The sequence below is a fragment of the Arachis stenosperma genome, chromosome 4 (assembly GCF_014773155.1).
Source record: "Arachis stenosperma cultivar V10309 chromosome 4, arast.V10309.gnm1.PFL2, whole genome shotgun sequence".
NCBI classification, from domain to species: Eukaryota; Viridiplantae; Streptophyta; class Magnoliopsida; order Fabales; family Fabaceae; genus Arachis; species Arachis stenosperma.
In genome coordinates, this window is record NC_080380.1 from 9085089 (window position 1) to 9224888 (window position 139800).

Below are 139800 nucleotides of genomic sequence, written 5' to 3' on the forward strand. Positions count from 1 at the left end.
TTTTCCTAGAGGGGGTTTTAATGAGGCACCAAAGCGAGGGCCAAGGGCAGAATAATCATTCCCTTAGTAGCAAAAGCATCATTATCCACAATTCACTAAGTAATAATATCTATCTTTTATTACTTCATCTTCTCCCTCTAAATTTTCCATTTACTATTACTATGATACGCACCGACTTAAACTTGATAAAACGCAAAAATCCATCAACCGACCCATGTGATCGACGAGATAAAGCAACGAGGTACAAGTCGGTGTAAAGAGGTTGTACAAGTCGATCATAATAACTCGGAAACAACAGAGCTAACAACTCAAAAGTCGGAAAGCCCGAGAAAAATAAAATGCATCGGCAAAAAACCTAAGTTATGAAAATGATTCACTAAGCAAAATGAAACTGAATCTATGAGACGAAAACATGGAAAAATAAAGATGTGAAAATTCCCTAAGGGTTTCTCGTAAAACCTCACCAAAATAGAGGGCACCTAGCAAAAGGAGCCTTTTAAGAGTCTTGTTGGACAAATTATCTAACTTAGAATAAATAGTTCACTCAATAAAAAGCAAATATTTTGTTGAAACAAATATTATGCATAATAAAGCAAGTATTTTTTAAAGAAGGCCCATCCCGAACAGGGGCCAACAAAAACAAACAGTTATTATTAATAATCCTAAAAGGATTAAGAGTCAAGAAACCACTAAACAAACATATAAAAGTAAAATTGTTCGGAAAAAGGACCCACAAGCCGGGCCTTAAATAGCTTTCTCAATAAGATCAGAAGGGGTAATAGAGTCGTCACCAGGAAGGGAGTTCTGAACTTCAGCCGCAGGAATCGGAGAGGACGGAGGGATCTCTTCAGCAGTGGAAGTCGGGGCATCGCCTAGTTGAGAAGAAGAGCTCGGCGGGAATCCTTCCATTTGCTCAACCTCACGTGGAGGAGATTCAATAATGCGCTGCCCACGAGTCTTCAACTCGAAATTGGTCTCAGGACGAGGAGGAGAGACAATTGCCCCATTAATGACCACTTTGTCGGGATGGAGGGGTGAAAGGTCCAAGTCAGGAGCGATAACTCCGACTTGTTCCTTGAACACCCTGAATGCTTCTTCCGAGCTCTCAATAATAGAATCCTCCAAGTCCTGATAGGCCTCCCAATTCTACTCCAGCTGTTTCTTCAGATCAATATTCTCAGAAAAGACCCTCACATAAGTTTTCTCAGCCTTGCTCTTCATCCCCTCAGCCAAAGCACATTGGTCCATTAATTTTTTCTCCCTCTCCTGGAACTTAGTGAGCTCATCTTTCACCCAGGTATTCTTCTCCTGCAATCTCTTCTCCTCTTCCTGGTATAGGACAATTCTTCCTTGAAGGTCCTCTATGGACTTCTGAGTAGTACTCAAGGGAGTTTTGTCCAAAATATCAAGGAGAGAAGTACAAACCCCAGTAGTTCGAACCTCGGATCAAGATGTTAAGATGATTTCGTAGAGCAGCATCATCCATAGCAATCTGACTATGAGGAAGGATGTGCTTCCTGGTAAATTTCGGACCATCAAACCCAGCATCCCCAACGCTAGAGGAGCCAAATTCCATGGTATTTCGTTTCTTTTTCTCAGGCTCCGAGGCAGAATGTACTAGGGGTAGAGGAGGAAGAGGAATAGGATTTACCAAAATAGGCTGAGAAGATGACCCCAGACCCGAGCTTTGACGACGAGGGGAAGTAGTTGAGACCCTAACTTCCTGTGCAGCAGCTCGAGCGCGGGCCTTCCTCTTCGCTTCCTGGACCTTCAAGTAAGCAGCGCTTGACCCACTTTTCACTATTTCTGAAAGAAAGGATAAAAGTTGATCAGCCTACAAATCGAAAGTGAAAACATTTCAAGTCAGAATTCATTAAAAGCAGCCACAGAGAAACAAAAACTACCTAGCTCGATTTGAACAAAACTCGAAGGGCCAAGGAGGAATTTCTTAGTATCCAGGTTTCAAGCCCGCCTCCAAGCCTCTCGAAAAAACCTAACAATGGCCTCCTCTACCTCATCCAACTTGTGTAGACTATATTTATCTACAGGAGAGGTCTTCGACCAGTACAGAGGAAATTGGAGTTTGTTATTGTCGTTTAGGAAAAAGGGATGATCGCCCTCTACAGCCTGGACCTTGAAGAAAAAGTTTTTGAAGTTATGAAAGGACTTATCAAAAATGAAAAATACCTTTCGATCTTGAATAGCTCGAAAAGATACCCATTATTGTGTGTTTTGCTTACTAAAAGGTCGGGTAAGGTGGAAAAGATAAAAAAAAAGATCCGTAAAGAAATCAAAAAGTCGAGCTCTTTGCTAATAAGCTGGTATATTTTCAAAAACTCCCAAGAATTGGGATGGAGCTAGGTAGGGGGCAACTCGACAATGAGATAAAACTCCCATCTCAAAGTCGAAAAAAGAAAAAGAAACCCCAAACGGGTAAAAAGGCAGTCATGCATGAAAAAGAAGTGAGGCTCAGAATCATTGATCCTCCCACAGCAAACCCGATCATCAGAATCTGGGACCACTAGTTCGTATTTTAGTTCGTCAGCATAATGGATACAGATCCTATGGTGTTTGCGGAGTTCGGTTAAGAAAACGGTATCCACTAGAGGGTGTTCAGAAAGCACGGAGGCATCTACCCATCTTAAAAGGGTCACAGGGATACGAGAAGACATTTTTCCAGAAAAATAAAATATAAAGAAATATATCTACATGGCACAAAGAAAAAGAAACCATAAAAAATAGAGTTCTAACACAAGACAGTTCTGTCAGAGCAGATAAAGAAAACAATCAGCAAGTGGTAAAAGAAATAACTTTTCTAAAAGAAGAACACAAAAATCCTAAAGTTTCTCACTACAACAACAAGCATGCATAAAAAATATACTCGAAAACCCCTTCTTGGCATACGGTACAAATAAAATACGGCAAAAACAGTAAAGGAAGGCAAGATAAGAAGAACTAACCTTCTTCGTGGAATCACTAAAGGGGAGAATTCCAATAGCTGAGGCAAAACACCCACGAAAAAAAATCAAAGAGAGTTTTGAGTGAAAAAGCGAAAGAGCAGAAGGAGAAACTTCGAAGAGAAGGCGAAAGAAAACAAAGAAAGGAGAGTAAAAAGTATTTGTAACGTACTAGGGGCATAACAATAAAACGACGCTCTCATTAAAGAAATGTGCCGTTACCAATGTAACTGCTCCCCATGCATAAATGCCACACTCGAACAGACGCGACGTTTGATTAGACGCGATGGTTGGAAATCACGTCGGTTTCAAGAATGAAAAACCATGACGGTTTCCCGACGTGAAAGAAGGGATCGACTCAGAGCATCCCCGATTTCGATTAATACTCGAATCCGACTCCTAGCTAAAAGATCAAACTTGAGTAGGGGCACTATTCATACCCTGACCCAATATAACGGTCAGGTCCAATAAAGTTAAAAGGCCCGATTAAAAAGAGTAGCCTTATCCACTCATCTGACCTCCTCTAAGAGGTCGGAGCCAACTGAAACATGCAGCTCATACTTATCTAAATGAGTAACTACCTCCCTAAATCTCTCACCCACTTCTAGAAAAGAGATCTCAACAATCCTAAGATAAAGGGACGGTTATCCACCACTAATAGTGGATCCACTCCAACGGTAGTTATTGACACATCACCTATAAATACACTAATACCCCTCAGGTATCTCTAAGTTTCAATACATTAAACATGCTTAACCCCTTACTGACTTACGCATTGGAGTGTCTTTGTAGGTACCACCTCTCATTCTTTCACATATATAACTTGGACGGTGGTTTTCAGACGTAAAGCAGGTTGGAGACCACCTTCCTCTAGTGTTTGGGCCTCTCATTCAAGCACAACCATCCAGTTCTAGGTAAACATCGGAACACACATGTTAAAGGCAATCTTTGGAGTAGATTGTTATAAAATTTTATTTCCTTGAGTTACTCTATAAAAAATCATTACATTTTTATTACGGATTGAGCATTAACATGCATGTATCCAACTTTATATCAATAAAATATATTAAATTTTAAACTTTTTGGTATTTACTTTAATAGTTTTCTAAATTAGAAATAGAAATAATCATAATAATATTAGATAAAATTACAACTTAGCTTGTATTTAATTTTTATAACTTTAAATTGTGATAAGTGATAGTTAAAATAATAGAATAAAAAAATATTATATAAAGTTATTAACAAAGATGCTTAAAAAATAATTCACATTTATAAAATTCTTAGAAGTAGTAATAGTTAGCTTAAAAAATTAATTTTTAAACTCATTCAAGTAGTCATTGTTATTTTATTTTATTTTAATATTTATATTTTAATTTTATATAATGAAAAATAAAATATATTTATCCTTATTAAATTAGTTGATAATATAAAAATGTAAAGCTTGAATCTTTGAAATAGAATTTAGTCGAAATAACCTTTAGAGATTATACAAATAATTATTGCATAGAATCATTGAATGTTCATATATTTATAATATATATTTTCATATAATTAAACTTTCATGATTTTAAAAAAGTATACTTTTGAAAATTTTTTTGTATTTATAATTATGTAATAAAATAATATTTATTAATTAATTTTATCATTTATTTGAGTCCGCACAATGCAAAAATCTGGTTCTAGTTAGTTAATAATGAGTTATGACATATATAATCCAAACTTGCAAATGTGAGATCAGAAAAGAATAGGTGAACATGCTTTTTTATTATTATTATTATTAAAAAATGGATGTATTAAATAAGTGTTGTTATAAAGTGAAATAGTGAAAATTAAATATCTTTAAATTATTTTAATAATATTTGTACATATTATAGTTCTTTGTTCAATTTCTTATTTTGTAATTATTTTAGCTTTAGATGATTTGGATTTGATTCAAATATTTCAAATTGATGTATAAAAAGTGTTTTTTTTGTGACCATAAAAAGTGATTATTTATATGTACATTAATATAAAAGTCTTTTTATATTGGACTTTTTAATTTATTTTCCATTTACATAACATTTCATTTTATTTATTAGTTAATATTACATTCAACTAGGTTATTGAAACTTGAAAGACCAATACTCTTTTCATAACACTTCAATTAAACCGGATAGAACTAACTGAAATTCTAATAATAAAACCTGAGTGCAAGTAGGCAATTCAAAAAGAGAAAAAAGGTTTAATATCACACTCCACACTAGAACAATTGAAATTCAATTTTACTTGTTTACTAGTAATTAGTTAATTATATCATATGTTGATATAAATATATAATTGCCATTTGTGAGCAAAATTTTCCGGTGAAAACTCGGGTGCAATCGACTTCACTTGAAGTAGATAGCCGAGAGCCGTTAGATGAAAATTTAGTCAAATCAGTCAAATCATTTAATGACTTTCAGTTATCAACTTTACGTAAAGTTGACTGTACCTGAGTTTCCACCAAATTTCCCTATTAACTTAGTGACTTGTCATTAGTGTTATGTTATCCCTACATTGTGGAAAAGTAATGAAAAAGCCATAGACATATCACATAACCATCTGTTTCATGTGACAATCACATTTTGTGCACTACTTGGTGCCATGAGAATGATACAAAGGAAAAAGGAGTATTGGTATCTATGTTACCAAGGGTTGTGTCGGCAATAAGTGTATTTGGCAAGTCGTCTAATCACAATTACCAGTTGAATAGGTAAAATGGATTATTAATTCATGATTGATTAATGAGTTGCATGATTAATTTGGTTAAGGTGGCATTGTCAAAACTAGTGAGAGTGACATGCAACTGTATGTAGGATGATGTAGCATCAGAACAATAGTAATTAAGGAGGAAGCTTTACATAACTATCATTAATTATACAGATTAATAACAACCCAACCGGCAAGATAATGAATTTGCCTTGCCTACTACTTAATTGATTTGCTGTTAATTTTATGGCTTCTTAATTGAGGCTTTTAATGAAAATATACCTTTATTAAGAGCTTTTAAAGAAGGTGTTAATACAATTTTCATTATTGGGTCATATCATAATTATCTTTCCTAATCAAAAGTTACTTTGTCATGTTCTCTCATGTTAAATAAGTGAATAAAATGATAGGAATTGGATCAAAAGAAGAGGGATATTTTCATCCAAAACAAAAGGAAGATGGGAGGTTATTAGATCTATTTTAACCATATATATACCAACTAACATGAGACACAACAGCTAGTGTAGTACAACTGTACTTGTCTAAAATTTAATGGAGAACTAAATAACTAGTACTAATATTCATTTTATGATGCCAGAAAAGAAGACAATTCTCTGGTTGAGTGTGACTACAGAGATAATAGCAATTGAGCAGCAGCTACTTTTTCTATAGACTCCTTGTGGATGACTTTAGGAACTGATATTTTCAACATGGTAGTGTTTTGATACTTTTGGGAGACACAATCATTCGCTTCAGGTTAATTTCAATCAAAGGATTACATTTATGATGAACCCACCATGATTTTGATCCACAGAGTACAGTGTTTTCTCTGCAACTTTGTGCAAGTTTAGAAACCAAAACAAGTTGTGTTACAATGTATTCACAATTTCTGATGCACCAACCAATTCAACTTGGCTCTCAGACCAAGTCTAATGGTGAAGTTTAGGTCAGCTCAATGTATGAGTAAGAGCGAGAGCATAAAAATATAGAAAACATTTCTCCATGGATAAATAAAATACCTCAAAAACCTTATAGGAACACTGGACATCTCAAATCAGGTGAGATGAACTACAAATTCTTGATATGTTATTCCACTGATATTAAACAGGGTTACAGGAAAGAAAGCACATGCAATAGTGGGGGTCTAAACCTAGATAACACAATTAGTAATAAAACAACCACTGGATCGCCCCTTTATTACCCCTTGATTACCGTCGAAATGCATTTCCTTCCCCGCCAGACCTGCCTTGAGAATAATGTGTGCGACGACGAACACTTTCAGCTATTGACTTACTCCCTCCTTCGGCAGCACCGTATACACTTTTCTGAGCATCATCCAAGAAATTCCTTCCACCTGAATTTTTGTTTTGGGTTGCTTCCCGTGCATCAGTCTCTTCGGCATTCTTTATACGTTTCCACCTCTGCTCTTCATGCAACTCAGCAGCCAATTGCATCTGCTTAAGCTTGGCAGCCCGCTCTTCTTCTGAAAGCTTAGGAGCTACATATCTGCGTCTATGGTTAGACTCATGTTCATGTGAGGTAGCAGCAGATCTATTTAAGCTTGGTTCAGCAAGGCTCCCATTATTCACTCTCTTAGCAGGGGCATCACTATTGGACTGTCGTTCTGAAGCATATCTTTCTGACTTGTTATAATTTTTGTCATCATGTTTGCCATTATAGTCTTTTCTGTGCCTTTGATGGTGGCTGGGTGATCTTTCAGCTTCATCATTACAGTCTTTTCTTTCCCTATGATGGTGATTGGGTGACCTTTCTCTGTATTTTTTGTCTTCATAATGACTCTTCCTTCTTCTTTCTTCTTCACTTGAATCAAATTCCATCTTTTCTTTGTACTTTTTGTCTTCAAAACGACTCTTCCTTCTTTTGCTTTCTTCTTCACTTGAATCATATTCTGAATCCGATAGAGACTTGTGATGCCTCCTGTCGGAATCTCGGTCACCAGCCTTTCTTTTTCTCCTTTCAGTAGTGTCGTCTTCTGAATCAGAATGCTTTTTACGCTTTAATTTACTAGAATGGTGCTTCTTCCGCTTTTCCTTTTTGCTGTGACCTTTCTCCTTGCGTTCTGTTTCTTCAACCTACCAATGTTACCATACATGATTAGGATAAGCTATCAATTAGAAATGATGTTAAACAAAAAGGTCCTGGTAAAACTGAACCGACACAATTGTTTTGTAAAACTACTCGGCGAACACAATCTGACAAATGTATACAAAGTATGTAATGTGATCAGTGAATTAAAGAAAACAAATTTAACAAAATGAAAGGTGGCCAATGCCTAAGTGAGTAAAAAGTAACAATTCACAATTTCATATAATTAAAGCCAGGATCACCATGAAAATGACCCATAGCCTCAAATTGCATGGATGGAGGTGTCTACTAGGGGCACCGGGTTGCAAACAATGGTTCACATGGTGAAGACACCACATATAGTAGGGGGCATAGTATTGCCGGTGTGGATCTGGGAGTTGTAATAACAAGACTTTTGTATTGGACAAGGAGGATTCCCAAGTAACAAGGTTTTGGTGTGTCAGCAGTTTCTGCAATATGTGAAACAATCACCAATGCATTCACAGCACTTCTTAAGACCGGGCACCCCACCCTCTAGAAAATTTTATGGAACTGAGTGTAACATGTCTTATCCACCAATATCTGTCTCTTCTCACCTACTTACATATATACATTGGCTTGATCTAGGTAAAGGGTAACAATTACCAGAAACCAAGTTAATGAAGGGATCTCAAAATTCTCATACCTCCCAAGTCTAAGTTCTATCAATCTGAACATGGATGTTATTAACAGAGTTACCACTTACCAGTTAGGAAGATTTTGAATCATGTAAAATTTTGAACTCTATTGAGTTTGAGGTTTAAAATAAAAGAAATCTTACTGATTTTTTAATCATAGCCATCTTGACAGGGTTGTTCTTGATCTTAGCAAGCGCCTCCTGCTCACGCTGGCGAATCATAAGCAAAGGATCAGAGTGGAGCTTCCTCCAAGAATCATTCGCAGACTGCGGTTTGTCTTCAAACAAAGCTCCAGGTTGCTGCCACAGGACAATCAATCACAAAATCAATTCACAACAAAAACCAATGAGAAAAAAAAAATACTCTTTTGCCCAAAAAGCAGAAAAAAAAAATCGCAGCTAAGATGAAAATACCTTAGAAGCAGAAGCAGAGGCAGAAGAAGAAGGCGCATCAGCTGAAGCATCGGGTTTGGGAAAAGCTTCAAGTGCTTTGAATCCTTCGTTATTAGAACTTCTTCCGACCGAAAGCCCCGAATCGTACAAGAAATCTAACCTCTCCTGAGCACTGCAATCAAAATGAGTAAAATTTGTTCAATAAAATCCTAATTCTAACCCCAAACCCTAACTAAGAAATTGAAAAAGGAGGAATCGAATTGAATAGTGGAAAATTACGGGACGAGGCCAGCTTTCTCTTGAAGAAGTCGGAACTCGTTGCGCTCACGCTCTTCGTGGATCTGCTTTCGAAGTTCTTCCAACTTCTTCTGCTCGGCGTCGTGCTTCTGCTCTGCCTTCCAAACGTTCTCGATGTTCCTGAGGCTGCCCGTGTGCCATCCCTTCTTGTTCAGAAACTTCAGCGCCATCTTTGTTCTTCTGATTGAACAAAACCCTAACGATGCAGTGGCGGAAGCCGGTGGCGCTTCGATTCGAACTTGGACGTCGACGATCTCTTTCTCGTTATTGCTCTTTCTCAAAGGGGCTTGTGTCTATTTGTTTTTTTTTTTTTTTTGAGTAAAGGACATTTTTGTCCTCAAGCAATGGAAAATACATTAAAGTCCCTGACCTCTGAAAAATGTGAACATTTATGTTTTTCCGTTGAATTCAGTCGTTTGCACTGGACGGAAAACTGAACTGGCAGAGGTGGCACTGAGATAGCACGTAATGGAGGCCAGATGGCATGGAGCATTTCGTAACAGGACGTATAAGTTCTTGGAGACGAAAACGATGCCATTTCGTCTCCTCCCCCATCTGCCATTTTCTTCTTCCTTCGTCCATTTTCCCTTCCATTCTTCTTCTTCAGCCCCTGCCTCCATCACCGCCGCACAGCCGTGTCTCCGTCAGCCACCATCAACGTCCGAAAAAAGAGGAAGGAGGAGGTTGCCGGCGTTGATGGTGGCTGACGGAGGCGCGGCTATGTGGCGGTGATGGAGGCAGGGGCTGAGGAAGAAGAATGGAAGGGAAAAGGGACCAAGGAAGAAGAAAATGGCAGATGGGGGAGGAGACGAAACGGTGTCGTTTTCGTCTCCAGGGACTTATACGTCCTGTTACGAAATGCTCCATGCCAACTGGCCTCCGTTACGTGCCACCTCAATGCCACCTCTGCCAGCTCAGCCTTTTCCATTCAGTGCAAACGGCTGAATTCAACGGAAAGACATAAATGTCCACGTTTTTCAAGGGTCAGGGGCTTTAATGTATTTTCCAGTGCTTGAGGACAAAAATGTCCGCGAAAAAAAAGGTCAAAGACGAAAATGTCCTTTACTCTTTTTTTTTTTAACTTAATAATTGCATTTTCAATAATTAAAAGCGGCTAACATTTTTAATTTAACTTTCGGTAATTTTAATTATTTGATTTAAAATAATTTTTTAGAATGAAGAAACAATAAGAATTGAATAAACTAGGGGTGTATGCGGATTGAATATGCCGAAAATTTGATTCGATTTGCATAATTTTTATCGGATCGGATATGATATTTGTGTTTTTTAGTGTTGGATCCAATCCGATCCGTACATTTGCGAATCAAATTGGATATTGGATATATCCGCATAATTGAACATTCTCTATTTAATTATATTTCTATGTAAAAAAATTAATAAAAATATTTCTTTCATACTTTTAAACCTAATTATTCCTAAAATATTTTTAATCAAACTTTTTTCTAAATAACAAAAATAAAATAATACAATATATGAATAATAACTACAAACTAAAACATATAAGTAAGTAAATATAATACCAAACATATATATATTTATTTTTTTAATTATTATTGTGCGGATCCGTGAATAGGATCCGCGGATGCAGAGCATATCCGCGATCCAATCCTTAATCGGATCTTAACCGATCCGATCGCAGATTGTAACAATCCCGATTTTCGAGTACACGAGATCTTTTCTGAAGGTACGAATTTCTCTAGAAGATTAGTAAAGGGAACACCTTTGATATATCATCAAGCATCTCAATCCTCATTGTCATTATGTCATCTTTAAGCTAGAATCTCTTTTGGACAAGCCGATAACGCAATCGCGAAGAACCTAGTTTTTGAACTGTATCGGTTAGGAGTTTCGATTCTGGTTTCCGTAAATAGTCTCAGTTTGACGAACCGGACTCGATTCATGAGAGAAGAGAGATAATAGTATAATATTATCATTATATTAGTATTAGAAGCTGCTTGAATGATATTACAATATTACCTAGTCAGTTTTAGTTAAAAACAGAAAATCGGTTTAACCGGGTTCATAGTTTACTGGTGTAGCTTAGCACCAGCACTCTCTGATGACTTTAGCAAAGCTAAGACCTCATCATATATGTTATATTCTCATAATAAATATGTTACTAGTGTCATTTATGCTAGTAACTCATAAAAGAATTTTTAGAGATGTTTTTACAAGTATTCCGATACATCTAGTTTTAGTAGTTATACACCTGAGATATTTTAATATTATTTTAACCCACCTCCAAGCCAACCAATCACAACTCACCCTACACCTCCAAAACCCCCAAGGCTGGTTCATTTGTTCCTTGTGGCCAAAATTTCCAAGAGAGAAAAAGAGAGAAAAGTTCTTAGTTCCAAATCTTCAAAGCTTGATTTCTACTGAACTAAAACTCAAATCAAAATTCTAATCCGACTAAAATGATCCTCTCTTCTTTCTCTACATAATCATATGACTTATCAAGACTGGAATCAAGGTCAGTTGGCTGCACCATCTCCCTTTTGCTTCGATTTCAAAGAAATATTCTTAAACATGTATTTTCTTGATGTTCTTTCTTAGGAATCATGCTTAACTTGACTTGTGAGTCAAGAAACGTTAATTTTCAGCAAGTCTAAGGTGAGGAATCCCTTCCTAACATGTTGATTAAGGTTTGTTCAGTTGAGGTTTTATGGATTCAAAGTTGTTCTTGATGTGTTTTAAGAGGAAAAAGTGCTTTAAGAAAATTTGAAAGTGCAACCGGATTTGGAGCAGCAAATCAAGGTAGAGTTTGGTAAAATTAATCTTGATTAATTATGTTTGAGTTGTGTGATTATGATATGGTTTGGTTATGCTTGAAATTGATTGTCTATATGAGTAATTCTTGTTGAAATTTTGGTGAAAATTTGATGAAATTTGATAAAATTCAAGTTATGAACTTATGTTCTTGTGGCTGCTGGAAAAACGAACTCTAACCCTTAAATTGGGGTTGAATTTGTGTTGAAATCAAGTGGAAAATATAGGGCTTTGGTGGCTGCAATTTTATTTTGAATTTTGGTAAAAATCGGTTGCGAAAAAGATTGAAAAACGAGTAAAAATAGAGAAAGAATCTGAAAATTTTACGAAGAACACGAAAAACATTTTGAGTGTAATGAAGAACATTGAAGAACACCTTTCATATCTTAAAAAGGGCATGATTGTAATTATTTTGGTGTTTGAGGGGTTATTTGGTAATTTCTTAAAGTTAGGGTGGTTAAAGTAAAAATATTAAAAGTTACGGGTGATAAAAAATGAATTTTAAAGGTTAAAAGTAAAAAAGGGATAATTTTTGAATATTTAATAATAAAATAATAAATAATAATAGAATATTAAATAATAATATTTAATTAAAAATAATATTTTAATAAAAATAATAAAATAATGTGAAAAATGCAGTTTTTCGTAAAAGCTTTAGAAAGACAACCTTAAGTGTAGAATCTCATAATTACCTTCATAAAACACTTAGGTAGCGTTTGTTTTCGGGGCAGGACACGGAGACATGGACAACACTTGTTTAAAAAGTGTTTGGAAGCAGAGACATGGACAGTAACATATTGTCTCCGAGACAATTTTTTATACTTTTGTGTCCACTCTTTCACGAAGGACAATGATGGACACGGGATTTGGAAGAGTTGACACAGATAATTTTATAAATTTTGTTTTCCTTTTTTTCCACTCTTACCCCTTCTTATTTTTTCTATTGCGTTGTTCAGAGATACTTTTTATTGGGGGTAGATAATTCTTTTCTTTTTATCGTTTTACTTCAATACCATTTTAACCTTATATTATATTATTTGATTTGTAATAAAAATAATAACAAAAATAATTAATCTTAAAACTTTTGAAAGATAAATATTATCAAAAGTAAAATTGATCTTTTAAAATGCTAAAAAATAATTTATAAATTATAATTGATTTTATATAATTTAAAGAAAAATCAGTTTTTTTATAAAAAAAATCAGTTTTTAGATTAAAAAAATAGTTTTTTTAAATAAAAATAGATTTTTATATGCAAAAACTAATTGTTTTTCATGTAAAAATAGATTTTTTTAAAATTAATTTTTTATTTAAAATTAATTTGGCTTATTAACTTAAACAAAATTTTTTATTAATCAAACTCAAATTTATTTTTTTGTTAATCTTAACCATATATTCTTATATATTAATAATAAATTTTAAAATAAAATAATTATATTTATAAATTTTATTTTAATATAAATACTAATATATTTTTTTATTAAAAGTTTTTTTCCTCTTCAAATATTTTTTTTCAAGTTCCGTCTGTACTCCTATGTACTCTCATTTTTTATTAAATTAATTTGTATTGATGTAGAAAATTTGGAATCACAGGGCTATTTTAGTCATTTCATATAATATTTTAGTCTTGTCCATGTGTATCCAAACATAATACTAGACATTACATTAGTGTCTTGTTCATCGTATCCAAACACAATACACAAAAGATAATTTTTAGTGTCTTCGTCCTATTATCTCCGTTTCAGTGTTATGTTCTGTCCTGTCTCTAAAAACAAACGCAGCCTTAGGAAATGGTAATAACATGTCAATGAGACGAAGATAAAGGAAAGATAAAAAGTTAAAGAAGAGATAAAAATAAAAGAAAAGGTATGTAAAGTTTTAATGATAGAAACAAACAGAGATTAGTGAACGAACTAGGAACAACATAGTTAGTTCTTGAGTTGCGCCTAAGGTTAGGTATAATATGAAAAGTTAAACTGTTTCAGTATAGATTTAATGAACCTATATTTGGGTAGGCTAACTATTCATACCGAAATTTTACATAAGCTTTAAATACATACGCTAAACAGAGAAAGCTGAACAGAGGAAAGAAGCGCAGAAAAAAGAATAAACAGAGCAGAATAAAGAGACAAAGAAAAAAGAGTACTATGATAAAGAGCAGAGGACCTATTGAGAGGTCATTTGTTACGTTAAGGCAACCCCGGAGATATCTATATGTTCATCTGCTGCATTGTGGTAGTCAAATAGATGGTGGTGCGACCACTGAGAATGCTTTCCTGCGGTACAGATCCATATTTTATTTCTGTAAGGCAGAGGGGTTATTTTCTGCTACAGAAGTACCGTGACCACCTGTTCCATTTCTGTAGTGGCAGAGGGGTTATTTTCTGTATACCGAAGGTGTGTCGGCATACATCCCTGCAGTGGCAGATGTGTTATTTCCTGCGTGCAGTGGACCCTGTGGTGGCATAGGGGTTATTTCCTGTACATAGAGGTATAGCTAACAGGAAAGTCATACCTAGCTAGTAATGCTGGGTTACGTCGGGAGCGGGTAGAAACTGACAGATGAGCTCATTACCTACACTAGGACTAGACATGCATCATTCTTGTCTGCGCATCATTCTATGTTGCATTCCTTTTTTTTTGTGTGATCTATTTCTTTATGTTTGTCTGTTTGTATGCTATATCTGTGTTTTATTTTTCTGTATTCTTCTGTTCGTGTTCTGTTTTTTGTTTTCTCTATTTTCTCTATTTATCTTCATCTCATGTTTACTGCTTCGCTGTATTCTGCTATCTGTCTGCTAAACAACACCGAATTATTGAACGTAACTAATAGCTCCGACCCTACTAAGAACTCCCTAGTTCTTACCCCCTTCTCTCTCTCTTCCCCCTTAAGATGGAAACGAGCGTGATATTCTATGAAGTAGAGGACCTATACATTTACGAGGATCCGGTGTACTATGGTTACTACATTTTGAGTGTGGAGCCTTGTATGAGACGTTACGCGTTACGAAATCGTCCCTTCCAACATCCTTTGAATAGCCGCTTTTTGATCCTGACGCTCCCTACGACTTTCCCTTATCTTGGCTACACCCTGACGCACCTGGACATCCTTTTCCCGATGATCACAGACATTCTGTACTAGCTCAACCCTTGAATGAGGCGGCATATGAGCCTATCATTCCTGATGAGCCCGAGATAGCTGGAGAGTACGTACATGTGATTCCACCAGAGTGGAACTTTTCCCCTGAACCGATTCTTAACTTTCCGCAGCCTGATGAGCTGGCACTACCAGATGACAAGGTAGCCCCTATATACGTGAACAGACATGTGCTCGTGAATGATTTTGTACACAGTGACAGCAGTGCTTCTGGTGGGTCTGAGGGTATAGCTGTACCTGCGGACAAGGAGGAGGAAGAGGATATTGAGATAGAGATAGAGTAGGATGAGGAGATGGGCGAGCCTCATGACGATCTTCCAAACGGCCACGTATAGATATAGTCTAACAGTAGTAGGGCATTCTTTTGATGACACTCTAGTCTGACATTATCTGTTAGTTAGTCTCTCACTTGTGTTAGTACACCCGAGAGCTAGGAGCTGTAGAGTAGTTAGTCTAGCCTGGGCGCCAGCTTAGCGGCTTTTTGTATGGGCCAAGCCTTGGGAGTGTCATGTATATAGTAGTTATGTAGGTTTGACGAGTATGTAGGTTTGACGAGGATGTAAACTGACTTGATCTTTTGTGAACGCTACATGCTTTGTTATAGTGTACATGATGTGTATTATCAGCTGTGTTCTATGTTTCTTTATGCTTCCTTATTATTTCTATCAATGTATGCTTGTTTATTTTACCTTATCATCCGCAACGATAAAAAAAATTACTTGTAAAATTGGCAACGTTCTAACAAAGAACAGACTCATATATTAAGTAATAGTTTATAATTAAGAAGAACAAATTGATAACACTTAGCTTCTTGTATAACCATGGCATACTAGGAGTTGGGTCGGATTCGATACAGATATTTACCACAGATCTATGAATACAATCCAATTCATAAACATCCTTACAAACTTGCCATAAATTAAGAGAAGTTACCAATCCCAATCCTAAGACACTCACTAAAATGAGATATTGTTTCACTTCTAAAGACAAATTAATAGGGGCCAAAAAAAAAAAAGAAAAGAAAAATTATGAGATCTTGTTTCAATTTTCTTTAGAAAAATTAAATCCCACAAGAAATTCATTTAATTTTGTTTGCCGATAAAATTTCTCTACATTGTTGTTACTTTATCGTGCTGCTAATTTAAAGTTATGTATCCAACATTATTGTTTGACACTTTGACTTTTGTGTGGCTTGTCCATAATTTTACTCAACATATTTGTTATCCCCAAGAATGAGATAGAGCATCAAGATTAGAATAAATGATTATTTGTACCCATGAGAGATGAAAACGCTGACATTTGTACCCATGAAAGCTCGAAACTAATCTTGTACCCATGATAGATGCTGTCCGTGTGACAAAAGTGCCCTGGCTTGGATCTGAGCTTGGTTCGTGGGTTTCCAAACCTACGTGGCACTCCCAACCTCCCCCCCTCCCAAATCTGAGCCAACCATTCATCTTCATCTTCATCTTCTTCATCATCACCATCACCATCACCATAACCTTCATCACCATCACCTCAGCACCGCCAAAGCCACCTCCCTTCACCACAACCTCCAGCGACAAAAACACATGACATACACACTAACAGAGGAAATAAGAGAGCAAGGAGGAAGAGAGCAGAAAAACAAGAGATTCAGAGAGTGAGGAGAGAGCACGAGAAGAGATCCGAGAGAGGGGGTATCGCGCCATCACCAGCCACCATCGCGCACCACCACCGTCGCGAGCCAGAGACGCCGCAAGGGAGAAGAGGAGCCGTCGTGCTCCGCCACTGTCCAGCCACCATCGAGCTAGGGCCGCCATCGCGCCTCACTATGCGTCACTGTCGAGCTTCGAAAAGGGAGAGAAAGTGCGCGAAGATGAGAGAGAGAGAGGGAAAGCCGATCTGTCACCACCGCCACACCCAGTCGCCGTCATCATCACGGGAGCTCGTTGCCGTCACTAGCGGGAGTCGCCGCCGCTGTCGCCGAAACCACTGTCTCCGTTTGTTGCTCAGCCTTGTCTCTGTTTCTGATTCCTCTCTTGTGTGCTGAAATCGCTGCTGCTGTGGTGGTGGCCGTGGGATTGTTTGTGCTTAAACGAAGCTAATACTGCTGCCGCTCCATTCCTCTGTTCTTTTCAAGTTTTAGTAAGTTATCCTTGTTCCAAAACCCTCATTGTTACCGTTCTATTTTCATGGTTGATTGAGAATTTTGAGACATTATTGCATTAGGGTTATGTCAATACCTTTGCAAGTTGTTCGATGGCATTGTTGTTGCGGGAAGCTGTTGGTGCGGCTAATGCCGCTACTGCTGCTGATTCGATTTAAAATCGTTGTCGCCGGAGGTTGTGGTGAAGGGAGGTGGCTGTGGCAGTGCTGAGGTGATGGTGATGGAGGTTATGGAGGTTATGGTGATGGTGATGGTGAAGAAGATGAAAATGAAGATGAAGATGAAGATGATGATGGTGAATGGTTGGCTCAGATTGGGGGGGAGTGCCACGTAGGTTCGGAAACCCACAAACCAAGCTCAGATCCAAGTCAGGGCACTTTTGTCACACGGACAGCATCTATCATGGGTACAAGATTAGTTTCGAGCTTTCATGGGTACAAATGTCAGCGTTTTCATCTCTCATGGGTATAAATGGTCATTTATTCATCAAGATTATATTGTCTTCTTTAATTCTGGACTTAATTTTCTTTTTCTTTTTTATTTTCTTTAAAAAAGATGACAAAGTTTTCATAATTTTTTTTTCTTGAGAAAACTGTCTCTATACACCGTAACTGTTCCATGTATATTAACTACGACTAACTTAGGAAATAAAACGAATGTAATTAAGCTAATAAGAATAATGTGAAGTTTTTTTCTTAATGTTTGATCTCTCTTAGTGAATTTATGTATTTCACTTGAAGTATATTTATTGAGAATCCCTTTACTTATTTATTTATTACTATATATTTATTATTATTATACTAATTATTATTATTATTATTATTATTATTATTATTATTATTATTATTATTATTATTATTATTATAAATAGGAGTAAAAACAGGTCAGCTTAGACTTCACCCTTAAAATTTTAAATTTTTAATAGATTAGACTTGTGATATATTTAACTGATCTTAGTATGGTCTGTAATATTTTATAGATTTTATTTTAAATGTTAAACTTAATTTGTTTTAAATTTGGCATGGTTTGAAGTCTAATATATATATTTTTTTATTAAAATAAAAAATATTTAAAAAATTATTTTTTTAAAAAAAATATTTATATGTAATATATTAAATTAAATCTTTATAATAATATTCAAAATTTTTAAGTATTTAAAATATAAACAATATTTATAATAAAATATAAAAAATTTTTAATAATTATTTTAATTATAAAAAATTATTTTTGTATTTATTTATATTTTAACAGATTCAAAACGACTTGACAAAATTAATAACCTAATTTATTAATAGAATTAATTTTTTAAACCAACTTATGTCTGTCACCAAAAAAAAAAACCAACTTATGTCTGACACTATTTTACAATATGTTAGACTAAAATCCAGGCTAATTTATAGGATTTAAATTTTTTAAATTTTAAATTTTATTTTAAAAAATAAAATATGATTTTTTATTATTTATTTTATAGGTGAAACAAAAAAAATATGAAAAAATATTTAAAGATAAAAAATTATACTTTATTTTTTAAAAAAAAAATTTAAAATTTAAAAGATGCAAATTTAATTTATAAGTGCCTGACCTCGCTTATTTCTACTACATGGTTCTCTTCTTATTAAATAAAATTCATTTTAAAAAAACTTTGGTAAATCTATCGGGATTTTTTTTTTGGACTATATCTATCGGTATTTAATTAATAATTAATTAATTAAAAAAGGGCAGTTAGCATTGACCTATTTACACACCCTATTTTTTCTGATAAGGGTGTATTGCAGATTTGGTTTTGGATTTCTTTTATGTAATTAGTTTGAAAACTAATTTTGATTGCTAATTTATTTGATATATGATTAGTATAGTTTTTCGCGGTTTGATTTGAATTAGTTGCATGTAAGTTAATTTTAAAATTCAATCCAATTTGATACAATTTCAACCGTTTAATTTTAATTAAATTGGTTTGATCCATTTTTGACATGTAATTATAAGGCTAATAACTTGAATTATTAATAAAATAGATAAATAAACATAGGAGGAACCTATTAAATTATGTATGTAATATTATTGAGAGATAATTAAACTTAAACAAATTGTATAGTAATCTTTTATTTTATTTTATGTAATACTATTTTATTTTATGTAATACTATTTTAATTAGATTAAATAAAATTTTTAAAAAATAAGATTAGATTAGATTAGATAAGATAAAAATCTAATCTAATCTAATCTAAATCAAACTTAACAACATTATTGTATATAAATAACATCAATTGTCACTAACACCACACACACTTAGTTGAATATTTCTCATACTAATAAAATTATCAAATATTCTTGTTTAAGAACACTTTTAGCTTCTTCAAGTCTTTAACAATGTCTTCATCAAAGTTCATCATCATTCTTCTCATGCTAATTATGTCCATGATGATGATGCCACGTGTCCCTACCACAATCGCCGCCACCCACCCAATAGAACACTGTTTAAGAAAAGCAATAAACCCTCCTTCACCGCCACCTCCAACCGCCACTAAAAGCGAACTTAAGCTGTTGGATTTTTCTAAGGTTCTTTGCCGTGACTCGTTCCGTCGTATCTCGCACGACGTTCAAGTCACGGGAAAGTTGTCCTTACAGTACATGAAGGCTCTTTGTAACATCTATGATGATGATCAAGAAAAGGTTGAAAGTTTTGTTAATGGCGCATTCTTCAATTATAATGCACAAAAACTCATGAATGGTGAAACATGTTCAACGGTGAAAGAGAAGATGCTACAGTTTGCTCCACCTATTTGGGAAGATTATAATAACAAAGAAAAAGAAGAATGGGATACGGAAGATCCAATCATATATAGGTTATTATGATCAATAATATTAAATAAAATAAATTCTGACTGTTTTTTTATTAATTTTATATAATTTATATTTTTAATTTTGTCTTTTTTTTCTACAATATATGTAGTATATATAGAACACATTATTATTATTATTATTATTATTATTATTATTATTATTATTATTATTATTATGCTTCTTTAATTTTTTTCCATAAAAAACATAGTAATCAAACTCCAATCTTTTAGATTAGCTTAATGATGTTATGTTGAAATAGAATTTAGAATTTAGTATTTAACTATTTAAAGTTTATGATTTAGAATTTGTTATTTTTGTTTAGATTATATTTTATTTTAAGTTTAAAGGTACTAACTTTTAGAGAAATTGATTTTGTATTTTGAATATAGAAGAGAAAAATTTGAGATATTAAATTTAGAGTAAAGTATCGTTTTTGTCCTCAACGTTTGTGGTAAGACCTATTTGTATCCCTAACGTTTAAATCGTCCTATTTGTATCCCTAACGTTTATAAAAGTGATTCAATGTTACCCTACTATTAATTATACTAACAAATCCGATTATATTTTTCAATTATTCTCATTTTGATGTATTCATTCTCAATTAGGTCTCACTTGGATGTGTTCGATTTTAATATTATACCCAATATTTGTGTTTAGATTAAATTATGTCCATAGAAAAGTGAATTATGTAAATATTGTAGGAATTAGTTTCAACTTTTAATGAGCTATTTTTTGAAGTGGATCATCAATTCTATCTCAGACATTTGTATTTTAACTTCAAGAAGAGATTTTTAAAACTCAAACTAAAGCGTTCATGATGTGTAATTGATAGCAGGATAACATTGAATCACTATTACAAACGTTAGGGATACAAATAGGACGATTTAAACATTAGAGACACAAATAGGATTTATCCCAAACGTTGGGGATAAAAATGATACTTTACTCTTAAATTTAAAATTGTGTTTCTTATGTTCATTTAAATGGTTCTTAATATTTGGTTAGCCAGTTGTGCTCTTAATCGAAATTTTAATATTTGGATCCGGTAACCAGATGCTCATTCGTCATTTAATTTTGGCTTTTTCATTTAAATAAAATAATTCCATTCCAAATTTACTTGATTTTTTTAGTCATTTTCGAAACATGAATACCATTTTTCTAATAATATATAAATCGTCACAAGATCTTGTGGTTTATATAATATATTAACCACTTTACCATAGGACTTTATGCATGAATGGCTTGTGAAGAGTAACAAGTTGCATTTCCTAATCTCAGCAGGGTGCCTCGATTTATGCTCAATTTGGCACACTCTCACTACCAGCCACGATTTAACTCGTACAAATTAACTCCTACATATTTTGTTTCAAACACACCCAAAATTCTATAAAAACAAAATATCCAATTGCTTTATGATAATATACAACCATCAATTTAATCTGTCTCTATTTTATTTTATTTAAGCTTATGAATCAAATAGATGGAATTAACTATTTAATCAAATATTGGTGTAATTGAATAAAAGAATTCATTCTCCCCTAATCAAGTGTTGAGAATTTAATCCTCACCTTAGTTACAGAAAAATTTAAAATTTTAGATCACTATCCCACTATTTAAAATGTTTATAAACCAGGGAGAGATTATATCCATTGAGTGAGAAAAAAAAAAGAATATTTATCATAATTAAACTATTATTAGTTAGAGCTAACACCTTTTTATTACTTTTAATTGTGGTGTTCATACAAACAGAATATCATTAAAAATCCACTTTTTCTATAGATTTATTAGTTTAGCTAATGCAATCATACAAAGAATGAAATGAAATTACATAGACATATCAAATTACAACACTTGCTATATGATTCAGAGGAGAGACTCAAGCTTGGCTTATTTAAAAATCATATCAAAAAATTCATCTCATCAAGTTCTTATGAACAAAGTTTCAACTATGATGATCATGAGCTATCTATATCTATACCTAACAAGGCTCATTGCCGGCACAAATTGCAACTGAACTATCAAATGCTTCTTGTTCTGTGATATTATTATTATTATTATTATTATGACAAGTTGAATATAGTTGGATTAATTGGCCCCTTAAGCTGCACTCCTCAACCTGTGACTTATATGTCTTTGACAATAAATCTCCACATTCTCCAATTACAGCTCTTTCTCCACTAACAACTCTAGCTAATTCTGAGATCCAGACATCGGTTTGTTCTGCCTTTGGCATGAATCTTTGAATATTGAGAACAATTGTTTCCATCATCTTTGATGCTGAATTCAGGCTCTCCCCAACCTCCTTTACATCAACCTGTTTGGTAGAATACATTTTTCTTTAAACATAATAGAATAAACAAATAAAGCTTCATTTTGGTCATTTACTTTATAAGCATAGTTTATTTTAGTCCCTGACATTTCAGGATTAGCATTAGCATTTTGGTTCTTATTTCAATCATTTTAGTTCCATCATCACGGATCTCCTAAAATGTTAGCTTGCCAAATGTGCTTTTCAAACTGCCATGTCATAAGGAATTTGTTGAATCCGAAACATGCCATGCCACATGTCATTTAACACGACACCCAGTCGATTTGAACCGACCAAGTGCAGTTTCAGAACCAAAACACTGATTTTGAAATGTGAGTATTAAAATGAATCATGCTTACGAAGTCTTGACCAGAAAATTAGTAGATATGATAATAGGATTGAAGATCATACCCTAACATTCCCACCAAGTGGAAGTTGTACTGTGGCATTCAACAAAGCTTGAATTGCTTCAGAAATAGAGAGTGAATATTCTTCTTCCAAAGCAGACCACTCATCCAGATAGGGAATCTGCATTTATATAAAACAAAACAGGCAAATTATTGATACAGACATTGCTTTGTGGACAACTTCAATGAAAAATAAGCATTCAAAATTATTAGTAGCCTTACTTGCGCATCAAGAATTGTTGAGAGAGTCTTTGATCTCCGCAAAAGCTCCAGTTCTACGCGTTTCCGGTTTACAGAATCCCGCATTTCTGATATTTTCATCGCCTGAGAATATAGTACTCTCTGCAAGGATTAATAAAACAACAAAAAGAACCAGAACTGATTAAGTTGTACTGGATTGTCCAAAATTGTAACCTAAACAAAAAACAACCAAGAGAGCTCTCAATAGTTTAAGTTGTACTGGATTAATAAGACAACAAAAAGACCCAAAAGTGATAAGTTGTACTGGATTGTACAAAATTGTAACCTAAATAAAAAAACAAAAAAGAGAGCTATCAATAGTTTAGTAAAATAACAAACACCCAACAAAGGTAACATGTCACTTATCTGACAACCATATCGAACTTTTTCAGAGTATAATTTGAAATAAGCTAAATTACAATGTCAAATGAATGAAGTCAGAGTCAGTTTACCCTAAAAAATTATCATCATTTGATCTAGAACTGTTATACACCGTGGACCAATCAAGTTTTATTTTACACTGGTGTGAGTTGTGATCAAGTTATATCTTCTTCCAAAGATTGTATTTATCAGAAGGTGCAGGGTTCTATCTATATATAAATTACAAAGATAAAATTACCAAGCTAGATGATTATGCATTTTCTTGCACTATATATAACCTTACCTCACTTTCTCTTTGCTGCACTTTCATGGCAGACACTGCTTTGGCATTGGCATATCTCCATTGCAGATAACGATTATACATCAGTCTCAAGGAATGCACATCCTCCTGATTACTAGACCCTTTCTTCCCTTTCCTTGTTTCTGCCACCGGTTTCGCGCTAGGGGGTACCGGAGGCAAACTCAGTCCTCCTGCCTTAACATGATTCAATTGATTTCCATACAGCTTGGACAGTGAAGGAGTTTGCTTCTCGCAACTTGACGGCCAAGTAATCGACCGATGAAAAGGCGAAGCATGTACTTTCGACTCAACATTACTACCACTATTGCTACTAATGCTACTACTCAAGACACTTCTGCTGCCAATTTTTTCAGCCACTGACCTATTGGACACAGAAGGCAACATATCTACCTCAGAACACAACTCAGGAAGTGACTGAGTGCTGCAACTCACACCCGAATCGCTACGACAATCATCATCGGAGCACACCGATGAAGCATCCCCGGACACCGAGTTGGTTTCCATCCGAGGCCAACCAGAACCTGCATTGCCCTTTAGTGACATTCCACTGGCCTGAAGCAGTTTCGCAGCGGCCGAGGTGTTACCCCTGTGCTGCGGCGTGAGCCTATACCTTGAAGGCACAACAACTGTGGGGGTATCAGGCCTAGAAGGGGTGGCACCGAAACCACCATTCCCAATTCCAACTCCAATTCTTCCAGAACATGACCTTGAAGGGTCTCTTCCCACTCCATTATTGTTATTCTCCTTGAAAAGCTTCACAGCCCTTTGTTTCCTCTGAGTAGTAGTAGTGTTCCCCAAATTCCCTTTACACTGAGAAGTTGAATTACACCCAACTGGGAACGGGGTTCCTGCATCTGAATTCTCAACAGGCCTGTGATTCTCATCAGAGGAATTCGAGGAATCAACTTCCGGTTGCTGGTGGTGCCGCCGCCTCGGCGCGGTTGAAGAAACCGCCGGAGACATGAACCTAGAGCTCACCTCCCGGACCCTAGGCCGGCGGTGGTTAGAAGGGGTCGGCGGCGGTGGAGGAGGAGGAGGGGCAGATGCATCTGGAACGACAGTAGAAGCTTTGATTGTTGCAGAATCCATTGCAGAATTTGGGGCTCTACAAAACTACGTGGTTCTTGTGCTTGGATCAAGCAGAAACCCTAGAATGGGTGGTGTTCGGATTGGGGTAAATGGAAACAATAGAGATAGAGACTTTGAGGAAGAAGGAAGCCTGGGTGGATCGAAAGCAGAGGTTTTGAGTGAAAGAGAAAGCGAAAGACGATGATTATTGAAGTAGCCGTTGGGAAGGAGGGTTTACGTTGCAACGGTTCTGATTTGGGGAATTTTATATTCAAAAAAATGAAAAAAATGTAATAGTTTTTAATTTTAACACTTGTTTCTCGTTAACTGCATTTATTTATGTTGCTCAGAGGAGCCTTCTCCATTGCTTTGGATCCCTTAAACCAATATTCACACCTTACATAATTGGATAGAGGTATAAAACTACTCTATATTAATAATACATTAAAATTAAATTCTAATATCTGTCTAAAACTCTTGTACCAAAAATATTAATTCAGTTCAAACAAAACAAATTTTTCTAAAATTTGAAAATTGAAAGACAGTAGTTTACATTTTTTGGGGAAAATCCATATTTTATATTACATATTTATTTTATATGATCAACCTAAATAAACAATATAAATAGATATATGGATATTGCATTTTCTATATTCTTATTATATATCAATTTAATATCTCAATTTGTTACTTATTTTAAAATATATTTTAATTGTTTACATAATTATCAACTATTTATAATTTTCATTTTAAATCTATGCATAATCTCTTTGTTAAGAAATATAAACAATATTTGTTCGAATAAAATTATTATTAGCATAATTATTTTTCGGATTGAAAATCAATAATATGCAATTCGCCAAGTACAAAGTTACTTTTAATTTGTCATAGTATTTGTCACAGTAGAGTAGAATACAATAATATTTCTCTAATATGTTTTTTTATATTTTAAATCAAACATAAATTTATTTCCTTAATATATTGCTATTTTAAAATATGTCATCCTTTCCCATGGATATGCTCTTCCACACGTTTAGATACCAATATAATTTTTAATATTAAACAGTCCCGTTGAACTTTAAAGCACCAAATTCTAAATGCCGATTATAGAATTAATCATGAAGATAAGATACTGCATCCACTAACATGCAAATGTGCCAACTACTATACCAATCTTCAATTTTCCTCTATACATATCGCTATTCATGCTTGGCATATAGTAATCATTGTGACAAATGAATTTGAATTATCTTTAACTATGAACTAGGATTATCAAACTCCTGAGAACTATATCAAATCAAAGTGATAAACCGGTAGAAACAGGAATAATCAATACATTTAAGAATACACGTGTGGTTAGATCCAGATTATAAACCTCCAACTTCATGGCAGAGGCATATATATATATATATGTATGTATACTCATCAAACTTGCATGAAATAAATGCTGCAGAGATGATGGTCTTCCATCCCAATGAAACTTTGCCATGAGATTCTCAATGGTATATATCCGAATGCCATTTTGACTCTCTTTGTATTGTTGCCAATTTCCTACAAGCTGTCTATAAACTGCATCACTGAATTTTATGTACAGAAAAGGCTTCAAAAGTGTGCTATGTTGTCGGAATGAATCAAGATGAATAAGGATTGTGACGGTTAAGTCCCGGTCGTCCCGGTCTTTCCGGTCTTGTTGAAGTCAATGGCTCATCTGTCCAGAACACGAACAACAAATCACGGTAATGTAACATCCAAACAGAATTAATCAATCAAAGCAACTTATTGGAAAAAAGTTTTCGTATAATATGCCTAAGATCATGAATGAAGAATGATACTAGAAACACAACAAACAATATTACAATGAGCCAATAAGAAGCTATATGTATTTTCTAAATCAAAGAAGCTGCAGGTTCAAAAAGCCTGAAGAGAAGGCTTATACCAGTAAAGATTGTAGATATCCAATCCTACATCATGGTCGAAAGATGCCATATAAAATTCTCTTTTTAAAAAAGCAAATATTCAGGACCAATTAAGATTATTGGAATACAAGTTGGTTGGACACCTTACAAACCAGTTGTTTCCTTGGACGATCAAATCAGACCAGACATCAATACTTGATGCCTACCTACTTTATCAATTCTTTGGCAATGCTAAATAAAAAACTCAAACTTACCTTCATCATCTTCATCTCCACTTTGACTTGTAAAGAATGGGGTCAGAAAGTTTTTATCTATTGCAGTAAATGATCCAGCACTGCAAGAAAGATGCAAAGAGAAATTAGTGGTTGCAACTTCAATGAGTCTATATGCAGTTTCACAGCTCAGATGATACCTCTTATGGAATTCTTTTAGCTTCATCTTGAATCTGCTTCCTGATGATGATTCTTCATCATAAGAAGGAGCAACATAACCATTGTTTTCCTCATAATTGTTCTTGTAAGAGAAAGGGTAGAAAATTAGTTGATAGAGAAAGAAATATATGAAATATTCATTAGAATATTGTGTTTTGTAAATCAAAACTGTTTCGCTAAAACTCTAAGTTAAGAAGAACTCATGACTGAAGATCGATTCACATAATTCAAAATCAAAACAAAGTCTCTAGATATGTTGTTGAAATGTTTATTCCAGCCACTAGTTAAGCAGGATAGTTACATAAAAAAATTTGAGATATGTTTGACACATAGAATTCTGTTTCAGTGAGGGGATTGTCAGGCTCTACTTCATAGGCTTGATAAAGTTAATTTTAGATGCAACTGAAAAACAGAACCAAAAGCTTAGTTGCATGTGTCAGCTTCTTTTTGAATCAAATAGCCTAAGTCTTAAATTATTTGTTGCAAAACTTACTGTGATGGTGCCCACTGTGGCCAAAGGGCTATCACCATGACTGTCACCAACCACTTCTAGAGCTTCCAGCATGGTACCGGTTGATCCCCCAATCAATAATACCTGATACAAACAAAATAAGTTACACATTTAAATTACTGTTTAGGTATGGTTGAAAAAGAAAGACAATTAAGAAAAGAAAAAAGTGCAGAAAATGGATGGCCACTTGCTAATAGACTAAACAGGAGAAATAAATAATAAGATGAAACTTAGTTCTTTTGGTGTTTACCTTAAGTTTTCTAGTTAGAAAATTGGCACTTCTATATTCTCTTACAACTATAACTTCTATATTCTTCTACATTCTTTTACAACTTCCATGACTTCTATATTCTTTTACAGCTCTGCCAATCTATCTTACAAGAGATTCTTAAATGGCACTCTATCAAATTGAATCAGTAGATAAACAGATCAGTGTTTGCTTAAAATTGGATTCCGTTATTTCAGCACTCTTGATTTTCTCCCAAACAGCTCAAGGATGAGATAATTAAACAATCTCAATAACATTTTAAAATCTTAATAGGGGCAAGATACAAAATAAGATTGTAATATCTTTTTTCAAAAAAGAGGGGGGAAAAAGTTTAACTGGGAAATTATGTGTCTTGATGGGTTAATAAAAAAAACCCTCCAAAAATGTAAAACTCCTGAAAAAGGGTAAACCTCATAAACATTGTCTCTTTCCTTCTTCCTTTTAATTCAAAGTTGTGAACAGAAGAAAGGAAGAATATGAGCATGCCTACCGTCAAAACAACTATTGCTGTTGTTGCAGTAAAGATGGTCTGACCATGTCCCTCTGGAAGATCATGAACTGATTGCAATGCAAGGGCAAAGGCCATTGCTCCTCGAAGTCCTGAAATGTTCATAAAGAACAAAACATAAGCATGGTAGCAAAGAATAAGCCAAAGCCAAGAAGTAATGTGTTTTATCAACAAATGATAATTTTCCAAAGCAAAACCCAATTGTTATGTGAGGCTTAATTTCTTACCACTATACCAAAGTGCTTTTTGGTGTTTTGGAGGTATCTTTCGATGAGAAGGTCTGACCAAGTTGACCAAATAAGCACAAGAGAAGACATTTGCCGCCCTGCACAAAGTGAAGAAATTTTACGACTTAAAAGAGGAAAGTGAAAGGAAAAACCTGAAAGTGCATGCATCTGTTTATATCATAGCCTGAAAGAACATATGCCACCATATTCAAATACTTTAAACGATAGCAATCAGCAAATACCTTGCAATTCCAATGAATATCTGAAGTGGTCATCATAAGAGTTAAGGAAAGAGTACCACGAACAACAGACAATTCTAATAAAAATCACACCAGTTCAAATTTATGGGCCAAATAAAGGATACAATGGAGAAGAATATAAATCCAACATGTGACCAGCTATGTTGCTCCATAGCAATATCAAAGCCCATGTATATAAATCTGTAGACATAACAAAAAAAGGTAGTCATGCATTATTTAGAGAAATTGTTTAAATACAAGACAGCAACTGCTGTAAATGAAATTCTCCTTACACAAAGGTCTCTGCTAGTGAAGATATCAACTCAAAAAAAGCAGAGACAAATCTTTGAGAACTTTGTGACAAATTTGGATATGAATAGTGCTTCATGACCTAAGAGAAAACAAAAATGTAGTCATAACAATATTTCAACACATACATGACAAAAAGGAGAAATATGAAATTTACTTACTATTCCTGTAAACAGTATTGATACGATACCAGACAAACCAAGGCCTTCTGCAAGCATGTATCTGAAACAGATAACAGTTTACACTGATTTACACTGAGAATCGAAAATTTACAACAATTCCATGAAAATATTTATGAAGACATAGTTCAGGGAGGTTACTTACGAGAAATATGGAAATAGAACAAAAAGACAACTCTCCAAGTTCTGAAGGCTGTATAGAATGGAAAATTTTCTTATCAGCATTCTCCAGGCATGATGTAAATAGTCGTATTATCAAAGAAAAGTATACTCTAAATTATATATACTTACTTGTCAATATCCAACCCTGCATACTTAAAAAGGTACTCATGGTTAAGGTTCACAAAAAAGTGTGAACATTTTTTTAAAAAATTAAACCCCTTATTATTTATACTACGAATACACAAGGCAAGAAGAATGAACTTAAAAAGGATATTAAAGCAGATATGAATCCGACTCCAACACCTGCAATTCACCAAAAAGTAAAAAATTAAACCAGGAATATCGGAAAGTAGTAAGGTCACTTGCTCTCCTTGACTTGCGGCAACATGAATTTGGTGAAGACACAATAGGCAAGTCAAAATCTACAAATCTTATGATGACATAACAAATGATGAATAGCAAAGGTTCTGTCCAAAAAACCTTCAAAACTGAACTGATTTAACAAGCTTAACATTGCCTGAACAAAATATTGGATAGATGACTAACCTGCAGACATTGAACCAACAAAAGTCTCCAAAAATCTAACAACCACCATTAATAAATTCTGTCCAGATGGATGAGTCTTAACCAATGACATCGTCCTGCAAAGGAAGTGCTTGAGTTATAAGTTAACTTCCATGATACTTCGGCTATTTTTGATAAGCATGATGATATGATCTATTTCAGAAATTAAGGTACCTGTACAAAGAAATTGCCATCTGCCAATAGTACGGAAGTCGGACAAAAGGAATAACAAATATAAAAGGGAAAGAAGGAATAGATCAGCCAGTATGCACCATTTATCTTTAAACCAGATATGCAAAGAGAAGAAGCAACGGAAACTTACTGCATCATTCAAAACAGATTCTCCAAAAACCAAAGCATATAGATTGACATCTGTGCCCAGCTCCTGCAAATGACAGCAAGCAAATCAAACAATGATTTAGGAACGAAGTTTATCAGATGGCATGTTACACTTACTATTTTACATATAATACTCAGACCTACCATGAGTGAATGACAATAAAGGACAAAATAGTTTGGAGAGATAGTCAAACCCTAAACCTTCAATCTGATTCATAATTTGCCCATTTGGTCATTGTCATTCATGATTAGCTTAGTTGAAAACATAACATATCAGGGTTTTTAAAACTTGGATTTCTCAATTGAAGCTTCATATTTCTTTTTCATGATAATTAATTAGTAACAAGATAAAACTATGCTCTGCATTGATATCTTCTTCACCATTATGACAACTGCCATTATCATTAAGTAAAAAATGAGCAGCTGAAAGTTGAGCAAGCAGGAGTAGAAAAAATCCATGAGTCCTAAACACTGACCCTCAAAAGCCTTTTGTATCGGTCATGCAAATTGGAAATGGAATAATTAACAAAAAAAAGCAGAAAAATTCAAAGCAATAGATCACCTGAAATATTGATAAAACAGTAACGGGATCAGTCGCCGATATAAGAGCCCCAAACATGAGGCACTCGACAAAAGGCAATCTATACATGAGGAAGACCAGCCCACCAAGATAACTGCACCCAGGCAGAGAAGAAAACATGATTACATAAACATTGAAAGAATCTGAAAAATCCAAATAAACCAGTCAAAATTCTAGCTATGAGGAGAAAGATGAAAAACTCACACTAAAACACCGGTCACTATTGAGGCTATAAATGTGCCAAATATTGCAAAAGTCACAATTGCTCCAAAATTAGAGAAAAAAGGTTTCTGCAAAATCCCACATTACCACCATCACCAAGTCAGAAATATTCTCCAAACAACAAACTAGAACTCATTTAACACATCTAAAAAAAATGGAGCTATGAACTATAAAGGTTCTTACAGGTGCAAGACTGAAGCCAGACTGAGTAAAGTAAAGAGTCAAGGAAACATAGTATAGAGTATCAAAAACTAAATTACATAAATTAAATTGAATGAAACAGAATAATAATAATAATAACAATGGAAAGAAAAGATTGTGATCAATGATGACAAGGATATAATATGATAGGAGGTAACAAGAAGAGGAAGAAAAACTCTTCGTGAAAATTGAACCACGCCCTGCACAACAATGAAAAGCCCCAAATTTGAGAGAGTCAGCGAAATAAAACTAAGAAGAGAAAAAAGAGAGAGTGACTGAAGAAGAAGAAGAACCTGATACTATTTTCGGTGTCAGAGATGTTAGCGAGAACACCAACGATTAAGCCAATGAGAAGAGAGGCACTGGCTTCGGGGATGACGTAAATCTTCTTGCGGCGGAGGACGTGGCCGAGGACGAAGGAGAGGACGAGCATCATGATCTGAAGCAGGATTCCGACGCCGGCGGCCTGCTGTTCCTTGCCGGGGGTTTTGCTGCCGTGAGCGTCGGCCGGAGATATATCGTCCTCCATCCCCATTACAAGTTCCTCCAATCGATTCGATTCCGATTCGATTGGGAATGAACGGATTCTGTGCGAGTGGCTTTGTTCCTTTTTGGTTGTGTTGTTGTTGTTTGGTGTGATCAGTGATGGCGGTGCTGATTCTTCGCAATAATCGGTTCGGTTGTTGTGATTTTCAAACGAATTCTTTGATTTCTTCTTTCTCTTTGATTTCTCTTTCTCCTCTCTTCTTCTCCACTCTCTCCTCACGCCTTGGACTATGCTTAAAACACTAATGCATTATTTTATTTTATTCAATTTTTTAATCTCACCAATAATTAATAAAAAAACAAATATAGTTAAAAAATTATATAAAATAAATACATTAAAATTAAATTTCAAAAACTAACATGGTTAATAATTCATCTTTTTATATATTAAATAATAATAATAGATTTGAGATTACTCAAAAACTCAAAATAATAAGTATGTTATATATAGAAGAAGAAGATATAAATTATAAATGTTAATGTGACACGACAAATTATATACACACTAACCAAACATTTCTGCATAGTGAAATTTTCTTTCGTAATCTGATTCGATGACTTGATCCATCAAACTTTAAACTCATTCTAATAATTTTTCTGTTTACTTTTTACAAGATCTCACGTTGGGTCCCCAGCATTTGAGATCATCTACGAACAGTTTAGTAACAACTAACAACAACATAAAGAAAAAGTCTAAGTTTGACTTACGTTCAAGTCATTTTCCTAATCCTTCACACACCAATAGTTGTTATTGTTTGTTTGTTTTCTTAAGCAAAATTATTGTTCACTAGAAGAGTAATCGTAGCATCGCACAACACTATTTTAAATAAGAAAATTAGCCATATCTCTTGCGTTTAGATTCGGAAACATTTTTTAATTTAGCAGTGATTAATTAATATGTTTGAACGAGAAGAATCTCTCTTTGCATTTTAAGAAAAAGAAAGTCCCAAGTTTTAAATTTGGAGTTATAGTTCTTAATATCTCAAACCAAGTAACTGTATGTGAATGTTTAGAGATGATTAAGCCATAAGGAAAATGGAATGAGTTGGCATTGAATGAACAAATCTAATTTTTTTTAATTGATAACTATTTCTAAAATATTTAGACAAAATCCCAGACTAGATATTATTATTCAAAGTAGTATAATAAATTCAATAAATTCTCTAAAATATAGTAATTTTATTGGATCATCCTTTTCTCTAAAAGGCAAGAAGGCAATAACTTGATATTGAAGCAAAATACATATGCCTAATGTATGAAGAAAAGAAATGGATGAGCATATATATATATATATATTTCCATTTTCGTCTTTTTAACTGTGTAGATATTTTTGATATATGAAAAGTGCAAAGGGTTGAACAGTAAAACCATACAACTATACTACCAAAAACACTATGTTGTACTTTAACCCGTCTAATTTGAAAGTTCACAAGATAACTTTCTATCAAAATGTAATTTGGACCACAATCAAAATGAAAAACTAAAAAAGCATCTTAAGGAAGCATCATATTTACAAATTGTTTTCTTTGGTAGAATTAGCAGCATTGAAGCCTGTACATGAAATGTTAAACCCAACAGAAGCCTTCATTCATCTGCACCACGGAGATTATACCATTCTTTCAGACGCTTGGCAGTTCCATCAGATACAACGCTGTCAAGTAATTTATACTTTTTGTAATGCATTTCAAGTGTTTCTCCCTGTTGCTCGGCAAGGTTTTCTTCAAGAAGTAGTTGCAGCTAAAAGAAAAGAACACAAAATGCATATAAAATCACAATAGAATAACCTAAATACCACAAAATCTCATACTGATTATGAATTAACAAGCCACATATTTTGAACATCATTATGACATCACAAAAAAGGGGCAGCATTTTCATAGAGCAAGTGGTCTTCGCATACAAAAACCATTTCATAGTGTAGACACACAATTCCCATAAATCCATTGCATATAATAGAAAGGTATGAACGGTAAATAGAAGGGATCAACAGAAAATAAAAGCCAAGAACAAGGGGGATAATAATGCTTGTGATGCAGTTGAGAAAAGAATAAAAACATGTGAACTTACTTTTTGTGCATATGCATGTTCTGCAGCATGTTGGCGCGTAAGATGCTTCAATTCCTTTGCCACCTCAAAATCCGGGTCATTTGGATCCAACCAGCGAATCCTTATCCTTCTTTCAGGATTTTGAGGCCGATCATCAAACATTTCTGCCTCAGCAAGACGAGCCCTTACCGGCCGTGGCATCCCACAAATCATGAACGGGTACTGCCCTATCATGGTGATAACCTCCTTGACCTTCTTGGAGGAATCCAACTCTACTAATGCACACTGCGGCAGATTTCTTGGTCCAAGGTAGTTGGGAATGAACTTGACACTTTTTACTGCTGCAAACTGCTCAATAGCACTTCTCAAGACAGATTCAGAGACTTGGGGTGAGAGGTTGTCAAGGAACACTGTTCTAGTCACTTTCTCCTGAAATGAAGCATACTTCTCTGCTGCTGATGCCATCTGTTGATGTGAATGGCAACAGAATTTAAAAGTTGATAGTTAAATTTCTGAGTCCTTACCATTAAACAAATGATAAATCTATACATAATGTATTTGATCAAATTGAAACTTTAGCACTAAAAAATTCAAGTACTAGATATAACTGAAACTTGAGCGTAGAAAGGGAAAAATATAGGAGATCACATCAAAGTAGAAATGGGAAAATTAATCTATCAGGATAGATATTTACACATTTGCAGAATATGGAGTGAATAAAAGACAACAGCATTTCTTGATATTAATTTTCTAAAAATACTAAGCAAATTCTAGTTTTGCTATGTAAGTTGAAATCATCAGAAAATCAGCAGCATCAACGATTGTCAATGAGAACTTGTCCAAATTATGGAGAACACTACCATGCTCTTCAGAGAAACAAAAGTTAACCATGAAAAACAAAGGAATTAACCGGTTACATAAACGATAGAAAAAGATTGTCAATGACAAATTGTTCAAATTACGGAATAATAATAACATAGCACCCAACGAAGACCTATCAATGCAGAAAGTCTGAAACATTTATCATCACAATCGCTTCAAGGAGGACTTTGCACATAACACTACCTACACATTTAGCAACCGATCTGTGCGATGCTAAAAAAACCTTCGATTCTCTTTAATTACATAAATCTTGAAGTTCAAGTGGAAACATTATTACTCAAACAACCATGCAAGAGATGAAGATTCGATATCATGGTCCAAAAGTACAAACTATGGCTGGAAAACCCTAAATTCAAGTAGACCGAGAATTGGGAAGGACAGCGGCGGTTCAAACTTCAACGCACAAACACATAACGAAACAAAGATGAAGAGATTGGAAGACTAGTAAAAGAGGTAGCTACCTGAGATGAAAATGCTTCAATTACGGTTCTTCTTGTGTTCTTCTCCGTGATGCACGAGAGACTCAGTCTCTTCTTCTTCCCTGCGTTCGTTCAAAACTGCGTTTTGAATTGTGAATTTGGACTGTTGGCAAAGTATTTGATGGAGTTGTCCACAATAGCTCCATTTGATGGAGCTGCCCAAAATATTTAAAGAATTGCCCCAATTTATTTTACTGTATTTACAATGAGTAGCAATAATATTTTTGGGAACCACAGATTGCCTTGGAACCAGACTGTCGCCATTGCCTTTGCCAACTTCTTCAACCACCCTCCTCTATTGCCAACACCCTGCATTTCTTGAACCTCAGTGGTAAAGATTCTCAATGGTCCTTTTTTTTTTTATCGGTTTTCTACTAGACGGTTTTATAACTCAACCAAACCGAATAAATAATCGGTTTTTAATTAATCTAATTGAACCGGTCAATCTGATTCGATTTTTTAAAACAATGCTCCATAGCAGAGGAGCTTCTCTTTCAGACTGTTGTCACATAATGTGAACCGTCTTCTTTTGTGGTTAAAAATTAATTTTAAAAAAAATTGTTGCTTATTAATAAATACAACAAAATAAATTGAGACAATTTTATAATTATTTTTTGCAGTTCCATCATGACCAACTCCATCAAATATTTTTCCTGGACTGTTAAGTGCATTGTAAAATTCTCTATTTTTTTAATTTTACCAACTATTTTGTTCTATTTTCTTTTCTTAAAAAAACTCGATCATAATTTGATTTATTAATTTAAATATTTAAACCACTTAAACCTGTAACATTTTGTTGCTGGGAAAATAATTTTTAAGGACTGAAATTACTTTGAGTCATGAGTCCTAAAATAGTAAAATGTGTAATTAACTAATTATCAATTCAGGCCTTCTTTTTGTAGCATATTAATCCCCCCCCCCCCCCCCTTTCTGTCTCTCTCTCTTTCAACAGTTTTGTTATACTTTTTTGTTTGTTTTCGTTGGCTATTTGCTTTTTGAAATTTCATAACCAGTCCCTCTGAATTCTTTATATTACAACATAGGCCTCATATTGAAGAAGAAAGAAACAAGGTGCAGGAGAACAGAGAACGAAGCACCTCAATTTGCTTCACAGCACAACACAACACTTCACTGTTCTTTCTGATTACTCTCTTCAATGCGATCTTCGCTGTGTGGAATGGTCGAGTGCGAGCCTTAACAAACCCCTTCGATTTACCATCGCGATTTTCGAGATCTGCCACCAATGGACAAGTCCAGCGCCTTGGAGTACATCAACCAGATGTTCCCAAACGGTACTTTTTTTTTCCGTTTTTCTTTTTTCAATCAGAGATTTGTAATGGTTTGTGATGATGAGTAGCGTGTGTTTGTTACTATTTGATGTAATATATATGTTTTAATTTTGGCGAGATTTGAAATAATGTTGTTGTTGATGATGATGTTGTGCAGAGGCATCTCTGTCTGGTGTGGAGCCGCTGATGCAGAAGATTCAGAGCGAGATTCGCACTGTTGATGCCGGAATTCTAGCTGCTGTTCGCCAACAGGTCTTGATCTTTTTCCTTTCATCTTCAATTTTGCATCCAATATACAAAAGCAAATTATATTTCTAAGTAATGCAGTATTGATTGTTCATTGTTGCTCTGCATTATACTTGATCCTTAGAAAACTCTGCCACTGCCGAGTTCTAGTTAATGTTAGCTTTCAGGTTAGATATTCAAGTGGTTATGCTGTTTTCCCCTTAAGTTAGATCTCATTTTTCGAGTTATTGCGAATAGAAAAAGACTAGCACGGGTAGAGTGTGGTTGAAGATCAGGCTGACTTGACTCAAACTAGACTAAGTTATTTAATAAACTTTGGATATCGGTTGTGAAGATACAAAACATAAAAGGAATAAAAAGAAAACTTGATGTGATACTGATATTAATAAAGAAACCATGAATCAAGTTTGAGTCCTGTGGATAAAAAGTGAGCCCAAGTTGCCACTTCTTAGGAACTTCTTTAAGGTGGAGTGGCCTTCTTGATCCGTTACTATCTTACTAAATGTGATTCTCTAAGATCACTAAGGTGTTGATACATCAGAAATGTGATTGCATATTCCCATACAGGATTTTTAACATTTTTTTATTGAACATAATTTGTTTCCATAATTTCTGGCTTTTCATGCCCTGGCTTCTATAATTTCAGAGTAATTCAGGAACTAAGGCAAAAGAAGATCTTGCTGCTGCTACACGTGCTGTGGAGGTTTGCATCCGCTCTATTGTGTTTCTATTAGTTCTTTGTTCAATTGCTTAGATTAGTTCTTTTTAAATATTTATGTTGTATTGCATGTAATTTATTAGCTCCATCCATTCTTGTCTGGTTGGTATTTTAATACTATTTTTCTTTTTTTAATTATGCAGGAACTTATGTATAAGATCCGAGAAATAAAAACAAAAGCTGTACAGAGTGAAACGATGGTTCAAGAAATATGTCGTGACATTAAGAAATTAGATTTTGCAAAGAAGCATATAACTACAACAATTACTGCACTTCATCGTCTTACAATGCTTGGTAGGTCTTGGTAGCCCTTTTACTCTTGTAAAATCTGTTTTAATAGTTCCTAAGCTTGCTACTATATTATTTTGCCGTAGCACACAAACATAGTACATGTCCCTAAAGTTCATAGTAACAAACACATACGTGGTTATTGTCACAGATTGCAATGTCCTTGTATTTCTATATTTGTAGCATGAACACTAAGTAAACCACTAGACCATTCTTTGGATGAAAACCTCTAGACAAATTGGGTGGAAATTTAGCATACACATGGAAACTGGGTACAATATTTAATAGGTTTATTGCACTAACTAGATAGTTTCTTTAGATGCATAGATGTTATCTAATCTTTTACTTTAACAAGCTTACCTATTATATGGCAGTCTCTGCTGTTGAACAGCTTCAAGTCATGGCTTCAAAACGTCAATATAAGGAAGCTGCTGCGCAGCTGGAGGTATCTGATCTATGCCTGTGGCATCTTTTCGGATAACTGTTGCAGTGTTGCTTTTCAAGTATTTGCTTACTACATTGGATTGGTGTCATTATGGTGCTTCTGTCTTGTTTTCTTTGCTGGGGGGTGGGATGGTTGTGAAACCAATGCATTGTGTTTCTTGATGTCCATGTTCCTATTGCACAATTAGGTAGTGATTTTATTATTATTGTGTCATTTTATGACGTATTTATAATCTGGGAGTTGGAGATTATGGGTTGAAAATAAGTTATTTAGGAATACAGTTGGAAACTGAGGTTTTGTGATTGCTGAATAAACTATTGTATATACTTTGGGATTGTGCTTCAACTATATTTTTTACTTTGTAAATTAAAAATGTTTAATGAATTTCTTAATTTTCATCTATCTCATGCAGAAAGAAATGCATTTTTTTTTTAATGGACTAATTTATTAATTTTTACATTTGTTTTTTGTTTTTATCTGCTCAGGCAGTGAACCAGTTATGCAGTCACTTTGAGGCTTATAGGGATATTCCAAAGATCATAGAACTAAGGGAGAAGTTTAAGAATATCAAGCAAATACTCAAGTCACATGTGTTTTCTGATTTTTCTAGGTATTTGTTACTCCCTTTTCGCTATTTTTGGAAATATCTACAGGTGTTTTAATATGAAAAAAAAAAAGAGGATATACTATGTTTTTGAATGCTAATATTTTTTTATTTATTTTTCCTCATAGTTTGTTTGTTTAAATTCATTAGACATGGTTTGTTTAAAAAAAATCTTGTGTGTTAACTGGGTTTCTCAATTCCTTGTATTTGTCTCAGCTTAGGTACTGGAAAGGAGACAGAAGAAACTAATTTGCTCCAGCAGTTGTCTGATGCTTGCTTGGTTGTTGATGCATTAGAACCTTCTGTTAGGGAAGAGTTGGTAAATAATTTCTGCAATAGGGAGCTTACTTCATATGAACAAATTTTTGAAGGAGCTGGTATTTTTATGTCTCTGTAATGTGAATCTTATGTGTTTATTTATACAACAAGCTCTTATCAAATGTGCTTATGTTTGACCTTTTAAATATTTGTACTTCTTTCAGAGCTCGCAAAATTGGATAAAACTGAACGAAGATATGCTTGGATTAAGCGCCGAATGAGGTCAAATGAAGAGATTTGGAAAATTTTTCCATCTTCATGGCATGTTTTATATCGTCTATGTATCCTATTTTGTAAGAAGACAAGGTATGTTATTTCTTGCTTACAACATTTCTTAAAATATCGTATATGGCAATATATGTTATATGCTTTCTCCAGCAAAAGAGAGCATGCCTGTAGTGAAGCATTATTCTAGTTTTGTTATGAAGTGACATTATAATTTATTGAATATGGGTAATTTTATTGTTTCAGGCTTCAGCATAGAAACATTTTCTGACTTTTATAATCAAATTTAATCATATACCATGATTTTGATGCAGAATACCCCCCCCCCCCCCCAAACAAAAAAAACAAAAAAAAACAAAAAAAACCAAAAAAAAAGTTATTAGGCGTTTTTCTGAATAATGTGTTGATATGAACTGAACTCAGTCCAGGAATATTATGTATGGACTCATGATTATGATACTTTTTTCTACAGGAAACAACTTGAGGATATTCTTTCTAATCTAAAGGAAAAGCCAGATGTGGGGACCCTGTTGTTGGTAAGCCATGGTTTTGACCAATCATTAAACGATGAAATATTGACTTGCTGTTACAATAATTGCTTCAACGGTGTGATGCTATACAACTACACTTTCTTGCCACTGTTTTTTAGCCAGAGCTTTTATTTACAAAATAGTTGATGGCTGGCTTTGTAATAATTCATTTATGGTGGTAACGATGAATAAATTGTTGATGTAATGTATTTATGATGTGAATTTATGACTCTTATGTGTTAATTCAGTGTTTCACTTGTTGATTTTTGCAGGCTTTACAGCGAACTTTAGAGTTTGAAGATGAATTGGCTGAGAAATTTGGAGGAGGCACTCAAAACAGGGAGGTTGGGAATGAGATTGAGGAAATAGGTAGGGGAGCAAATTCTGGAAGTAATGCTTCAGATATCCGGAGGAAATATGAGAAAAAGCTTGCTGCTCATCAAGGAAGTAACAATGGGGTATGTATTATGAATTGGTGAAGTTTACATTACCTCTCCCTAAGGAATCATTGAAATTATAGTTGTCTATGACCATTTTGTTTGGTTGTTATGAATAGGAAAACAATGGAAGTAAAGATTTGGCAGTACCTGGAGCTGGGGTATGGATCTATGTGACTATTATCTATTTAATGTAATGGTTTTGTTGGTTAAGTGTTACATACATAGATGTTGTACTTCCTATTCACTGTTATCCAAAATCTCTCTATCTTATTAGTCTAAGATTAATTCATGGTATTAGAGAAGAAAATACGACGATGTGCTACATTCTGATTACATCATTTAAAATTTTCAAATCTCCTAGTCAAGGTTATCTCTTTTATTTTATCTGTGCAATTGAAGCACTGAAATTGTATTGAACTAATGTAATTTTTTTATTTGATAAAATGCTTTTGTCTGATCATATATGCTTGGGCTTAGCTGGACTCTTATGTTGTCTCTCAGTTATTTAATATTTTATTAAATATTTTCAAATTATCAAAGGGTAAAAGAAGGGAGTGAAGAAAATTGAATGTCCTAGTTGAAAAATAAGTCAAATGAATTTGATGTAGAGTGCTTCCTAGTCTTTGTTGTAATAGTGGCTGTCCTCATTTTATTCTTAATGATCTATTTCATTAAGATGGGCCTGATAAACATTTTGTTGTTTTGGCAGTTCAATTTTCGTGGAATTATTTCATCTTGCTTTGAACCTCACTTAAGAGTATATGTAGAATTGGAAGAGAAAACACTAATGGAAAATTTAGAGAAACTCGTTCAGGTAATTTGGGTCTTGCTTTTGATGTATGTACTCATTGATTTACTTATCACTGTCCCTTGATTAAACGTGTCATCCAATATAGGAGGAGACATGGGATATTGAGGAGGGAGGTCAGAATAGCGTTTTATCCAGCAGCATGCAGGTGATAGGTCATTTCATTTCTTAGAGCCTTTAGGAATTCTGTTTGGTAGCTTTTGGTTAATGTTGCCAATAATAGATATGGTTAGATATATAGATCCCCCCTGGCACGGATGAATGATGGAGCCCCCTTCTGCTTTTCTGATGGCCAGTTTGTTATTATGCTTTGAGCTAACTTGGTTGTTTTGTTGTGTAGTTGTTTCTCATAATCAAGAGGAGTTTGAAGAGATGCAGTGCTTTAACAAAGAACCAGACACTATTTAATTTGTTCAAGGTAACTCCTGAGTTATAGCTAATATTTCTCCATTTCAAAAATGACAAAACATGTGCCCAGAGCTGTTGAATAATTGTTATAAAGTTCAACACATGGGACTAGTAGGGACACTCTATTAAGAGAAAAAACTTAACTTTGAGACCTGCCTAATGGTGGTTATGTAATGTAGCCAATGTAGTTGGCTGCGGCTGAAGAGTTAAAAACGGACATGTGATCTGCACTCTTATTGTCTGACTAACTGTTGGGTATTAAGGAATTCAAAAGAATGCTGTTTGAATTTCTCTGTGGAAATGGAGTTGGTTTTTAGTTGCAACTTGCAACACATACTGTAATTTAGAGGTCTAGCTTTATGATGTATATGATTTTATTTCAATTCACTCTTAGGTTTTCCAAAGAATTCTTAAAGCATATGCTACAAAGCTCTTTGTAAGACTCCCAAAGGGTGGTACTGGAATTGTTGCTGCTGCCACAGGCATGGATGGACAGATAAAGGTATCTTGTAAAGAATTCACTTTTTGTGATTTGTCAGAAGTTAAAGCTACATATTAACTTACTATTTTATCAAACAGCTTTCTTTATTTGAAATTTTTTTATGAACTCTTGGGAACTGTTGTACAGACATCTGATAGGGATGAAAGGGTGATTTGTTACATTGTTAATTCAGCCGAATATTGCCATAAAACGGTCAGTAAATTTCTTTATCATGCTTAATTTAGTTCAAGACGAGTAAATGCCAGTCTTACTTAGCCTTGCATATGGCAGGCCGGTGAACTGGCTGAGAGCGTTTCCAAGATAATAGATCATCAGTATGCAGATGGGGTAGATATGTCAGAAGTGCAGGTACTAATATCTTCTCATTAAAATGATGCTTTTCTCTGCAAATGTCATTCTAAGAGAATTGTGCAATCATGCAGGATGATTTTTCAGCTGTTATAACAAAATCATTGGTGACCTTGGTGCATGGCCTGGAAACCAAGTTTGACATTGAAATGGCTGCAATGACACGTGTACCATGGGGTACTCTTGAGAGTGTTGGTGATCAGTCAGAGTAAGCTGAATTCCAAAGGAGCAAACAATTAGTAATCCTTGTTCCTGATAAAATTATCAATTTAATCTTACTATTTTTCTTACAGATATGTTAATGCCATAAATCTGATTCTTACCACTAGCATTCCTACTCTTGGAAGTCTTCTTTCTCCTGTCTACTTTCAGTTCTTTTTGGACAAGGTAATACCAATTTGATGCATTGAGTTAAGATTTTTTATGTCAACCTTGGTGTTAAGGACATTTTCTTTTCTGGCATGCTGGTTGTAATTAATAATAAATAAAATATTCCTTGATTGCTTTTCTGTTTTAAATAGCTTTTTTCTTGCAGATATTCTAAAGGACTAAATTAGATGGTAAATACTCAATGTTGCTTAATAATGCAAGTTGAATATTTACATTTATTTCCCATTTATTATCCGCAGCTTGCATCATCTCTTGGTCCGCGCTTCTATTCTAACATTTTCAAATGCAAGCAAATATCAGAAACGGGTGCTCAACAGGTACTGGCCGCTTTCTTTAATTGGTTTTTATTTCCTTTTGGTTACATCAAGAGTAAAGCTAAAGCATATTTTGATAGGTTTGTAAATGTAAGATGGCTTTTTTTCTCAACAGTTTTGAACATTTTTTATCTGGAGTACAGGATACAATAAAGGAGTTTGAAACTTTTTATTTTTTCTGTGGAGCACTTGAAACCTTATGAGAACGAGCTAACAAAGTGATACTTTTGCAGATGCTACTGGATACACAAGCTGTTAAGACAATCCTTCTTGAAATTCCTTCCCTTGGTAGACAGGTGATCTAACTTCTGCAAATACTTTTTAGTCATCTTTCCTTCCCTTGGAGCTTAAATCTAGGGAATCTGACCTCCACATTTCAAGAGTTGGTGAATTTACTATGCTGTTGTTCCTTTTACCAGTAGCATTTAATTTTTTTTTTTTCAGCTATAGTTTTTATATAGAAAATATTGATAATGAAATTTTCAAGTGAAAACTTTCACCAACTTTCACCCTTAGACATAATTAAAAATTGTTATTTTATTTTTTGAACTAAGATGAATAAAAAATTAAGAGCTGAGACTTTATATTTTGCATTTTACAATTTACATGTCTGAACCAACTGACTTTATCATCTTGCATGCTATAGGGCAAAAGAATCCTTATGAAATTTCATGTCATATAATTGTCAATTTCTTGTGTGCTTGCCAATGTTTCTCTCATTACACTTGTTGATTGTTTATTCTCTGCAACAGACTTCAGGTGCTGCTGGCTATTCCAAGTTTGTAAGCCGCGAGATGAGCAAAGCTGAGGCACTTTTGAAGGTTTGTTGTTATTGGTGGAAAAAAAACACTAATATAATTGAAGTTTATTTAGTTCTTTCTAACGGGTTTGTGCGAATGGAATGTTTAGGTTATACTGTCTCCAGTTGATTCCGTGGCAGATACATACCGAGCATTACTACCTGAGGGTACACCAATGGAATTTCAGCGAATACTGGACCTTAAGGTTTTGCTAATTCCTATCAGTTCTTCGTTCAATTCCTCTAGTTCTGATTACTACCTCAAAAACTGGAGACTGGCTGTCTCATCATATAAATGCATAAAATGAACTTGTATAATTCTAAGTTCATGATAATTAAAATTATCATAAGTTCATGACTAATTTGACTTTAACTTATTCTAGCTGAATAATCATAAGTGAATGAGATGCCCTGTTAAGTGGGTAATTGTCCCAAGCTTGAGGAGAATAACAAGGAAGCATAGTCTTAATTTATGTGTAGACTAAAAAAAAAAAGTGGTTCAAGATTCACTATTTGTAAAGAAGATTACATCGTTAGTAAACTAAGACCTAAAAGGAAGTAGTCTATTATTGATGACATAAAACTTGCATATAGACAATGCTCAAGTCAAGTGTTGGATCTTATCAAGATACGGACTAGGTTTCCAAAAACGTGGACAGTGATGAGGAGCATGTAATGCATGGTTGAAAATTCTAATGGAATATGTATGAAACATTAAATTTGAATAATTACCATAATCGTCCAACTCTGTTATTTTTTAGGAATGGTTCATGGATTGATTATTTATGGTTTTTCAGATGCAACTGATTGAATGTCAATTCTTTAATCACTTATATCTGTTTCACATTCCAGGGTCTTAAAAAAGCGGATCAACAAAGTATTCTTGATGACTTCAATAAACATGGCCCTGGAATTAAGCAAACACAGATTACACCTACAGTTGTCCCAGCTTCCCCAGTGGCTCCGGTGGTGCCTAATCCTTCTGCTGCTGGACTCATGGCATCTCGGGAGGATGTACTAACTAGGGCTGCTGCACTTGGACGAGGAGCAGCCACCACAGGGTTCAAGCGATTCCTGGCTCTAACTGAAGCCGCCAAAGACAGGAAGGATGGGCCTTTCCGGAAGCTTTTTAATCCATAACGAAGCACATTGAACAAAAGTTTTTGTCAAAAGCTTTTGGTATTTCGTTGTTCTAGGAAAAAATGTGTATCTTTTTGTTGTAGGTTTATTTTACTCTGATTCTTTTTGTAATTTTATGATCATGTTTATCTTTATTTCACTTTATCAACTGGAGTAGTTTATTAAAATCATGTCTAAGAATATTTATTCCAGATATGATCATATACCACAAACATATTCAAAATAGGAGATATAATAATAAAATCATGTTATTAATATGAACTAACATCCTTAATATAATATAATTTTTTATATAATTAAACAATTTGATGTGAGAAATTATGAAATTAATGTTTGGATGGCTAAATTGTAGATGAATGTTATCCTTTCTATTATAACAAAATAAGTTTATATTGACATGATATATTTATAGAAAATAAAGTTATCAGTTTATTGTAGCACCATTTTAGTCTATTTTTTAATATAGTTTTCATAAAATGAAGTTTGTTCAATAAACAAAAGATGCAATATTAGAATTCAATTTTTTTATATAAACTAACATTTTTATATTATAACTTTTTCTATAATTGGTGACTTACAAGTCTCGCTCTCAAAGAAAATTGTCGCCTTCTGAAGTACGTTTCTGTAATTCTGTTTCTGCTCAGTAATCTTTGCAATCATGGCAGGTGCAATTGTAAGTCAAGCTTTAGTGTCTAGTTTTATTCAAGTTGTTTTTGACAACGTTGTTTCACCTGAGTTTGTGAATTTTCATTCGGGGAAAGAAGCTTCACAAGAAGCTAATCAAAAGGTTGGAGACCAATCTGTATGCAGTTCAAGCTGTTTTTAATGATGCTGAGCAGCGAGAAATCAATGATCCTGCTGTGAAGAAGTGGCTCGATGATCTCAAAGATGCTGTCTATGATGTTGATGACTTGTTAGATCGTGTTTCAACCGAAGCAGGAACGGCTCAAAAGGAGGTTAGTACCTTGTTCTCTCGCTTTCAATTTTTTGAGAGTCCGAGGTTGTTACAAAACTGGAAGACATAACTGAGAGACTAGAATATGTTGGAAAAAACAAAGACATTATTGGTCTAAAAGAGAATGCTAGGGAGAGCTTGTTGTGGAGAACACCATCAACATCCCTGTTAGAAAGATCCACTATATATGGTAGAGATCAAGACAAAGAAGCCATAATGGAATTGTTATTTGATGATACAACAGATGCTAAAATATCTGTGATTCCAATTGTTGGCATGGGTGGGTTTGGAAAAACCACTTTAGCTCAATTGGTGTATAATGATGAGTCTTTGGAGCAAATATTTGATCTTAAGTTGTGGATTTATGTTTCTGAAAATTTTGATATTCAGAAGATCACCAAGACTATGATAGAGGCAGTTACTTCAAGTAGCTGTGATATGAAGGATTTGGGTTTTCTTCAACTCGAATTGAAGGAAAAGCTGATAGGGAAGAAGTACTTAGTTGTTTTGGACGATGTTTGGAATGAGAACTATGGTGTTTGGAATGATTTTCAGAAGCCTCTTCAACACAGGGCCAAAGGGAAGTAAAATTCTTGCAACAACTCGTAGCGAGAAGGTTGCTTCCGTTGTCCAAACATGTCCAGCTTATCATCTAAGTCAATTAGATGATGAAGATTCAATTGCTGGTTGGTGATTGCTAACCACTCATATCTTCCATTAGAATTAGGAGAAGATTCAAGTAAGAAGAAGATTGGTAGACAAATCGCTGAAAAGTGTAAGGGGTTACCATTAGCAGCGCTAATGATCGTGTTTGGATCTCTCTTGTACAAACACTGAAACTGTACTTTTGTGATAATCTGCATAGGCTTCCAAGCAGCATGCAAAATCTTGTGAATTTGCGCCATCATGACATTGGGGAAAGTTCTTTGCTGGAGTTGCCAAAGGGAATGAGCAAACTACAAAATCTGCAACACTTGACTGACTTCATTGTTGAAGAGAACATGATTGCAGAACTTGGAGGACTTGCAAATATCCATGGCCCCTTTGGGATTTGCAAATTAGAGAATGTCCGGAATAGCAGCGAGCCATCAGAGGCAAGAATGATGGAGAAGAAGCACATTAGTACTTTGTTTTATGTATGGTCTCGAATTCCAGCATGAAAGAGACATATTTGACAAGTTACAACCTCACAATGAGGTGAAAGAGCTATTGATATATAGCTACAGAGGTACAACATTTCCAAATTGGCTAGGCCACTCTTCCTACCACAATATGAGTAGCATTGTTCTTGACTCCCGCAGAAACTGCTGCATACTTCCTTCACTTGGACAACTTCCTAATCTCAAGTCCTTGATCATTGTGAATTTCGATTCTCCGCGGACCATTGGTGCTGAGTTCTACAGGAATGATAGTTTTTTCAGGACAGCACCACCTTTTCCATCCTTGGAACATCTTGAATTCTGTTACATGCCTTGCTGGGAGGAGTGGGATTCATTTGAGCCTAGTGCTTTTCCTCAACTTAAACATCTTGCACTGCCTTATTGTCCAATATTATCAAAACGGTTGCCTGATCACCTTCCTGTGTTGGAAACACTAAGCATTATAGGATGCCAGAAGCTTGTTTCTTCTTTCCCAAGGGCTCCTGCTATTCACATAGTGATATCCGAAAGCGATAATGTAGATTGCCACTTTCACTGAATTCTCTTTCACTTTCAGGCAGCCAGGTTCTTGAGCATCTCAGGTTGTTGGTCTGCTGTATCATTTCCGGGAGACTATTTACCAGCATCTCTAAAAGCCTTGTATATCAAGGATTGTAAAAGATTGGAATTCCCAAACCAACAACACCCCTACCAGTTTCTAGAGTTACTGAGAATAACCAACAGCTGTGACTCACTGACAAGCTTCCATTGGAGATGTTTCCAAGTCTCAGGTATCTTGAATGTACTCGGTGTCAAAATCTGGTGTCTCTTACAGTGTCACATGATGCTGCTCTTCAAAATCTCAAAAGCCTTACCATTGATGACTGCTGCAGTTTTGTATTCTTTGCCAGAGAAGGAATTGTTGTGGCTGGCATGAATTGTTCTCTCCCAAAACTACAGAATCTCACCATAAAGCACTGTCCGAAACTTGATTTGTTTCCTATAAGGGATCTGCTACCGAACCTGAGATCACTCAATATCACAAATTGTGTGAAACTATTAAGCTTGGTAACATCAAAGGAGTTGCATCCACAGGGCCTTACACATCTCATCATTGGTGGTGCATGTGATAGAGTCAAGTCCTTCCCAATGGAGGGCTCCTCGCTTCCGGCCTCCCTTATGAACCTCGAACTCAACGGATTGTTGAGTCTAGAGACATTGGATTGTAAAGGGCTTGCCACCCTCACTTCCCTCCAACAATTAACTATTGCAGATTGTCCCAAGCTGGAGAATCTGCATGGAGAAAAGGCTACCTGCATGCTTATCACAACTCTAATCTACTATTCCTCTTCCATGGAAAAACTGTACCGGAAGAAGGACCCAATCATTTTGGGCTGAAGTGTCTTACATCCCTGAAATTCAAATAATCTATCAAGGATTATCAAAGAGGTAATTCTTCTGCACTCTCCAAAGGCAATAATTTAACAACTAGATTGGGAAAAGTGAATCATTAACTTGTACCTTCTTCATCAAAGTTTTCAGTTTCATTTAACTTATATAGTTGATGGAAAGCATATGGAATAGCAGATTCAGGGTTATAAGTTTTTCTGCAGTAAAAATTGTGTATTACTTACACAAAAAATGACTTGCAATGAAAGCAACTAACATCCCTTTCCCTGTTGCATGCAGTTCATGAAAGTTTATATGTCCATGCCAATCAGCTGCTATTCAAGAACAATGATTTCTTGGGTAGTATTATTTTGAGGCAAAGATTATCCAAGGGAGGGATTTCATTGGAGGATATAAATATAAAATTCAAAGGCTATTTATGACCAAATAAGTTTGTGCAAGTGTTTATTGCTATATATATAGTATAAGAAGAATTTTAAATGTATTTAGAACATCAGTGTTTTAATTATTAATTTTAATTATAAAAAATAATATATATTAATTAAAATTAACTGTTAAAATTATTAAAATATTAGTGTTCTAAATATATTTAAAAAAAAAATAATATACTATTAGAAAATTTTAAGTGTTCTACAAATATTAGTATTTTAGTCATTTTAATTTTAACCTCAATTATGTATATATTTTTATAACAAAGATTAATGATTAAAATTACTGAAATACCCTTAAAGATCATGTGAAAAGAAGCATGTTTTTGTTTGCTCCTGTTTCTGAATTTACTACAAGAGCTAATTAATTTGACAAGAGAGAATTTTAGTACTCTTTCTTCACCAATTCGATGGGGTTAGTTCCTTATTTTATCATAGGAAGATATGGTAGGAAAAGAAAAATAGTCGTAAAAAATTATACAAAAGAAAGTGAATATAAATAACAATTCTTTTGAGAAACGGTGTGGCGTGGGCATGAGGGGGTTTGTATGTGGTGTCCACGTGGAGTTCAATAGGTAGGTGCTTCATTTCTCAGTTCTCCATTTGCACAGTTTCCACCAATTTAAAAAGAAAAACAACTTTTTTTTCTCTCATCATATCTTTTAATTTGATAAATCAAAAATTAATTTATTATAAATTAAAATTTTATTAAAAATTTATTATTAATTAAAAAATTATTATAAAAAATTTAAATTTTATATATTTATTTAAATAAGTTAATAAATTAATTATTAAATTAGTCTAAAATAATTAAGATAACTCTTTTTTATATTAAGAAGATATTAGATAATAAATTAGATTATATTGGATTAGATTAGATTAGATATCATTTAAAAACTAAAAAATGTTTAGAGGATATACTACTATTAATCTAACGTAAATTTAATTATCCAATTATATTAAATTAATAATATTAATATGGACAAATAACCAGTTTTGCAGGTAATCTGGTAGAAGGAACATTGAAAAGTCAATCCTTCAATCTAATATTATAGATAAATAAAAGAATAGACCAAGTATATTTTATTATTATTATATAAATGTTTCTAGTTTCTAGATATGAAGGAAGAGACCATCTAGAAGAATAAGAATCAGCCATCACACTTGTTCCTGCTTTCTGTTCTGCTACACTGTACACTCTTTTATCAGGAATCACCACACAAGTCAAGCACGTGACTGTCACGCGTGAGATTCGATATACTAGACACATGATATTAAGGAAAAATAGCTGGAAAAATAAAAATGGCTAAATATTAAATAAATAAATTATTTCTTTTCTTTAAAAATTAATCGTATCTTTTTCCCCATGAAAACCATTAAAAATATTTAAATTCAATGGTATTACAGAAAATTTTCATAAATCTTATTTTATTTCTATGATAGAAAGATATTTAATAAGAAGTTAATTATCTGAAAATTGCTGCAAAATTTTTAACTTCCTGATTCAGTAGTTAGAATTTCACATTTCATATTCCTTACCCTATAAGCATAGAGTAAAAAACTTTCATATATAAGAAAAAAAGAGAGAATAAAGTAAAATTATTCTTCTTTTCTCTTTTGTCCCAAACAAAATGGAATGGTAGGTTAGAAAATTCAATTTAAAAAAAAAAAAAACACGCATGGATTTTGGATTTTTGTTTGAAGGTTGAAAACCTCGTTAAGTTTGAAAACGAAGCATCCGTGAGCTCATCAAGGCAACAAGGCTTTTTCTTGATTCTCTATTTTGTTGCGTTTTGAACGTTGAAACTTTCCTTCCTTTTCCTCTCTCTGCTGAGCTACCTCGTCCTCCGTCCACGGTGGTCGGCGACTTGCTCCGACCAACCTCTCTCTGAGGAGGTTAGCTCCGGAACTTCTTACAAACACGTGGTGTGCTTCTTTTTCTGTTTTTGGTAAGTTTTAATAAAGTGATGAACTTTGTTTGTTTCGTTAAGTGATTTTGATTTTTCAAAATTTTAATCCGTTTAAAATAGAAAAAGAGGTTAATTCGTGTGATCATAAGGGATTGGCTTTAACTTATTGGGTCTAGAAAACAAAACCCCTTTTTCCTCTCTCTCTCTCTCTCTTTCTCTAGTTTTGGAAGTTTTGTGTAAAGGCTTGTAACTTTGCGGTTTTTGGAATATGAAGCAGCGAGTGATCATGGTTTTCAAGTGATGGTTGATTAAGAAAAAGATAGTGTAGAGAGGTAAATGTGCCCCCTTTTTTCTGATGAATGATTCTAGAATTGTTGAAAGTTAGGATAAATATTGATTTTTTGGATTTTCAGCTGAAAGGGGGGAGCGGGTGAAATGGGGCACTTAGGGTTTTTCTCAAATTTTTTTTTAAGGGGTACCTAGGTTTTAATTGAGGTACTTGAACTCTATATTAGTTGTATGCGGTGATTTTTTGTTACTTGTGAGAACCATGATCAGTTCATAGAAAAGGGGTTGAAAAAACTTCTAAGGGCTATTTGCAGGAGTAGAAAGTAGAAACCCAGTGAATTAGTTTGTGAGTTTTCTTGTGCTAAGGGTTGAGTTCAAAGTTTAGAACTGCTTTTCAACTTACACTGGTTTAAAATAAAAAAGATTATCTGTCATCTATTTTTTACCATTTAATGTGTCTCTTAGTTGCCTTTAATTATCTGACTAGTTAATTCGTGGTCTCTAAGCCTTGAAGATGAATTATTATCTACTCTTGGTCAATTTGGTATCTATGTAGGATCATATATACAATTTAAATTTTGAATAACTGTCTCAGCTTGATGCTTGTGTTCTGCAGTTGTTTTGTTTCATAGCCTTCTGACATCTCAATGATGACCCAAGAACCATCAGAGGAATTGGAGAAACATGCAACCTCAGGGCATCGTCCAAGAGGCAATAGTGAATACGTTAGATTAGCCATATCTGATGAGCCTAGGGCCGGTGAAGTTGAAATCTCACGGCCTCAAGCAGAACCAGGAATTAATGCTTTCTGGTGGTGGATGAAAGTCTTTCTATGGTGCATTATCATTGTTGTACTTTCTCTTGTTTTACTGAAATGGGGTGTTCCTTTTATTTTTGAAAAGGTATTTCCTCTTACATTGCACTAAAATTATTCTAGTAGTTCAGCATTTAGACTAGAGCTGTATTGTTTATGTAGCTTCACTTAGGATGCAGCGTTTGCAATATAGTATTACAATGTTGTTTGGTTGTCATGGATTTATTTGATATGTTAAGATTATGACATTCCTATGTCATTATCGGGCTTCTACTATCTTTAAACTGAATATTTTATATTACAAACAATTTAGAAGTGTGGATTTTCCCTTGGCATCAGAATTTTATGTATTTGGTTGATGCTGAATAGTTTAAGGAACTATTAGTTCTGTGCTCTCTTTTACTTTCTGTAAATTTATGTGGGATTGGTGTGCAGAATATTATGCTGTTATCCAATCTGATGGAGAAATATAGGGAACTGAATTCATATGTGATCGCAGAAATACCCTGATTTTCAGAATGATCACTCCATCAGTAGGACTTGGTAGTTAATTTGTTCTTTGACGTATTAAATTCAAAAGAGGGATGCAAGGGATTCTTTAGTCTTTTCTTGCAAGTCAGAAGTTTTGCTTAGCACTTTCCAAGTATTATATTCATTTTCCCCCCACTCTGCCAAGTTTTGTGACATTTTAAGTGTTTATAGTAAACTAATAATAAACTTGAAGATCTTGGGAAACTAAGTTGTTATTAATATATTGCTATTGCCTATGAACCGGCTTAGATTCTAATATTTAATTCTCATGTAGTTGCAAACATTCCATGTGTATTATTGGAATATTTTGATTTATTCATATTTGGAAACTTTCATACTTTTGCTGCAGGTTCTTTACCCAATGATGGAATGGGAAGCTACTGCATTTGGCCGCCCAGTTCTTGCCCTTGTACTTGTTGCTTCTTTAGCTTTATTCCCAGTGTTCTTAATTCCTTCCGGCCCTTCCATGTGGTTGGCCGGCATGATTTTCGGTTATGGCATTGGCTTCGTTATAATAATGGTTGGAACAACCATTGGAATGATCCTCCCTTACCTAATTGGGCTACTCTTCCGCGAACGCATTCATGTAAAGTCATTTTGTTTCACATTTAATCACAAGTCCTCTCAAAAGTTAGTGTTGCTTTTTTTTATTATTAAAAAAAAAATACCAACTTTACTTATCATCTTGCTATGCTGTGCAGCAATGGTTAAAGAAGTGGCCCACGAATGCCGAAATGATTAGGCTTGCTGGTGAAGGAAATTGGTTTCATCAATTTCAAGTGGTTGCTTTATTTAGAGTTTCTCCATTTCCCTATACTATATTCAATTATGCTATAGTAGTGACAAATATGAGGTTTTGGCCCTACCTATGTGGATCAATAGCAGGAATGGTGCCAGAAGCTTTCATCTACATCTACAGGTTCGTTCTTTTCTACATTCTACCTGCTCTTCAGTGACTTAATACTAGGAATATAAACAACAACAACAAAGTTATCCCATTAGGTTGGGTTAACTATATTGGTCAAACAGTGCCATAATACCCTTTCATAGTTCATATGTGTTTCCTTCATTTGTACTTAAAATTTCTTTTAATCATAAAATGAAGACAAAATACTCCTTTGGGTCCTTGACACAATTTTCCGGAGGCAAATTAGTTCTGCATTGTATGTTCGATTTTTGTGGTGGGTGGGGGAACGGGGTGGAAATTTTCATGGATGACTTGGATTTACAGATGGAACTTATCACCAAAAAAAAAAAAGAAAAAAAGAATTCACCCCATTTTTAGTTCACTCTGAACATACTCTGAATTTGAGAATTCCCGTTTTGTCCTCATCATTAAAAATAGAGGATAGGTAGACTAATGTATCCCCTTTTTTGGTCAGAAGCCAAAAAAGATATTTAGTCTAAATGAAAAGTCAGTGGACATAAAGGTACTTTATTTTTAATAAAACATTAAAAGGGAGATTAAACATATGGTAGAAGAGCACTTATTCTTTTCACCATTCTAAAAATGCTTGTTGCTTTAGTAAGACAAATAAATTATTGATCCTGAATCCTGACAATGATATGACTAATGAGTTGTTTCATGTATTAGTCTTTATTAATGCTTTAATATACTTACATCTTTGTTTCTTTTTCTTATCACTAATGTTGGCCCAATTTTGAGCAGTGGTAGATTAATAAGGACCTTAGCAGATGCACAGTATGGGAGGCATCACTTGACCACTGTGGAAATAGTGTATAACATTATTTCATTCATCGTTGCAATTGTTACCACGGTTGCATTTACTGTTTATGCAAAAAGGACTTTGAATAAACTCAAGATGGCTGAGGCCAATGAGGAATCTGCCTCTGTTTCTGGCATTGCTGATTTTGAGATGCAGAAAGCTTCCCATTCATAAGCATGTCATGTATTTTTTTTTAAATCATGATGCTGATAGTGAGCGTGTATATTTATGTATCTAAAGTTTGGTTTAGGAATGCATATTTTATAGTATCATTTTGTGTCTCCCCCCCCCCCCCCCCCCTTTTCCTTTTTCTTTTTTTTTTTTTTCTCCCTTTCCCCTCTATGGTCCTTGGCTCTATTCTGTAAGGCTATAAAAAATTACCAGTTCGTTAGAAGGCCATAGATTTGATGCACATATAAGGAGATAAAATGCATAACTTGACCATTGGTAAAGAAATCAACCACAGTTATCACACTTACACATTTCATTGCTTTTATGGTTACATCTTGTGAATTTTTGTTAGTTGACGAGTTTGAACTCTTGAGCAATTATGACGTGTATGCTTGTGTCCTAGGAGAGTATGAAGTCAAAATTAGTCCTGAAAGATTATTTGTTATTTAAATTGGTGTTTGAATTTTTTTTAATCAAATTCGTCTTTTAAAGATTTTAAATTTATTATATTAGTCATTCTGTCACTTTTATTGCTAACAGCGTCAATATTTTCTAGTGTAGAATGTTAAGTGGCATTACAACACATACTTAGTAGTCTTACTCTTAATTGGTAGTCAACATGATAAGTTTATGAAATTAGATCAAATCAATTTTAAATTCAAATATTTCAATGTTTCAAGTTTTTTCTTCAGTTAGGTTTTTATTTTTTTATTTGATTTAATTTCAAAAATTTTATCATGTTAATAATCAATTAAGACTTTTAGATGTGTATTGTGATATCACTTTAATGTGTTACATTAGCAAATTTTGACGTTGTTAACAAAGCAAGTGATGAAAGAACTAACGTACAATTTAAAATTTTTGAACGGCGAAATAGATTAAAAAAAATTAAGGGACCAATTTAAAGAATGAGTGATTTTTCAAAACGAATTTAACCATTTACTCGTCGTAGTATTATGATTGTTTAAATTTGATTTATTTTTACAAACACTTCACTTTACCATTTAAAGGGAAAACATCTAAATAGTTACTCAATAGTTTTCATTGCTCTAACAATAGAAGTTCAATTAAAGGGAAAACATCTAAATTCACATGATTGTCCAATTAATGAGTAGTTAATAATTTAAAACCCAACTACTGCAATTGATTGGCGTGTAACGCATGAATTGGATGCCCTACCTTCCCACTTTTTTGGGTTACATCTACTGTGTGGTTGCATTTACGTATTTTGTGCTAAAGTAGCTTTAATGGTAACCTTTTTGAGGTGGCTTTAAAAGATGAAGTAACTATAATTCCTAAAATCAAAGAAGGAAAAAGAAAGAGATCTAAGGACTTCTCCACTAATTAAATCAACAGAAGTCTCTTCATTGTTTGGCTCATCAAGGTTTGTTTATTCATATTAATTTGTCATCAAATTTACTTAAATAACTATTAATGATATGGTATGATGGATTGACTAATGGTCATTTTTGTATTTTTTGAAAAAACAATGAATTATTTTAAGAAAAGAAACGGTTCTAATGTTACTAGGGTCTAGGATTACACAACTAATATGTCTATCCCCATATTCATTTAAGAGGTCGTGAGTTCGAATCTCCTTATTTTTTATAAAAAAAAAAAAGATTTTAAGAATAAAATTTAACCGATAACATTTTTAAACAGAAAGAAAGAATACCCATAAAATGAAATGAATAAATTTTCAAATTATAAAAAAGATTAAGAAAAGAAGAGAGGTTTTCAAATAAATTCCTAACTATAACTTTTTACCCAGAAAATTTCATTTGTATATCACATGAATTCCTAAAATAATTCATTTGAAACTCACACAAACGGATAACTGTGCAACAAAGCTTTCTACATTCCAAGTTGGAATGTTTGACAAACAAGACATAGCCTCAGAAACTCAAACAACAATCAACTATGACATTCCAATCTATTACTTTCCTTTTCCTATTTATTTATTTATTTTCATATGTCTCAGAACAAATGGTTATTGTCTATAAATTTAGATCCTTGTATCAACACTCACTTTCATGTACAATGATGATGATGATGATGAATTCATGTTATTGAGCATGTCTCAAAGAATAACTAATAGGCCTGTCCAAAGGAATTTGGACAATGCTGCTAGGAAGCTCAATTGTAGATGTTGTTGCATCTTCCATCTCCATGGCTATTTCATGTTCATCATTTTGTGTTTGTTCTTTGGTCATTCTATGGGATGATATGCTCCGCCACCTACTCATGCCGGAGTTCTCATGTCTTTCCTCTGCCCAATTCAAGAGGGCTTCCTCCACCCGCGGATCGAGCATACCCTTCTTGAAACCACTACCCATCTGATACTCAGCCAAGTTATACACTATGTTAGAATTTCAATCATAGCCTAGATTTGTTCTTTGAATGTAATGAGAAGAGGCAGATTAACCAACCTGAGTAACAAGAGTATATAGAGGCAAGGTGCTGTAACTGCAAAGCACTTGAACAATCACACTGCATGACATTACCAACAAACAATCACAGAATGCCACAACATTCTAGCAAATAAAATTTGGGCCAATTCTAGCTCTTGAATATTACCCCATTATAAGTCTTGGGATGATGTAGGATATTTTCTCCATAATGCATGAATCAAATCCATATGTGCACTGCAGAAGGGATAGAAAACAAAAAAATAGGTGACTAGCTTAGTACTCACTTCAATTTGATATTTTCATACAATAAAAGATGAAGTTGAAATTGTGTTGCTTTGATTTGAAGGAAGCTAAGGACATCTTGTGTTATGGGGAAAGTAAAAACAAATGACAAGATTTTGTGTGAGATAACTCACCCAGATCCAGAAGAAAAATGCAATCTCAAAAGAGTTCTGAAATAAAGTGAAATGAAGCAAGTCAAGGACAAGTGTTGGGCGGCTAAACCAGAAGTGTTCATCTGACGGCTTCACGCGTGCTGACTCCTGCGCCGGCTCCTGCGCCAAGCGCGCTATGATGTGCTCTAACTTTGCCCCCACAAGAAGCAAAATCTGTTTCACCAAGCAAAATGAGTATAAGCCTTACTGATATCTAACTCTTCTTCAGTAATGTTAACAAAAAATCCATTTGTAAAGAACTTGATCACTTACTATCACTGGTAAAAAGGCAAGCCAGAAATAAGTGTGCCACCCTGCATAGTGAAATCATAAGTAGGATTAAAAGGGCCATTGCAGAATTTAATATTGCTGAACAGGATTGAGGTAGTACCTGCAATATTTAGCAGCAAAAACAGCACAACAAAGAGCCACAGGTACCAGCTATGGTAGAAAAACCAATGAAGAACAGTTGCCTTAAAACTCAAGTTATCTAGCATTAAAATAAAAATAAAAAACAGATATGTTTGAATTCTCTCACCTTATGCCTACAATTCTTCTGAAATCAACTTCAAGTGTCCGCACCATGTAATTGTGGAAATCAAACTGAGGTTTGCGCGGGCAATGTTCCTGGAAAACAGTTACAATGAAGATTATTTTACATGTTCACATGATGGAATGATTATTCTTTTAGAGAAGTTAAGCATTAACCATATATAACAAGACTGGATCTTGACCTTGATAAATCCATAACGCAGCGCAATGTAGTCAGATTCAGTAACAGAACCATAAAATTGCTTGAAGAATGATATCTGCCAACAACATAAAATCAAAGGTGAATACATCAGGAAAGAGGCCATCTTATGTAGTTTGAAATTCTCAGTAGCATTAACATAAAGACTAAATAAATTGTTAAAAATCACTTAGAATTCTAAAAAACTTACCAGCCAACCAACAACAGCTGCTCTTCTCCAATATCCGTCGGCGTGTTTCTTGAAGAACTCATGGTGATGGAGAGCTTGGATACTACTAGAATCTGATGATCATGAATGCAACAATAGCAAGAATGTTGGAATCTAAAAAATCCAAGTCAATTCACTTTTCTATATATAAATCATCTGGTATTTCAGATTAAATTACCTCCTGTTCTTGTTATTTTGCTCTTAATTTCTTCTTCCCATCTCTTCCACTGACGCATCTACATAAAGGTAAGAAGAAAACATGATTATTGTTAATCATGAAATATATCAACTTTTAATAATGAGTATTGCATTGCCGGTTTATTACCCTTGTGATTCCAAGAAATAATGTGGTGACACAGAATATTGCATGCACTAAAGCCAATACAAAGATGAAAATGTGCAAATGATGCAATGATTCTTGTGATAACAGTGGAACCTTCCCCTGCATAACAAAGGAAAAAAATGCATTACAGTTCAAAATTTAGTATTTTCTTATGATATGATATTTTAAGTATCTGGAACTGAATAGAGTTAATTGTTCTAGTTTCCCAAATATTCCTATATACTTTCTTAGTAATGAAGTATCAGCCTTAACAGATGACAATAAAATCATTGACTTGTCACCTTACTCCTACAATGCTGAGAACTATCTTCAACAGAAAAAAGCCTTCTTTTGTTGACTATACCATCATAGTAGATCTGATCGTGTGCCAAACCTTCATACGATTCATGTGGCCTCTTGCATGGAAGCATTGTGGTTGTAAGCTCAGGTGAGATGCAAATATGGCTTATTGCAGTTTGAAAGACAGTTAGTAGAAGGGAAATGAACCCTAAAAGCATCAATTCTGGCAAAAATGAGGTACAAGCTGATTAGGCAATAGAATCATAAAGAAAAACATGTCATGTAAGTTTCAATAAGAACAAGAGTTAATAAACATTGTTTACTGCAGTTAAGGGTGTCTAAACATAATTAGAGGGGGAAGAAAAAGGAAGCTACCTTCTTGCAATTTTTGCAAGGCATCAAATAATGGAGTTTGGTTCTTTTTCTTGAAGTACTGCAACATCATGAGGAAAACAAGTCATATTAGCATAACTAAGTAGCATAATCAGAACTAAATATCAGAAAATCGACTACGCTGCCGGGTCTATATACACGCCTTTCATCCTATTCAACATTATTAGTCTTACAGTTATACAATAGAATTTACCTTTAAGTTTCAATGGTACTATCTTATCAGAGCTAAGGCTATGTCTAGTCGAAAAATAATATGTAGAAAAATAGGAGAGTAACTAGGAATCACAATTATCAACTTTTTTCAATTAGGCATCATTCCTGTGTATGAAAACTCAGATCACAGTATTGCATCAATGCATGCATAATAAGGTGATTATAATCTTCTCTAGCATTACACAAAGGATAACAATTGATTTTGGTTCTCAAACTTTCTGATTTTCAAGGGTAAGAGGCGAAATATTGGCTTAAAGGATAACATGAAGTCCTTTTTACTCTTCAGATCCTTCCCCTTAAACTCACAAACACACCTTAATAGATGCATTGGATAAGGTTCTAGAAATCTAAAGACATATGTGCTACTTTACCTTTCCGAGCTTGTGGAGGCCGCGCTCGACAACAAGAGAGATAAAAACAATGATGGTGCAAACAACAGCTACAATCCATGTTGGTGTATATTCCAGAGACTCATTCAGTTCTTCTTCTGCCATGTTGTTTTAGCAATGTAGTTTGATAGAATGAAGAGTAGACAACAATTCTTCTGTTCAATATATATACATTTGTCTCTGAATGATGATGATATAAGGAAACCATATTCTGCTAACTTATTTTTATGTTTTTATTGTCTCAATGTAACGAACGCTGAAACATGATTCTGTATCATATAATACTAACAAGAAAGGAATGTTTTCCAAATCAATAAGGAATAAGGTACATGTACAGCTATGTCAAGTTGGGTTCAAACGTAGAACCAGATTCTAAGTTCTGTTCATAAGTGGCGTGCAGAATTGGTTTAATTAAGAACATAAAAGACCTTTCCCATTCACATTTTCACAAGAGAAAATCTAAAGAACATTGTTAGTGGCGTGTCCTTGTCATCTTCTTTTACTTAATTATTTATTTTATTCTTTTTGTGTGCATGCTTCCCTTAAAAATTAAAAATAAAAACTAAACCCATAAGTATCCTTTCTCTCAGAATAATGCTCAAGTTAGAACACCACCAATTGAACTTTACAAAAATAGGTAGAGTCATCTATATGAATGAACGATGCTACAAAACATTTAGACAAGTTAAAGAGGGTGTTAAGTAGGTAACAATGAGACATTAGATGAAAACTTTAAAACAATTACAAGTTGTTCAGTTTTCCTGTTTAAAAAATACAAGATTTGATTTTGATACATATACACTATGTATATCACAAAAAAACACTCAAAAAGTACCACTTTTATCAAGGCTATTCTTGAGTTTTGTCCATAGGTACAAGGCACAACCAGATTCACTAGGCCATGTTCCATTACTGCAGAGTTTTCTCCATGCCTATGTCTTCAAAATTACCATGATCTTCCAGTTTGATGCAAAATAAGAAAAGGTTATCAATACACTCGTCGTTTCGGGTACACACTGGAATAGAGATGACGAATGGCATCACGCCTTATGGTTTCCATGGTGCTGGAGGTGGTGGTGGTGTAGGGAACATTGGAGGAACAGCAGAGAAAATGGTGTTTTTGTCTATGCTTGTGCTTTTGTCGCCTGACAATGCCACAAGAGCAGCTACTAAACCAGCATTTCCGGCAAGTGTTGGCTCCGTGTAGTTGTAGTTTGTACGAACATCATGGAACCCATCATGCTTGTCAGGTCCAGCAACCATGGCACCAACAAGGGTATTTGGGTTTGGCTTCGTCGTGTCTCTCCATTTCCAACCACCTTTACAGTTGTACTTAACCTTATTCTTTGGTATAGATGCACCTCTATGGTGGACATGTTTAGGATAGTGGTTACCAAAACCAACAATGTAGCTCATTTTCCGAGGATTGTTCCCAAGAATGTAATTAATCTGCAAAAACACCATCAGAGAGAAGGAAAAAATTAACCATGACACCTTAATGATTTTAATTATGCTAAAAAAGAGTTAGATGCCAGAGAAGTCATGTCAGCCTTGGAGGAGGAGAGTTTCACGCACCTGGGTCCTGGCAAAGTCACGAAGAACATCGGTTGAGAAGAAGTTGGGTCCACAATACCATCCAGGAGTATCAGCAGCATCCAGATAATCACTGAATACAGCAGCCAAGAAGGCAGAATTGACAACATATTGGAGAGGCTGAGGCCTACCATGGTTCAATTGAATCAAGCCTCCTGTCATGTGTGCATCAAATACCGGCATTTCATCAGAATTGAAAAGGACTTCTAATGCCTAGGGAAACGGTGTGAAGTAAGAAAGGTTACCTTTGGTTCTGTTAAAGCTTGTGAAAACTGGTAGGTATGAGCACATGACTATGCTGGTCTGGTTGTGGAAGGTTCTTAAAATTTCTTCATATGGATATCCAGGACTCAAGAACAACCTCAAACGACTCAGAAGAACCTATATACAAGCATACATGATCGAATTAGTCACTTGTGCTTTGGGTTTATGGTGTGGAAAGTCAACAACATCCCCAAGAAAGAGCAAACTGGTGATGCTAATTTAGAAATAGCAAACTATTCCAAATCGATCATGTAATTGAAAACAATAACAAAATTACCTGAGCACCGGCAAGCTTGTTATCCCAGCTAAACACACCATAATCAGGACCTCCCCAGAAGGCACCAGCATGCTTGGCAAGACCAGGAGCAGTAGCAAGCTTAAGATATGAAGAATTTCCGGTTGCATAATACATCCAAGCCCCTCCCCAAACAAACTCATCCCAGTAGCTAGTGGAGTTGTAAAAGATTGAAGCCTCTGAACTACCATCACTGTATCTGCCTCTCTTCTCCCTTGCAAACCTGAAGAGGGTGGTGGCACCATGAACAAGTTTCTTTGAATACGCCTTGTTGTCTTTAAAAACAATGGATGCAGCAGCCAAGGCAGCAGCCATTTCTGCCGCAAGGTCCGAGCAACTGTGACATTCAGTTACAGGCCGGTCATAATCAATGTCCTCTGGCCGCATCCAGCAGTAGTGGTCGTTTGGTGTTGTACTCCCTCCGGAAGTATCTCCTACCCCAACCTGCCAAAGACATAAAGAGATTCACACACATAAATTGACTACAAAAATTAAATAATTCAAAGAAAAATGTTATTTTAATCATGATTCATGATGCTTACTTGTGCGGCAAGGGTGGTGATAGAATCGGCAGTACTATTGAAGGTCTTGAGGAAGTAATCCGTTCCCCATTTAATGAGTTCCTTGACATGGCTGAGCTCGCCGGCAGCATCGTACTTGGCGCTGTATTCGATGACACTCCAGCTTAACATGGTGATGGCAAAGGACTGAGGGAAGTTGAACTTGATGGCATCTCCGGCATCATAATAGCCACCCACCAGATCCTTGATGGCGGCCGAAACCCCGTCGCCCTTCCCATCTTGTAGACAAGAGTTACCCCTCCATGAAACATTATTATGCTTTGGTAATTTCCCAGCTGCAAACAAAAGGCATAGAAACCAAATCAGGAACACAAAACTCCAAGATCAAATCCTCACAAGAAATTGATCCTTCATGAAAAAAAAAAAAAAACACCAAAACATATTATCAGCATCAAGGATCTCCAATTATGGCAACAACAACAATCACCAGATGCCACTATCATGATAAGAACCAAACTCAAACCATGTATCCACTCCTTTTCAAAATGAAAGCGAAACTAATCATCATAATTCACAATAATGTACTACTTCCTTCATCAAACTCCCAAACTCAGGATATAACTAATTATCACATAAATGCATCAAAGCAAAAAAAAGGAAAAAAAAAATCACTCATTTTTGAACGCAAGCACATGAAAAAACAAAGAAAAACAAAAACAGAGAGCAATGAAAGAAACGCTGACATTTTTGAGCGTTGAAGAACATAAGAGCCTTATGAAGCGCAAGGGTATAATTATCAGGAGGAGGATGCTTATGGTGATGACGTGGCACAGTTTTGACGATGAGAGTAACGAAGCCAGCAAGAAACGCAGAGAACAAGAGAGTTCCGACGGTCCAAACGAAGATCTTGCGGCTGACGATGATGCAACCGAGATCCACGTACTTCTTCTTCTTCTGCTCGCCGGGGCCGAGGAGCCAGCTCTGCTGAGTCTCGTCGAGTGGACGCGAGAGCGCCGCCCTGTCGAGGTCCTGCAGGTTCCGGCTGCGGTCGTCGTCGGTGGCGGAGTCAGTGGCGTTGATCTCCAGCGGACCTCCCCAGGGGTCCCTACCGTACATACTCATGTTGCTGGCGTAATGCTACTCCCACCGACACTTTTTGTGTGAAGAATCAGTGAAGAGAGAAATGAGAGTTAGTGTGAGACTGAGAGTGAGAGACACTACAACTCAACTACTAACGCTTTCTCTTCTCTTTTTAGCCTTGTTGCTAACTGAATTATTATATTTATTTTATGTAATTGATTTTTTACCTTGTTTATTTATTTATGATTGTCTCTTCTTTTTTAGTTGAATTATTATCTTGTTTTTTTTTTAAGTTGAATTGGTAATTTTCAGGTGGTAAGGCAACATTGGTGATTTGGTGTACTAATAAGTGACGGTGCCTCATTGGTTAAGTGTATTTGATTAAGAAATAATAACAATAATTAGTTGGCAATAATGTCACGTGAGGTGGGATTTAGCTTTCGTATATTTTAAGGAAAAGTATATGGAACCAACTAATAATCAGCCAAGAATGGAACAACATAATTAATTATAATTAGTTTTATTAATTTATAATTTAATTTATTTTTTAAATTATTGTTGACTACGTTCAAAATATGAGGGAAGATACGCTAGTGATAGGAGAGAATCACGGAACAGCATTAATTAGTTAGTTCCATATAATTAATTATGTTTTATTAATGCGTAACACATGAAACATAGAAATCATATCCAAAATCATCCCATTTACAAGAAAAAGGAACATCCGTGTGCCTATCAGTAGCAACATCCGGTTAAAGTCACCAGTGCCTCTAATTTACCAGTTGACTGATTCTTGGCTTATATAGAGTTGGTTCCCTAGCATTGTTGATATTTTAATTAGGAAGATGAATTATTAGGTTGAAGAAACTGACTACCTTACTGATATCGACAGCGACAGTTTAACAATGAGATCATTTTTTATTACTTTATTAATTATTATTCTCTTCGTTTTAATTTAAAAACATTATCGTAATTTTGTTTTTAAGGTTTCTTACAGTTACAGTTACAAATGGATTGCTTGGCGCCTACTTTTACTAAACTGCCGTACACAAACGTTGACAAAAGCATATATTCCAACTAACCGTTACTATAAATAAATAATAAATAATAATATATAATAAGACTATACAGTACAATTAAGCAAGACAAGGAGATAGATTATGTTGAAAGATACCATGCTCATCATTGAAGATTGAGTTAAATAAATAAAATAAACCATTCTAATGTTTCTAATCCCAAAAATGAACAAAGCCGTATAATAATTATTGTTTTATTATATTGAAGATAATGATGTACTATCATGTGAGTGTAGTACACGAATCTAACATTTCTTTTTCTTTTCTTTTTTAAGGGTGTTTTACAAAAGAACCAACCATGAGATTAAGCTTTAGCTTTCAACCAAATTGGCTTGCCGACACTCAAAGTTATTACATGCTTTTTCGCTCTCTCTGTTTTCTTCCTACAGGGTTCACGTACATGGTAGTTGGTTTGAATTTTCTTTACCACTTTTTTTTTTAATTTTTATTTGGGGTGGGCCAACCAATAAAGGAACTAAGTTTTGGGAGATTAATTGTGAATATTTGTAAAGTTAGCACTACTGATTTTCTTTTGAGGTTGCTTATGATTATTTTCATTTATATAATTTAATGTAAATTTGTACGGTAAAAATTTCGATACAATTAAATTCATGTAAAATTTTGATAAATAAAAATCGTTAAATAATAATTTAATTAAATTTATTAAATTATTTAATAATTCTTAATTATTAATTTTACATGAAATTAATTGTATCTGAATTTTTCTTGTTTGTATAAGAGTGAGTCTTTATCTTGATTTCCAAACAAATTTTATCATCAGCTAAATTTTCCTTTGGTAAAAAAATCCTAACGTTATTTTAAAGGTAAAAATGTGATCTTAAATTTTTTCAAGCATAATTCATATATTAGCTCTTACTTCTGAAAATTAATTTAACTAATACTTTCCACGGCATTGATTTGGAGATGTACTTTTCTTATTAAAAAGAATGTGAATTATACTAACAACTTTTGAAATTAGATAAATACATAAAATTTTTCTTTCATTTCTAAATGCATAGCATATTATCTAAATTTCAAATTACATAATATTGTATAGGATAAAGTATATTTTTTATTTTCGAAATTTGACAAAAATTTTAAAAATACTCCTAAATTTTATATTGTTTTAATTTTGTCTTAAAAGTTTTTTATTTGTATCAAATATACCCCTGACATATAATTTTTCAAAAAATTTTAGACCAATTCAACAACAGTTTCATAAGAATAATCTTCAATACAAGCAAAACAACCATAATTTTTATGCATTATTGTTAAATTGATCTTAAATTTTTTGAAAATTTAGTTGTTGATGGTATATTTGATGCAAATCGAAAACTTCTAAGATAAAATTAAAACAAAATAAAATTTAGGAATATTTTTAAAACTTTTGCCAAACTTTAAGAATAAAAAATATATTTTATCCTACTGTATACTTTTTGTAGAATTATTTAAAATTTGATACTGATTTCATATAACTCGATTATTGCTATGTATAATATCATTTAATTTTAAGAAATGTCAACTTAGTTTTTATTTTAAAAAGAAAATCATATTTTAATGGAAATTTAAATTTGAAGTTACAAAATGTAAAGCAAAGACAATGAATGTAGAAATAAGAGAACTGCAAAACATCTTTTTTTTCATGAGTTTAATAATAATAATAATGTCAATCATGTGAAAAAAAATCAAAATAAAATATGAGAAGGAGACATTTGACCAAAGAATTGGGAACTTGGTGAGAACACATGCACACATGTGTAAATAAACATTGCATCAAGTATCAGGTGGCAATTTCTGGAAGTTGAACCTAAATAAAATAAAAAGCAGAATATACTTCTCTTCTAAGCAATAAAGCAGTAAGCAATGCTAAAAAAGACAAAAAAAAAAAAAGCACCCTTGCATGGTACATGCCTAAAAGGGTCATACCCTTAAGAACTAAGATACTTTTTACAACTTTTTTACTCTCAATTGATTGGACCAAAACAAAACAAAAAACAAAAGAAAAAAATTAGTTACATTATTTCTCCTAATGTATTAATAATAAGTACTAACATGTCTATTAAAGTATTAATCTTTATTATTGATTAAAGAAAATAAATCCTCTCAATTTTTAAAACAATTGAAAGAGTAAAGTGTGATTTTTTATCATTAATTTTATAAGTGAAACTAAGAAAAAATATAAGAAAAAAATATTAAAGGATTAAAGATCACACTTTACTCTCTCAACTGTTAAAAATATTGAAAAATAATCTAAAGTATTTTTAAAAAACAAAGATTGTAGATAAAATCAACTTCATACATTCCTATTATATATCAAATAGATGAATCAAGTTCCACTAAAGTAATGAATTGATAAAGTGAAGAAACAAGAGTCTAATTACATTTGAATCAAGATAGTAAGGTGAGAAAATTAATAAAATAAAAAGATAAAAATTTAATTACTCTTAAATCAAGATAATAAAATTTAACATAATAAAAATTATAAATTTAATAATAATTAATTTTTTATTTTATTATTCTACAAATATTTCTGTTTTAGAAAACTTTTTTTTCATATAGATACACTTTGAACAACCGTTGCAATATAAATGATGAATTATGATGAAGGTATAAAAACTAAAAAGAAATTAATGCATATTTGGTGATTGTTCATGTTGTTTAAGATGGTCATTGTTTACCTAGCATTCCTTTTAGTCTTTTTCCAATATTAGTTTTTACAATTCATAGATTAGTGGTTTAGCTCCTTTAGAACACTTTTTCTTAGTAAAATGGTCAAATAACTGCAAAATTATTAGCTAAAATTTTATATATAAATATAATTTACATTATGAATACATTCCACTAAGAATTCCTTTTACACTTCTTAAGGATTAATTATACACCTATAGCATAACTTAAGCCTGCAAATTAAAGGATACATAATAGAATAGCATTGATACTAATACAAATTAATATATACAGCATATATATGCATTTTTTTTATCCGCCACAGATGTCTGTTGTTGGCCAATAGATTGCTACATGCACAGAGCGAGATTCGAAATCCCGACACTTGCTTAAGCAGACGAATGAGCTGACCAATCGGCCAACTCAAGTTGGTTATACTTATATATATGCTTTTTAATTAGTGAATAAAGCTATACCTCTCAAACTAGAGATCAAAGCTATGGCTATGGAAATGGAAGATTGGGTAGTGGCGTTGTCTTATCATGCTATGTGCCCTGATTTCATTTGCAACACTTTCTTGAAGTGTTGAAGGTCCACAAACTAACACTCCCACATCAACATGCCCCCAATTCTCTGACATGCTTTCAAAAATTTCTGCAATAATTATAAAAGGAAAAAAAAAAAAGAAGAAAAGATATTAGTAATGCTTCCAATTGTATTCTTCACGAAATTCTGAAAACAGAAAATACCGAAAATAAAAGTAGAAAATGAAAACGCAAACCAAATGCACAAGAGAAAAAAAGTAAATGAATTTCATGAAGTTATACATACCTTTGAAGTTTGGCCTGGAACCATAACGGGTGACAATTGATTTTGCAACACTACTGTCTTGAATTGAACTCTTGTGAGCCATAAACCCATTTTGATCAATTTTATGATCACCCTTCACACTGTCATTGGACTTTTCCTTCACAGAACTTCTCTGTTCACAAAAATGCCAGAGTGCAACAACAAAACCACCAAAGATAACAACACTTGCAACCATGCAAATCACAAATAGTAACCCTTTGTACCACCATTTGTACACACCATAAGGGTTAATATAGAAAATGTACAACAAAACCAGTAAGATCACAAATCCAACAGTAGATGAGATGACGTATAGTCCAGACCAAAAATTGTCTCCTGTTCCAACAAGAACTGACATGCCGAAATCACTAGCCATAGGACACATTGAAGACTTTATTGGTTTATATACATGTCCCTCTTCCTGTAGATAACAATAATCAAATGCCATTAAGCAAAAATTTTAACATATATATGTATAGAATGAAATAAAATATAGTAAACATCTCAATTTCGTCCTGACAAAAAAAGGTGACGAATTAGTAGTAGTATGTCTAGTAAGAAGAAGCGAGGGCCGAATTTTTCCTATTTTTGATTAGGGAAAAGATTCAAGAATTTACTCTTAAAGAAAGCAATGTAGAACACTAATAGGAGGAAGTTGAAGGTTGTAAAAGGACTTACCAATGGAGGGTCTGATTCCCGAGTGACATAAATATCAACATTGATGTTTACTTTATCCGAAAAGGAAGGACAAATTGATTCCATGTCAATGCTTGAAAGAAGTGGAAGCTCATTTGATTTCTTCACTGCCCAAACAACCAAAATGTTTCTTGGTCTACAAGGTTTCCCTTCCCTCACGCGGTGGAGAACATCGCTCAATATAGCAAGGAAGGGTGAAAGTCCAATACCACCAGCCACTAGTATAAGATTCTCATACCTAAAAACAAAGATTACAGAAATCATTTCATTAATTAAAGAACCAAACTATGCTAACTTGGCTAAGGTTGCAGTCCTTCAAGCTGGATTAGTCAACCAAAGTGAAAAGGATATACAAGATTGAGGACTACTTACATCAAGTGATACGGTACTTCATGCCCATATGGCCCTTCAACCGAAGCTGTTATGGTCTTGACAGATAAATCTTTTGGTTCATCAGCATCAGTAATCCTGTCTCTCAAATTTTCTGTCCATTTGCCAAGAACCTTTATGAGAACAGCAAGGTGGTTCTTTCCATCCAAAGGACTAGAAGAAACACTGAATGGATGCCATTGCAGCCATGACAGTTCCCGGATTTGAAGGAAAATGAAACTCAATGCATTGTATCTCAAATCTACAATTCAAAAAGAAAAGTTATCATAAATGTGACATATAATAAGATGTGTTATTTGTACTCATTCTGTCTTGTACGCAGACTGAAGTATGTGTCAATTTAGTGTACAAGACAGAGTTACACCATATTGTGTGAGCAAAAATACTGAATGGTAATATGAAATTACTTGGAGGCTTTGATAGAACCAGTTCCACAGTTCCACAAGGAAGGCACCTAGATGAAACTACTTTAACTGTCCTTCTTGATTGGCAGAATCGCAGAAAGCGGTCGAGGATGAAGATGAATATTCCTCCAGCAGCCATGGTGAAAACAAAGTCACCAACATGCAAGGCCAAGAAGACAACAAAGATAATGTATAATTGGTGAGTGTAGAAGAACAACTCAAAGTTCCATGTTCTCACTCCTGGAAGAGAGGTCACCCACATGAACAAACCAGCTATGAGGGCTATAACTCCCGGAAGGTTCGCAACACCAATGTCTTTCCATTGTATTAACTGCAGAAGGACCAAATAAGAACATGGAAATGAGAAGTGCCAATGCATTCAAGCAAAACCTTGTTTTTTTTTCATTAAAATTGAAAAATTCACATATTGAAGTAATAAGAGGTAACTAAAATACATAAATTTGCACAACTAAACAAGTTTATTTCTGTGTAAAGCAATTATAAGCTATATATATTTTAAATTTTAAGAGAATGGAAACATGGAAGAAGGACTTACTTCCTCGACAAGGCGACCATCCATTGCCCAAGCAACACAGTACAAGAGACCATGGATTGTGAAGAGGGCCATGGTGAGGTGTCCCAGCCAGACATGATATCTAGTGGCGTGTTCGAAAGGGATGTCTATGTACCGAAGAAGAACAGAACCTCTTGATACAGGCAGAAATAGAAATGCCATGCACATCAATCCGATTCCACCAAACCGAAGTCCCAGAATCTCCAACATGAATATTCTGAAAAGAAAGAACAATTTGACAAAGTTAGCTTATTGTATGTATTCAAAATTTTCAGAATAAATGAGTAGTATCTTAAAAACCAAATGCATGCTTACTTGTTTATTAGCGGTTGTTTTTTGGGTGGAATTGCTACTCTAATATTTTCAATTTTTAGGTGGTATGGATCCTAATAAAAGTCTTGACCGAAATTGATGACTAAATTGAGTAAATTCATGAGTGTAGTGTCAGCTTACTTGACTATGGCCTATGGAACAAGCCTTTTTGGAGATGATAATCATATGTGTTATGTCATATGTAAGTGTGTGCTGTGTTGCTCATAACATGGATTCCGAAGGACAACAAGTGAGAAAGATCAAGGCGACGAAAATGAGTTGGCTAATAGCATGGACAAGTTTTCCACTGATCTTGAAGAAATTGTTGAAACTTTTGTTGATAAGATAGGTGAAATAACTGAAAGTATGAGAGTTGTGAAAGACTTTCATGATGATTTAAGGCCTGTTCCTGATGAACTGATGAAAATGGATGAACTCACACAGACATAGAACGCTTCAAAGCTGCTCGTCTGCTTATGCAAGACACTCCCTCAGTGCATTTATTTTGAAGGATTCAAGATGAAGAATACAATTCAGTTTGTTAAGAATTTGCTTAAAGATAACTATGGTAGCTGCTAGTATTTAAAAGCTAGAAATATATTTTGACATGCAATAGACAAAAAGTTATGATTGTTAATAAGAATTTGATAGTACTTCCTTATTAGAACTTGATTCTGTTTTGTGGGACTTGATGATACTTATAAATTAATTCATATTTACTGGGTAAAAAATTTTGTTTAGACTTTAACTGTTTTACATGCTATGTGATGCAAATATTTATCTGCTTAACAATATTTGTGGTTATCCATTGAAGCTTTGAAGTTATACCGGATTAGTTCAAATATTTAACATCTAAATAACATGGAGATTGAGAAATGCTACATTAAGTCTAAGTTCTTAGCTATGATTGAGTCATCAACTAGTTATTCTACTCTTTTCCCCCTTTATTTGTTTCAAAGCAAGAAAGTGAATGGATTTGAATCGACTCTAAAAGTGAAAGTATTGCCACAAAAGCTACTTGTTATGGTGGGAGAGCCAAGGCCCTATAGAACTCTTTTTCAGGTGTTGACTCCTCAACCTGAGACTCCTTGTCAGGTATTGGTCTCACGAGACTCATAACATAGTATCCCCTTTAAGAGCCGGCATCCCGACTCTACGGTATTTCACTTAGTGGCGCTTCAGTCAGCCTTCTACCAACCAGAATCCTCCAATGATCATAACCCTCCACAGGTAGCCCTTTTCAGTTGGCCGACTCAAGAGAACACCAATGAAATGAGCTACAAAACCTTGGGAGCATTACCATAAAAGTTAGCTATGGTGAGAAAGGCCAAGGCCTTATAAGGCTGAGACTTTTTTTAAAGTATTGGTCTAGACTCATAACAGTCCCACTCAAAAGTTCTCATGGACTAATGGTAATTGTTTTCCTACTTGCTTAGTTTACAGTTATCTTCACTTTAAAGAGGATCCAAATCCAAAACAGAAGCCTCTCAATCAAGCAAACAAGCACATATGGAAGTAAATCAGCAGAATCAAAATTATGAATGAAAATTGGCAAATAAGAGTGTTGTACCTCCTATCTAAGTGATGATGAGAAGGAGATGCAAGGGCCCTCATAGTATAATTGTAGATAGCAAAGATAACATATGCAGAGAAGAGAACAATCCCAATTAACTCTGTAGCAGAGACAACCCCAAATGGCCCCTTTATAATCACAGGGAAAGTCCATAGCCTAAAGCTTGGATACTTAGTACTCTTCTTCCTGCAAACAAAACCCAACTCAAAAATAAATAAATAAATAAATAATGCACCCCCCCAATAAAGGTGTGTTTGTTTCAGGTTATTTTGCTAGAAAATCTCTTCTATAATTGAAAAAAAAATCAATTTTTGCATATTTGGATATAACTAGAATTATAATAATTTCAAAAGAAAAATCTTATTGGTTGGAAATTGAAAACTAAAACTTAAATGAAACAAATTTACCCTAAAATTTAGAACATGATTATGAATTGAGGAAGTGATGACATACTCAGGAATGTGGTCTTCTCCAGAGACAAGAAGGTATGCAATTGCAAGGAATGCAATTATGAGAATTGGAGCACTAAATAACATAAAAATGCTTCCTGAAAAATACACAGTTTCCTTTGCATTAAACTCAAGCCACATAGTGAGAAACAAAAATAGAAGATGGAAGATAAACAAACCTGCAGTTCCAAGAGGGTTCCCCGTGGTCAAATTGATCCATTTTGACATCAACTCATTGACAGATTCTTCTGGCATCAAGAAAATAAAACCTGCCCAACCAATGAAGATTATGCAAATCAAATACTTTATAACCCATTTTGTTGCTGACACAAGAAATGATGATGATGATGATGATGATGATGATGATGGTGTCTTTTCTTTAGTAGGAGATAACAATGGAGTGCTGTCAACAGTTTCTTTCTCCATTGAAATAATCAGGAACTCTGAGGAAAGTGTATGATTGTTCTAAAAGAGTGAACTCAGCCACTAAAAGTTCTTCAGTTCCTGCTTTCTAAATTGAAGCACAGAGGTTCATACAAATACGAGGTGAAATGGGAAAGGTGACAAACAATGTGGAACCCATTTTGATCATGATTCATGAAAGTGGGAAAAAAATAAAAGAAAAATGAAACAAAAAATCTTAATCATAATATGTACTGGGAAATTCTGAACCACCCAAATGAAAATTCTCTTCCAAGGACATTGTTGTATTGTAGGGTATGCATCGGAAATTAAATTGTTATGATGAAAGATTAATGTTGGACAGTTAAAGTAGAGTATTAGGTGCGGCTTAAGCTAGTTAACATGAAAATAATTAAGAAGTCTACGTTAATGAAATATTCGTCGACACGTGTATTTACGGTGTCTATTATCTAAAAAAATTGAATATATTTAAACATATTTAAATATTATTATATATCAGTATGTTTAGTTTTGTTCTTAATATGTATTTTTAAAATAAATTTAAAAATAGTATATATTATTATTTATTAAAATAAAAATTATTTTAAATATTTTATAATTAAAAATTATTTTATATTTTAATATTAATAAAATATTAAGATATTATTATAATTTATCTAAAAAATATTATGGTGTCTCTATATTTTATATATGATGTATCTATGCTAATATCCGTACATCATAATTAAAGAACTCTGACAAAGAGGTTTAGAAAATGGATACAACATAAAAGAACAAGCTCAAGGTTAATTTATGTCCCTACACAACAATATTCTAGGAAGTTGTTGCGTCTAAGTGTTATAATGTAAGAGACATATTGTGTGTGTGAATTGTTAATTCACAAGTTGGAATTTCATACTTTGCAAGTTTGCATATCATTAAATAATAAATCTTAATTATAATATAAAATATTAAAATAAAGTTAAAAGTAGTATTTTAATGCACTTCAGTCTTCTAGCTTTTCTAATATTATGACACATTAGTATATATGACTAGTTAGCACAATTTACCTACTACTTATCGAATTAAATTATTTTTTAATTCTTTTATTTTTAATTAAATTACTTCTAAATTTTTTATTTTTATTTTTCATGTATCTTATTATTATAGTTTAAGATTTTTTGTCAATTTCTTTTTTATAAATATTTATTTTTTTTAAATTACTTTATAATTTTCTTATTCTCTTAACTCTTTACTTTTATATAAGATACTATATATCTTCAATGTTAATATTATTTTTTTTATTAGGTATAAATATAACTCATCCTTTTTTATATTTACTCTTTTTTATGATTATTACATAGAATTATAACTTAAGATTCTTTTTTATTTTTCTTCTCACTGTTATGTCATTTATTTTTTTTTTAGATTACTTTATGCTTTATATATTTTCTTATTCTTTACTTTCATATAAAATACTATATAATTTTAATATTAATGTTATTTATTTTAATAGGTATAAATTGAATAATAAAACATAATTCATCATCTTCTTTTATACTTACTCTTTCTTATATTTTTTATATAAATCAACATTCACTTCAATTTTTTTTTCTTTTTGATTGTTTATGGCAGGGCCCAAGACAAAACATTTTTTTCCTCCATTCTTACTAATATTTTGTATAAGTGTTTGAGTAATTACCTAAATCAGTCTCCGAGGATTTTAAAAATGGACATATTAGTCCCCAAAAAAATTAATACACAGATTAATCCTCTAAGATTTGTTCCGGCGGACAAATTAGTCCCCAGTCCAGTTTCCGGCGTGACTCATCAAGGGAGACTGCTGAGTTGGCACATTCAGCATCCAACGTGGCCAATAACATGCACAGGTGTCTGTCACGGACAAATAGGTCCCCATCGTAAAAAGCAAAGTGACGTCGTTTTAGGGTTGGAGAAACGTAACGTTGCAAGGGGATAGTGAAAGTCACGTTTCTTCTCCTCCCTTTTAACCCTCTTCACTGCAAAAAGACCCTAATCCTATTCTTTTTTATCAGTTTTTATTTTTTACAGAGAGCCCTCTCCACGTTGCCTCATCAAGATCCACCTTATCTCCCAACATTACGATTGTGACGGTTGTTGTTCAATTTCATCCATCGACGTTTGTATTCCGTTACCCTTTGCAGGACGTCTCTCCTGGATGCATCAGTACCAATTCGCAAGGAAAAGGCACTGAAGTGGATGTGATCACCATTGAAGACTCACACTGAAGAAAGTGAGACTCTGTTTGATTTTGTTTCTCGTAATTAGAATTGATATATTATTTTGAAAGTGTATCTTGTAGTATAGAGCACAATGCTATGTGTACAAAGTGTCTTTGATTTTGTATGCATGTTCCTTGACAGTTACTAAATTTGCTGAATGAACAATTTTTTGGTTTTTTTCTTTTAAGAAAATTGTGGCAATAGAGCTAATGTTCTATGAACAATTTTTTGGTTTGTTTCTTTTATTCGTACAGGTAAATGGCGGAATTTGCAATTTTTGTTTTTCACCATGGTAGACATTTTGTGAGGGATAACAAGGGAGTTCTTGTATATATTGAGAAAAAAGTTGAAAAAATTTTTAAGATGAATATTGATCTGATATGCTTCTTTGACCTGCAAACTCTCTTCAAAAGTTTGGGTTATTTGGATTACAAGGCTATGTACTGGTTTGATCCTAAAGCACCTGACTTAGAGAATGGGTTACACTTTATAAACGGAGACCTTGAGATTAATCAGCTGCGTGAGAATAAACTAAAGAACAAGGATACGGAGGAGTTTTATTTGTATTTTGATCACCCAATAATGGTTACTCCTATTGAGGATGTCGAGATGGACTTTGATATTGATGCAGATGTTGAAGAGGAGTCCAGTGATGATGGGTATGAAACGACAGAAGATGAACCATATAAACCATCTCTCCAAGAATTTGAAGAGGATAGCAGTGATTCAGACTGTGTGATTGTGAAGAAACAGAGTAGGAAAGTTCGCAAAAAAAAAAAAGAGTGTGGTGGAAAAGAATAGCTCTAAGATGGTTAGTTTGAAAAAGAAGGCTTCAACAGTTGATAATAGATGTATTGGTGGGCCAAGTTCTAGGCCAACTGTGGGTACCAAAAAATCTGCCAAGACAAAGTATAATGGACCAATTGGTGCTAGAGGCCCAAAATCTCCTGGGTCTATTGGTGCTGGAGGCCCAAATTTCTCTAGGCCTATTGGTGCTAAGGCCAATTTCAAGATCCAAACAAATACTGCACAAAAGGGTGCTGCCTCAACCTCTTTTGGGGCAAATTTTGGTGGAAGAGGAGCTGTAATTCCAAGATCAGAGGATGCAAATTCTAGTGAAAATGATGAAAAAAGTGCAGAAAATGTCGATGAAGAAGATCCAATCTTTGAGTATGAATCAGCGTCATTACTGACACTAAATAGTTCTGAAGATGAAAGAGAGAGGTATGAATTTCCTCAATTTAATGATGATGCTGGATTTGGAGAAGTGTATTTTGAGTTGGGGATGGAATTTGCCACAATTGAATCTTTCAAAACTGCTTTGAAGGATCATGTCATTTATGAGGGAAGAAAGATTAGGTATATAAAAAATTATCAAAGGAGAGTTAGATGTGATTGTGAGCATGGGGTGGAGAGAATAAAAAAGTCAAGAAAGCCAAAGGGGGCCAATAAGGCATCTACTAACAATAATACAGAACCGAAGAGTAATGATGCAAACAATGATCAGAGAGGTGATGGCAATGATTTAGGAACTATGGAAGGTGGAGCTATGAATGAAGAGACTGCAAATGTGACCGTTGAAACTAATTCTGTGAAAGTTGTTACTGTTGAGGCTGCTAGTGCTGTCAAACTTAATCCTTGTCCATGGCTAATTTATTGTGCATGGAACAATCAGCTGAAGAGTTATCAAATCAAGACCTATATATCTCAGCACACCTGTGCCAGAGAATTTGGAAGCAATATGGCTGATCAGAAGTGGGTAGCCAATAAGTTAGAGAAGAGGCCCCGAACTCAGCCTCACATTACTCTAAGTGAGGCTTATGAGCACATCAAAGTCGACTACAATGTTATCGTTAATGGAAAGATGGTGTATAGGGCCCTCAAAGAAGCAAGAGAGCGAGTGATCGGTAATGAGAGAGCACAGTACAGTAAGTTGAGGGATTATTTGTGTGAGATCCATAGGAGTAACCCAGGGAGCTCAGCCATACTAGATGTGACACTGATACCTCAGTCTCTTCCATTGTTCAACAAGATATATATTTCTCTAGACGCTTGTAAAAGGAGGTTCAAGGCCGGGTATAGAAAACTAATTGGACTTGATGGTTGCTTCTTGAAAGGCTACTTTAGGAGAAAACTTCTATCTGCTATAGGTCAGAATGCGAACAATCACTTCTATGTGATTGCGTTTGCTGTTGTTGATAGCGAAACTAAAGAAAGCTAAAAATGATTTCTCACATTGTTGCAAGAAGATCTTGGGGATCAATATATTTATGGAAGAAATTTTATTTCAGATCAACAACAGGTAGTTTTATTGTGCTGATTAAATTGCTTTTGCCTTATTAAGTTAACGGTTTGTTTTATATAGTTAATTGCTGGTTAGTTTTATTGTGTAGTTATTAATTAGTTACCAAGTTATTAGAGCTGTTAGTTATTTTCTTGTTACTTTAATATTGTTAATAAAATTTGACACGTTAGTAAATTTTTGGTTCCTTTTGATGTTTGTTGTTAGTTATTAGTTATTTAACAAGTTATGTGAGCTGTTAGTTAACAAATTTCTGGTTCCTGCTAATTTCTTAGTTAGTTTATGGTTAGTTTTTTTAACTCTTTTATATAGTAAATTGTTGTTTTAGACTGTGGTGGTTGAGCATCCCCTTCCGACTCAAGCAGCAACAAATTCACCTGATTTTGTGACTAATGTTGTGAGTGAAAGGATTACTAAGTATTCACATTGTGTTGCTAGTCCGATAGTTATACTAATATGACTTTGTTTAATCTTTGGAGAATACTCTCTCAAGTTGCAGATAACTATGGAGCATCTAATCCACCAAGTACAAGGGCCAACCAACCTATCATTAAGCCTCATCATCCTGCAACAATCCATTCTAGCACACCCTCTCCTATTCCACCACCTGGAACCACTCATGGAGTCTCAACAGAAACTATTGCAGCTGCAAGTAAGGAGATTGCATCGAGAATGTTCCAGTTTATCCCAAATTCTGGTTTCAAGCATCTAAGAAATAAGTGATAAAAATGTTAGGAAGAAGTAATGAAGAACTGCAAACTAAGGACAAATGATTTGGCTATTTTGATGTCTTAGTTTATTTTTTTTTTGTTATGAAGAAAACTTGAAATACTGTTAATGCTCCATTATATGAGAGATTGTTTTGGACAAAACTCTCTTTTGTTTTTAAATCATGTTTAGACTGGTGTATGCATGAATGTTGTCTTTGGTTTAAGTAGCTATTATATTTTAAAGTTGTTAGAGCAATATATTTGGTATTGCAAGTATTGTTGTTGTTTTATTGTTAATTTTTCTTCTAGTATCTTCAGAGTTTGATATATCACATCAAATGTGTATATGAATTTATAAACTAAAGTCCAGAGAATAAATTTATGAAAACACCACTTATGTTATTTACTAATTGTTTTGGTATTATATTTTTTATTTGCCAAATAACATACCACCCCATTTTAGTGATTATGCTAGTATAAGAAACTATTAAATACTCTGAGAAAGATGATTGTGATGTGTTGGTAGGGGAGATTTTACCAAGAAGCATAACAAAGTTAAATAAGTCTTGTTTGTAAATCAAAGAAGGGAATTGATAGAATTCTAAAAATTAGTTTTCAGCTTCTACAAAGAACATATTTGTTCAAGCAATTATGTTTGAATAATATTTTAGATAATTATGATTTTGTAATGATTTTATAATGGTCATCCTAAAAAATTTTTTGTTAGCCCTATAAATACTAATATGTTGTAAATATTTTGTTTCATCTAACTTTGATTCAATTCACAAAGAAAATAGAATGCAAATGTGATTCACACCTTGAACTAAATCAATGCTTATATACCAGTTACAAAGAAACAATTGCAACTCCCATGACCAAAACCAACAATGCACACACGATAATAACAAACACTACATTAAAACATCTCGTCTTCCACTCAATCTCTGGGACTACATTTTGATGAATTTTTAACATGTCAATTCTACTTTGCAATTCCATCACTTTATGCTCCAAACTAGCAATGTTAGTAGCAAACATGTGTGAAACATGACCAGCAGTCTCACAACCATCCATTGCAACATCCTCCAAACAATCATAATCCAACTTGATGTCAAATAATTGATCAACCCATGCAAAGAACTTGCAATGCGGTAGTTTTTCCTGTTTATCACACAACGACATTATTCATTAACGTTCATAGTACAAGGTAATTTACTAGAAACCCTAAAATTGATTACCTTATGTAGTGGGCATCCAAAAAAAAGTCTACCCGAATTCTCTGGAGTCCTTGAAATGGAGATTATTGCATGCAAATCGCACAAGCATTTTGGGTGTTGCCCTTTCGGAAATTCAATTTTTTTTACTTTGCTATTTTCAGCGTGTTTGAGACCACTACCACTAGATCCACCATGTCTTCCTCCTCAGTGACTCCATGAAGAAGTGCTTCCTTTGCTTGTCGCCATTGCAGCTGAAATAGGATTTACAATGGAGCTTATGATTACACAGTTTCAATAATGAAGAATTTCAAATTTATTTGCAACGAGAAGTTTGGGAGAGGACATAAAAACGACGTCATTCTTCACCAATGTGCATGGACTATTTTATCCTTTTTGTACACGTGGACACTTAAGTGTCACGTGTGCATCTAAATGTGCCAACTCAGCAGTCTCCCTTGATGAGTCACGCCGGAAATTGGACTGAGGACTAATTTGTCTGTCGAAACAAATCTCAGAGGATTAATCTGTGTATTAATTTTTTTTTGGACTAAAATATCCGTTTTTAAAATCCTCAAGGACTTATTTGGGTAATTACTCAAAAAATTCAGTTAATAACCACAAATCTTTTTTTTATTTTGCTAAATATATGTATTAGGTAATAAATTTCTAAAACATTAAATCTTTACAATTTTTTAGTTTTTTTTTTTTCGGTCTAATTGTATTCATTTGTTATATCTTCCATATATCATATCTTTATCTTTCAATAATTTATATATTTGAATATCATTTAGTTGTAATATTAAAAATATATGGTACTATCATGAATCATAAAAAATAAAATAAAAAAATTAAACATTAATTTCAATAATATTTCAAGTCCTTTATAATTTCTTTTATTTTTTTCTATTTTTAGTCTAATTGTATTCATTAATTATATCATTCATATATCACTTTTTTTTTCTTTTAACTATTTATATTTTTAGAGTAAAAGATAATTCGAAAAAACTGGACGGTTCAGTCCCTCCATCCAAATACCTCCGCCAGATCCAACGGAAAATACTTGTCACGCGTACGCGTCACCTGGCAGACTTCCCTCTCACACGTACGCGCAGGTCACGCGTACGCGTCGCCATGAATTCTCCACTTGACCATGAATTCACCACTTTGCATGCTCTTTTTCTATTTCTTTAAAGCCATTCTTGCCTTTAAAACTTTAAATCACTCAAACAAACATACGAGGATATCGAATGACAGAAAAGTAAATTAAATTTAGTCATTTAGGGTGTGTTTGAGATTCACGTTTGGGAAAGAGAAAAGTCTGTTTGAGTGTCGCGCAGGTCACGCGTACACGTCGCCATGAATTCTCCACTTGACCATGAATTCACCACTTTGCATGCTTTTTTTTCTATTTCTTTGAAGTCATTCTTGCCTTTAAAACTTTAAATCACTCAAACAAACATATCAGGATATCGAATGACAGAAAAGTAAATTAAATTTAGTCATTTAGGGTGTGTTTGGAATTCACGTTGGGGAAGAGAGAAATCCGTTTGAGTGTCTTGAACATCCAATTTTTATATTTGGCAACTTTCTAAAACTTTGAACCATTGCTTAACGTACGTTCATGTGAAGCAAAAAATTCTAACTTTTGCATTTACATTGGGGAAGGTTGACTACAGTTGAAAATTTAAATGAGAAATTCATTCATTTTCTACCAATTCTACCCTTCATTTATTTGGTTTTATTTATATAAATTTTATTTACTTATTATAAATTTTTTATTCATATGATATACGTTGTTGGTTGTAATTATTATATATTATGTTTATATAAATTTTTTTCACTTTTTTTGTTATTTTTATTATACTTCTCACTGTACTTTATTTTCGTTTTTATTATATACTAATGATAAGTAATAAAAGAGTCATAAATAATAAAAATTTATAGTCCAAAATAATACTAAATTAAAGAGTAATAACGGTACTAAAAAAATTATAGAACATTTTTTTGTTTGATATTTTAAAATATATAGTACTCTTTTTCATATTTTTATTTTTTATTGTATTTATTTTATTTATATGATTAATATTTTTTATATTTTTTAATGTTTTTCTTTTTATGTATATTATATGAATTTTTTTTAGTTCATCTAAATTTTTTTATTATATGAATTTTTTTATAATATTTCTAATTATTTTTTATGTATTTTATCAGTATTTTATTAGTATTTAAAGTTTTGAAGGTAAGAATGACTTGAAAAAAATAGAAAAAAGTATGCAAAGTGGAGAATGTATAGCCAAGTGGAGAATTCATGACGACGCGTACTCGTGACCCACGCATACGTGTGAGAGAAAAGTGTGCCAAGCAACGCGTACGCGTGACCCACGCATATGCGTGACAAGCATTTTCGTTGGGTGTGATGGAGGTATTTAGACGGAAGGACTGAACTTTCCAGTTTTTTCGAATGTCAGGGACTTAAAAGTATTTTTAAATGGTCAGAGACGAAAATGTTCGCAAAAAAATGTTAAAAACCTATTTGTCTTTTATTCTATTTTTTAATATCATTTAGTTGTAATATTATTAAAAATACATAATATTATCGTGAGTCGTAAAAAATAATATTAGAAAATTGAGTATTTGTATAATTTTACTTAAAATCAAACTTATGTATATCTTTTTAATTATATAATTATTAAATTTTAAATTAACTTATACATTTTATATAGTATATATCTATTTTATTTTCGCGCAGCATGCGGTTTTAAATCTAATGAACCATAAATTGACAAAAAATTTCATATTCTATATGCAGGTATAATATTAAAAAAAAAACTAATAAATTTAAATTGGTCGAATAATCATTTAATTCATTTACTTGTTTTAGCATTATTATTTCATTCTTTGTCATTTATAAAATAAAAATCATAAATTTAGATTAATTTGATGTAAAATTATGTGAATAAAATTTTATATATTTTTAAAAAGTAAAACTAATGGGATTACAAATTTTTACATTTTAAAAATTTGCTTATGCTAAATTATTTTTATGTTATGTTTATTAAGTTGCATTTTTTATATAGAATTTCTTGAAATTGCTATTAAGGTTCACATATATCATTCCTTGAAGACTATATAAATGGAAAGACATTGTTTCTTAATAATAGGACCTGGACTTATGTCGGAAGGATACCCTACCCTACACTATCCTTTATTGAAACTTACTAAAATTGTTTATTCACAATATTTAATATAATAATTTAATTAAAAATTACCTATGATATGAATTATACTAAACAATCATAGACTAGATTCTTAACGGCTAACAACCTGCCTTTTGAGTTGAATCTTGATTAAAGAAATAGTTTTTCTTTGGAAAAGGGTAGAAACTAGAAAGAGAATGGGAGGCTATCTTATTATAATATTTTTAAGGCCACAAATAAATCTCATAAAAAGAGACAGAGTATTTGTTATGTAATGTTGAAAGAGACAGAAGATAAGAGAGTGAAACATATGAGAAGGAGGTCCAATTCTTGTTGTGTGTACCCAAATTTCCCATGTGTATTTATGTCTGCCTTGCACACTTTATGGACCATATGCAATTATGCAAAATTGCAGTTGCTATTAGCTTACCTTTCTTTATTAACATCTGATGGAGACTGATTTTTATTTCTTTTACTTTTTAGTTTTGTTTCTTTTATCAATTTTTAAATAGGAAATACAGAAAATAAAAATGCTTATATGTATTACCTGGTATCATTTTATATTGTTTAAATACTTTAGTTGAAAAATGATTTTAAGATAGTCTATTATATTTTAAAAAGAAGCTATTTTTAAGTGGTATACTTACAAAAAGAATAGATATAAAATTGGTTTAATTACTCTGTTAGTTCTTATAGTTTCGCAAAATTTTTAATTAGGTCTTTATATTTTTTTTTCTTTTAAATTAGGTCCCTGTACTAATTTTTTTTTCAATTAGGTCCCTCTTAGCAGTAATTGGCTTAATTTTATAGGGACCCAACTAAAAATAAAAAATTAGTGCAAGAACCCAAATAAAAGAAAAAAAAAGTATAGGGACCCAATTAAAAAAAAAATTGGTGTAAGGACTCAATTAAAAAGAAAAAAATACAGAGACCTAGTTAAAAATTTTGCAAAACTATAGGGACCAATAGAGTAATTAAACCTATAAAATTATTACTTATATTATTTAGTATTTAATATTGAGGTCAAATTAGTAGAATTATTATAATTCAAAAGTAACATTTATTTTCATTATAATCATATGTTCAAAAAATTTGCTTTTATTTACTTATAAACTATTTTTATATTAAAATTATTAATTCTTATTATAATTTGTTTTCAAAATTTTATCTAAATATATTTATTTTCTAAAAAAATTATTTTTTTAATATTTTCCGAACATGCTTTAAATAAAGAGATTCAACACGGCATTTAATCTTTTATCAATTCTTTTACGTCTACATCTTTTATAATAAAACTGTTTTGACACTAGTATTTTTTTAACAACCAAATATGTGTTTTCTTTGTTTTATTAATTATAAAATAATTTAAATATATAATTAATTAATAACAAATATATTTCTATACAAATATCAAGAATGTTTAGTATATGAATAATATTTTTCATCTTTTATCTAGTGGACTAGTCCTTTGAGTTTTTTCTTATCTTTTTCCAAGTAAGTATCAATTGATTAATGGCAATATAAATTCTCTACCAAAAAATAAGATGTAAACATAAATTAAATGGTAGTGATTGAAAAGGAAATAGAAAATCATGTACATATTATCATGTATTATTAGAACTTAGTTTTTATATTTGTGAAGAATAACGAAATTATAATAACCAAATTCCTAGCTATTTACATAGAGATGAATGAATATGTAATGTGTTATAAAATAAATAAATAAATAAGAAAAAAAAGTAATAAATATAAAATAAAAAAATATAATTAGATAATTTTATAGTAGTAATATTCATCATAATTACTATCTCAATATAATAGAGATGATTAATATATTTATTAATATTATATCTATTGTAAACTTAAAATCTACGGAGAGATAGAGAAAAGAGAGAATTATTGTATAGAAGGAGAGAAGAATATTTTTGTTATTGCTGTGTGTGTTATTCTTCATATGAGACTCTCTATTTATAGGCGTACAAAAGTTAAAGTTTCAAATGTAATTAATTTCAGTCTTCCTTTGATAATATGAACTTTTTACTTGAAAAAGTTAGCCGCCCAAACATTAATGGCATCCACCTCATGCATCTTTATCACAATATTCCCCTTAGATGACCATTTAGAAATATGTCTCGTTAAAATCTTACTAAAGAAAAATTCAATTGGAAAAAATTTTAGTGAAGGAAAAAGAGTACAATATCCTTTGTAATAGGGACTGCCTCATTAAAAACTTTGTCAAGAAAAATCCAATGGAAAAAAACCTGATCAAGGAAAAAAGAGTACAGTCTCCCCCTCTTGTCGACATTATTTAATATCTCAGAATCGGCGAATCCCAATCTAATGTACCAATCTTTCAAATGAGGATTTTGGAAGTGACTTTGTAAATAGATCTGTCAGATTATCGCTTGAGCGGATTTGTTGGACATCAATTGTTCCTTGATTTTGAAGATCATGAGTGAAGAAGAATTTGGGAGAAATATGCTTTGTCCTATCACCTTTGATGTATCCGCCTTTAAGTTGAGCTATGCATGCTATATTATCTTAAAACAGGATAGTTGGAGCTATCTTATGGTCAATCAATCCACATGATGACAAAATATATTGGATCAAACTTTGAACCAAAACACTCGCGACTAGTTTCATGTATTGCTAGTATTTCAGCATGATTAGAAGATGTTGCTACAATTGTCTATTTCGTGGACTTTCATGATATAGCTGTACTACCACATGTGAATAAGTATCTTGTTTGAGATCTCTCTTTCTGTGGATTAGACAAATATCTTGCATCTGCATAGCCAGCTAGTTGTCACTTAGATCCATACGGATAAAATAATCCCATATCAACTGTTCCATGAAGATATCGAAAGACTTGTTTGATTCCATTTCAATGTCTTCTCTTGAAGAGAAACTATACCTTGCTAATAAATTCTTAGCAAATGATATATCAGGTTGTGTATTATTAGCAAGATACATTAGTGCCCTAATGGCACTAATATATGGTATTTCAGGACAAAAAATATCTTCATTTTCTTCTTTAGAACATAATTAATCATTTTTCACATCCAAAGACCTTACGATCATTGGGGTACTCAAGGGATTTAACTCATCTATATAAAATCTCTTCAAAATCTTTTCTGTGTATGTTGTTTGATGAATGAATAAAGATCCCATTTTTTATATGTCTAATCTGCAGAGCGAAACAAAATTTAGTCTTTTCAAGATCTTTCATCTCAAACTCTTCTTTTAGAACTTTTATAATTGTTGAAATCTTTTCAAGGGTTCCAATGATATTTAAATCATTAACATACACAGCAATTATAATGAAGTCAGACGCAGATTTCTTTATGAAAACACATGAGCATATATTATCATTCTTGAATCCGTTTTTTGCCAGATACTCAATAAGATGATTATACCACATTCATCCAGATTACTTTAGACCATATAAAATCTTTACAATTTGACTGAGTATAACCCGTGTGAATATTCATTCGACAATTTAGATATCTTTAATCCTTTAGGGATTTTCATATAGATATCACAATCTAATGATCCGTATATATAGACTGTTACCACATCCATTAAATGCATATGTAGTTTATGGTATGCGGATAAACTGACCAAATAATACAATATTATTGCATCCACTACAAGGAAATATATTTTTTTTTATAATCTATACTGCCCTTTGTAAAAAACTTTGTGCCTCAAGGCGAGCTTTATAGTATACAACTTCATTTTTTTCATTTCGTTTTCTCACAAATACTTATCTGTATCAAACAGGTTTTACATCTTCTGGTATATCAAACAGGTTTTACATCTTCTGGTATACAGACTACAGGTCCAAAGACTTCACATTTTGCAAGTGAGTCTAACTCAACCTTCATAGCTTCTTTCCATTTTGGCTAATCATTTCTTTGTCGACATTCTTCGACTGTTCTTAGCTCAAGATCTTTACTTTCATGCATGATATTTAATACCACATTATATACAAATATTTCATTGAAAATTGTCTTTTTTCGGTTCCATTTTTCTCCTGTAAAGACATAAATTATCGAGATCTCGTCATTTTTACAATTTTCAGGTACTTGAACGTCTTCTGGCGTCAAAACTATATCAGAATTTTGGACAACTGCAGGTGTCTTTACTATATCTTTTTCAACAGGAATAATATTTACTTCTTTTCTTTTTCGAGGATTTTTGTCTTTGGAACTGACAAGCCTACCACACTTCTGATGTGAATTTGTTTCTGTGGCTATTTGTCCAACTAGGATATCAATTTGGATTGGAGCATTTTCAGCTGGTATATAGGATTTAGTTATCCTTTTTGTATCAGAAAATGCATCAGGAAATTCATTTGCTATTTTTTGCAAATGTATAATCTTTTGAACTTCTAGTTCACATTGCCCTGATCGGGGATCTAAATGTATTAAGGATGATACATTCCAATTAATAAGTTCCTTTTTAAGAAGCTTATTCTCTCCTCCTAATGTTGGAAATTTTGATTTATCAAAATGACAATTTACAAATCGGGTTTTAAATACATATCCAGTTTGTATCTCAAGATACCTTACTATAGAGGGAGAATCATATCCAACATATATTCCCAATTTTTTTTGGGATCCCATTTTGGTGCGAAAAGGTGGTGCAATGGGAACATATACCGCACACCTAAATATTTTTAAATGGAAAATATTTGGCTACTAGCCAAAAGCTAAGTGCATGGGAGAGAACTAATTGTAACTTATTGGCCTCAAATGAATAAGTGCCGCGACATATAAAATATCATGCCCCAAATTGAGGTTGGGAGATTTGTTCTCATAAGTAAGATCTAGCAATTAATTCGAGGCGTTTAATAAGTAATTTCTGATGGTCCATTTTGTGTGTGAACATGAGCTACTGGATGTTCAACGCTTATTCCGTTAGCCATATAATAAGCATCAAAGGCTTGGAAAGTGAATTCACCAACATTATCGACATGAATTGCTTTGATTAGATTTTCTGAAAATTGTGCTTTTAATCAAATAATTTGAGCAAGTAATCTCACAAACGCCAGGTTACGAGAAGACAACAAGCACACATGTTACCATCTCGAAGATGCGTCTATTAGGATCATAAAATATCTAAAAGATCCGCATAGTGGATGAATAGGTTTACATATATCGCCTTGAATCCTTTTTAAGAATTCAGGAGACTCAAATCTAATCTTTACTGGTGATGGTCTTAAAATTAGCTTTCTTTGAGAACATGCAGTACAATAAAATTCACTAGATTTGAGAATCTTCTGATTCTTTAGTGAATGTCCATGGGAGTTTTCAGTAATTCTCTGCATTATGGTTGTTCCTAGATGACCCAATCGATCATGCTAGGTTATGAATTTATTTGGGCTTGTAAACTTCTAGTTTACAATGGCATGTGATTCAATTGCACTAATTTTAGTATAATATAACCCAGATGAAAGTAAGGTTAACTTTTCTAATATAACCTTTTTATTTGAATCATGAGTTGTGATACATAAGTACTCATGATTTTCCTCATTAATTATTTTAATATGATATCCATTTCGGCAAATATCTTTAAAACTCAACAAGTTTTTTAGAGACTTGGTAGATAATAATGCATTATGTAGTATGAATTTTGTTCCTCCAGGAAATAAAATTATAACTCTTCCGGAGCCTTCTATTACATTGTCTGAGCCAATAATAGTATTAACATATTCTTCTTTTGGTACAAGATGAGTAAAATATATATTATTTTTGAGAATGGTATGCGAACTTGCACTATTCGCAAGACATCATCTTCACTATATGTCATTGCCATTTTCTTCAAAGATAAATAATAATAGAATGAGTAGAAATATTTGTGCAGTAAAATTATTTTCTTAATTGAAAATATTTTTTTAAGAAATATGGTATATACTAAAAAATTTATTATTATTATCTTGACACATTCAGTCATTTTGAAATTCATAAATATTTTATTAATTATTTATATATATCGTACTTGAAATTCAAATGCATGAAAAATAAAACTTAAGAAGTTTTTTACATTATTTATTTACATGAGTACTTAACAAACTCACATATTCAACTATTCTATCATTGATCAAATAACCAATATTTTCTTCAGAATCCTCAAAGAAATCAGATACTTCATAATGAGTGGTGTAATTTTCAGCAGCATCATTTGAAACAAAATTCGTCTTTTTTCCTTTGTCGTCCTTTTTCAAAGATGCTTGATGAAGATCGATTAGGTGCCTTGGGGTACGATAGGTACGCGATCAATGACCCTTTCCACCACAATGGAAATATTTATCCTCTATTGATTTATTTTACCCATTGTTTCTTTCTTTATCCCACTTCTGGTGAGATCTTTTCTTGTGAACATAATTTTTCTTGTTGTCAAAACCTTGTCATTTACCTCTTCTAGGGTTATGATTTGCCGCATTTGCTTCAGAAAATGGGATAGCGCCGGTTGGACGCATTTCATGATTTTTTAAAAGCAATTCATTGTTGCGTTCAACAATAAGAAGGTAAGAAATTAACTCAAAATATTTTTAAATTCTTTTTCTCGATACTGCTATTGCGGGAGCACATTCGAGACATGGAAAGTTAAGAAATTTTTTTCTAACATATCACCCACATAATTTCATTCATGAGGTGATTCAAAACATTGCTGAATTATATTCATTTATGAATTTAAAATACTGGAGACGTAAATGCGTCTACTCATGTCGGGTTTGAGGAAGTATAACTGTTTTTTTATTATTATACCTTTCTTCAAGGTCTTTTCACAGATTTGTAGGATCTTTTAGTGTGAGATATTCATTTTTCAATCCTTGTCAAGATGACGACAAAGAAAGATCATGACTTTGGCTTTATCCTTCTGGGATGCATTATTTTCAGCTTTAATGAAATTTTCAAGATCCATTGAATCAAAGATGGATTTTAGCATCAAGTATCCATGATAAATAGTTGTTTCCAGATATATCAAGAGCATTAAATTCAAGATGAGAGAGTTTCGACATAATGAAAATTTATTACTTGAGTCTCTCTAAAATTTAATCAGAGTCTCGTGCTAATAATGTGTTGTAAAATAAATAAATAAATAAATAAATAAGAGGTAATAAATATAAAATAAAAAAATATAATTAAATAACTCTAGTATTAATATTAAGCACAAATACTATTTCAATATAATAGAGATGATTAATATATTTATTAATATTATATATATTGTAAACTTAAAATCTATGAAAAAATAGAGAAAAGAGAGAATTATTGTATAGAGGAAAAGAAGAATATTTTTGTTATTGCTGTGTGTGTTATTCTTCATATCAGATTCTCTATTTATAGGCGTATAAAAGTTAAAATTTTAAATGTAATTAATTTCAATTTTTTTTGATAATCTAAATTTTTTAATTAAAAAAATTAGCCGCTCAAACATTAATGTACATCCACTTCATGCATCCTTGTCACCACATAAGAAAACTTTATTGCACCCTCTATATATGTAATATTCACACGAATTCGTGGCATTTTACTTAAGATTCAATATATAATGATTCACTATATGATTCAACTACAATAAAGCTTTTACTTTGTAGTTAAAACTCACTCGAACTCAATAATTTAATAACACATAAAAATGCTTAAACTTGTAATTAATTTTTAAATTTAAAGCATAATATTAATAATATTTCAGTACATGATATAACAAAGTATTTTAAATATTTATAAACGAGAAAATTGATTTTATTCTTCAAGAAATAATCACAAAATTAAAATGTTGGACCCTAATTCAATCTAGTCTCAACCTAGCATAGTTGGCTGATAGGTGTTATATTCATATTCCGTTGTCTAGGAACAAAACAACAATATAAAAACTACAAGCAGCCTAATTATTTATATATATACACTATTGTATTAATAGGCATTATCGTGTCTATTAATTCACTTGTTGTTTATTTAATAAAAAATGCTATACGTATATCAAAGTATATCAAAATTAATCATTATGGATTTGTAATTTTGTATTTCATAAAAATTCTGTCTATAAAATGTTTACAGAACCAAATGAGTTTCAAAGACATATCTGAATGCAGTTTAGTCTATGAAAAACAAAATAACTTTGTGTGTGTGTAAAGCATTGTATATATAACAGAACCTCTTGATACGGGAAGAAATAGAAATGCCATGCACATCAACCTAATTGTTAAGAATTTGCATAAAGATGGCAAGGATAGCTACTGGTATTTAAAAGCTAAAAATATTGACATGCAATTGACAAGAATTTTACATCCCATGTAGAATGTAGCCGCATTACATTTATAAAAGGAGAAGGGATAACAAATTTAGAGATTCCCTCAACCTCAACTGTTATTAACAGGCAACAAAATGTTATAAATAATTATAAACATGAAACAAGGAGCTTTCTTCAAATTTTTTTCTTTTGTGGGGGGGGGGATCACTTCTTAAATGATGATGATAATACACCTTGTTCAAGTAACAAAAACGAAGGGTGCATTTAGAATGGGAGAGTAAGACTTGATATTAGCATTTTCAGGAGGGTCTGTTTCTCTTCCTTCTTGTACCTTCCCCATGGCCTCTCATATTACTAGCTGTTATAAGTTTATAGTCAGAAGGAAGCATTTCATTCATCTTGCCAAATCTTTTTTCATAAAAGTCCCATATTTCGGACCTGTTCAAAGGGAGATGTTTAAACAACTTTCATAAAACACCAATAAAACATGAAGGTTTTAGAGTTGGGCATCTTGTTATTTTACCAGTATGCCAGGAACTGATAGGGCTCATACTTTCCATAAATTTTTTCAACATCTGTTTGAATTGTTTTCAAGGTTGAATTTCTTGAATGAACCTGCAATAATGAACAACTCCCATACATCTCAAGATTCAAGAACATTTAGCATACATGAAACAGGAAAAAGCAAGAAAACAACACCTGGTTTAAGTGTCTAATAGTTTCAGAATCCGTTGGAACGACATGGTAATATCCCATGCACATAAGTACATTTGCTCGAGTAAAAGGGCCGAATCCCTCAATTTGCTTTAGCCATTCATCCAGCTCCTCATAGCTGGATAAGCTTGCATCTTTGGAAAGTTCTTCAAGCTGTCCTAATTGAATTTTGCCTTCAACAATAGCTTGAGCTAGTTTTATTATGCGACGTGCTCTATACCCGAGTTTGCACCGCTTTGCCAAAAACAGCTCATCAAGGTGCGCTAACTCACTAGGGGAAGGAAAATTTCCAATATGATTAAAAATCTCTTTCGGACGGCATGAATCATCCAAACTTAGCTCCTTCGTCACTTCACAAGATTTGCAACCATGAGAACCGTTGTCATCTATATCTTTCATAAGCACATGATCTGTTTGCAAACTCCCATCTACTCTAAAATCTAATCTCTTCCTAGGAAGCATTTCTTCTTTTGCGGAAACACCAGACTTCCTGCCCTTTTTTCTGGATCTCCTGGATTCTTTTGTAGTCGGTGTTTTTGGAACAAAGTCTTCAGTCTCAACTTTTGGATTTCCTGAATCTGCACCTGGACAGGATGATCCATTTTGCAGTTCAAACTGAATCTCACAAAGCGCTTGAGCCATGCTCAAGGTCCTTGGCCACCTGAAAGAAAGGTTTTGCGAGTTACTTCAGCAAGTATGACATGACACGATGCAATCAACAAAAGATCCAAATCAAGATCTTTTCTGAGCTATTTGAATGCATCAACATAACAATATCAACTTCCACTAGTAAGCATTGTTCTACTAAGTAAAGTCCACTAATGGTTCAAAGTATAAAAGTGTCCCATTTACTAAACTATATCTAGGGTAATCTTGATTGAAAAGTAATCTAAAAAACTCAGATTTTCAGAGGCATTATGACAAACACATGGTAGGCATGAGAAAAAGACACTCACTGACAGTTGCAGAGAAGGATACACTTGACCATATCCTCAAATAGCGTGGGAGACCTAAAGACCCTCCCGCAAAAGCTTCCATTCCGGTCATCAGAGTGCAGCTTGGTGAACTCTCTCACGGCCTTGTTTTCCGCCTCGGACAAACGCAGCATCCTCACCACCTGATCCTGAAAAAAAACGACACCCGAAGAAAGCGGATCGAACCGAAAGAAGCAATTGAAGAGTTGGATACCTTCAAGTGGAGTTCTTGCTGAGAAGAGAGGGAGTTGATGCCCCGAACTCTAACATTGAGGAAACCGGGGCGATCAGAGTGCTGAGAAAGCGAAACGACGACGTTTGCGGAGGAATCAAGACGGAGGGGGCGGGTGAGAGTGTTGGAGAGTGGGTCCCAGTGGTTAGGTGCCATCATGAAGAGGCCATGGCTGCATACTGCTCTCTCCAATCGGAACGGCTCTGTTGGCAGTGGAATTTCCATTTCGATCTCAGAGGGAGAATGAGAAGGTGAGAGATTCCGCATTGTTTTTGTTGTTCGAGTCTTCAGCAATGCAATGCAACGGATCTGTGAAATGCGGTGGTTGCGCCGCTGGGAGTAGCCGATATGGCGGGCGCCTGCGGAGGAGCTTTGTTAGAAGTGCAGACTGCAGAGGCAGCAGAGCTTGATGTGGTGGGATTTACTATTATTGATTAATCATGGCTCATTTTGTAAAGGGAAAATATTGGGAATTATTAATTTTTTGAGAGACCAATATGCAATTTTGATTTTTTTTAGAAATCCCTTCGTCCCTGCCTGCATGGCTACATTTCTTGCACGGGATTTTTTTGGGAGAGTAAATACTAACCCGGTCCTTCTCCATTTATTTGAAATTTTGAATGATAATGCGATTTTTAACTAAAAAAACGATCTATTTCAGTTTTTTATAACGCGGTTCTTTGATCAGTTTTACGGCAAAAATTTGATGAAAATGGCTCACGTGTCTAGGCAAGTGGATGAAATAGATGGTTAAAATAATTACGTGAAAGATGAAAGTTCACGTGACTTGTTAAAAACGATAGAGATTTATTTGTATAGAATTTTTTATCTACAATTCTAAATCAGAAACTCTATCTTCTAGTTTATTCACCTTCTTCTCCATCGAAATAGTTAGATCCAACAACTGATTTTACTTTAGATTTTGACCATGAAAATTGAGATCATTTATTTGTTCCTCTTCAAACAATGCAACATATTCATTCAGCTATACAAAATATTTGCAATAAAATTCTATAGTCTGTACAGTAAATAGTGCAAAAAATAGAATTGTAATGAGTATATGTTTGCTACAGATCTTAACAGAAACGAAAAGATAACTAATTATTTCATATCTTGAAGTATGAGCATTCAAAGAATAGTCTATTAGCGTTCAACTTTGTTGATAACATGAATAGAATTACATGAATTCCACAATTATATTTTGAAGCAACGAACATTGCTTAATGCATTTCTTCTACTCTCACGCTCTTTGCTATTGCTCATGATAATTTGAGTTTCAAACATGAAACAAAAGAGAGACGACTAGACTCGTCTAATAAAGATGCTTGGAGACCCCAAAACAATGTCGTTCGTGTGATGTTAACGAGGACAGCAATTTCCGTCAAATTTTCGCTATGAAATTGATAGAATGGTTATATTGGCAAACGGAAGGATCGAAATGGATCGTTATTTTTTTTTAAGAGTCACGTTGTCATTCGGATAAATGAACAAAAGACCAGATTAGTATCTTACTCTTCTTTATAATGCATGCAACCATTTTTTATACATCTTCGCTGGAGACCAATCATAGATGAATCTAATTTTGGTCAATTAATTAAAAAATAGGTTTATTAAAAAAATAATTTTTTATTATTTTACTTTTTTAAATTAAAAAAAGATTGATTTATATTATAGTTAGTTTTCTAATTTCTTTTATATTACTGTTAAGAATTACATTTTAAAAGGATAAGATAATTATTTACACACAAAAATTTGTGGATATATAAGATAATTGAATAGTATTAGTGTGAAATGACAGAAATGTTCGTTCTTAGGGAGGAATAGCAGGAAAAAAAATGTTATATACGCATGTCAAAAATTAATTAATAAATTAGTTATAATATATTTATACATAAATATATATAAAATTTAATTTATTTTACATTTTAATATATTATATAAATAATTAATTTAATAATTAATTTTTAGTATATATTTAACATGGTTAATAACAAAATTTCACTTAAATCATTGTATCATACGAATTTATTGACTAACGCTTGTAGAATAATATTTTGAATCAAACTCTTGTTCGGATCTAGAGCTCTGATACGATGTCATGATACCACTCATCCAAAAAATTTACACAGATAAAAAAATGTAACACTAATGGTTATATCTCTAATACTCTCTAAACCTTCATTGTTCACATTGTACAAATATTCTATTGGTTATCTATACTTCCCCTTAATATAAATATACTAAATCGTATCGAACATTAGTATTTTTATATCAAACTTTTTTTTTAAATAAAAGAGTTGATAAAATAAAAAAATAAAATTCAATTAATTTAAATTAAAATAATGTAAGATATAATAAAATTTATAAATTTAATAATAATTATTTTTATTGATTTACTTTATCAATTTCTTCTATTTAAAAAACATTTGTTTACCCTGTATTCTCACACTTCGATGAGAATTAGTCTCGTGGTTGGTTTATTTCTTTCATAAGAAAAGTTTATATATAGCAAATCAATTTCATTTTCAATGATATTTTTCTTTCATCTAGTTCAATTTGCAATAATTTTTCTTTCGTTCTTACGTTCAAACAATCAAGTAATTAACAGGCACACTTGAAAAAATATATAAGGTTACTCAGTGACGGATAAAAAATATATAGGGAATTCTTTTTTGCATAGATATATTTTACACTTTGAAACTATATACATACATACATACATATGTTGATTGAACACACTAAAACTATATTAACTTAAAATAATAAAATATTAATATAATTTATCTACTATTTTTTATATGGTTACATATAAATTTTTTTTTACACGTATTCTTAAACAATTATTCAATTATTTATTATTTTCCTCTGTATTGTGAAGTCTAGTAATTACAATATTTAAATATAAAGAAAGTATCTTAACCAAAATCATTGTTACAAATAAGATCATTTAAGCGTTAAAATAAAAAAATACATAACTTTAAAATATATAATATTACTAGATAGATGAAATGCTTTATTATTTTAATCAATATTTTTCAAATAAAGTCACTCCTTTATATTTAGAAACTAAACTTAAATTTGGTAATTAACTAGCGTCACAAAGTTTGTCATCATAATTTATTGATTTTTCATTATTTATTTTGAGTTTAGATTCAAAACCAAATTTAACAAGATAAATATTATTATATGTTAACTTTAATAAATTAAACTTGTTATTTCTTTTCAATAAGTCAAGCATTACAAAATGTACTATTTGCTAGTGGCTTGTTATACACGTCATCTTATATGCAATACAAAGACCAGGTCTGATGTACTCTTAGGGTGCTTTGGTGAGTTGTTCTATTCTCTTCTAAGACCCCAATCCATAATGCACTCTAAGTGTTTGATTAATGTCCTAAGAGAGAGGAGAAGCAAATTAAAGTTGTTCTTGTCTCCACCAACTTTTAAGATAAGAGAAATATAAGAGACATGTCTTGAGGATGATTTTTAAGCCAATTTTTATATTAGTGGAGATTTATCTCAACGTCTTTATTCATTTTGTCTTATAACAGCTATCAAATGTTACTTCTTTTTTAATCTATTTTTATTTGGCTCTTATTCATGTGTATAAAATAATGGTTATCTCCATGTTAGTCAAAGCTTATGCATGTTTGATTGTTTGTTAAATTAATTTAGTTTTAGATTTAGGCCTGTTGCCTTACCTATAGGCTATGTTGATGTTACTATGCAAATAGGCAAGAGAAGATTTAAAAAAATTGGCAAGTCAACTGAGGCAAGTGGAGAATTTTGGAGGTTGTGGGGGGCAAATAGTTAGGTTGGTGGAGAAATGTTCAAAACCCCGAGAAAGTCACATTTCAAGGTATTGTCATGGATGATTTCGTGTACAAGGCAACATATCCTGTTTCCATGATACCCCCATATAATATAATCTTATTTATAAAGCTCAACTGCTGGGAAGTTTCAATATTTTGTTGAATTTGCTTAAGTTTACTACATTGATGTGATTATTTAGTTTTGACTTAATCCTATTGGCAATTAGTTTTATAATTTTTTGTTTCAAATGATGTAGGAATGCCCTGTTTTTCTTGCTAGTGGTAATTCTTAATGATATTACCATGTAAGAATTATTCAAATTGTTTTACCATGTAAGTTTTAACATCATGAGACAGAAACTGCATAAAAAGAAAACATATTTTAGTTTGTTGACTTTTTTAGTTTGATGTTAGAGGAAGTTTATATTTTGCAACATAAGATAGTTAGACTTACAAGAGTAATGTGAGTTTTCTGTCCTCATTTGAGTTGATCATGGATGAAAGAATTCTAATGTTCCTACTACTCATTTTCAGTTCTTTGTTAGTTGTCACAGCAAGAACAGCGAATCGAGATTGTAAGTTTGGTCTGTTGTGTCAGTCAGATACTTTCTCCTCATCCAAATGGCATTTTCGATATACACATTGTACAATTAAGAGTTTATAGTCTATAGAGTTAGGTACTTGGTTTTTCAACTTTCTGTCTCATGTAAGTAGTTAAGAAGTTAGAACAAACCAATTCTGTGTAGAAGTTAGAACAAACCAAGAAGTTAGTGATTGAAATTTGCCTTTTATTTATTTATTTATTTATTTTGTTTCTGATGCAGACCAAACTCTGCTGGCTCTAAAGAATGAGTGGCAGAACACACCACCGGATTGGGAACGCTCGAATGATCCTTGTGGCGATGGTTGGATTGGCATTGGGTGCATCAACGGAGCCGTTACCTCCATGTACTTTCTCTTCTTTTAAGTTCTTAGTGTGAATCACTAACTTCTCCAGAGTTTCCTTTTGTGAGGTTAACATGATTGTTGGCATTTCCAGAACACTGTCAAGCATGCATTTGACCGGCCAGCTTTCATCAGAAATAGGAGGACTATCTGAATTGCGGATTCTGTACGTGTTCTACTTTAGTCTTGTATTGTAATTCTAAATATTGAATTTATCTGAAACAATGGTCACCTTCCACCCTATTGCTTGAAGATTTAATCTCCTTTTTATTGATAAATTCCCTGATTTGAGTATTTTAATTTATTTTTCTTTGTATTTTGTTCTTGAATCCCCCCCCCCCCCCCCCCTTCTTTCTTTCTTTTGCAGGGATCTGTCCTACAATAAGAATTTAACAGGACCGCTTCCGGAAGCAATTGGAAACTTGAGAAAGCTGACAAACTTGTAAGACAATTTCAAAAGTTAAGAATATATCCAAATCCAATTATGCTTGATCAAACAACTCTAACAACGCACTTTCTTAATTTGTCTTCTAGAATTCTTACTGGCTGTGGTTTCAGTGGTACTATACCGGATACAATTGGAAATATGCAACGCCTTGCATTCTTGTAAGAATTGTTTGCTTGATTTTTTGTAACATATATCAGAAATAGGCCTCTTTATTTGTCCTGCTCCTAGCAACAATAGTTTGTTTGATGATCAAATGGGTTAATTTTAATCACAGGTCTTTAAATTCAAATAACTTCAACGGGCAAATTCCATCCGCTATTGGTAATCTCACAAATCTATATTGGCTGGACTTGGCTGAAAACCAGCTTGGAGGGTCTATCCCAATATCAAATGGAACTTCTCTTGGTCTGGATATGCTACACAATACAAAGCACTTGTATGTGAAATCCATTTTGCTCTATTTTGGATGATATATAATTCAATCCTTCTAATACATTTCCATTATCTACAGTCATTTTGGGGTTAACCAACTTTCAGGCAATATTCCTCCTCAGCTTTTTAGTTCAGACATGTCTCTGATACATGTGTAAGATCCATACCAACAAGCTAATAAACTAAGAGATTATTACGAAAATCAAAATTTTGAATTTTTAGTAATTTCTTTTTATCAGGCTTTTTGAAAGGAACGAACTTATTGGCAATATTCCATCTACACTTGGACTAGTCCAGAATCTTGAGGTGGTGTGAGTATCCATATCTTCCTAATGTAAATTAGTAAATAGAGTACATGTTTGTTTTTTGTCTTCAAATTTTTCTTTTTGCGACTGCAGGCGCCTTGATGGTAATTATCTAAGTGGACCTGTGCCTCCAAACGTTAGCAACCTTACAAATGTTAGGGATTTGTAAGTAGAGAAAACTTGAACCCACTTTAATTATTAATATTATTATTAATTTCCTGATTTCATTTTTATTGCTTTCTGTTTTCCCACAGAAGGATTTTCTGTTTTTATTTTCTTGTTTCCTATTTTTCATAGTTTCTTCACAAAAATCTTGAATAGAAAACATGGAAAACAAATAGTCTTTATATTCTGAACCAAACTCCTTTAAAGTGAGGATTGAGGAAGTTGGTAAAGTGAGAAAGTGAGTGTCTAATCACCATTATATCATGGTAATGGGGCTCACACATGATAGAAATTATAAATTCAATAGTGATTAACCCCTTACTTCGTCACTTTACAATTCTCCTCATGATCTTTTTCCTTTATATTCCAAAAAAATTCTCATTATTGGTATAATATTGGTATCTACTGTGATGAATTTGTAACTGTCCTGATAGAAGTTTTGATCTTTATGTTTGTTAGGCTTCTCTCCAACAATCGCCTATCTGGTCCTCTTCCCAACCTTACTGGAATGAACAGCCTCAACTTCCTGTAATTTCTAAATCATTTGGCTAACTTCACTTTTTTATATATGTGCATGCTTTGTTTTTCAAAGTGAGTATTAATTTTATAGAAATGACTACAACATAGTTATTGACATCATTTGGCAGGGACGTGAGCAATAATAGTTTTGATCCATCAGAGTTTCCACTATGGTTAACAAATCTACCATCTTTGACAACCGTGTATGTCTCTCTTTCTGCACTCTCTCTGCTATCAGCTTTAATCTTCTCTCTTAGGTTTCAACCTTTTATTGCTTATATTATCATTTTGTACGGCAGAAACATGGAGAATATAAACCTTCATGGGAATATTCCTGTTTCATTTTTCAGTTTGAGCCAGTTACAGACAGTGTGAGTAGCAGCCTGTTAATTATTGACTGTTGATAGTTCCATTTTATGATGAAAATTTAGATATAGCTGTGAGTAACTGCTGCTTTATTTCTTTGTGACATGATCTTCAATAGGAATTTGAAAGACAACCAGCTAAATGGAACATTAGATATTGGTACTACCATCAGCAAACAACTGGAAATCATTGATTTGCAGACCAATTTTATTGCTAAGTTTAATCCAGAAATTAATGTATCCAATGTGGAAATAATGTAAGCCATAACTATTGTATTACAGTAGGTACTAGGTAGTTTTTTTTCCTTTTTTCTTTGCTTTCCTTGTCATATGGTTTATTAATGAAAACATATATCTTCAGACTCGTCGATAATCCGGTTTGTGGAGGAGGATCTTCACAGGATTATTGTTCAATTCCACAACAAAACAACATGTATACAACACCACAGAACAATTGTGTGCCTGTCACCTGCAGCACAGATCAGAAAGAAAGCCCTAACTGCAAATGTGCATATCCATATACCGGAACTTTAACTTTCAGGGCACCAACCTTCTCTGACTTGCAAAACAAGTCAGTCTTTGCATCTTTGGAGTCGTCTATGATGCGGTCTTTTCATCGATATAATCTACCTGTGGACACAGTTTCTGTGAGCAATCCAAGAAAGGAAGCATTATACCTTGATTTGACTCTAGAAGTGTTTCCATCCGGCATAGATCGTTTCAACCGAACGGGTATTATCAATATAGGCTTTGTGCTTAGCAACCAGACATATAAGCCTCCTCCCACTTTTGGACCATTTTATTTTATTGCTGATGATTATGAAAACTATATGGATGACTCAGGTAACACTAAATGAATCGGATGATACATATAGTAATGGAATTAACTATAACAGTGCTCCATTTTTAAACTTGATTTTTTTCTCTTGTGATTTAGTATTCATCAACTCTGAAGGATCCAATAAATCTTCAAAAACTGGCATAATAGCTGGAGTTGCTGGTGGTGTTGTCCTGGTGATATTATTAATCATTGCAAGTGTTTATGCCTTGCACCAAAAGAATAAGGCGAAAAGAGCAACAGAGAAAAACAATCCTTTTGGTAAGAGAACTTAAATGTCCGCTCTGCTTCTTTTATTGCCAATTCATGGAGCTAAGATTTTTTTGTGTTTTGATCTCACAAAATGCAGCAAAATGGGATGCAGATGAGAGCAATAATAGTATCCCACAGCTGAAAGGAGCAAGGCGCTTCACTTTTGAAGAAATTCAGAGCTACACCAAAAACTTCTCACAAGTCAACAGTATTGGATCTGGAGGATACGGGAAGGTGTAGAATCCATCTAGTTTATTTCATTTCTCTGTGTATAATCCTTAAAAAATGAAAAATGATATTTTTTAAAGAAAGAACTATAAGATAACAGATTCAATCATAGTGTTTAGGGTCATTGATTTTCTACATTGATTTTCCATTGATACCACCACCTATCTCATAACTGTGGTGCTCTATACATTGTCAGAATTTTTGTCAGATCAATGATACGGTTAATTGATATTGGCAGGTTTACCGAGGAACTCTTCCAAACGGGCACCTTATTGCTGTTAAAAGAGCTCAGAAAGAATCAATGCAGGGAGGGCTGGAGTTCAAGACTGAGATTGAACTTCTATCAAGGGTCCACCATAAGAATCTTGTTAGCCTTATAGGTTTCTGCTTTGAGCAAGGAGAGCAAATGCTCATTTATGAATATGTTCCCAATGGCACTTTGAAGGATACTCTTTCAGGTATAAACAAGTGCACTAACCATTTCACATTGCTAATTTGAGTAGAAAATAATGATATACTTGAACAGAATAAACTCACATGCCACTCAAAGATTCTAGGAGAACATGTGTAGTCTATTCAGAAAATCTGTATGGTCAGAATAAAGTGTTATGTAAGTATATGGGGGATTTGTGAGGATAAAACTTGTAGAATTCACTATTATTCTGAGTATCTTCTCTTAAATATTGACAAACGTACCAATACTTGATTGGTTGGTTGTAGTAGATTTTCCTTCCTCTTTACTACTTGTCTGAGAAGGGGAGCCCTGGAATAATGGTTAAGTTGTCTCTGTGTGACCTCAAGGTCATGGGTTCAAGTTGTGGAACCAGTCACTGATGTAATTATCAGGTTAGGCTGCCTACATTACTCCTTTTGGGTGCATCCCTTTTCCCGGGCTGCACTTTACTACTTGTCTTAGGCTTGTAGTCCACAGTACAGAAAAAGATAGGGTAGGAAGATTCATGTCCGCTAAATAGCCACAGAAATTGCTTAATTTGATCAAGGATTGGCTGAGTGAGGTGTAATAGTTTATTAACTTTGCATGTAATATAAATATAACACGCGCATATGGTCTCTGCAGGTAAAACAGGAATAAGATTGGACTGGATTAGAAGGCTGAAAATAACACTTGGTGCTGCCAGGGGGATGGATTATCTCCATGAACATGCCAATCCTCCCATCATACATAGGGACATCAAATCCACAAACATATTATTGGATGAACGTTTGAATGCTAAAGTTTCTGATTTTGGACTCTCCAAACCATTGAGAGATGGTGAAAAAGGTTACGTTACCACTCAAGTCAAAGGAACAATGGTTTGTATCTTGTGCTCTTCTACCTTTTGCCAATTAAACAAGAGTTCAATTTTGATATACCGACAGTATAAAATGTTTTACAAAGTTGTCCAGTCACATCCGTTCTTTTGAATCACTATTCATGCAATCAATGTAAAGTTATTTTTGCTAACGTGACATTATATAATTGAACACACCTGTAAAACTGTTTTACACTAATAGTGTATCAAAATTAAATTCATTAAACAAAGACATGTATAGAAAACTATTTCAAGACTCAATTGTCTTCTGTGGCATCTAATATCCAATCTTAAATGATTACATTACAATTAACTTTTTCTCCTAATGTAGGGCTACTTGGACCCGGAGTACTATATGACTCAGCAATTGACAGAAAAGAGTGATGTGTATAGCTTCGGAGTACTAATGTTAGAGGTGATAACAGCAAGAAGGCCAATAGAACGAGGAAGATACATTGTGAAAGTGGTTAAGAATGCCCTAGACAAGGACAAAGAGTTCTATGGCCTTAAGGAAGTCCTTGATCCATCCATTGATTTGGGAACAACACCACAGGGTTTTGACAAGTTTGTTGATCTTGCAATGCAGTGTGTTGATGAGTCAAGTTCTAGCAGACCCTCAATGAACTTTGTGGTGAAAGAGATTGAGAACATGTTGCAGTTGGCTGGTTCCAACCCGAATGCAGAGTCTGCATCCACTTCATCTAGTCATGAAGTAAGCAAAGGGAGTTCTCAACATCCTTACAATAATGAGTTCTTTGATTCAAGTGTTGTGATTCCACGTCCTTAACTGTTGATGAGGCTGTGTATATAAATGCATGTAGGACTTCTCTTTCAGTAGTTGTTTGAAGCTTGAAAGTAACTTGTTGAAAAAGTTATTTAGATTTGTCTATCTTACTTTTATTTGAAAGAACGAATTAGTGTTTATATTTTTTGTTCATAAAAATTAAACTTATTAGATTCTTGGAGATTATAAGTTGTTTTCAAACATAAATGGATAGTTGCTATATAGAATTCTGAATGAATAACAATAACCTCTTTTAGTCAATTGCTACCTACAATAGGAATTCCAATAAATTCACAAACTCAGAAAAACTAAAGCCAAAATCAGAAAATGAATAACAATAACTAATAATTAGACTAGTAGCCGAACAACAACAAAAAATAAGTAAACAAGATTCATACATGAAACACATACATTGAAAAGGAAGAGGACAAGGGCTCTCACAAATGTTAAATAAGACCAAGAAAAGCAATCAGAAAGAAAAAGGAGTAATATGGGCTAAAAAGCTAAATAGAAAAAAATATAGTTGTTAAAACCAGTTCAAACTGATTGGTTAGACTGAAAAATCGATAAACTGGTTCGGTCTAAGTGCTTTTCATTATATTTATCATTTTTTTAATATATAATATATATAAATTAAATTATATTTTTAAAATTTATATTTATAACTATAATTTAAAATATTCAAACTTATCACCCATCCGTTAAACCAATAAATTAGTAAACTAGTAATCGACTGATTCGATCACCAATTTTATTTTAACAGCTATGGAAAAAAGAGACTTGCTTTTTTTATTTTTGGACTAAAACAGTTTCTTTTTTGAAGAAAAATTATGATCGAATCGGACAAAACAAAGTATGTTCACAATGATTTACAATACAATAAAGTCCTTGTTTATAGTTGTTAACTCTTGACTAACTATTAATGACTCCCTAATAAGAAACCTATTACTAATGGGCTAATTGGATCTGGGAGTGTGTTAGTTATTCTTGTCGAAGGAATGAAAACACAAACCGTTCTAAAAATGTTGTCATGACGTGTTTAAAAACTTTTTTAATATATCTATCTTTGATAACTTTTGCTCCAAAAAATTATTAAAAATAAATCATGAATATTTTATAATATCAAATTTTTTTTTCCTCTATCATCACACATTTTAAAGGTACATTATATTTAAAAATAAAAATATAAAAAATCAACTTTTAGTCGGTCAATATTAACTAATTTTAGAGTTTCAGTTTAAATTTAAAATTTATAATTTTTTTTATAACTCAAATGGTATAGTCTCCTCATACTCATCTAAGAGATCGCGAGTTCGAGTCTTCCTATCTTCAATAAAAGAAAAAAAAAATTTATAGTTTGTGATCTAAAATTTAATATAAATAAAAAATTAAAAAGAAACAAATTAGTTCTTACACTTCTTAGCGTTTGTTTCCATCTATTCTACTTTTCATAGAATGAAGATCTTGATTATTTTCATTCTTATTATTATTATTATTCTTTTTCATTTGAATAGCTATCTATTGGTTCTATATATTCTACTTTCAACTCTCTCCGCACTTTATTGAATCTTAATCCAAATATTTGTCAAGTCTTTGCTGTGCTGTTTTGAATTATATTTTGGATCTTTTTTGGGGGTAACATATCCAAATAGTTTAAGAAACGTTCATTTCTTATCTCTTTAATCAGAAAATATCAAACCATTGCTATCTCAATTTTCCAGTTAAGTCCTTATTAGATGTTAATAATAGAAAGTGACCGTACACAATTAACGCCAAATTGTTCATGTACTTATTTCCCAATTTTCTACTAAGATGAGTTCAATGAAAATCCAAGTCAACCAATGTGACAAAAATGGGGTCCCTATGAACTGAGTCAATATTATGCATTTAATAATGAATTATTCATTATGCACCAAGTTTAAATTAAACTTTGAATCATTTTGTTCCTTGACTAAATTTTTAGGATAACACAAAATTATATTCTTCTTTCTTTTTCTATAAATAAATTTGTACAAATTATAATATATTTTTTGTTCAATAATATAAATGAAAATTGGTGGTCTCTTTCATACTCTGAAATTTAAAAAATAAAAAATAATATATTTAATTAAATTGTATGGACGAATTAAATTAAATCTCCATAAGTAATATAATATTATAAAGTTCTTGTGATATGTTTATTTTGACTTAAACTAGTGGACACATGCATGAGGCCAAAAGATTCATGGATAAACAATATAAAGTATTTAGTTAATAAAACTTGTCTCTCTCATCATTCTGTCACATATCAAACTAACCCTAAAAAGAAGTCACCAAAAACTAACCCTAAAAAGAAGGAAACCTTTTTGCTGAACTTTTATTTCTATTAGTCAAAAAATTTAAGCAGAAATATAATGAGGACGTAACCTTTTCATTTGTCCAATTTGTACATGTCCATGCACGCGTCTTTTTATTTGTTTCTATACTTTCTATGTTCTTTAATTTTTGTAAAGTTATATATGCATGCAGAAGACCTTCGACCATTCAAGCTCTTGATTGAATTGGAAGGTCTTCTTCTTCTTCTTAAGCAGCTAAAACACGGTAAATCATTTTTTGTTAATAAAGTATATATTTAACCCTTCTTAATCTGCAAAGTTAATATATTTCATTTCCTTCTTAATACAACAAGAAAATATATTGAGAGTGCTTTTCTATAAGTTACAGCAGATAGCGGCAGTTGATGTAAAACCGCCGTTATATGAAGTGGATTTGGTATTATTTATTATGATAAAAGTTCATATGTAATTATTTTTATATGAAGTTGATAATTAAGAACGGTAAAATGATAATTTAGTCAAATTTATCAAATTATCTAACAATTTTAAATACCAACTTCAGAAAGACAATTATATGTAAGTTTTTACCATTTAATATTTTTTGCTGTGACAACCATCGTTAAACGGGATTTATTTAATGGCATTTATCAGAAATCTTCGCCAATAAACCACCTCTATTTATCGGAATTGGTGTAGTATTATTGTAGGATGACTTGTCTGTTTTATATGTTCATTTCAAATCGATCATTCATTATTACTATAAAATAAAGAGAAAATTTCACTTTCCTCTCCTGTGAGATGCTAAAATGACACTGCCCTTTCCTCTATTTATAAAATGTATATTTTTCTTTCTTATAACTTTTAAAAAATCTTTTTTTAATCTATTTTAAATTTTTTGCGTTAACTAATGTTAACCTTATCCATTTTTTTAAAAAAATTATTTTTTATAAAAATACTCTTTAACAAAAATTTTATTTTTTTGTCACTTAAATTTTACTTACCAAAATACCTTTTAATAAATTATTTTTTTATTGATTAAATTGTATTTTATCAAAATATTTTTAAAAAAATTTAATAATTAAATTATTTATTTCTATGATACCCTTCAATAATTTTTTAATTATTAAATTATGATTTTACCAAATTTTTTGTTAACATTTTTTATATTTTACTATTAATTTTTTGATATTAATATATATTATTTTAATATTAAAAAAAATCTTAGTAAAATTATTTTTTAATATTAATATCAATATATATTAATTGTTATACATATTAATCATGGTAAGATTTTTTTATTTAATATTAAAATAATATACAATGATATCAAAAAATTAATAATAAAATATTAAAAAATGTTAACAAAATTTTGATAAAATTATAATTTAATAATTAAAAAATTATGGAAGAATATATTAAAAAAATAATTTAATTATTAAATTTTTTAAAAAATATTTTGATAAAAATACAATTTAATCAATAAAAAAAGAATTTATTAAAGAGTATTTTGGTAAGCAAAATTTAATGACAAAAAAAAAAATTTTTGCTAAAGGGTATTTTTGTAAAAAAAATATTTTTCTTGAAAAATGGATAAAGTTAATATTAGTTAACCCAAAAAATTTAATATAAATTAAAAATGAGATTTTCTAAAAGTTATAAAGGAGAAAATTGTACATTTTATAAATAGAGGGAAGAGGAGTGTCATTTTAGTATCTTACAGGAGAGAGAAGTGAAATATTCTTTAAAATAAATGACTTATTGACTATATAATTTTTTTTCTTAACTATTTATTTAATTTTTTGGGGGGAAAAAAAGAAAAAAGAAAATACTTCTAGAACTATGTAGAATATCAATTTCTTGGCTATGAAAGGTTCAATTTTCTTGGTTGCTCGTGCGTTCTAGCTAACCACTTGTATGGTTTTAGTAAATGTTCATTATTGAATTAGAGTTATGTCCTAATCCTTGTACTAAATAATAAGTTCAATTTTCTTGTGTATAAGTTAATTACGAGTTACCTAATAAATTCTTATCTACCATAAAAATGATGATCAATTATATTGTTTCACACTATATCTTTTAATATTATTATTATTATTATATTAATTATGTGTTTATCTGTATCTCACTAGTCACTATATTTGCATGTGAAAATGAAATCATATTGATCATTCTTTATGACATTTTATTTAATGACTTAGGAATACATCGCTGTTGGATAGTGTTATTAACTACATATACTAAAGTGTTTCTTTAATAATAATGGGCTATAAGCACAGAGTCAATAAATGCATTATATATGTATAGTTTAATATAAGTTTATAACAATGTCATTGACTCCTTTCCCACCATTTCTTATAGATCAGTATACTTGAAACTTTGATAGGTTATTTTTTTTATTTATCTATGAAAATTAAAAAAAATCAATGTTAGGTAACTAATTTTTTCAACTAATAATAGTTAATTTTTTATATTTTATTTATTTAAAATTTAAAATTTTAAATTATAAATTTTTAACTTTAAATTTTAAATTATAAATTTAAATATTAAAATTGACTAAGATTAACTAACTAAAAGTTAGTTTTTTATATTTTCTGAATTGAAAAAGGAACGACTTCACAAAAATATTCATTCATAAATGTAATTTATTAGCATGCATTAATATATTATATAAAAGTGATAAAACATTTGGATTTACACTAATTAAAGTAAATTAAGATTTTGTTTTCTCTCTTCTTTTTTAACTCCACGTTATTTTTATTTTGTAAACAAAAAATACAAAATTTATATAAGATTTTGGTTTCTGATTTTCTAAATATATATAGATAAATAAGCTATACTAGTTACTACAAGCTATAACTGTAACTAGCTTTGAACTTATCACTTTTTTGTATATATAGTTTCAAAACCTAAAAATATTTAGATTTGTCTCTATTTTTATTTGTTAATTTTTTTTAATTGAATATATCATACTTGGAGAGGTTTTAATTAGTTCAACACAGTGAACATATATATGTATTTTTTTTAGATTTAAATATAATCTTTTTAATATCTATAATAAGTATTTTATGACTATTCTATAAGTGAAAGGCTTCTTCTATAAAAAATAAAAATAAAAATAAAAATAAAAACTAGCTTTGTATTTGAAATTTGGCTATACATGCATTTTGAATCGGTAGTACCAAAATTAATACATGTCCCCATCAAGCACTCTAGTCATTATCAGTTAACAGAAGTTAAAAGAGACACATAAAGAGTGGCTAATTCATAGAGAAGACTTGAAGAGAGAAAAAATTAAAAAAAGAACAAAAAAACTAGTCTCATCAACTTTGCTATATAACTGGTTGAGGTGGTGAGTGGATTATATTGCAAATTGCAATGAAAGATGGATAACAAATTGAAGTTACCATTATTGGTGCTTTTGCTCAATTGTTTCTTGTTTCTGGCACTTTCACAAACAGCTTCCAATGATGATGGTAAATTCTTTTGATCTATATATATATGATTCAAGTATGTTCTTAACTTTGATTATCTTTATATATATTAAAATCTTAAGGTATTTATTTCAATGAAACAAGTTTAACTTTTCAATGCAAATTATATTATTGTATGTTGCAGTTGAGGCCTTAAATTCTCTAAAGGATTCTTTGCAAATCAATATTCCCAGTTGGGTTGGTTCAGATCCTTGTAGTGGTTCTTGGGAAGGAATCACATGCAAGAACTCACGTGTTGTTTCCATGTAGGTTCTCTTCTGAGTATGCTTAATTATACAGTAGAAATTTATATGCAGTTAAATTCATGTGAAGGTGAAATTAATAGTTGAGAGTTGTTAGATGACAATTTAGTTAAATTTGTCAAATTATTTAACGATTCTTAACTATCATATTTATATGAAGTTAGCTGCACTTGAGTTTTTACCTAATTTTATATATTAAAGTCTAAATTTTCATTTAAATTGTGTATTTTTTTCATTAAGTTATTCATTATTATTATTATTATTATTTTTTAATTTATAACATGCTTGTAAATATTTCAGATCATTACCAAACACGGGCTTAAAAGGCCAACTTTCTCAAAATATTGGATCATTCTCTGAATTAGATACTCTGTAAGTTTTCTATTTTGCATATTAAATTTATTTAATTTTTTTTTTGTTTTTAATGTATATAAAATAAAAAATGAAACTTTTTTTTTGGGTAGGGATCTGTCTTACAATAAGGACTTAACCGGACCACTTCCAGCAGAAATTGGAAACTTGAAGAAGCTAACAAAATTGTAAGGCTCTTATTAGTTAGTTGTTAATCTTGATAATTAAGTTAATTAAATTGTGTTCTTATAATTATCCTAACAAAAAGAAAAGTGACTTTAATTTCTCTTGAATCCTTTTGCAGAAGTCTTGTGGGTTGTGGTTTTAATGGTCAAATTCCTGATCAAATCGGATCTCTTCCTCAGCTGGTTTTCTTGTAAGAACTTTTCAATTTTAATCTATATTTTAATTTTTATCTGTGATTTTGTTAAGGAGAAGACATATATTGTGTAAATTTCTTATATCTGTTTCATTTTATTTTTAAATAACATTTAAGCAATTTATTGAAGTAAAAATTTGGTTCAATTGAAAAATTATGCTATTTGCCCTTGCAAAATTAAACAAAATCTGCCGTATTATTATGTGAAAGTTTTTTTTTTAAACAATAATATTAAATAGGTTGTTACAAGAATTTGTTTATATTTTTTTTTCAATATAGGGTTTCATTAAAAACTTTTAAATTCTAGAAACCTAGTTAAAAATTGAGTTAACACTTTTAATACATAATACTTTTTTTCAAAATATTGATATTCTTAAAATATTTAAAATTAATATATTTTGATGTGAATGCAATCATGATTGATAAAATGAATTATCTCATCATTTTTAATTTGATAATGAAACTCTCTTTTCATTTCTAATTATAAAACGTTAAAGTGCTGCTAAATTTAACTATAAATAAATTAAATTAATTTTATATTCACAAAAATTAATTTTTATATGACAAAAGTACCAAAGGTTAATTTTATTCATATATAGATTATTAATATTCCAATTTTTTAGGTAGAAATAACATTTTTTCATCTTTTATGAATATAAAAATAATTTTATTTATTTATGAATAGATTTACCAATATTCTGAATTTTCGTAAATAAAACTGATAATTTATTCCTCCTACATATTTTCTTTCTATTGCATTTATAGATGAATATGTTGAGAAATTATATAGAAAATGTTACCTACAATTGATCTATTAAGTTAGTAAAAAAAAGTTTATTTATTCTATTCGTCCTTATAATTTCGTAAAATTTTCAATTAAGTTCTTATACTTTTTTTCTTTTTAATTAAGTCTCTGCACTAAATTTTTTTCTTCAATTAAGTCCTTCTAAATAATAATTTGCTTAATTTTATAGGAACCCAACTAAAAAATAATAATTGATATAGGGACCTAAATAAAAGGAAAAAAAGTGTCGGGATCTAATTAAAAAAAAATTGGTGCAAGGACTCAATTAAAAAAAAAAAAGTATAAGGATCTAATTGAAAATTTCGCAAAACTATAGCACGAACAGAATAATTAAACAAAAAAAATGAATGAATATAATAGTCATTGAATAAAGTTTGAATACTAAGAAGTACATGCAAGTAGATAGTAATGATGATGATAATCTTAGTTTAGAGGCACACTTTGTAATTGCAGGTCCTTAAACTCCAACAATTTTAGTGGAAGAATTCCGTCTTCAATTGGGAATCTAGCAAACCTAAATTGGCTTGATTTAACAGAAAATGAAATTGGAGGAGAAATCCCAGTATCCCCTGGTCTTGATACACTCCTCAAAGCACAGCACTTGTAAGTTGTTGTGACTCACTTCTCTTGTGCCAATTTTCTCTCTTGACTAACCATATTTTTCTGCAGCCATCTTGGGAAGAATAAGTTTTCAGGAGAAGTTCCTTCTCAACTTTTTAGCTCAGGAATGGCTCTCCTGCATCTGTAAGACTTGCACTTCTTCTACACTACTTGTCTATCATTCAACCAGCACAAATACTAAATTGTCTTTAACAAATAAATTTTGCTAGTTCATGTGTATAAATTCTAAAAAAATGTGGGTGCAAACTGTATGGATTTATTGTGCAAAACTCTGGTAAATATATGTGCAAACTATATGCTTATTGTGTGCAAAACGTATGTAAATATGTGTGTAAATTATTGCTGGCAGAAAATAATAATATTTGTTGGTCATGTAGGATTGCTCAATTTAAAAAAGTAAAAGAAACTAAAACAAATTTAGGGTTTAGAATTTAAAATTAAGAAATGTTAGGGAACTAACACTTTTTATTAATATTAGTCAATACATTGGGCCAACACTTTATTTTTATACTATTAAAATTTCGGATAAAGGAGAGTCTTGGAGCAACGGTTGATGAGTTGTCTCCGTGTGAGCTCAAGGTCACAGATTCAAGCCTTGGCGAGGGGCCAGCAGCGAGTTGGCAAAACTGGTGGTTGTTGCCTGTTGGCTGGTGGTGAGGGGTGAAGTTGCGGTGTTCGAAAAAGAAGTGAGAAGAAAATGATAATTTCAAAAAATGGTGAATGAGTAGGTTTGTTTGGGGCCTAATAATTAGTTATTGGCTAAAGTTGGCTAATTTTTTATTGGCTCCCTAATGGACTTGCTCTTAAAAATTTGGTACATTTTTATATCAGTGTAATCGAATATAATATTGTATCAGATTTTCAAATGATGAAATGGAGGGAATCATATTTGTCATAACAATACTAACCAAACAAAACCAAACTTCCTAACTAGAGAAACAAAATCACAATACAGCATTTGTTTGTTGTCTTGGCATTCAAAGTGGCAAGTTTTAACAGCATACCTATTGATCAAACTGAATGAATTCCTTCATGTTTTCACTCCCAGGCTTCTTGATAACAATCAGCTAACCGGCGAGATTCCGGATACAATTGGACTTGTTCAGAATCTAACTTTGATGTGAGTGACTATATACATCAAATCTTCAAAAAAATTCATTTAATTTGGTATAATTTGCTCATATTTTTTGTCTCGTGGATACAGACGCTTTGAAAACAATACATTAAGCGGATTGGTGCCTCAGAGCCTCAACAACCTTACCAATGTTGCAGACCTGTAAGCACTCATAGTTTTTGGTATCTCTCTTGGAAATTCAGTATTTCCACGACAAGATTTTATTTTATTTTATTTTATGCTTTTCAGAATATTGTGCAACAATAAGCTGGAAGGTCCCCTGCCAAATCTTACTGGAATGAGCTCCCTGAAATACTTGTAAGTAGACAAGCATTTGATTTTAGATAACTGCATTATTATTGATCATGATAGTTTAGGTAAGTTAGTTTTAGTTTTAGGCCCGTAATATTTTATATGTACTCAAATTGATTCTTAACATATCAACATTGTTTTGGGATGAATTGAATGTTTCTTGTGATGTAATACAATGGTGAAATTCTCTAAAATCTATGTTGAAGGGATTTGAGCAGCAATGCCTTTGATAGCACAGATTTTCCACAATGGCTTTTGACTATGAAGAATTTAACAACATTGTAAGTCTTTCTTTTTGTTACTTATTTCACTCTTCTGTATCAATGTGCTTTTTTCAACACTTCAATTCCTCTGTTTTATGACAGACGGATGCAGGAGGCGAATCTGTCTGGCCAAATACCTGCTGGTTTCTTTAGCCTTCCCTCTTTGCAATATGTGTGAGTTTCACTTTCAGAAATAAAAGAAATCTATCATTATCACTTCTATAATCAATATATTATACTAATGTTGTTACTTTTGCTTTGTTGATAGGGTGCTAAGTGAGAATCAACTTAATGGAACACTGAATCTTGGCCCCAACTATAGCAAAAAGTTGCAACTTATTGACTTGCACTCGAACTCAATTGGGGAGTTTACGCAGCAAAATCAACCACCTAGTTTCACCATAGTGTAAGCTAATAAAGCAACCAACAAATTATAAGTCATGCAATAGAATCACATTTGACTATTGAGTATTAACTTCATTTTAATATGCAGGCTTGAAAGTAATCCAATTTGTTATGAAACTGGAACAACTGAAACTTTCTGCAAACGTTTACAAATCTCAGATGGAAATCCACAAAACAAATGTCCAGCTTCTGGTTGCAGCTCTGATAAGAGTCTCAGTCCCATGTGCCACTGTGCCTATCCATACACTGGTACTGTAACTTACAGAGCACCTTCCCTTTATGACTGGGGAAACAGCACTTCAATAGAGGCAGATATCAAGCAGGCTCTTCAATCCGGTGGTCTACCTGTGGAATCAGTAGTTTCAAGCACTCGAGATTCCAATCCATTTGAGTGTTTTGATTTTATTATCAAAATCTTCCCATTAAACAAGGATAGTTTCAGCCCGAGTGAAATTTATCAGATGAGTCTTGTGCTTCTTAACCTCAGTGCTTATAGACCATATGATTTTTACCCTGCCAAAATCGGTAACTTACTATCCTTCGAATCGAATTGTTTTTCATTGACTAGTGTAGAGGAATCATCAACTCTTGTTATGTTTTGGACTTAACTTATTTTCTGTATTTCTTTGTCATGATCAAGAGCCTAAGCAGTTGAGTAACTCATCAAACACTGCATTGTTGATTGGAGTGGCAGTTGGTGGTTCTTTTGTCCTTGTGCTATTACTACTTGCAGGTGTTTATGCTTTCCGCCAGAAGCTAAGAGCAGAAAGGGCGATTTCTCGAAACAATCCCTTTGGTAGTTTTTAATGATGAATGTCTTTTTGTGTCTTCTTATTAGTGTCTTAACAATCAAACATACTACATGTATTCATGAGCATTTATGTTAACGGTACTATTGGTTTCGCGAAATGCAGGAAACTGGGATCCAAGTAAAAGCAACTGTGGCACCCCTGAGTTAAAGGCAGTAAAGCAGTTCTCTTTTAAAGAACTTAAGAAATGCACAAACAACTTTTCACCAGCTAATGATGTTGGATCTGGGGGTTATGGAAAGGTCTTGATTGTTTCTTATTTGATTCAGATATGTCTTAAATTGAACAATTTGTTACCAAGTGTTTCATTTCATACTTATTTCTTTGTTAATAAAATGTAACATTTACTGATAGATATTCTTGTGTGTGTATAAAGGTTTATAAGGGAACTCTTCCCTCTGGACAACTGATAGCCATAAAACGAGCTCAAAAGGAATCGAAGCAGGGCGGGTTAGAATTCAAAGCCGAGATTGAACTCCTTTCAAGGGTTCACCACAAGAATGTGGTAAGCCTAGTTGGATTCTGCTTTGAAGAAGGGGAACAGATGCTGGTTTATGAGTTTGTTCCAAATGGAACCTTGAAGGATACTATCACAGGTTCTTTTACACATCAAGCTTGATACTTACTTGAGATATTAGTTTTGTAATTTTATAACATGCATGTGATGTGATGTGATCTATGCAGGGAAATCAGGCATTAGATTTGGGTGGCATAGAAGGATCAAAGTAGCCCTTGGAGCTGCAAGCGGTTTGGCTTATCTTCATGAACACGCCGATCCTCCAATCATACACAGGGACATCAAATCAAACAACATTTTGCTGGATGAGAAGCTTGATGCAAAAGTTGCTGATTTTGGCCTATCCAAACCAATATTAGATTATGACAAAGATCATGTCACCACTCAAGTTAAAGGAACAATGGTTAGTTTCTCATGATTGATTCTATAGTGCTATAGTTCCTCAAACTTGTAGCACAAGGTAATATAATTTTCATTCTAATTTTAGGGATACTTGGATCCAGAATACTACATAAGTCAGCAGGTGACTGAGAAGAGTGATGTGTATAGTTTTGGAGTACTGATGCTAGAGCTCATAACCGGACGAAAGCCGATAGATCGAGGCAAATACATTGTAAAAGTGGTCAGGAATTCAATTGACAAGACTAAGGACATGTATGGCCTGCATGAACTCATCGACCGAGCCATCAGAGATGGCTCGGCCCTGAATGGTTTTGAGAAGTTTGTTGATCTTGCAATGATGTGTCTTGAAGAATCAGGAGCTGACAGGCCTCCAATGAGTGATGTAGTGAAAGAGATTGAAATCATATTGCACTCAATTGGTTTGGACCCTGCTGCTGATCAATCTGAACCATCAACTTCTTCAAGTTTTCAACATAATGAGGTAAGCTTAGAGAGTTCCCATCAACCTTACAGCAGTGAATCCTTGTATTCAAGCTCCGAATATATACAAAAACACCATGAGCATGAGCCTAGATAAGTCTTCTAAGATCCAAGGTAAGAGAAAAGTAGAACAACTTTTGGATAAGGAGTTTGTAAATGTTAGCTGAAGGGTGAAACATCATCAACATTTTAATTCTCTTTTTCATTTTCTTCCTGTATATATATTTCTATAATTATGAATTATATTGGTGTTGTTAAGAACATACACAAGTACAAACTATTATTATTCTAGGACTTTTTATTAAATAAATATAATATATACAAATATGAGAATATTTATACGTTTATATATGTAAATATGATTTTTAATGATAATGAATGGATAACTAAAACATAGAAGGTGTTTGGAGTAAGTTTGAATTGATTTAAAAGATAAAATCGATATAAGTTGTATTTATTTAGATTGTATTGATTTGATTTTATTTTATTTTATTTTTTAAATAATTACATTTTATATTATATAAATTTGAATTTATTTTTCAATTTAATTAGATTTAAATTATCGTAATTTGGATTAGATTGATTTATTGGATTCTACAAAAAAATTTAACTTCTTACAACTTCTGAATTAAAAAAAAAGATAATAAAGTGGTTCCAACGTAATTTTGAATTTAAGATATGTCAAATTTAACTAATTATATTTCAAGAGAAATTTAGATTGTGTTGATTTAGATGCTATGGATTTGATTTATAAATAATTGTAATTTATACTGTATTAATTTAAATTTATTTTTTAATTTAATCAGATTTAAATTATTCTGATTTGGATTAGATTGATTTATTCAATTTTAGAAAAAAAAATTACCATTTAAAACTTTTGAATTAAAAAAAAAAGATAATAATAAGGTTGTTAAAGTTATCACACCAATGTAATTTTAAATTTAGAGCATCTCAAATTTAACAAACAATATTTTAGGAGAAACTTATCATAATTTATTAGGTTTTATTCATAAAAATCTTAATCAGCTAACCATGAAAATAATAAAATATCATGCTTGAATAATTGAATGTTTATACAACAGCAATTGGCCTGATATGATATCTATGTTGGAGAGGCTATGCCAAGGAGTTGTTTTCAGAAAATTATTGTAAATAAAATATAAAGAATTAATAATAAAAACAGTATTATATAATACAATATAAAATAAATGAGCGGGTTGGAAATTAAATATAAAAGCTAATCTAAGCTAATTCATTATTCACGCCATTTGTTAATAATATGATGAGATCAATCCAATTTAAACTTTTGCAAATATACAAGTTATCTATTATAAAAGCACACACATTAAAATATCATTAATTTAATTAAAATATATCTTTTTTTTGGGTAAAAATTAAAACATATCTTTATATTAAAAAAGTTCTTCCTAAAGTGATTTTTCTGTAATTTTGTTTTTGGCGTTTGCCCAGTTGTTTAAACTTTAAACAAAAAAGATTGAAAAAATGAAATAAAAATATTGTTAAAAAAACTTAAATTTGAGCCCAAATATTATAATAAAAAATATAAAATAGCACCTCATACAAAAATAATAAATAAATTGGGGATTAGAGCAATTATCTTTTGATAGCAAATTAAATTTAAGAAGTGAGTATTTAAAATAATAAAAAAAAACTCAGACAAAAAAATCAAATTTAACTTCCACAAAAATCGAATTATATAATTTAAAGTTTAAATTATTTAAGATAAACATATCTTAAGATTTAAAAATATCTATTCACTTAAAAGTAGTTATAGTTAACCGTACTACTAACACTATAAATAGTAAATCACAATGATATAAATCATATAGTAAACATCAATAGAAATTATTCAGAATCTTCTCTTTTATTTTTGTTTTACAATGGGTGTGAATCAGTGTGTGAAAGTAGCTCTTTTTTTAGGTCTCTTAATATTATTTTGCTCTTCTTTTTCTTCATCAGAAGATGTGAAGCTTAAAGTGAAAGGAGTCACAAACATTGCTACAACTGATGAGAATTTCATATGTGCAACATTGGATTGGTGGCCATCTAATAAATGTGACTATAACCAATGTCCATGGGGAAAAGCTGGAATTCTCAACTTGGTATTTTATTTATTTATTTTGTTTGATATTATTGTCCTATATTACTAATCAGAATATTGTATGCATTTTTAAATTTCATAATGATAATTAATTATTATTTTTGCAACCTTTTTGCAGGACTTGAATAATACGATACTCTCAAATGCAATCAAAGGTAAGCCATATTTTTTCTAATTTAAAAATAAATAATGGAGTATTCCACATTATTATCTATCATTGAAAGGTTCATCTAATTTAATTGCTTTTAAAATTGTTGCAGCATTCAATCCTTTGAGGATTAGATTAGGAGGTTCATTACAAGATCAAATTATTTACCAATTTGGAAAGCAAAAGGACTGTCCAACTATGAGAAAAAAAGATAACGGCTTGTTTGGATTTAGTGTTGGATGCCTTCCCAAAAAGAGATGGGATGAAGTGAATCACTTTTTCAACAAAACTGGGTAATTAATTAATAAATATATATTATTTTAATTTTTCAATATTATTATAATTACTTCACAAACATTCAATCTTATCTTATCTTATCTTATTTACTTTAAATTTTGCAGTGTCAAATTTACATTTGGCTTAAATGCACTTATTGGCAAAAAAAATTCCAAGGAAGACCAATTAAACTGGAAAGGAGATTGGAATCCAAACAATGCCATAAGCCTCATAAAGTACACTGTCTCAAAAGGATACAATATAGATTCATATGAATTTGGTACCAAATTAAATTAAAACCCTTTTAATTTTTATAATTAACTAATTTAATTTTTATCAATAATTTTTTTATAAATTTAACATTTTGTGCTAATTAATGATATAGGAAACGAGCTATGTTCTGAAGGAGTATCAGCAAGAATAGACAGTGTTCAATATGCAAAAGACATCACAAAACTAAGGCACATAGTTAACTCATTATACTCAAATGCCACAACAAGACCAAAGGTGTTGGGTCCAGCTGGATTTTATGGTAAAGAATGGTTTGATAGCTTCTTGCAACATGTTGGACCTGGTGTCATTGATGGAGTTACACATCACATTTATAACCTTGGTGCTGGTATGTATAATAATTCAGAATATTTTTTTGTCATATTTTTATTTTTAATATTTGATTAATAATGGTATTTTTTTTTAATTATGATATCTTGTGATATTTTTTTCAAAATCTAGAATGATTTAATTTAGGAAGTAGAAATCGAACTATCCAATTTGTGTATTTGGATCCTCCGATTTGTGTTTAAAAAATTAAAAAGAATTTGGAATACACAAATTGGACAGTCCGATTTGTGTACTCTAAATCTTTTTAATTTTCCCTCTGATTTGTATATCCCAATTTTTTTTTAATTTCATAACCACAAATTCGAAGGATCCAATTATGTACCTCCCATAATTTTAAAAACACCAATATTAAAGTATATTACTCATTTTACTTCCATATCTAAATTTTTTATCCATTTTTTGTTGCTTAGTTAATTTTTTTAATTCTAAGAATATAATTGTATTATAAAATTATATTATATAGGTGTTGATAGGGATCTTATTAGCAAGGTTCAAGACCCATATTTCTTAAGCAAAATTGCACAAACTTTCAAGGATGTTTCAACGGCGGTGAAGGAATTCACACCATGGGCTGGAGCATGGGTTGGAGAATCTGGTGGAGCTTATAATAGTGGAGGCAAAGATGTATCACATACTTTTGTTAATGGCTTTTGGTAATTTTTTTTTAATTAAATTTCAGCTTTCTAATTCTTTTATATATTTTTTAATAATTTTTTTAATTAATAATAACTATAGGTATTTGGACCAATTGGGTATGACATCAACCTTCAACCACAAAGTTTATTGTAGACAAACTTTGATTGGAGGAAACTATGCTTTGCTAAATACAACATCATTCATTCCTAATCCAGATTATTATGGGTATGTCATATATATTTATTCATATTCATAAAAGTAGTTAAATTAAATGCCATTTTTGAATGAATAACAACTTTATTTTCTTTAAACAGAGCACTTTTGTGGCATCGGCTTATGGGAACCAATGTACTTTCTATTTCTCATGATAGTTCACCATATCTACGTACATATGCTCATTGTTCTAAAGAAGGAGTAAGCTAATAATTTGATTTATATATTTTAGAAGTTTTTTTTTCAATTTTAAAATAACTTTTTAAAAGTTATAACATATTATCGATCTAATTATTGTCATAGAGCGGAATCACATTGCTACTAATAAACATGGAGAATTCGACATCTTTCGATGTGTCCCTTGTGAATGACATGAATCTTTATCCGGAGGAGTTGGCATCAGAAGGAATAAGCAAAGGGAATTTGATGGATTCATTGAAAAGGAAAGAGTACCACTTGACACCTAAAGATGGAAACATTCAAAGTGATGTTGTGCTTTTGAATGGAACTCCATTGGAACTCACCAAGTCAAAGGAAATTCCAGAGCTTAAGCCAAAGATTGTTGATGTTTCTTCTTCTTCTCCAATCAAAGTTGCACCTCATTCAATAGTTTTTGTGCAAATCAATAATTTCAACGCACCTGCATGTGCACCTCCTACAAAATAGATTACTAGAGTTCTCTATTGTTTCTTTTTTATTTTTCTTATATAATTTAGATAGAGTTATTAAGACTTATAGAGCATATGCATATATATGTATTTTGCTGGAAATAGTTTATGATTAAATTTTCTTTTTAATTTCTTTTATTTTCAATTAGTTATATACTTTTAGAGGATCCAAATCCCATTTTTTATTATTGATAACTTCAAGGATACGCATATTATTTACATGATTATAAACTAACTGATTAATTGTCACTATATATTAATATATAACAATTTAAATTCACAATTGAATAAAATTTGAAATATTCATCATATATAATAAAAATCTGGTATATTATAAGGTGGATACTATAATGAAGATGACAAAATATCTTCTCATGAAAATGCTTTGGTAAAAAGTGTGGTTTATTTATTTAGCCACACTTTAAACAAAAACAACACTTTTAAAAATATCAAAATCTAACCATACAATCCATCATCCAAAGGTCCAAAAGAAATATATTCACATGAAGACAATTATAAAATCTTCATTGTAGTATCCACCATATTATAATACTTGTGGTAAATTATCAACAAATTTAATTCTTAATAACATTAATTAAGTTATTAGTAACAGAATTATCTTCCTGAGCTATTTTAAGTTCTTAACTTTTTCATTATAATTAAATATTTTTTTTCTGCAAAAAAAAAAAAGAAGAGAAAAAAGATTTAAAAATTTAATAAAAAAAATCTCAATCAGTTAAACACGAGAATTTCATACTTGGATGCAAATTTTAATAAAAGTTTACTTCATTTACAAGCTACTGAATAATTGAATATTTATATTATAGCAATTTGCTGATTTTCTCATTGAATTAGTATAAAATTACTCTTTTCAAAAAATAAGTATTAGTTCTATATATATGGTTGAGCTATCCACTTGTTGGACCTAAAGATCTGTGTTTCAAATTATGGACAATAGTATTAAATATAATTAAAAAAATGGGTTTAACTACACACAAAAAAGTACTATTTTTTTATAGAAAATATAAGATTTAAATTTTTAATATAATAGTTGTATATTTACTATAGTTATAGTAATTTGACTGTTGTCAAAAATCGTATACTTCTTGTGTTTGCCAAAAAGAAGAAATTGTGGATATTAAGAGAAGAAATTAAGAGTCTTTGGCCTACAAGAAAGATATTAACATAAACTTTCACTAATTCACAAGATAATTGTCACAGAAATCTTCGTTTACTAATTTATCTTAAGCATTATATTCTCATGCATACCTTAGATCACTGGTTTTTCCAACAATGCTGAAATGTACCATTCATTCTTCTGAATCCCATCATGATCAAGCTTCCTACCAGCGTGCCATCTAAGTCTGTTGAACCCAACTCTATCAAACATTGGCAAATAAGTTCCATTAACCTGTGATCCAAAGCAGAAGAAATGTTCAAGCCAAAAAATTCCCCCAGGCCTCAACACCCTATACACATCATATAGCAAAAACTCAAGCATAGTCTCTGGCAACCAATTCCCTATGAATTCCATGAAATGAACAATATCAAGTGTGTTCTCAAAGAATAGAAGCCTCTGAGATATGCTGAGATGAATTGGAATCAATCTCCTTGATGCAATGAAGTTGCTGAATGGACCGTCCAAATCCAGTGTGCTTGTGATGATTGTCACATTCCTTTCTTTCATCCTTGCAGCAAATGTTCCTGTTCCACCACCAATGTCAAGTCCGATACTGATCGTGCTGGCGGATCTTTTCGTCCCAAGAACTCGGTCTATCCCAAAATCAAGTCCACCATCATCAAAGATCCACCTACCCTTTTCCCTTTCTTGCAGATCAAAGCAATCTTTACAGTATCCTTTATTGTTCTTCCTCTCAATGAGGCACTTGTGGCTCTTACAAGTATAAGGATCCCAAACAATGTTGCTATCTGGTGGAATTTTTCAAAGGCTATCTTGCAAATCTTGATTTGGCTCAACAAAATCTTTTGGAGACTTGGGATGGCACCTTCTTTTAGGGAGTGGCTCACACCCTTTTGACACAAGCATTTGTGCAAACACCTCATCTGCAAGGCATTCACCTCCTATGTCATATGACATATATTGGTTCAACTCATCTTGGAATCTCAAACACAACGTGCCAATCGGAGAATGTAAGACGCAAGTGTAAGATTAAGCTCTTCTTTCAAAGACCTTTCGCCATTGTTGTTTCTAGAATATTGCTTGTCTTGTTGGCGCATTGTAAGATCAATGAGCAATGCTTGGACAAGAAGGTTAGTTGAGTTGAGCCTATGGTGAAGCTCAGACAAAAGTGAATGGCTAGCAGCAAGTTGAGATTTTGTGGTGTTTGAGTTCTTGCAAGATTAAGTTGAAGTTATTATTATGATGAGGAGAATTCTTTGATGTATTATGATGATACAAAGAGCTAAATGGGCCAGTAACAATGTATATGGTGACAAGATTTGTGACTATTACTAGCACAAGGGGATTCAACTTGTGTTTTAGGGTGTGACTATGACTATGTCCATGTTGATCATCATAACCTTGAAGTTTTTTTGAATACTCTACTTGCTCTTGAGCTTCAATTCCCATTTCTTTCTTCCCTCAAAAGGCTTAGAAACGATGGGAAAGAATTGCAAAGACAAAAATAAAATTATCAATATGGAACTAATGATGCTTCACAAATATATATTATTTTTCAGTCTCAAAAATTTTATTTACACTATATTTGGTTTGATAAAAAATGAGTAGAAAAAAATAGATAAAAAATGATATTTTTTATTTGATTATCAAAAAAAATAAGAAGAAAAGAAAATTTTTGTGTGAGTCCTACTAAAAAAATTTTCTTTCCATCACAAGCAAAAAAACAAGAAAAAAAGTACTATACTTTTATATTTCTAATACTACTCTTAGTTATATTATTATTAACAAATATTAATATAAATTTAGTTTTAATATATTATTATAATAGATTTATATTTAAACATTATATGTATTAGATAAATAATTTAAATCAAATATATAAAATTATAATATTTTATAATATTTATAAAATATAATAAAATATGAATAAATAAAAATATTTATACTTTATTTTATGATAAAGGTATTAATGTCATTTTGTACTATTATAATTTTTTTTTTCAATTTTTTTCTTTCTAAATAAAAGAAAATTTTTTCTTTATTTTATTTCCATATATTTTCTATTCATCCAAACAACACACAAATAATTCATTTTTTTATTTTCTTTCTTCTTATTTTCTTTTCTTCTATTTTCTTTCCAACATCCAAACAAAATGTTAATGATCTATCGCTGGCCAATAAATTATTGTACAGTAATAAAAATTAATTTAATTATATTTTAATAGATATACGATAAGATAGTTTCTTTCCAAATACATCAATCATGTTTGGCGAAAACTAGTGGGCACTGGATTTGATGGTCCCAAAACGTTTGGACCATTAAATGGTCCCATAATATAACATGTTTTTTAAGTTCTTTTAACAACTGTTACATAGTCCTTTAATTAATTTTAATTACAAATTAACCTATATATTTTATTTAATTATAAAAACTATTTTTTATTTTATAAATTGTTATTTTATCAATCATCTATTATGTTTATTATGAATCAAAAACAAAAATAATAACGAATTAGATCTTTCATTGATCGTAATAAAGCTTTTTGGCCATTCCAATGGATTAAAAGTTTATATTTGATTCGTGACATTCGTCCAGGGTCGTGAAATCGTGTTTCTTTGAAAACCAATCGATTGGATTATCAAAACAATCGATTGATTATAACTCAATCGAGTGGATTACAGTGTATCACAAAATGGTTTTCGCATAAATCAATCGATTGGTTATATGACCCAATCGATTGAACGATGAATAAAAAATGGCTTTTTGTAATTCAATCAATTGCTTCTACTACCCAATTAATTGAATCCTTAAAAACAATCCGAAATCTCACAATTCAATCGATTAGTTGTGTTATCCAATCGATTGAATTCATCAAATGTGACCTTCTGTATATTGCACACATGATAACGTGCAAATATATTCCATATCTTTGTTCTTCTATTAGTTATGATCCATTAGTAGACGCTTGCTAAGGCTGGGTTTGGTAAAGCTTTTTCAGGAGGTGCTTGTGCTTTTAAAAAGCACAAGCACGTCATTTTACGTTTGGTAAATTAAAAAGCTCAAGTGCTTGTGCTTGCGGCTTTTAAAAGTTAAGGGTGCTTTTGAAAGCACCTAGGAGGGAGCTTTTCAAAGCTGGCTTATGCTTACCAAATTTTTTTCATTTTTCCGCACATATTTCCCGCTATTATATTGCCATTAAAATCTTCATATATTTCTAACTTCTCTTCCTAACCTTCATAAAATCTAACACAATCTTCATATATTTTTTATTTTTCAACCTAATCTTCACAAATTTCAACACAAATACATCTCTATCACATATTAGGTATGAACTTCTATCTATTTATATTATTTTTTTTGCGTTAATTTTGTATTTTTTCAGTAGATCTATTATGTTTGTTTGTTTTTTTTCTGTTCTTTGAAACGGGAAGAGGTTGATGAAAACCAATCATAAAATTTTTTTTGCATGAGCATTCCAAATTATAATAACAACATGTATATACATATGTAAATATAGATATATAATCATAAGAGTAGTTTATTTGAGATATGTGTCCCATTTTTTATGATCTGTAAAGGTGAGCCAATATACAGAGAATAAATCAAGTAAATATGTTAATTATTAGTCTCTAAAATTTGAATTAGTATCAAAATAAAGTGTTAATTGATTCAATTAGAACTCCAAAATTTGATTCATGAATCATATTATCAGTTTATTGTTTCTTGTATTTTTTTTCAAGTAATGTTAATTAATTATTCTATGATTCTTTTGTTTTTATAATATATCCGGTTCCTGTGTTATTATTAGCCTACTAGAATAGAATAATATTGTATGTTTATTAGTCTTATTAATTGATAATAATACTTTATAAAATTTATTATTGTGTACCACATAACAAGTATTTAGGTATACCTGACTTAAAATTTTATGATTTACTTTGTTTTCAATCTTTCAATTTTTGTATGAACTTATGGAATAATTTTGTTATCATATGATAAGTTTGATGGATACAACAATGAATTTGATCACATCTGAAGAGAAAATAATGGAAAAGAAATTGCACAATGGAACAAAATTTAGTAGACATCTTTTGTGCTTTGTGTGTGAAAAGTATTGAAGCTGGTAGCAAACCGGGCACACATTTTGATACCAAAGGTTGGAAATAATTGATAGCTGAATTCACAAAAGCTACGGGAAAAGAATATAATAGAAACAATTGAGAAACAAATGGGATCAGTTGAAAGTAGATTGGAAGAATGGAAGCAATTGAAAGGGAACGAGACTGTACCTTGGATGGGATTCTGCTAAAAAGACAATTGATGCAAGTGAAGAGTGGTGGGCTAAAAAATTAGCGGTTAGTATTCTTAAGCTTAGTTTAGTAAGCATAGTAGCATACATATTGAATATATAATTAGTACTAAGTATCAATATTTTATGTAGGTTATTCCAAAGGCTAAAAAATTTAGAAAAGAAGGGATTCATCCAGATTTTGAGGCACACTGGATAGGATGTTTCAAAGAACAGCTGCAACAGGAGATGCTTGGACTCCATCTTCCGGAATAGTTCCTTCTTCAATTGAGAAAAATACACAACTTGAAGATAGTGAAGATTCTGATATAGAGCCTGAGTCTAGTGTTATAAACATTAAAAGAAAAAGGGAAAATTTCACTAATGCTAATACTTACAAGAAAGCAAAAAAGTTGGAGGTGCTCAGAATTGTCACAACCAAATTGATAGACTTTGTGAGGCTGTGAAACGTAGGAGCTCCAATAAAAATGATACTTTGGGACCTAGTATAACTCAAGCAATAGAAAATTGGATGCTATACCGATATATCCACTTGGACAAATTTATATGTTTGCAACTCGACTCTTCTTGGATAAAGATAAAGAGAGCTGTTCGTTGCCTTAAAGCATAAGAAGTCAAATTGCGTGGTTAATGAACGAAAAGAATGTCCAAGAGGTGTATTCTTTCTTTTAATATATTATTATACAGTGCATTGGAATATGGAAATTGATTATGATGAAGAGGAGAGGAAGAATTTGATCGAGTTTTAACTTCTACAACATGTTTGGTCTTCCAATATTATAATAAGTATCTATAAAAGACCATGCATGACTTCTACACAAACAGGAAACAAATGGCTTAAAGAGATATTAGAAGGGAATAATAGCCGTTGCAGCATGTTTAGGATGGAAAAAGATGTTTTCAAAAGACTATGCTATGATTTGGAAACAAACTATGGTTTATGTGCCTCAAGGAGAATAAGTGCTGCAGAAATGCTAGCAATGTTCCTATTTGTACTAGGAGGTGGAAACTCAAATAAGTCAACTAAGGAGCAGTTTCAACATTCCGGTGAAACAATAAGTCGAAAATTGAAGAAGTGCTACAAGCTGTGTGCAAAATAGCCATAGACATTATACAACCAAAGGATCGTGATTTTAAAGAAGTGCCTAAAATTAAAGAATGATGATAGATATTGGCCTCACTTTAAGGTAATTTATATATTATTATTTTAAAAAATATTATAAATAATTACCAAAAAATTATTATCTTTCATTGCATGTGTTGGTATTAAATTTGCTTTATAGTATTTGTAAATTAATGTTCTAATCATGTTAATCATAGGATGCAATTGGTGCTATAGATGGAACTCATGTGCCAGTGATTGTGTCTACTGAAGACCAAATTCGATTTATTGGTAGAAAAGGAATTCCAACCCAAAATGTTATGGCTGCATGTAATTTTGATATGGAATTTACTTTGCTTTGGCCGGTTGGGAAAGGACAGCTCATGACACAAGAGTATTTTTATATGCAATTGGTACATCTGAGTTGAACTTTCCAAAACCTCCACCAGGTATACTTGATTATCTTTAAGATTAAATTATATACTCCATATATAGATTTAATTTCTTATCATGTTTTCTTTCATTTAATATATACAGGTAAATACTATTTAGTAGATGCAGGCTATCCAGAAAAGAAAGGTTATTTAGGACCATACAAAGGAGCAACATATCATTTGCCAGAATTTCATCGTGCTAATGGACCTTTGGATACGAAATATATAACTATGCTCATTCTTCACTTAGAAGCGTGATAGAACGTACATTTGGAGTTTGGAAAAAGAGATGGAAAATTTTACGAGATATGCCTAGTTTTAGCTATAAAAAACAAATTCAAATTGTTATTGCAACAATGGCTCTGCATAACTACATTAGACGTATTCTACAAGTGATCGTAAGTTTAAAAATATGATCAGTGGACGTTGAGCTTGAAGAAGAAGATGGATGGCGATGAAGGTGAAGCTGAAAATGGAGCTGAAAAAGTTGGAAATGAGTTTCTTGGAACTATGGAGATGGTTCGAAATAATATAGCATTAAGTTTGATTGGTGGAAAAAATTAGATTATAGTAATTTAGGTAATTTAATATTTTTAGTAATGATGTTTAGGATAAATAAATTTTATGATACTTATATAAAATTTTTAAGTTAAAAAATAGAAGAATTTATTTATTATATTTATGTTATTATGAATTTTTTATTTTAACATTATTTTATTTTAAATATATAAAATTTTAAAGAATTTGAAAAAAAAATTATTTTTTTGTTATAAACATGTTTATTATAATTTTTTCAACTTTTAAAAGCTGTTTTACCAAACACAATTATGGTGCTTGTACTTATTAAAAGCCATTTTTAATTTGATTTTACCAAACGTAACTGCTGCAGCTTTTAAAAAGCTGTCTTTTAAAAGACAGCTTTCATAAGCTACTTTTAAAAAGCAAAAGCTTTACCAAACTAAGTCTAAGTAGATTAATTGATACTTGGTCTATTTAAAAATAAATATTTCTTTTATTTTTAAGTTTATTGAAAAATAATTACTTTTTTAATAGTGGGACTCATAATAATAATAATGATAATATCGTTCATCATCGCTGAATTAAATTATTAGTGCAAAACTTTACATAAAATATTTTTTTGATTGGGTAGCACATTTATATTATTTGATGAATTCAATCGATTGGATAACACAAATAAATATTTCTTTTATTTTTAAGTTTATTGAAAAATAATTACTTTTTTAATAGTGGGACTCATAATAATAATAATGATAATATCGTTCATCATCGCTGAATTAAATTATTAGTGCAAAACTTTACATAAAATATTTTTTTGATTGGGTAGCACATTTATATTATTTTGATGAATTCAATCGATTGGATAACACAGCCAATCGATTGAATTGTGAGACCTCAAGTTGTTTTCAAGGATTCAATCGATTGGATAGTAAAAACAGTCGATTGAATTACAAAAATTCACTTTTTATTCATTGTTCAATCGATTGGGTCATATAACCAATCCATTGATTTATGCGAAAATCATGCTGCCTTGTAATTTTTAATCGATTGTTTTGTGATACACTGTAATCCACTCGATTGAGTTATAATTCAATCGATTGTTTTGATAATCCAATCGATTGGTTTTCAAGGAAACACGATTTCGCGACCCTGGACGAACGTCACGGATCAAATATAAATTTTTAATTCATTGGAATGGCCAAAAGCTTTATTATGATCAATGAAAGATCTAATTCGTTATTGTTTTTGTTTTTTATTGTTAATAAACATAATAGATAATTGATAAAATAATAATTTATAAAATAAAAAAATAGTTTTATAATTAAATAAAATATATAGGGTTAATTTGTAATTAAAATTAGTTAAAGGACTATGTAGCAGTTGTTAAAAAAAACTTAAAAAACATGTTTTATTATATGACCATTTAATGGTCTAAACGTTCTGCGACTATCGAATCCAGTGCCAAACTAGTGCACTCCAGGTAAAATAGAGAGTGCAACACTCTTTAAAAGTTAACTTACTATCAAAGGTTATCAGGTAAATTAAATTTATTTATTATTGTTATTATTTTTTTGTAATGAGTTGAATAAACAAATTGATACGGACAAAAAAATTAATTCCCTCGTTTAACACAGAGGACGATCTTTAGACCACAAAAGTACTCAGGAAAATTTGATCGAATTCTTCTATTACTCTGTTATTGTCGATGCAATGTCTTCAAGCATCTTCACTGTTTTGTTTGCTGGCGATGCTTCCACTATCGTTTTGGCTAACCACAAATTTTAACGCTCTTGAACCCACTCCCTTCCACCTCTGTTATGAATGACTTTCAAAACCCAAAAAATCGCTGCCATAGAAGAGGAAGAACTCTGTTTATAGCCGTTGCTGGTTGGCTAACTTCAAACACAAAATCAATTCTGTAGAAGAATCCCGTCTCCACAAAGGTGTCATAATTCTCAGACGACGATGTAGTCAAAGTACAAAATATATGGTAGTTACAACAAGTCCATTATCTTTTATTTCAAATTATCTTCGATGTATATGTAATAGAATGAAAAATTAAAATACAATTATATTTAAACAATTAGTTGTATTATTTTTTATTAATTATTCAAAAAATAATTAAACTTTAAAGCTAATTGGTATAAAATATTACGGATATAAAATTAAGAGAAATTTTTATTTGTATAAGAATGAGCCTAATAAATAATTATTCTATTTAATATATAATTAAGAGTATTTTTTTCTTTGCCAACGAGTTATAATTCAAATAGCATAGTCTTTTCATATTCACCTAATTTTTGGTAAAAAAAAATGAGTACTTCTATTGAATAGTCGCAGTTACGTTTTTTTGTCGTAGTATTTGAACTAAAAAAAGAAAATGTTATTTTAAGAAAAACCAATAAAATATTTTTAATAATATTTTTAATAAAAAATAATAAATTTTAAATAAAGTAAAGTAACATATTTTAATAAAAATATTGTTAATAAAAAATTATATAAATATTTTTTATATAATTTTTTGTTTCGCACAAAATAAAATTATTATATGTTTGTTTGCTTCTTACATTGTATATATGTTTTCTAAATTAAATTTATATAATACAAAATCTTTTATCATTTACTTCATATTTAATATTATAATTTTGTTTTACACAAAATAAAATTATATATGTATTAATTAAATTTATATAACAAAATTTTTTATTATCGTGTTTATATTTAATATTATAATTTTATTTTACACAAAACAAAATTTATTTAAATTTTAATATTATATACATAATATATATTTAATATTATTTTTTTAAGATTCTAATATATCTTTTTTTTTAAAATTTAGTACATGGATTTTCAACTTATTTTTTATGTATTATTTATTTTAATTTTAAAGTCCAGTAATTTTTTTTGTTGTACAGATATGTTGCTTTTAATATTTATATACTATTTTTTGTTTTGGACTTCAGTCCAATATCTGAAACTTATAAAAAAATCTAAAATTTATAAAAAAAAATGGTTAACCTGATTAACAGGTTACTCTTTTAAATTCAGACCATTCAAATAAAATATAATAAATAAAGAATTTAGATTTAACAAATTAACAAGGTGTGCAGCACTTCATACTTAGCGTTTAAGAATGAACCATCATATTTGACACTTGTGTATTAATTTATTTAGCAAAATATTTGTGAAGTAACATACATAGGCCGATATGGATGGGTCAACAAAGAGTGATCATAATAATAATTTAAGTACCTCGTTAGTTGTTCGTATTTTACAAATAAGATTCTTGAGAATTGGGTTATTCACTTTCTTACTATTTAGCATTATATACGGTTCTCATCCACCAATGCAGCTTTATATTTATAGATTTATCATCATGTTTTGTTGGATTTTCACATCAACCCCTAATTAAATAACAAGTCTATATCTGTTAATGAGTTCCAGGAGAAATTTGACGAGTTTATCATAAAGTGAAATTTGTATCTTATGCACATTAACCCAACTATTTCTCACAAATTAAAGGAAAAAAGTATTATTTTAATTTTGTCAAAACAAGAGAGTCAAATACGTCATGGTATTCTAATTTTAAAAGCTTAAATGTGATATTTCATCAATTTGATTTTGTGGGAAATAAACCTAAATAGTATCATTTTAATACATCATTAAATTTCAATCATATGAAGCCATAGTAACCAACAAGAACTAAGCCATCTAGATTCTTCAGAGGTTTATGATAAAATGGAAATCCTGTACACATAAATGGCAGCACAAACTATGAAGCACAACAACAAATAAGGATTTGAATTGTACAGCTTACAACTCAAAGCCAACGACTTGAATCAATGAAGCCCTTCCACTGGTGATTAAGACTAAAAAGACACCGAAATCCAAGCCAGCAAACCTTAATCAAATCAGCTTGTTTAACAAGGATATAATCTCACCAAGTCATACTTTGAACCAAATCTATTGCAATTAACTCCTTCCACTTTTTGACATCATTAGCTACAAAAGAATGAAACAAACTTAAAGCCTACAGTTGTAATCCATCCTTTATGAGTTACAAACTTATTGAAGGTGAATCTGTTCTCCCATGACATGCACTGATCCTCTTCATACACACCCCCACCATCTTTTCCATTATAAATTAGGCCACTAATTGAAAGCCTTCAACACATCAATAATGGACATAGCTTGGATAAAATCAACCAAGATACATGTTATATTACCAATCCCTTCTGTTCCCCATCAATAATGCAAGCTTGTTTTGATAACAAGTGTCAAAAAAGTAAATTAAGATTAATCTATTATGCAATGTTAGAATATATACAATCATTATTTTTTTTCAGAGAACTAGAATTCTATGTATAATTTAGCAGACTACAAACACAAAAACAGAATTTTCATGAGCTCCTAGTGATCTCATTTGCATCGAAGATGAATAGGATGAAAACCAAAGTGAGATAATGTGAAACTGGAACTTCATTTTAATATGCAGGCTTGAAAGTAATCCAATTTGTTATGAAACTGGAACTACTGAATCTTTCTGCAAACCTTTACAAATCTCAGATGAAAATCCACAAAACAAATGTCCAGCTTCTGGTTGCAGCTCTGATAAGAGTCTCAGTCCCATGTGCCACTGTGCCTTGTGCTATTACTAATATTTCTTCTTATTAGTGTCTTAACAATCAAACAGACTACATGTATTCATGAGCATTTATGTTAACAGTACTATTGGTTTCGCAAAATGCAGGAAACTGGGATCCAAGTAAAAGCAACTGTGGCACCCCTGAGTTAAAGGCAGTAAGGCAGTTCTCTTTTAAAGAACTTAAGAAATACACAAACAACTTTTCACCAGCTAATGATGTTGGATCTTGGGGTTATGGAAAGGTCTTGATTATTTCTTATTTGATTTAGATTTGTCAAGTATTTCATTTCATTTAATACTTATTTCTATGTTAATAAAATGTAACATTTACTGATAGATATTCTTGTGTGTGTATAAAGGTTTATAAGGGAACTCTTCCCTCTGGACAACTGATAGCCATAAAACGAGCTCAAAAGGAATCGAAGCAGGGCGGGTTAGAATTCAAAGCCGAGATTGAACTCCTTTCAAGGGTTCACCACAAGAATGTGGTAAGCCTAGTTGGATTCTGCTTTGAAGAAGGGGAACAGATGCTGGTTTATGAGTTTGTTCCAAATGGAACCTTGAAGGATACTATCCCAGGTTCTTTTAAACATCAAGCTTGATACTTACTTGAGATATTAGTTTTGTAATTTTATAACATGCATGTGATGTGATGTGATCTATGCAGGGAAATCAGGCATTAGATTTGGATGGCATAGAAGGATCAAAGTAGCCCTTGGAGCTGCAAGGGGTTTGGTTTATCTTCACGAACACGCCGATCCTCCAATCATACACAGGGACATCAAATCAAACAACAATTTGCTGGATGAGAAGCTTGATGCAAAAGTTGCTGATTTTGGCCTATCCAAACCAATATTAGATTATGGCAAAGAATATTTATACGTTTATATATGTAAATATGATTGTTATTGATAATGAGTAGATAACTAAAAGATAGAAGGTGTTTGTAGCACAGCTTGAATTGATTTAAAAGATAAAATCGATATAATTTGTATCTATTTAGATTGTATATTGATTTTATTTTATTTTATTTTTTAAATAATTGCAATTTATATTATATAAATTTGAATTTATTTTTTAATTTAATTAGATTTAAATGATCGTAATTTGGATTAAATTGATTTATTGGATTCTAGAAAAAAAATTTAATAATTTAAAATTTTTGAATTAAAAAAAGACTTTTAAAGTGGTTCTAACGTGATTTTTTAAGTCTAAAAATATCTATTCTAAAAAAAAATCAAATTTAACTTTCACAAAAATCGAATTATATAAGATAAACATATCTTTAAATTTAAAAATATCTTTTCACTTAAAAGTAGTTATAGTTAGCCGTACTATTAACACTATAAATAGTAGTAATACCGATGATATAAATCATATAATAAACATCAATAGAAATTATTGATAGTATCTTCTCTTTTATTTTTGTTCCACAATGGGTGTGAATCAGTGTGTGAAAGTAGCTCTCTTTTTAGGTCTCTTAGTATTATTTTGTCCTTCTTTTTCTTCATCAGAAGATGTGAAGCTTAAAGTAAAAGGGGTCACAAACATTGCTACAACTGATGAGAATTTCATATGTGCAACATTGGATTGGTGGCCATCTAATAAATGTGACTATAACCAATGTCCATGGGGAAAAGCTGGAATTCTCAACTTGGTATTTTATTTATTTATTTTGTTTGATATTATTGTCGTATATTACCATTCAGAATATTATATGCATTTTTTAATTTCACAACGATAATTAATTATTGTTTTTGTAACTTTTTTTTTTTTTTTGCAGAATTTGAATAATACGATACTCTCAAATGCAATCAAAGGTAACCCATATTTTCTCTAAAGTCAAATTACTTTAATTAATATATACTATTATGTGAAAAATAATATAATAGCAAACATTGAACGATTATTGTATTTCTGACTATACATATCCAAAAAATAATGAAGTATTCCACATTATTATCTATCATTCAAATGTTCATCTAATTTAATTGCTTTTAAAATTGTTGCAGCATTCAATCCTCTAAGGATTAGATTAGGAGGTTCACTACAAGATCAAATTATTTACCAATTTGGAAAGCAAAAGAACTGTCCAACTATGAGAAAGAAAGATAACGGCTTATTTGGATTTAGTGTTGGATGCCTTCCCAGAAAGAGATGGGATGAAGTGAATCACTTTTTCAACAAAACTGGGTAATTAATTAATAAATATATATTATTTTAATTTTTTAATATTATTGTAATTACTTCACAAACAATTAATCTTATCTTATCTTATCTTATTTACTTTAAATTTTACAGTGTCAAATTTACATTTGGCTTAAACGCACTTATTGGGAAGAAAAATTCCAAGAAAGACCAATTAAACTGGAAAGGAGATTGGAATCCAAACAATGCCATAAGCCTCATGAAGTACACTATCTCAAAAGGATACAATATAGATTCATATGAATTTGGTACCAAATTAAATTAAAACCCTTTTAAATTTTATAATTAACTAATTTAATTTTTATCAATAATTTTTTATAAATTTAACATTTTGTGCTAATTAATGATATAGGAAACGAGCTATGCTCTGAAGGAGTATCAGCAAGAATAGATAGTGTTCAATATGCAAAAGACATCACAAAATTAAGGCATATAGTTAACTCATTATACTCAAATGCCACAACAAGACCAAAGGTGTTGGGTCCAGCTGGATTTTATGGTAAAGAATGGTTTGATAGCTTCTTGCAACATGTTGGACTTGGTGTCATTGATGGAGTTACACATCACATTTATAACCTTGGTGCTGGTATGTATAATAATTCAGAATATTTTTTGTTGCTTGATTAATTTGTTTCATTCTAAGAATATAATTGTATTATAAAATTATGTTATATAGGTGTTGATAGGGATCTTATTAGCAAGGTTCAAGACCCATATTTCTTGAGCAAAATTGCACAAACTTTTAAAGATGTTTCAACGGCGGTAAAAGAATTCACACCATGGGCTGGAGCATGGGTTGGAGAATCTGGTGGAGCTTATAATAGTGGAGGCAAAGATGTATCACATACTTTTGTCAATGGCTTTTGGTAATATATATATTTTTTAAATTGAATTTGAGCTCTCTTTGTATATATTTTTTTAATAATTTTTTAAATTAATAATAATTATAGGTATTTGGACCAATTGGGTATGACATCAACCTTCAACCACAAAGTTTATTGTAGACAAGCTTTGATTGGAGGAAACTATGCTTTGCTAAATACAACATCATTCATTCCTAATCCAGATTATTATGGGTATGTCACATATATTTATTCATATTCATATAAGTAGTTAAATTAAATGTTATTTTTAATAATTTTATTTTTTTAAACAGAGCACTTTTGTGGCATCGGCTTATGGGAACCAATGTACTTTCTATTTCTCATGATAGTTCACCATATCTACGTACATATGCTCATTGTTCTAAACAAGGGGTAAGCTAGTAATTTGATTTATACATTTTAAAAGTTTTTTTAATTTTAAGATAAATTTTTAAAAATGATAACATATTGTCGATCTAATTATTGTCTCAGAGCGGAATCACATTACTACTAATAAATATGGAGAATTCGACATCTTTCGATGTGTCCCTTGTGAATGATATGAATCTTTATCCAGAGGAGTTGGCATCAGAAGGAATAAACGCAGTGAATTTGATGGATTCATTGAGAAGGGAAGAGTACCACTTGACACCTAAAGATGGAAACATTCAGAGTGATGTTGTGCTTTTGAATGGAACTCCGTTGGAACTCACCAAGTCAAAGGAAATTCCAGAGCTTAAACCAAAGATTGTCGATGCTTCTTCTTCTTCTCCAATCAAAATTGCACCCCATTCAATAGTCTTTGTGCAAATCAATAATTTCAATGCACCTGCATGTGCACCTCCTACAAAATAGATTATTAGGATTCTCTATTATTTTTTTATTTTTTTATAGAATTTAAATAGAGTTATTAAGACTTATACTGGAAATAGTTTATGATTAAATTTTTTTATAATTTTATTTTTAAATAATTATATACTTTATATTTATATCTTTTTTATTATAAATGACTTCAAGGATACGCATATTATTTATATGATTAAAAATTAACTAATTAACTGACATTATATATTCATGTATAATAATTTAAATTTACAATTGAATAAAATTTGAAAAATTCGTGATAACTTTTTAATATTGTTTTAGAATAAAAATATGGTATATTAGTAAGAGAATTAACTTCATTAGCTAGGTTAACTAAGTTATCAATTATAGAATTATCTTCCTTAGTTATTTTTTTTTTAACTTAAATTTTTTTCCTCTGCAAAAAAAAAAAAGAAAAAAAATTAAAAAAGTTTAATAAAAAAAAATCTCAAGGAGCAGAGGCGTTCACGGTGATTTCAGAGGCGGCAGAGTGGGAAAGAAGCAGCACAGTAAGGATAGGATGTTCATCGCACCCCCTTCAAGCAACTTCCTTTCTGTTGCTGTGCGTAACTACTCTCCCTCTAACTCTCCCTAAACTTCCTCCTTTTACGTTAATTGTCTCTTCACCTTATACTTTCTTAACAATTGAGGCCTTCATTTACTCCGTTTGAATATCCGGTGTGCACAACTGATGGGAGTATATGATAAATTGGGTTTGAAAATTTACTGGTAAGCCATTACAAGTGTTTTTCTTAATCGAAAGTTAATGAGCTGTTATATGATAAATTGGGTTTGCAAATTGGGTGCAGGAACATAATCCCGTGCAAATTGTGAGTTACTGTAAGCCATCACTCTCTCTCACTTTCACTGCATTGAATTGCTATTCCTTTTGCTTTTTCTGCGTTGAGATGCATTTGGTTGAGAAACCTCGAGCTTGAGCTGAATGGTGAATTTTAATTGCATGTTTCTTTGTATATCGTTTTCTTCATTTTTTTAGGAAAGAATATTCATGATTGAGGAGTTGAGCTGTGTTTTTTTCTTCTCCTATTCTTTTCTGCCATTAAATTTTTTCTTTTTATTGAAATGCAGCGTCTTGAGTAAAATATTAACGAAGTTTATACTGTATAAGAAGGACAAGAAACTAGCTTTAAGAGATTTTCTCACATTGTCGATGATTTTGTTTGATTTCCTTCTCTTTTATTTGGTGATATAAGCTTCAGGTTTCCATCAAGCTGGCCTGTGAGTCTGTCGGGTTTTAATAAACTGAAAATTGGAAATTGTAAAGAATATTCATAAACATCATTAGAGAAAAACCTAGGGAGAGAGTACGTCTGAGTCTGAGTATTCAAAAAAAAATATTGAAGTTTGATTATTAAACTGTATTATCATTGTGATTGTTCTTCAGCCACTTATTCGATGTAGCTTTATATTGCTGATTAGGTTGTGGATGCAATTTAAATATCTATACATATATACTTTTACATGTAAATATATAATTCCTTTTAATACATTAGCCTCAACAGAAAAAATAATTAATTGCTTTCTTTTACTATAAACTGCAATCAAAAGCCAAAGAACCAGCAGCTGTGATATCGGTTTTCAATCTCTTGGATAAGAGTCTTTCATCTAATATTACTGTGTAAGGCTTTGAACTGACGTATAGATAGTGAAAATTGTTGTATTCCTTGAAACTGTGATTGAATCAGAGTAAAAAAGCTTTGTTTTTTTGAGAATGTTGATGCAATCTACGTATGTTCTCCATGTATTTTAAATTTTCCATAATTGTTCTGCAGTGTTTGTTGAGGGTCCTTAAAAAGGAGAACTCAAAGTTATTAACTGCCTCTGCAGTGTTTCTTCCAATTCACCCAATGATGGTTTCAGTTATTCAGACTAGGATGATGGAGGTAACATGTTTGTGAACTTTGTCCTTAAATTTTAAATGTTGAATGCTTTAGGGTTTATTTAAATATAGCATCCATGTCACCACCTTAATATTTAATATAAAGAAATTAATTGTTGGATTAGAATCAGTCTTCTTTAATTGTTTTTGTAGCAAAATCTGAATAAATATAATAAACTACATGAACTATATATGAATTATACGAGAACCAAAAAAGTTATTTAACATTTTTTGCATTTTGGTTAATATGAGGACGTTAAACTTTGATGAAATTTCCCAAAGGCTATCTTGCAAATCTTGATTTGGCTCAACAAAACCTTTTGGAGACTTGGGATGGCACCTTCTTTTAGGGAGTGGCTCACACCCTTTTGACACAAGCATTTGTGCAAACACCCCATCTGCAAGGCATTCACCTCCTATGTCATATGACATGTATTAGTTCAACTCATCTTGGAACCTCAAACAGGGCATTCACCTCCTATGTCATATGACATGTATTGGTTCAACTCATCTTGGAACCTCAAACACACCGCACCAATCGGAGAATGAATCTCATCTGATCCTATCCATTGCGAGTATCTGAAAGGGAGCTTGTAAGAGGCAAGTGCAAGATTAAGCTCTTCATTCGAAGACCTTTCGCCATTGTTGTTTCTAGAATATTGCTTGTCTTGTTGGCGCGTTGTAAGATCAATGAGCAATGCTTGGACAAGAAGGTTAGTTGAGTTGAGCCGATGGTGAAACTCGGACAAAAGTGAATGGCTAGCAGCAAGTTGAGATTTTGTGGTGTTGAGTTCTTGCAAGATTTAGTTAAAGTTATTATTATGATGAGGAGGATGATGATACAAAGAGCTAAATGGGCCAGTAACAATGTATATGGTGATAAGGTTTGTGACTATTACTAGCACAAGGGGATTCAACTTATGTTTTAGGGTGTGACTATGACTATGTCCATGTTGATCATCATAACCTTGAAGCTTTTTTGAATACTCTGCTTGCTCTTGAGCTTCAATTCCCATTTCTTTCTTCCCTCAAATGGCTTAGAAACAATGGGAAAGAATTGCAATGACAAATAAAATTATCAACATGGAATTAATGATGCTTCACAAATATATATTGTTTTTCAAAGTATCCTCTAACTCGAAATTTCATTTAATCATCTATTGCTGACCAATAAGTTATTGTACATTAAATGAGAATTAATTTAATTGT

At 32.0% G+C, this 139800-nt stretch overlaps 19 protein-coding genes across 32 annotated transcripts in view; 10 read left to right on the forward strand and 9 right to left on the reverse strand.

The window, feature by feature from the left end:
• Nucleotides 1-6668: 6668 nt before the first annotated feature.
• Nucleotides 6669-9406, reverse strand: LOC130976450 (uncharacterized). The gene is made up of 4 exons (XM_057901320.1): nucleotides 9118-9406; nucleotides 8860-9010; nucleotides 8590-8745; nucleotides 6669-7777 (listed from the first exon to the last, which is right to left on the reverse strand). The coding sequence occupies exons 1-4, from the start codon at nucleotides 9303-9305 to the stop codon at nucleotides 6893-6895; spliced, it is 1380 nt and encodes a 459-aa protein (XP_057757303.1). The 5' UTR covers nucleotides 9306-9406; the 3' UTR covers nucleotides 6669-6892.
• Nucleotides 9407-19598: 10192 nt separating this feature from the next.
• Nucleotides 19599-20084, forward strand: LOC130974551 (uncharacterized). Its single transcript, XM_057899424.1, has one exon. It carries the CDS (start codon nucleotides 19599-19601, stop codon nucleotides 20082-20084), a length of 486 nt encoding a protein of 161 aa, XP_057755407.1.
• Nucleotides 20085-21871: 1787 nt separating this feature from the next.
• Nucleotides 21872-24947, reverse strand: LOC130976640 (protein ENDOSPERM DEFECTIVE 1-like). The gene is made up of 4 exons (XM_057901555.1): nucleotides 23692-24947; nucleotides 23010-23129; nucleotides 22792-22908; nucleotides 21872-22386 (listed from the first exon to the last, which is right to left on the reverse strand). Exons 1-4 carry the CDS (start codon nucleotides 24796-24798, stop codon nucleotides 22051-22053), a joined length of 1680 nt encoding a protein of 559 aa, XP_057757538.1. The 5' UTR covers nucleotides 24799-24947; the 3' UTR covers nucleotides 21872-22050.
• Nucleotides 24948-25919: 972 nt separating this feature from the next.
• Nucleotides 25920-32517, reverse strand: LOC130974336 (sodium/hydrogen exchanger 6-like). Its single transcript, XM_057899178.1, has 22 exons — nucleotides 32490-32517; nucleotides 31727-32207; nucleotides 31574-31633; nucleotides 31416-31440; nucleotides 31215-31300; nucleotides 30993-31104; nucleotides 30414-30476; nucleotides 30266-30285; nucleotides 30074-30168; nucleotides 29802-29830; nucleotides 29657-29688; nucleotides 29511-29558; nucleotides 29348-29408; nucleotides 29171-29268; nucleotides 29003-29078; nucleotides 28881-28900; nucleotides 28639-28736; nucleotides 28394-28503; nucleotides 27618-27719; nucleotides 27106-27206; nucleotides 26948-27027; nucleotides 25920-26485 (listed from the first exon to the last, which is right to left on the reverse strand). The coding sequence occupies exons 1-22, from the start codon at nucleotides 32494-32496 to the stop codon at nucleotides 26409-26411; spliced, it is 1881 nt and encodes a 626-aa protein (XP_057755161.1). The 5' UTR covers nucleotides 32497-32517; the 3' UTR covers nucleotides 25920-26408.
• Nucleotides 32518-33355: 838 nt separating this feature from the next.
• Nucleotides 33356-35717, reverse strand: LOC130976891 (uncharacterized). The gene is made up of 3 exons (XM_057901849.1): nucleotides 35369-35717; nucleotides 34047-34490; nucleotides 33356-33716 (listed from the first exon to the last, which is right to left on the reverse strand). The coding sequence occupies exons 2-3, from the start codon at nucleotides 34488-34490 to the stop codon at nucleotides 33564-33566; spliced, it is 597 nt and encodes a 198-aa protein (XP_057757832.1). The 5' UTR covers nucleotides 35369-35717; the 3' UTR covers nucleotides 33356-33563.
• A 705-nt stretch (nucleotides 35718-36422) lies between these two features.
• LOC130974363 (vacuolar protein sorting-associated protein 53 A) lies at nucleotides 36423-45421 on the forward strand. Its single transcript, XM_057899213.1, has 24 exons — nucleotides 36423-36678; nucleotides 36833-36927; nucleotides 37568-37624; nucleotides 37783-37933; nucleotides 38302-38372; nucleotides 38858-38982; nucleotides 39193-39353; nucleotides 39459-39600; nucleotides 39992-40055; nucleotides 40322-40507; nucleotides 40606-40647; nucleotides 41199-41303; nucleotides 41386-41445; nucleotides 41638-41715; nucleotides 42100-42207; nucleotides 42334-42399; nucleotides 42478-42555; nucleotides 42630-42763; nucleotides 42849-42942; nucleotides 43185-43262; nucleotides 43493-43555; nucleotides 44012-44080; nucleotides 44169-44264; nucleotides 44911-45421. Exons 1-24 carry the CDS (start codon nucleotides 36630-36632, stop codon nucleotides 45196-45198), a joined length of 2460 nt encoding a protein of 819 aa, XP_057755196.1. The 5' UTR covers nucleotides 36423-36629; the 3' UTR covers nucleotides 45199-45421.
• A 435-nt stretch (nucleotides 45422-45856) lies between these two features.
• On the forward strand, nucleotides 45857-48690 carry LOC130974553 (putative disease resistance RPP13-like protein 1). The gene is made up of 7 exons (XM_057899425.1): nucleotides 45857-45985; nucleotides 46038-46154; nucleotides 46199-46737; nucleotides 47019-47247; nucleotides 47309-47809; nucleotides 47870-47966; nucleotides 48128-48690. The coding sequence occupies exons 1-7, from the start codon at nucleotides 45857-45859 to the stop codon at nucleotides 48688-48690; spliced, it is 2175 nt and encodes a 724-aa protein (XP_057755408.1).
• A 2110-nt stretch (nucleotides 48691-50800) lies between these two features.
• On the forward strand, nucleotides 50801-54669 carry LOC130973113 (uncharacterized). 3 transcript variants are annotated; one of them, XM_057897524.1, is made up of 6 exons: nucleotides 50801-51079; nucleotides 51318-51372; nucleotides 51945-52230; nucleotides 53023-53259; nucleotides 53375-53592; nucleotides 54343-54669. In XM_057897524.1, the coding sequence occupies exons 3-6, from the start codon at nucleotides 51976-51978 to the stop codon at nucleotides 54572-54574; spliced, it is 942 nt and encodes a 313-aa protein (XP_057753507.1). In that variant the 5' UTR covers nucleotides 50801-51079; nucleotides 51318-51372; nucleotides 51945-51975; the 3' UTR covers nucleotides 54575-54669. The 3 variants fall into 3 exon arrangements, with proteins under 3 accessions (XP_057753507.1, XP_057753506.1, XP_057753508.1); XM_057897523.1 differs by lacking the exon at nucleotides 51318-51372 and having other exon boundaries at nucleotides 50807-51079; XM_057897525.1 differs by lacking the exon at nucleotides 51318-51372 and having other exon boundaries at nucleotides 50811-51026.
• A 1656-nt stretch (nucleotides 54670-56325) lies between these two features.
• On the reverse strand, nucleotides 56326-60172 carry LOC130976579 (MLO-like protein 13). 3 transcript variants are annotated; one of them, XM_057901478.1, is made up of 14 exons: nucleotides 59975-60172; nucleotides 59373-59430; nucleotides 59000-59220; nucleotides 58701-58817; nucleotides 58554-58611; nucleotides 58358-58449; nucleotides 58151-58225; nucleotides 57955-58043; nucleotides 57808-57857; nucleotides 57690-57730; nucleotides 57399-57590; nucleotides 57149-57216; nucleotides 57001-57037; nucleotides 56326-56907 (listed from the first exon to the last, which is right to left on the reverse strand). In XM_057901478.1, the coding sequence occupies exons 1-14, from the start codon at nucleotides 60095-60097 to the stop codon at nucleotides 56638-56640; spliced, it is 1491 nt and encodes a 496-aa protein (XP_057757461.1). In that variant the 5' UTR covers nucleotides 60098-60172; the 3' UTR covers nucleotides 56326-56637. The 3 variants fall into 3 exon arrangements, with proteins under 3 accessions (XP_057757461.1, XP_057757460.1, XP_057757462.1); XM_057901477.1 differs by having other exon boundaries at nucleotides 56328-56907; nucleotides 57001-57061; XM_057901479.1 differs by lacking the exons at nucleotides 56326-56907; nucleotides 57001-57037 and having other exon boundaries at nucleotides 57145-57216.
• A 517-nt stretch (nucleotides 60173-60689) lies between these two features.
• On the reverse strand, nucleotides 60690-63952 carry LOC130974117 (endoglucanase 25-like). Its single transcript, XM_057898869.1, has 6 exons — nucleotides 63409-63952; nucleotides 62687-63000; nucleotides 62127-62588; nucleotides 61831-61966; nucleotides 61568-61740; nucleotides 60690-61441 (listed from the first exon to the last, which is right to left on the reverse strand). Exons 1-6 carry the CDS (start codon nucleotides 63785-63787, stop codon nucleotides 61040-61042), a joined length of 1866 nt encoding a protein of 621 aa, XP_057754852.1. The 5' UTR covers nucleotides 63788-63952; the 3' UTR covers nucleotides 60690-61039.
• A 3676-nt stretch (nucleotides 63953-67628) lies between these two features.
• On the reverse strand, nucleotides 67629-73369 carry LOC130976306 (ferric reduction oxidase 7, chloroplastic-like). Its single transcript, XM_057901135.1, has 9 exons — nucleotides 72915-73369; nucleotides 72740-72833; nucleotides 72284-72472; nucleotides 70384-70618; nucleotides 69831-70158; nucleotides 69406-69664; nucleotides 69016-69271; nucleotides 68320-68758; nucleotides 67629-68142 (listed from the first exon to the last, which is right to left on the reverse strand). Exons 1-9 carry the CDS (start codon nucleotides 73159-73161, stop codon nucleotides 67973-67975), a joined length of 2217 nt encoding a protein of 738 aa, XP_057757118.1. The 5' UTR covers nucleotides 73162-73369; the 3' UTR covers nucleotides 67629-67972.
• A 17911-nt stretch (nucleotides 73370-91280) lies between these two features.
• Nucleotides 91281-93573, reverse strand: LOC130973633 (uncharacterized). The gene is made up of 5 exons (XM_057898253.1): nucleotides 92989-93573; nucleotides 92757-92923; nucleotides 91786-92461; nucleotides 91610-91701; nucleotides 91281-91524 (listed from the first exon to the last, which is right to left on the reverse strand). Exons 1-5 carry the CDS (start codon nucleotides 93271-93273, stop codon nucleotides 91386-91388), a joined length of 1359 nt encoding a protein of 452 aa, XP_057754236.1. The 5' UTR covers nucleotides 93274-93573; the 3' UTR covers nucleotides 91281-91385.
• Nucleotides 93574-97250: 3677 nt separating this feature from the next.
• Nucleotides 97251-103601, forward strand: LOC130974235 (leucine-rich repeat receptor protein kinase HPCA1-like). Its single transcript, XM_057899025.1, has 19 exons — nucleotides 97251-97393; nucleotides 97643-97766; nucleotides 97858-97929; nucleotides 98131-98205; nucleotides 98298-98369; nucleotides 98486-98647; nucleotides 98723-98797; nucleotides 98883-98954; nucleotides 99042-99113; nucleotides 99573-99641; nucleotides 99761-99835; nucleotides 99932-100003; nucleotides 100117-100254; nucleotides 100359-100840; nucleotides 100935-101096; nucleotides 101185-101321; nucleotides 101554-101773; nucleotides 102394-102629; nucleotides 102960-103601. Exons 1-19 carry the CDS (start codon nucleotides 97312-97314, stop codon nucleotides 103413-103415), a joined length of 2853 nt encoding a protein of 950 aa, XP_057755008.1. The 5' UTR covers nucleotides 97251-97311; the 3' UTR covers nucleotides 103416-103601.
• A 5385-nt stretch (nucleotides 103602-108986) lies between these two features.
• LOC130972969 (leucine-rich repeat receptor protein kinase HPCA1-like) lies at nucleotides 108987-116209 on the forward strand. Its single transcript, XM_057897318.1, has 19 exons — nucleotides 108987-109200; nucleotides 109343-109463; nucleotides 109761-109832; nucleotides 109925-109999; nucleotides 110116-110187; nucleotides 111449-111598; nucleotides 111665-111739; nucleotides 112665-112736; nucleotides 112821-112892; nucleotides 112980-113048; nucleotides 113249-113323; nucleotides 113408-113479; nucleotides 113574-113711; nucleotides 113799-114235; nucleotides 114351-114506; nucleotides 114625-114761; nucleotides 114896-115115; nucleotides 115204-115439; nucleotides 115524-116209. Exons 1-19 carry the CDS (start codon nucleotides 109110-109112, stop codon nucleotides 116013-116015), a joined length of 2832 nt encoding a protein of 943 aa, XP_057753301.1. The 5' UTR covers nucleotides 108987-109109; the 3' UTR covers nucleotides 116016-116209.
• Nucleotides 116210-117819: 1610 nt separating this feature from the next.
• On the forward strand, nucleotides 117820-120660 carry LOC130974554 (heparanase-like protein 2). Its single transcript, XM_057899426.1, has 9 exons — nucleotides 117820-118041; nucleotides 118159-118195; nucleotides 118301-118481; nucleotides 118590-118744; nucleotides 118850-119083; nucleotides 119549-119738; nucleotides 119821-119946; nucleotides 120036-120135; nucleotides 120238-120660. Exons 1-9 carry the CDS (start codon nucleotides 117820-117822, stop codon nucleotides 120598-120600), a joined length of 1608 nt encoding a protein of 535 aa, XP_057755409.1. The 3' UTR covers nucleotides 120601-120660.
• A 1212-nt stretch (nucleotides 120661-121872) lies between these two features.
• LOC130974555 (probable methyltransferase At1g29790) lies at nucleotides 121873-122803 on the reverse strand. The gene is made up of 3 exons (XM_057899427.1): nucleotides 122794-122803; nucleotides 122631-122684; nucleotides 121873-122531 (listed from the first exon to the last, which is right to left on the reverse strand). The coding sequence occupies exons 1-3, from the start codon at nucleotides 122801-122803 to the stop codon at nucleotides 121873-121875; spliced, it is 723 nt and encodes a 240-aa protein (XP_057755410.1).
• Nucleotides 122804-128037: 5234 nt separating this feature from the next.
• LOC130974556 (leucine-rich repeat receptor protein kinase HPCA1-like) lies at nucleotides 128038-133668 on the forward strand. Its single transcript, XM_057899429.1, has 5 exons — nucleotides 128038-128108; nucleotides 132607-132728; nucleotides 132862-132998; nucleotides 133116-133335; nucleotides 133424-133668. Exons 1-5 carry the CDS (start codon nucleotides 128038-128040, stop codon nucleotides 133666-133668), a joined length of 795 nt encoding a protein of 264 aa, XP_057755412.1.
• A 523-nt stretch (nucleotides 133669-134191) lies between these two features.
• Nucleotides 134192-136682, forward strand: LOC130974557 (heparanase-like protein 2). Its single transcript, XM_057899430.1, has 9 exons — nucleotides 134192-134413; nucleotides 134540-134576; nucleotides 134769-134949; nucleotides 135058-135212; nucleotides 135317-135550; nucleotides 135641-135830; nucleotides 135915-136040; nucleotides 136121-136220; nucleotides 136320-136682. Exons 1-9 carry the CDS (start codon nucleotides 134192-134194, stop codon nucleotides 136680-136682), a joined length of 1608 nt encoding a protein of 535 aa, XP_057755413.1.
• Nucleotides 136683-137172: 490 nt separating this feature from the next.
• Nucleotides 137173-139800, forward strand: part of LOC130973037 (probable leucine-rich repeat receptor-like protein kinase At5g49770) — a 4847-nt gene continuing 2219 nt past the window's right edge. Inside the window, exons 1-4 of one of the 10 annotated variants that reach the window (XR_009083985.1) lie at nucleotides 137173-137420; nucleotides 137501-137531; nucleotides 138485-138595; nucleotides 138844-139475. Coding sequence is in view for 1 of the 10 variants with exons in the window: in XM_057897408.1 (XP_057753391.1) it covers nucleotides 139459-139475 (17 nt within the window). In the remaining 9 variants the exon portion in view is untranslated. The other 9 variants (XR_009083987.1, XR_009083988.1, XR_009083986.1 and 6 more) reach the window with 9 other exon arrangements.

Excerpts from the sequence above, each read along its gene's own strand:
- LOC130976450 (XM_057901320.1), bottom strand. The coding sequence starts at position 9,305 with ATGGCGCTGAAGTTTCTGAACAAGAAGGGATGGCACACGGGCAGCCTC. Across the intron at positions 8,746-8,859 it reads CCTCTGCTTCTGCTTCTAAG|CAACCTGGAGCTTTGTTTGA; the intron begins GTATTTTCATCT and ends GTCCTGTGGCAG. Across the intron at positions 7,778-8,589 it reads TGGCTATGATTAAAAAATCA|GTTGAAGAAACAGAACGCAA; the intron begins GTAAGATTTCTT and ends TAACATTGGTAG.
- LOC130974551 (XM_057899424.1), top strand. The coding sequence starts at position 19,599 with ATGTCTTCATCAAAGTTCATCATCATTCTTCTCATGCTAATTATGTCC.
- LOC130976640 (XM_057901555.1), bottom strand. The coding sequence starts at position 24,798 with ATGGATTCTGCAACAATCAAAGCTTCTACTGTCGTTCCAGATGCATCT. Across the intron at positions 22,909-23,009 it reads CAACAATTCTTGATGCGCAA|ATTCCCTATCTGGATGAGTG; the intron begins GTAAGGCTACTA and ends ATATAAATGCAG. Across the intron at positions 22,387-22,791 it reads CACTTGGTGGGAATGTTAGG|GTTGATGTAAAGGAGGTTGG; the intron begins GTATGATCTTCA and ends TCTACCAAACAG.
- LOC130974336 (XM_057899178.1), bottom strand. Across the intron at positions 29,831-30,073 it reads TGTTGGTTCAATGTCTGCAG|GTGTTGGAGTCGGATTCATA; the intron begins GTTAGTCATCTA and ends GGTGAATTGCAG. Across the intron at positions 29,559-29,656 it reads GCAGGGTTGGATATTGACAA|CCTTCAGAACTTGGAGAGTT; the intron begins GTAAGTATATAT and ends CATTCTATACAG.
- LOC130976891 (XM_057901849.1), bottom strand. The coding sequence starts at position 34,490 with ATGGCATCAGCAGCAGAGAAGTATGCTTCATTTCAGGAGAAAGTGACT. Across the intron at positions 33,717-34,046 it reads AACATGCATATGCACAAAAA|CTGCAACTACTTCTTGAAGA; the intron begins GTAAGTTCACAT and ends CTTTTCTTTTAG.
- LOC130974363 (XM_057899213.1), top strand. The coding sequence starts at position 36,630 with ATGGACAAGTCCAGCGCCTTGGAGTACATCAACCAGATGTTCCCAAAC. Across the intron at positions 40,508-40,605 it reads ATCAAGGAAGTAACAATGGG|GAAAACAATGGAAGTAAAGA; the intron begins GTATGTATTATG and ends TGTTATGAATAG. Across the intron at positions 43,556-44,011 it reads TTCCTTCCCTTGGTAGACAG|ACTTCAGGTGCTGCTGGCTA; the intron begins GTGATCTAACTT and ends TCTCTGCAACAG.
- LOC130974553 (XM_057899425.1), top strand. The coding sequence starts at position 45,857 with ATGGCAGGTGCAATTGTAAGTCAAGCTTTAGTGTCTAGTTTTATTCAA. Across the intron at positions 47,810-47,869 it reads GGGCTCCTGCTATTCACATA|GCAGCCAGGTTCTTGAGCAT; the intron begins GTGATATCCGAA and ends TTTCACTTTCAG. Across the intron at positions 47,967-48,127 it reads AGCCTTGTATATCAAGGATT|TGTCACATGATGCTGCTCTT; the intron begins GTAAAAGATTGG and ends TGTCTCTTACAG.
- LOC130973113 (XM_057897524.1), top strand. The coding sequence starts at position 51,976 with ATGATGACCCAAGAACCATCAGAGGAATTGGAGAAACATGCAACCTCA. Across the intron at positions 52,231-53,022 it reads TTCCTTTTATTTTTGAAAAG|GTTCTTTACCCAATGATGGA; the intron begins GTATTTCCTCTT and ends CTTTTGCTGCAG. Across the intron at positions 53,260-53,374 it reads TCTTCCGCGAACGCATTCAT|CAATGGTTAAAGAAGTGGCC; the intron begins GTAAAGTCATTT and ends TATGCTGTGCAG.
- LOC130976579 (XM_057901477.1), bottom strand. The coding sequence starts at position 60,097 with ATGGCAGAAGAAGAACTGAATGAGTCTCTGGAATATACACCAACATGG. Across the intron at positions 58,818-58,999 it reads CTCAGCATTGTAGGAGTAAG|GGGAAGGTTCCACTGTTATC; the intron begins GTGACAAGTCAA and ends TTTGTTATGCAG. Across the intron at positions 58,450-58,553 it reads CAAAATAACAAGAACAGGAG|ATTCTAGTAGTATCCAAGCT; the intron begins GTAATTTAATCT and ends CATGATCATCAG.
- LOC130974117 (XM_057898869.1), bottom strand. The coding sequence starts at position 63,787 with ATGAGTATGTACGGTAGGGACCCCTGGGGAGGTCCGCTGGAGATCAAC. Across the intron at positions 62,589-62,686 it reads TCACCACCCTTGCCGCACAA|GTTGGGGTAGGAGATACTTC; the intron begins GTAAGCATCATG and ends TGTCTTTGGCAG. Across the intron at positions 61,442-61,567 it reads GTGACTTTGCCAGGACCCAG|ATTAATTACATTCTTGGGAA; the intron begins GTGCGTGAAACT and ends GTGTTTTTGCAG.
- LOC130976306 (XM_057901135.1), bottom strand. The coding sequence starts at position 73,161 with ATGGAGAAAGAAACTGTTGACAGCACTCCATTGTTATCTCCTACTAAA. Across the intron at positions 72,473-72,739 it reads GGAGAAGACCACATTCCTGA|GAAGAAGAGTACTAAGTATC; the intron begins GTATGTCATCAC and ends TTTTGTTTGCAG. Across the intron at positions 68,143-68,319 it reads TTCCAGGCCAAACTTCAAAG|AAATTTTTGAAAGCATGTCA; the intron begins GTATGTATAACT and ends TAATTATTGCAG.
- LOC130973633 (XM_057898253.1), bottom strand. The coding sequence starts at position 93,273 with ATGCGGAATCTCTCACCTTCTCATTCTCCCTCTGAGATCGAAATGGAA. Across the intron at positions 92,462-92,756 it reads ATCCTTCTCTGCAACTGTCA|GTGGCCAAGGACCTTGAGCA; the intron begins GTGAGTGTCTTT and ends CCTTTCTTTCAG. Across the intron at positions 91,702-91,785 it reads CTATTAGACACTTAAACCAG|GTTCATTCAAGAAATTCAAC; the intron begins GTGTTGTTTTCT and ends TCATTATTGCAG.
- LOC130974235 (XM_057899025.1), top strand. The coding sequence starts at position 97,312 with ATGGATGAAAGAATTCTAATGTTCCTACTACTCATTTTCAGTTCTTTG. Across the intron at positions 99,836-99,931 it reads CTACCATCTTTGACAACCGT|AAACATGGAGAATATAAACC; the intron begins GTATGTCTCTCT and ends TTTGTACGGCAG. Across the intron at positions 101,774-102,393 it reads TTTGAAGGATACTCTTTCAG|GTAAAACAGGAATAAGATTG; the intron begins GTATAAACAAGT and ends TGGTCTCTGCAG.
- LOC130972969 (XM_057897318.1), top strand. The coding sequence starts at position 109,110 with ATGGATAACAAATTGAAGTTACCATTATTGGTGCTTTTGCTCAATTGT. Across the intron at positions 113,712-113,798 it reads CCACCTAGTTTCACCATAGT|GCTTGAAAGTAATCCAATTT; the intron begins GTAAGCTAATAA and ends TTTAATATGCAG. Across the intron at positions 115,116-115,203 it reads CTTGAAGGATACTATCACAG|GGAAATCAGGCATTAGATTT; the intron begins GTTCTTTTACAC and ends TGATCTATGCAG.
- LOC130974554 (XM_057899426.1), top strand. The coding sequence starts at position 117,820 with ATGGGTGTGAATCAGTGTGTGAAAGTAGCTCTTTTTTTAGGTCTCTTA. Across the intron at positions 118,745-118,849 it reads TATAGATTCATATGAATTTG|GAAACGAGCTATGTTCTGAA; the intron begins GTACCAAATTAA and ends TTAATGATATAG. Across the intron at positions 119,084-119,548 it reads CATTTATAACCTTGGTGCTG|GTGTTGATAGGGATCTTATT; the intron begins GTATGTATAATA and ends TATATTATATAG.
- LOC130974555 (XM_057899427.1), bottom strand. Across the intron at positions 122,532-122,630 it reads AATGCTTGTGTCAAAAGGGT|ATAGCAACATTGTTTGGGAT; the intron begins GTGAGCCACTCC and ends AAATTCCACCAG.
- LOC130974556 (XM_057899429.1), top strand. The coding sequence starts at position 128,038 with ATGGCGATGAAGGTGAAGCTGAAAATGGAGCTGAAAAAGTTGGAAATG. Across the intron at positions 128,109-132,606 it reads TTCTTGGAACTATGGAGATG|GCTTGAAAGTAATCCAATTT; the intron begins GTTCGAAATAAT and ends TTTAATATGCAG. Across the intron at positions 133,336-133,423 it reads CTTGAAGGATACTATCCCAG|GGAAATCAGGCATTAGATTT; the intron begins GTTCTTTTAAAC and ends TGATCTATGCAG.
- LOC130974557 (XM_057899430.1), top strand. The coding sequence starts at position 134,192 with ATGGGTGTGAATCAGTGTGTGAAAGTAGCTCTCTTTTTAGGTCTCTTA. Across the intron at positions 134,414-134,539 it reads AAGCTGGAATTCTCAACTTG|AATTTGAATAATACGATACT; the intron begins GTATTTTATTTA and ends TTTTTTTTGCAG. Across the intron at positions 134,950-135,057 it reads CACTTTTTCAACAAAACTGG|TGTCAAATTTACATTTGGCT; the intron begins GTAATTAATTAA and ends TAAATTTTACAG.